The sequence below is a fragment of the Peromyscus maniculatus genome, chromosome 11, assembly GCF_049852395.1.
Source record: "Peromyscus maniculatus bairdii isolate BWxNUB_F1_BW_parent chromosome 11, HU_Pman_BW_mat_3.1, whole genome shotgun sequence".
Lineage (NCBI taxonomy): Eukaryota > Metazoa > Chordata > Mammalia > Rodentia > Cricetidae > Peromyscus > Peromyscus maniculatus.
This window is the reverse complement of record NC_134862.1, coordinates 11,865,989-12,010,167: the sequence shown is the minus strand read 5'-3', so window position 1 is coordinate 12,010,167 and position 144,179 is coordinate 11,865,989. Positions and strand designations below refer to the sequence as shown.

General features: G+C 38.5%; 1 non-coding gene and 1 pseudogene across 1 annotated transcript; one reads left to right on the top strand and one right to left on the bottom strand.

Annotated features, from left to right (window-relative positions):
- Window positions 1–25,879: 25,879 nt before the first annotated feature.
- Window positions 25,880–137,453, bottom strand: LOC102913237 (heterogeneous nuclear ribonucleoproteins A2/B1 pseudogene; annotated as a pseudogene).
- Window positions 41,401–41,532, top strand: LOC121821442 (small nucleolar RNA SNORA40). Its single transcript, XR_006062274.1, has one exon. It is a non-coding gene; the product is annotated as a small nucleolar RNA SNORA40 (small nucleolar RNA).
- Window positions 137,454–144,179: the final 6,726 nt, after the last annotated feature.

The window sequence follows — 144,179 nt, the reverse complement described above, 5'->3', positions numbered from 1 at the left end:
AGCCACCCTGTCTTTAAGAAAACTTTGTCCATTCCACCACAAGCATGTTCCTCCTTTTACTATTTAAAGATGTATAACAGCCCTGTTTTCCTGTTCATCTCTTCTCTAATGACTTCTGTATTTGGCTCAGTTTGAATGTCTAGGACATTCATTTTGATTTGCTCTCTGATCGCCTTTTATGTTTATCAGCCAATTTCCTCTTTTAATGATTTTTTTTTTGTTTTTTTTTTTGTTTGTTTGTTTTTTGTTTTTTGAGACAGGGTTTCTCTGTGTAGTTTTGTTCCCTTCCTGGAACTCACTTTGTAGACCAGGCTGGCCTCGAACTCACAGAGATCCACCTGGCTCTACCTCCCAAGTGCTGGGATTAAAGGCCTGTGCAACCACCGCCCGGCAATGATCTGTTTTTCTGAGTGTTGATTGAGCTCCTTTCTGGGCAGGAAGGCTCAGCACAGTTCTATACTGTCCTCAGCTGTGTAGACTTAGTGCTCAGCTGTTAATCACGGCATGCATTAGAAGTGCCAAGAGTGGCTACTCATTCTTGTTAGAACCCGGGCTGGCCTATACAATCTCTTTTCTCAGAATCATTGGTTTAAATATTAAGGTAACTCCATGTAGTTAAAAGGGAGGTTTATTTTGTGGGGTAACTTACAAGTGAAGGGAGAGTTTACAGGGTCTGGGAAAGGTGTAGTGCAGTCCAGCGGTGTTCTCTGGAGAACTCTGCTCAGTCTGCCTCCAGCATCCATCATCCAGGAACCAAGAGAGCTGGCTCATCTGGATCTCGGGTCTTCAGGGGTCCTCTCTTGGCTCTGCCTTGTAGGCAGGACAGTTACCAAAGCCTCAAAGGGGGTGTTACTTCCAGGTCAAAGCTGGAATGGCTACCCACTATACAGAACATCTATGGAGGGCTTACAGGCCACCCTCAGCTACAGCATCTTTATGCCAACTCTCACTGGAGCCAATTCCTCTCTTACCACTTACTGTGAACAGGCTTTTTTAGAAATCAAAGTCTTAAATGGAGAATAGCTATAGGCAGAGAAATTGACCATGGTTGCCACATCACATACTAAGTGAACCCTTTGATTTTTCTGATGCTACTTTCCCAGAAATACCCCTGGGGCTTCTCAAACATCAGAAACAAAGGAAATGAGTGTCTCTGAGTCTCATCAGGTGATGTCAGGTGACCTTGAAACCATTTCCTCATGGTGTCACAAAAACTCCGTTCCCTGATCTCTCACAATGGACCTTTTGAAGTATAAAGTCTATTCTCCTTGGGCTATTCGAAGCTTTCCTTCAGATCTCTCTGCTGGTGCTACTTGTTGGCATAATAAAGCTTTTGCCTAAAAGATGATCCCTCTCTGTCTCTCTATCAAACCCCACCCCTTCCAAAAACCTAACCATCCTATGCTGCCTCAATTCTGTATGCTATGGTTGCTGGGTTGAAGGTGGGGGGGGGTTGTGTGCCTAGCCTTTTACTCCTTGTTTATGTGCAGTAAAAGCTCTGTGGGGTTGGCCACATGCTGATCTCTACTCTCCTAAGACCCACACACAATCTTATTGTACAACATGTGTGTACATTTGTGACTGTACATAAATTGAAGACATCTTCAGAAAACCTTGAACATAACTCACTCATATTGTACTACAGCATTGAAGGCAAGAGGTATGTAGACCTACATGCTGAAGGAGATGGCAGATCTCTTCCTGGTTCCAACATTACAGATATAAGCATTTTCAGGTATTTGCTGTAGTTCTTGACTCCTAGTTGGCTTTCAGATACACATTTTGTGCTGTGATTTAACAAATCTATACTATTTCACAGAAATTTAGTTGTTACTAAGTATGGGCCTATAAAAGTAATTTCTGGTAATGAATTCATTGTCAATGGTTTGAAATCACTAGAATTTTATAACAAATTATAATATTTATAATAAATACAAACTACAAACACTAGATTGTGTTTCATATTAGAATGCCTTGCTTTAAATTCCTTGCCTGTTGTAACTGTCGGAGATAAAGCAGACATGGAGCTTTGTATTGTATAAAGGACCCCTGGCAGCGCCCCCATAGCTGCTTTTCATACTGTCCTGTCTACACACTCCTTCCTGATGTATTAGTCCTAAAGGACCCCTGTGAATGTGGGGAGTCAGGGACCAGCTGCAGGGTCAGACCTTCAGCTGAACCTTTCCTGTCAGTGGTAAGTGGTTGTTTGTCATTGTTGCTGAGGAGTTAATCCTTCTGAGTTGCTGCTCTTGAGACACCCCAGGGGAACTTACATTCTCCCCTGAGAAGCTTTGCAAGCCTCCTGAACTCTGACCCAGACAAAAGAGTGAGAGATGAATGGAGTCAGGGCTGGTTCATTGAACAGACCCAGCCTGATCCAAATCAGAACAACATGAGAGCAGCCGGTGCCTGTGGCTGGCAGTGACTGCATTCCAGTTCTTAGCAGCTGTGATCTACTCTTAAAGGGTGGTGATCAAGTCACTGTATAGGTCAAAGGCTGGTATCTGGCATCTTCCTTAAAGCACTCTACCTCTCTATTGAAACTGTGTAGATCATGGATTGGCTAGTAAGCCCCTGGGACCTTCCTGTCTCCAACCCCCTTGTGCTAGGGTTACAACGATACCCCACCACACTCAACATTTTTACATGTGTTCTGGGGCTTGAACCTAAGTTCCCATGCCTGCATTAACTGGTATGAACCAAGAGAGGCAGGAAATGAATCCAGACTATCAAACCAAAGGCTAAAAGCAAGGCAAAGATGAGAACATTTTTATTGTGAAATTTAGTGTTTGCCCCCGGCATGCTTTCACTGTTTAGAAATAACATCTGAAAGGGATTGAAAGAAGAAAGTGAAGAAACTAGCCAAGCTACACTGCTACAATGAACTGGCCAGGGACTGGAAAGATGACTCATTGACTACAAATTGGTACCTCTCTTGTAAAAAAACAAGATTCAGTTCCGAGCATTTAAACTCCAGTTCCAAGGAATCCAAAGTCATGTCCTGGAATCTGTAGGTACCAGTATTCTTATGCATATACCCCCACACAGATATATATATATGTACATATATATATACATAATTAAAAAAATAAATATAAATATTTTAATGAGCTATGTTGTGCTTTTTCAAACTAGTTAAGTCTTAATGTTTGTTCTGTAACCACACTGAACATTTCGTACCATTTTTGGCACTATCCTGATGTTCAATAATTACATGCTCTTGACCTGAGTCTTCAGAGAGGTATAAAAAGAAGAAGGGGTAGAATGATAATTTGCCTAACCAGATGGCCTGGAAACCTAGCCTGGACCAGACTGCTAAGGTTATGAAGCCAATGGTATGTTTTATATTTCCATTCATAAGCAATTCCCTGTCACCTGCTCTCATCCTGAATTCATACAGAGCTATTTCTGGCCTTTTGATATATTTTCTCAGCTAATGAGCATTCATCCTTTGCGTTCTTGAGAGGAGATGGCAAAGCAGTTTCTCTGTAAATAAACTAAAGCAGTATTATTTTATTTCCCTTTCACTTCCTCAGTGTGACAGCACCTAAGGATATCACCCTGCAGGGACTTATCAGCACCATTTTAAAAGACACTTCCTAGTTTTAATTAAAATTAAGATTTGTAATTTAAAACTTCTATTTGTAGGTAGATCTGTGACACAAGGGATGTTACATTTAACTTCTAAAATTTCTATTTAAAATTACAAGTTTCTATAACTTTCAAATCCTTTTTTGTGTAATTACAAAAATGTGCACTGGAGTCTTTTCTAATGTTTTCTAATATTTCATAAAAGCATAAATCTTATGCTTCCCATGTGTACATCTGTGTGCTGTGTCCATGTGTGCAGACCCCCGTGTGTGTTCTGGTATTTGTGCACATGTGTGCTCATGGATGTGGAGACCAAACATTGGTGTCTGCTACCTTCCTTGACCACTCTCTACCTCACATAATGAGGCAGGGTTCTTACTCGCACCCAGAGCCTGTGTGTGCTTAGGGAATCTCCATCGCTACCTCCCTGTGATTACACATTGGCCACCATGTCCACTAGATGTTTACCAGTTCTTGGCATTCAAACTCAGGTCTTTACATTTCAATAGGGAATGTGTTACCCTCTGAGCCACTTTCCCAGATCTGTATATTACTTTCTTAAAAGTTAAAATTTCCAAGACTGCATGGCAAAACAATCGCAAGGAGCTCTTGAATTGCTAAAGACTTCATAATTCTGGATATTATCATTTCTTCCATTATTGTAGTAATCAGTGGAAGAGTGTGTGTGTGTGTGTGTGTGTGTGTGTGTGTGTGTGTGTGTGTGTACAACTTTACATCTCAATGGAAAGTAGGCCTTGTGAAACAGAAGTAAAAATGGTTTCTGAAGATGATCCCTATGGATAATTTTAACTGATGGAGATACACAGCTGTGTCTCAAATACAGACAATACTTAAGTCCTCTTCCATGTTTGATAATAGTATGTTAAGAGGAAATTGGGAATCATCTCTTGAACTTGCTGCCTCATGTGACCCAGGTGTCTCCTTGGTGCCATAAATGCTATTTTGTCATCAACATGATAATATGGCTTCAGATAGCTCCTGGAGTTTGGATGGTGTGACGCAGGAGCTCACAAGAAGCTTCAACTAGCAGATGGTCCCAGTTCTGTGAGAAGTTCTGTCAGAGCAGGGCAGTAAGTGATCAACAGCAAAAGACCTCTGCAAAGCAGTGCTTCCAGGGCTCTGGCAGGCCCCAGCCTGACAAACACAGCCCCAGCAGGCCCCACCCTCACAAACACAGCCCCAGCATGGCAAACAGGGCTCTGCCAGGCCTTCCCCTCCCCCCATTCTCTTTGCTCTGCTGCACTGTTAGATTACATTCCCACAACTAGTCACCAAAATCTGTTCCCTTATTTTGCCGCTTCCTTTATCGAAATATGGAAGTCCAGCAATCAAAAGCCCTTTTGGCTACCATAATTATTATACCCAATGAAAACAAACCAAATCAGACTAACATGGGAAATGGGGGAAGGGCAGGGCGGGTGAGAGCCATGTTTGCCATGCTCAGGCCTGCTAGAGACCCTTCATTCCCACCTTTTGTTTTATTATTATGTTGCTGTGTGTTTCGTAAACGGGCCTTATTCTGTTCTTTCTGGCTGCTTCCTGCTGACATTGGGGCATCATTGTTAGGGACCCAAGGAAACTAGGAATTTGGACAAGGTCAGAAGGAACAGGCTGTGTTAGTTGATGTCCAGGTTCTGCAGGGCCATCTGAGGCTAGGAGAGTGAAGTCTGAGGCTGGGCCAGGATGTGGATTCCACAGAAAGAGTTGAGATTGGTGCTAGATTTGCTGGAGCAGTCTTCAGTTGATTTGAAATTTGTTAGAACAGATAAGCAAGGAACAGAGGGTGAAGTGAAGATGTTTAGGGGGCAAAATTACTCGGATATACATTTGAAACTTTTTGTTTTGTTTTGTTTTGTTTTGTTTTGTTTTTTGAGATAAGGTTTCTCTGTGTAGTCTTGGTGCCTGTCCTGGATCTCACTCTGTAGACCAGGCTGGCCTCAAACTCACAGAGATCCACTTGGCTGTGTTTCACGAGTGCTGGGATTAAAGGTGTGCACCACCACCACCTGGCATGTACCACTACCGCCTGGCTACATTTGAAAATTTTACAGTGGCTTTTTTTGTGGAGGGTGGGGGGGTGGGGGGGTGGGAGGGTGGGGGGCCAGGGTGTGTGTGTGTGTGTGTGTGTGTGTGTGTGTGTGTGTGTGTATTTACTTGTTTGTTTTTATAAAAGATTGTTTCTCTTGATCCCTGCTTCATGGGAAGAGGAGAATTCAGGTTACAGTCTGAAGTCTAACTTTCCTATCAGGGCACTCTGTTTTTGTTGTATTCTCATGTTTTCATATGTATTAACAGTTAATTTACTGAGCCTGGAGAAAAGTTTGGTAGAGAGTTTGCCTTGCATGTACAAGGCTCTGGGTTCCATTCTCAAAACTACAGACACAAATATTTGATTTTGTTTTATTATTAAGAGATAGCCAATATCTGTGTACTTTTATTATACTTAGATGTTAAGTTGGGTCTATTTCTTAATTTGTAACAACCCAATCCAAGCCTCTATACCAGAGAAGACAGTGCTACATGGCTTCTCGCAGTTCAGGGCTGTGGCTGGAACAATCGTAGGCATTTTAAAAATGCTTTCCTGACCAATGCCCTGTGGCCTCTAGTTCATTGTCTTAGATTCATTTCTGTTGCTTTGATAAAATACTCTGACCAAAAGTAACTTAGGGGTGAAAAAGTTTGTTTTAACTCACTGCCTAGTAAAGAAGTAACAGGAGTGTTAGCCTGAAAAAGCTGGTCATGTGGACAGTCAAGAGCAGGAAGCAGTGAACACATGCATGCTTAGAAGTCTTCTTCTGTTCTCTGACACAGTCCAGATCCCAAAGCCTGAGAATGGTGTTGCCTACTTACACACTGGGTCTTCTATGTCAACTAAGGAAAGAAAGAAAATTTCCTACAGATGTAGATACAGGACCATCTAATCTAGACAATCCCTAATTAAGACTCCCCTCTTATGTGATTCTACATTGTATCTTTGGAATTAAAACTAACTACCATGGATTTACCAATCTTTAGCCAAAAGAGAAACGAGAAAGAGTATGTTTACACCCTTACCAAACAGGCTGCCTCCATCCAATTTGCTTGGTGCTTCTTGTTCCATGAAGCATCTGGTAATACTGAATTTTCACATAGCTCAAAAATTTTGGCCTTGAGAAATGGCTCAGAGGATAAGCTCATTTGCTGCTCTTTCAGAGGGCAGTTCACAACTGCCTGGAAAGCCAGCTGCAAGGGACTCAATATCCTCCCATTCTGGCCCTTCAAAACATGCATGGACACAGACAGTTATATGCATAATTTTAGATAGAATAAACCTGTCTGGGGCTCCTGAAAATGGATTCATGCCTGTTAGGTTTGGCAGCCACTCTTTCTTATACAGAACCATTTTCTTGCCCTAATTTGTTAAGATATACCTCAGTTTAAAGTCTTCATGAGCTAGGTGCTAACCTTTCCATTGACCCTCCTCCCCATTCCTCGCTGGTGCATTCTAAGGTTTCTTTAATTGGTTTTTGCCATTGTGCCTCATAGCTTCCACCATGTTAACAAATTCTATCATATAATTGATTTCACACATAATTTCTCGTAATTTGGATTCTACAGAGATAGAGATAGTGCCTTTTTATCTCTGGCAATCCAGCTTCTCCTATGTAGCCTAGCAGTCAAGTAGTTACTAATGTATGCTGCATTAATGAAGGATCAAATGAGTCGATAAACTAATAAAGGGTTTTATTGGAAACCTTATTGCTAGCAATTTCTATGTACCTTCAGGAAAAAGTAAACTGACAAAATAATGCAATTATGATTTAATAAAATACATTCCTAAGGTGCTGAAATTCAGGTAGTGCACAGAGAACCAAACAGATCAGAGGTAATTCTACTCAATAGCATACAAGTTAATAATGCATTCTTTAATCCTTTTGGCCTTAAAGTAAATATTATAAGAAAGTAAATATTACAGCAGATATTTGTAAATCTCCTGATTATATCATATATCCTGTTTGTGTTCATTCAAGGATAAAAGAGTATATAATGGTTTAAATTATTCCCCTTCACCAAGTACAGGTGGTGTGAAAGCAGACTGAGTTCTGGTGGAGGTAGTGTAACTTTAATCTAGAAAAGAGTCTATGCTTTTGTCACCTGATGAAGTTAAAGTCACAGGCATGAACATCAGAGATTACCTGAGTCAATAAACCAAGGGCAAGAATTTCTACATTGGACAGGGGAGCAGAAAAAAAAAATCAGGGAATTCAATGTGAACAGAGAAGAATTTTGCTTATGGTTTGTAAAGGATGGGCATAGATGATAATGTTCTGGAATATTCTTTAATTCCCAGTCTAGTGTTGAAGATGGTGACTTTCTTTCTTTCTTTTTTTGTTTTTTGTTTTTTGAGACAGGGTTTCTCTATGTAGCTTTGTGACTTTCCTGGATCTTGCTCTGTAGACCAGGCTGGTCTCAAACTCACAAAGATCCTCCTGGCTCTGCCTCCCAAGTGCTGGGATTAAAGGCGTGTGACACCACCGCCCTGTGATGATGATTTTCATTCTTCCTTCAATACAGTATGGCTAACACCTGCAGTTTGGTCACTGATCTCTATATATCCCAGGGAGTGGCCTCATCCTTGTCTTTTACTCTCTTGTATGGATGTGAGGAATTAGAATCCACTGCCTATTTGAATGTATACTTATATATCAGAATGCTATAGAATGGGCACTGTGCATACCTTAAACTGTAACTGGTTTAATTTATCCTAACTCTGGATCAAGACCATTTCTACAAATTATTATTTGGATGAGCAAAACACTACTTCAGAGGATTGAAGTGCAAGTTAACTTCTTTTAGTGAGTATTTCTTACTGATCAAATGTTTTCCTGATGCTCATAGCACTGTGATGGAGCAGTGTCCATAGGGAATCTTTCTCTCTATCACTAGTAAAATATTATGAGAAACATTGTAAACAACAAGAGATAGATTAGACCTCATAGATTTTATCAATGTCCACAAATATGTCTACCTGTATTCTAACATTTATCATAATAATGACTTTTAAGATGATTGCTTTTTAGAACGGAAGTATGATTACCTTTTAGAACAGAAGTAGGAACTTGCCACTGTTTACAAAATGATTTTGTATTTATATTGCATTTTTTATTTTTGTCTGTGGAAATATTTACATGTAGTTCCATTACTTAGCATCTGCTCTTGAAGATTTAATCCTGAGAAATGAGACAATAAACAAATATTTCGGTAATAACCATCTATAGGACGATGTTTATGTATTATGGTATTTATGTTCATGTAGGATATATACATATAGGTATGAATGCACATGTGTGTGCACATGCATGTGGAGGCCAGAGGACAACCTAGGGTGAGATTTCTCAGGTATCTTCTACTTTCACTTTGAGACAGTCTTTCATCAGCCTGGAGCTTTGCTTAGTATGTTAGACTAACTGGCCCACCAGCTTCCAGGAATCAACCTGTCTCCACCTCCCATCTCACCATCTCTGTTAGTAAAAGTATGTGTCAATCTATCAGGCTTTTATGTGGGCTCTTGGGATCAAACTGAGGTCATCACACTTGCAATTCAACAAGCATATTCCTGCTGATCATGCCGCCCTCGTTGACAGTTAAAAGTCTCTGAGGAAGGAGATTTTTTCTTCAGTAATGCAGTTGATCCTAAATCACCCATTCTACTTTAAATAATACCTCACCCATGCTCCTGTAGGTAATCCTAATTAAACTCACTGGTTTACAAAAAAAAAAAAAAAAAAAAAAGACAGGAAATAGGAGAGGGACCAATTGGGTAAAAATGGGGGTCAGTAAGAGTGGAAGATCAATATATGGTACTAGGAGTTACTATATTAAAAAATATTATGTACATGTATGAAAATAGCATAATAAATCTCATTACTAGGGCTGGCGAGATATCTTAGTGAGTAAACTTCTAGCCTCTAACCCTGACAACCTGAGCTCAATCTTCCTGACCCACATGGTGGAAGAAGAACACTGACTCCTAAAAGTTGTCCCCTCACCTCCACAAGAGTGCCAGAATGTGTCTATGCCCTCCATAATAAAATAAATATATGCAAAACTTTGAGAAAAAACATCATTGTGTATAATTAACATGTTAATAAATTTAAAAATACGAACTTTTTAATGTAGTACAGTTTATGAAATATAAAAATGAGCAAATATAATCTGACAAAAAGATATTTTAAATAGTTTGGTATGAATAACCCCAGTTTTACTTATTGTTCATCCATATTGGTGAGTGGACTCTGAAACACTGGGTATAGTGGAAGCAACTCTGGCTATAACAACTGGGTGAAGGTGGCCGTTTCCCTTGCTGTTGAGTACAGAGGAAAAGTTGGATGATAGATGCTTGGGAGTTTATGCTTTCTCCGTTCTCAGTTGTCACAAGGAAGTCAATACATCCTTCAGTGGAGTCATAAAGAGAAAATCAACAAGACATTCACAATTTACTAGGCAAATCAAAGTACCCTCCTAGGGGGATTTTGATATTGAAAGACTGCTATCCACTTCGTTCATTTCAAAATCAAATTAAAAGCCTCAGGGGGAAAAATCTCCCTGAAGAATTATCATTATTCAAGTTGCATGTGTATATAATATAATAACTCTTGGAATAGAGGCAATTTTTAACTGAGTGCATAAAAAGGGGGAAGAGGTTGAAAAGATGGATTAGAATGGGCCTGAAGAGTGCATTTCAACATTGTCCAATTTACATATTTTATGGTTATAATTTCTCATCAAAGAGTATGTGTGTGTGGCATGGAGGCCAGAGGTTAATATCAGTTGTGTTCCTCAGTTTCTCTCCACTTTTGTTTTGTTGTTGTTGTTTTCTGCTTTTTAGGGTGGGAGGTTTTGTTTTGTTTTGTTTTTTGAGACAGATTGTGTCACTGACTTGGAACTCATCAGTCAGGCAAGGTTGACTGATTAGTGAGCCCAGGGGGTCTTTCTGTCTCTGCCTCCCCAGTTAGGGATTTATAATGGTTTTTACACATGTGCTATGGATCAAGCTACCTCCCCAGGCCCAACATTTCTTTCTTGTACTGGTTACTGTGTCTTTGAACTATCCTTTTTTGTCAGATTTAGAAACAGTGATTTCATAGGCTTTTTTTTTTTTTTTTTTTTTTTTTTTTTTTTTTTTGGTTTTTTCAAGACAGGGTTTCTCTGTGTAGATTTGCGCCTTTCCTGGGACTCACTTGGTAGTCCAGGCTGGCTTCGAACTCACAGAGATCCACCTGGCTCTGCCTCCCGAGTGCTGGGATTAAAGGCGTGTGCCACCACCGCCCGGCTATAATAGGCTTTTTTAACTGTGTTCATTAGACTGAGTTCCACAGAGTCTCCCACGCAGTAAACATTTGATAGAAATATGCAAACCCCACAAGGCCAGCAGCCAGCTGAGAGCAAATCAACATTTTGTTTTATTTCATTCAACAAGTTGTGAAGCATTCTGATCGTAGAAGGGGCTCCATGCTTAACCATATTCCTTGAGAACGGGGTGATGCTTCCCTGGTTCAGCCATCCCAAACCACTTCGGGTGCTGCTGCTGTATCTCATGATACAAACCAAGGGGGAATGATTGCCTTGAATTCACACACAATCTTTCTAAAGTGTTAATAATCATGGAGAATAATAAAAGATGTGCCTTTGACGTGTTCATATATCCTCCAGGTGAGAATAGCATGAGATACTGTGCCTAGACAGGAACCCACAAGCGTCGCTAGCCCCGGCTTTTTACTGACTGCTGCTGCTTTTGTATGGAAATAGAACAAAATATACCTTTAAAAATTGTAAATTTCAACTCCTTTTGCACTTTGTGATAATTCCTAGTGTGTTTGGAGATTACCATTTGAGGTAGAACCCTGTTCTCTGAGCTCAACAGCCCTTATTAATCTTCGCTGGATCTGTGACTTTTCACAAGAGTATGAAGTTTGGGTCTGTTGGAGTTCCTACAGAAGGAAAGCGTGGGAGGCAATTAGACATTAATCTATATTCCACCCACCCAATCCTTGTGCTCTGTACCAGGTGTGTGTAATTCTGCCCCAGCTGCATGTCTCAAGAGATGCTGGAGTACACACAGTGTGGGGAGTCAGGAGAAAGGCATATCCATATGTTCAGCTAATGGGGAACCATCATCCATAACGGGGTGAGACTTTTCAGTAGTCTGGCTCTCTTGAGGTCCCCCACATATCTGGAGTAACTTCTGGTTCACACTTTGTAAGTACATCCCCAAACTCATTGGTTTACAAGGTAAGATACAGGTGAAATCTTTCCTTTCCCAGGTATTGGTGCCCTATGGGTGGACATCTGTTTAAATCTCTATAGGAAAAGTTTCTAAAGTTACAAGTTTATAGTTATCTTCAATTACTGCAGTATTCCACTCTTTAACATGAATTTTAGGAGTGAACTGTGAATTTTGATTCCTACAAACTTTAGCATTCTGTGTTATTGGTGTTACATTATAACAATTAACTTCTATTTTTCTTGTTGAGATATTTGATTATGTTATTTTTTCTTATAATATATCTGATTTACACACATGTTTTGGAAAAAATTGCCAACATTAATCATCCTTTCAGCCTGAAAGTTCCTGTTTTCTTCCAGTTGGGAAGCAGTCACTCACCACTTCTTGTTACCTGTGATATAGGATAGTCAGCCACTTATGAATTATTAATACCACAGGATAATTCTTTGCTTCTGTCTTCTCTGGGTTCTCTATCATAACATTCTTCCAATATTACCTCTGATTGTTTTTCTATATCTCTCATTTTTTTCTTTCCCGAAATATAAAAAAAAACAATCTCTTCATTAACTATGTTCACAACAATCTATGTTCCTTTAGTTTCTGCTTAGCTAATATTTTGACAATTCTTGTTCCTTCCAGCCATATCTAAACCCTAGCATACAGCCCACAAGTGAGCTACCACAAAAATCACAAACTTATATAAAAATATTACAGGATTATTTTTTGCAACTTGATTTCTTCATTCTCAAATATGAACTCTGTAAATAACAATATTGTGTTGCAGTGTCAAGAGGCTGGGTAGGTGTGATGGATATTTGTGGTGGTTTGAATGAAAATGGTCCCCATAGGCTCACAGGGAGTGGCACTATTAGGAAGTGTGGCCTTGTTTGTATAGGCTTGGTCTTGTTGGAGGGGGCAAGCTTTGAGGTCTCAGAACCTCAAGCAAGACCTTCCGATCCACATGTAGAACTTTCAGCTCCTTCTCCAGTACCATGGATGCTTGCATGCTGCCATGCTTCCTGCCGTGATGACAATGGACTAAACCTCTGAACTACCTATTGGTCACTCAGCTTTATATTAGTTCAATCAGGTGCCTTCGTCAGGCAAAGTAAGACAGCAACACATCTTTATGTAATCAAAACAAATGCAGCATAAACAAATATAACACATCCTTGCCTAGTTAAAGCAATATTTCACAACACTAAGACAATGTAGGCATGTAAACTATGTGGGCATGTATGTACTCTGCATATATTATTATAGCATCATATAAAACATTATATATCACTGTCAATATAGTATTCAATATCTTACATGTATGTTGTACCCTTAGTTTTGCACTATTTTCTCTCTACTGTTTAGAAGAGTCTTTTGTTCTTTACTTATTATTTCCTATTTAGTGATTTCCTGCCCATACAAGCTGAACCTCTTGTACTCATTAATATTGTAGTGCAAGGGACCAGGAAGCATGCCTGTGGTTTGCAGATATAATGGTGTATAGTTTTTGTTAGGAGAAGAGTATACAGACCTTAGAATTGGAAGGAAGAGGATGGCTATGATGTAGTATGATACTAAAATTTTTAAAGTGTGATTTTTATATTTTTTAGCATTTATTTATTTATTTATTTGTGTGTGTACATGATTATCACGGGGACATGTGGAGGTAAGGGGGGATGAAAATTTTGGGGAGTTTGTTCTCCCTTTTCACTATGTGGAATCTCCTTTCACAGAGGTCTTCAGGCTGGGTGTTATGAGCTCTTGAGCCATCTCACCAACCCTAATGATCAGGTCTAAGTCTCAGTGAGGGATTGCCTAGATCAGTTGGCTCTGGTCATTTCTGTGGGGATTTGTCTTGATCATAATGAGTGATGTGGGAGGCCTCAACTTGAAAGTATGTGAAACCATTTTCTGACTTGGGATCCTGGACTGTATATGAGTACAGAAAGCTAGCTGAGTACTAAGCATGCGTGCATTCTTTCTATTTGCTCTGGACTGGATGTGATGTGACATGCTGTTTTAAGTTCCTTCAACCTTGACCTTCCAGTGGAAACAGATCATAACTAGGGATTGTGAGCTAAGATAAACTCTTTCTTCCCTAAGTTACTTTTGTCAGGGTGTTTTCTCACAACAACAGAAATTAAACTAAAAACACCTGGGATTGCAATATCTATAGCATGGTTTATGTACCATGGATCAGATATATTATTACCTACAGCCCAGCATATTAAAGAGCTAATACTTTTGCCTCAAAACTTTGTGTAAATCTTGATCTGCGGGCTGATGATCCTATGAAATTTCACATTCCTGGGGTTATACATTGCTTGTTATTCTCTCCTATCTTCACAGGAGCTTGAGAGCTCTAATGGGCTTCTCTCCATGCAAAGACTGCCCACACAGTGATGCTCTCTATGTGAACACATGCTACTCACGTTTTAATATTCACTGTCTGCTATCATAAATATGTTAGAAACATCTTCAGTTTTCTACATTAATTCAAGAATAATGTAGTTAAATGTCTATATATGTCTATATATAGCTGTGCATTCAGCAGTACTTTGACTGGTTGTGAGTCTCTGAATTAATGATTTATTGTCCCTTTCATGAAACATTTCTGTCAATATCAGTTGATTCTTCAAATAAGGCTTCCAAGAGTTCTTTGAATATAGTTACAGTAGCTTCTGCAATGTTCTGTTTGGGAACAATCATGTACTTGGGAACAATCAAAAGAAGATTCAAGGAGGAGGTGATATAGTTCAGTTGGATGAGTATGTGCTTAGGATGTACACAGGGTTGGCTTTGATCTTCTGCATTACAGAAAGCAGACACAGTTCCACAGGCCTCACTCAGAAGATGGATGTAAGAAGATAGCAGTTCAAGGTCATTCTCATCTACACAGAAGTTCAAGGTAATTCTGTATAAAAAAAAATGTTTCTAGTGCATACTTTTGTTTTTCTTCTGTATAGGTCATGCTTTCCAATTGTGTATCTCTAATTTTTAATTGCGAATTGGAACTTACAAATATTAGATTGTAACTAGCCTGTAAAACCACATTCTCCTTTTCCCCACAATCTTAAACAAAATACTCTTATTGCTAATGATAATTCTGTGCTAATTAGTGAAGGGACTACAATGTGCAGTTTCTAGTGTCCTCCAAAGAAGACAAGACTCAGGTGTCCTCACGGTCTGTGCAGCAATCAGAACTGACCCTGATCTCAGTCAGCATCTATGATCATTGCTTATTGAACTCTTATTAAGCCTCAATCTGGTGCATCTTGTTTGGTATCCCATCCAGCTGTTTATGTCTACCCACTGGCAGATGCTTACTTTAGTCATTTGTTTTTCTTGACAGCACACTGAGCTGGCATTGCTTCAAAGTCTAATCCAATTGGAGATAGGTAGCTTTGTATGAGTAATGCACTGCCCATCTCTTTCTCTGAGGCTCCACGTTTAGAAGGCATGATCCAGATGTCCTTTTCTTTAGTTCTCTTTGCTTAACTTTTATTTTTTATTATATTGTGTGTCAGTGTACACATGTGCACACATGTGCCCACACACTCCTCCCCCACCACATTTGTGTGTTTGGGAGAGCATTCCAGGCATAGGTGTGGAGATTAGACAATAATTTGCAGAAGTTTGTTCTCTCCTTCTACCATGTGGTTTCCAGGCATCCAACTCAGCTCATAATGTTTAGAAGAAAAAACCCTTATCTACTGAGCTATTTTCCCTGGCCCATCTTTGCTTACACTTTACTGAGTTGTGGTGTCAGATTCCAGTTAGCAACAGGAACTGCATTTTGTCCCAAGTTGTTCTATCCTGAGCTGTTAGCCACAATTTACTGAGGCTGAGCTTAATCCCCAACTCCCTTGCACAGGTGTGGTTGATATATTGTGCACACTAATAAACTTACCTGGGGTTAGAGAACAGAACAGCTAGTAGACAGACATAGAGACCAGAAAATGATGTCACACATGCCTTTAATTCTATCACTTGGGAGACAGAGATCCATTCAGATCTCTGTGAGTTCAAGGCCACACTGGAAATGGCCAGGCATAGTGACACACACCTTTAATCAGGTAGTGATGGCAGAAAGATATATAAGGCATGAGGACCAGAAACTAAGCTTGTAAAGGTTTTAGGCTTTTAGCAGCAGTTCAGCTGAGATCCATTTGGATGAGGACACAGAGGCTTCCAGTTTGAGGAAACAAGATCAGCTGAGGAGTTAGCAAGGTGAGGTTAGCTGTGGCTTGTTCTATTTCTCTGATCTTTCAGCATTCACCCCAATATCTGGCCCCCCTGTTTTTTTATTAATAAGACCCTTTAAGATTCATGTTATGCACAGGTGTCTAGAAAGAGGCCAAATCACAAATATTCAATTCTCTTTCGATTGGTCAGCCCAGAGCCAGGTCTGGGCCACCAAATCACACAACTCTCTGATACGGTGGAAGTGTACAACCATAGAAAGTCCCCAATGGCTTCTCGCTGTATTATGTTGTGATTGAATTGGATGGAAATGTCTCTTTGTGGTTTTCTCCTTTGGAACTAGCCAGAAACCTGCCACTTACCTGATGTATCAGTTTCTCTAAATGTATTTTTGATTTCATTAAATGCTGTCTTTTGTTTTTTCCAAACAAGGTTTCACTGTGTAGCTTTGCGCCTTTCCTGGAACTCACTCTGTAGCCCAGGCTGGCCTTGAACTCACAGAGATCCACCTGTCTCTGCCTCATGAGTGCTTAGATTAAATGTGTGTGCAACCACTGCCCGGCAAATGCTATCTTTTGTGGTGGATCATTCCCGGGTTCTCGGACCCTAATAGTGAAACAAACCAACAAACTTCATCTTTCCTTACAGTTGAATAATATTCCATTCGGTATATGTATCACAGTTTTTTCCATCCCTCAGCTGAAGAACATTTAGGTGGTTTTAATTTCTTGACTACTATGTGTGAGAATAGTGTGGTTATGAACATTGTCAAGCAAGTGTTATGTAGAGTAGGATGTCTTTTTAGCATATGCCAAGGAGTGATTATATATACATATATACACATATATATATGTATATATATGCCATTTTTGCTGACAGTGCTCCCCACAATAACTATAGGCTAAAACAAACAAACAAACAAACAATACAGGCCATAACACACCTCTTTTTTAATTGTTCAGTATAGTCCCAGTGACTCCTGAAACAATGTAGATTATCTACATAAGACATTTACAAGCATTTCAGAAACTTTGATGATGATGATGATGATGATGATTGCAAATAAAGGATTGTCATTCAGGCCCTCATGCTGCAATTGTAGAAGTCACACAATAAATTTGGACTAAAATTTATTCTAAATATAGTAAAATTTTGAAGAAAAATTGGATTTCTCTGGGAATTTTCGTAAGAATTCAGTGTCTTGTGAAGGGCTCAAGACTAAAGAAGAATTTGGGCTGTGTCATGTAACTATTTTCTTACATATGTGGTAGCCCACTGAGGCTTCTTAGTGATACCTTACTCAAGGTCAGAGAATCTGAGCTTTCTTTACCCAGCAGGGCTGCATAATGGGATGATTTGACCATGGGCCTGGGTACCAGGTGTTCTGAGGGGTCTATACTTGGTGGTATATTATGCTTTGATCTTGATGGGGGAGATCTTTTACCTCGTCCCTTGGCATTGTATAAAGAGCCCTTTGGAATACATCTTGAGGTGAGTGGGTAATGACCCAGGGCCTTCCCAAAGCTATCCTGTGTCTCTGTATTTCTTATCATCTCTTTCTATTTTTCCATCTATCATTTCCTCATTCCTCTCTCCTCTCCCCAAGAACCCTTTGACAGGTCAGAGCTGGATTCTGGCAGAGCCCCACATATGGTGCCCAACATGGACCTTGGGTGTGGAGAATAAAGAGAAGAAACACTGTAGATTAAAGGGTTGTGTCTGATAATTAAGTGAGGCAGTGATCTCTCATTCTTTGGGAGTAAAATTGTAACTATAAAGCAGAGTAGTTAAAGTTAGGCTGCAGCAAGTATCTCTTTCAGTCTCTGTTTCTCTCTTTATGTATTTACTAAGTCAGGTTTAAAGCTGTAGTAAAGTTTTGGTGAAGTTTGGAGAATATAAGCTTTAGGTCTAGGGATATGGTACAGGTTTAATGTAAAGTAATTTACGGTAAGAATAGATTTTTCTGAGGGGGACCTAGGATGAATAAAGCAGCATCTGGGACTGAGCAGCCACTGTAGACTTGGAGTCCAAGAAAGAGAAGCTGCTTCAGAGACTGCCAGCTTCAGAAAGCAGAAGCAGCAATGTAAGCAGCTGCCTTGCAAGGCATCGACTGCTGAGGCATGCAGGGCATCATTGAATCACAGGCAGCACCAAGAGACAGTGCAAGCAGTGGGGTTCTGCATAGTTGCTTTCTGCCATGATGGAGTCTTTGTGTGATAAAGGGTGATGGGAGGTACAGATAGACTGAGACTGTAAAAAAGCCAAACAGGAGGAGCCAGGATCCAAAAGCCATGCAGTTTCTATTTGCTGTCTGGGAATAAATGTGTGGCTCCTTTAAGTGACAGTTCTCTGGTTCATGCTGCCTACTTTTCTGAAGGGGTCTGCACCAGCCAGCTATTGGGATACATGCAGCTTTCACCTTGGAACAGATTGCCTAAGGGAAGGCTACTGACTACAAAGTGAGGTTTCAGAAACACTTGTTTGAACCGGTTGTTGCACGCAAGGGAACTGCAACAAATTTTGGTAATGGGACTCTTTGGATTTGGAGCTTCTGCTTCAGAGTCATTATGACTTGGACAACTATACAAAGACTTCAGAGCAGCTGGTGATCCAGGCCCTGATTTTGAATGTTCAATAAAATGTTAAGACTGGTATCAGAACTGGCTTTTTGAACTTTTCAGACTTGAGAAATAGTATGAGCAGGAGTGATTCAATTGCAATGGGTCAGTTTTGATTTTACATACAAGTTTATTAACTGTAGTGACTCACAAACTGATTTATATAAAAAATGGACATATTTTGTTTATAAATGGAGAAGTTTGTTTTTTCTACCCAGGCTAAAGATGCAGCTTAAAAATTATAAAGAAAAGGAGGAGTTAATATTCTTCAGTCTCTTTAATTAAAAAAAATATTTTCTTGTCCTTAGAGTAGATTAATGTTAACTTGTGTTAATGTACTCTATGTATTGTTAGCAAAATGTGTAAATAGTTCTATTAAGAGATTGCTTTTGCAAATTTGCGAAAGTTTGTAGTGTAAAGAGTACTATTGAGAGTTGGCTTTTGAATGTAAACTTGTGAGAATTGTAATTATGTATAGTAATATATGTGCTAGAATTATGATGTTAACCTCTTAATGTTAATTATGATGTTAAGGAGTCTTTAGATTTGAAGTGGTTGCATCAGGGGCTTACTGATTTATTTGGTGTAGTTATATCAGGAGTCTATTGATTTTTTAAAAAAGGCTTGGTGCAGGTAAGACTGTTGTAGTCATCTTAAACCCATTCAAAAAGGCCATTCCATCTTTATCATCCTGAACTCTTTTATTAGGAGGTATAGCAGCAAAAAGGACCAGAAATATTGCTATAATTATTCCAGCTATTTGCAAGCTCTTGATGGAAAAGCAGTTTCAGAGTTGCATGGAGTTAGGCTCTGAATCTTCCCCTGCCAGAGGCTGGTAGTCAGAGATGGGTAAGTCCTTCTTGTTAGCTGTCAACCCTAAGATAGACTATACTATGCAGAAAGTATATCTCAAAGACAAGTTAGACTAGTTGAAGAAGGTGACCTAAGACAAGCACAGTTTGAGAGACCCTTTATATTATTAGGAGGGGGAAACTGTGGTAGCCCACAGAGGTTTCCTAGTGAGACTTTACTCAAGGTCAGAGAATCTGAACTTGCTTTATCCAGCAGACCTGCATTATAGGATGTTTCGAACATGGTCCTGGGTACCAGGTATTTTGAAGGGTCTACACTTGGCTATATGTTGTGTTTTCATCTTATTAGGGGGAGATCTTTTGTCTTACCCCTTGGCATTGTATAAAAAGACCTTTGGAATAATTCTCAAGGTGACTGGGTATTGGCCCAGGGCCCTCCCAAAACTATCCTTTCTGTCATTCATATTGTTCTTATTGTCTCTTTCTATCTTTCTTTTTACTTCTTTTTTTTTTTTTTTTTTTTTTGGTTTTTGGAGACAGGGTTTCTCTGTGTAGCTTTGTGCCACTCCTGGAACTCACTTGGTAGCCCAGGCTGGCCTCGAACTCACACAGATCCACCTGGCTCTGCCTCCCAAGTGCTGGGATTAAAGGCGTGCTCCACCACCGCCCGGCTCTTTCTATCTTTCTATCTATCATTTACTCATTTCTCTCTCCTTTCCCCAAGAACCCTTTGACAGGTCAGAGCTGGACTCTGGCAGAGCCCCACATAGATAAAACTTTCCATTTCAGAGGGAAGCTCACTAAGACACACAGTTTTCTAAAAAGATGCAAAACATTATATACTACAAGGAAGCTAGTTAAGCTCAGAAAATTGAAATTGTCACTAGGTTTCTCTTCCCCAAACATATATTAGCAGAAAGGGCAGCTGAGAGACAGACAAACTGTAATTTCCCCAAATTGCTCACACCAGGTGAGATAACTGAAAAACAGACACTTGCTAACTCATTACTCTGCATGAAAGTTGTGCAGTGTATCTCAAGGTTCCACCATTTATGATCTATGTCCCATGCTGGGATGGGCTTTGGTGATGCAGCTGTCAGTTTTTGCTCTTATCATTAACACCTCACCCTTATTCTCTAAGCAGCCCCAATAAGACAGAGTGGTTCACCAAGTTGGACTTCAGTGTATTCTTACTTTGTTGTTTTGTTGTTTTTCTATTTGAGGTGAGTAGACATTTGTTCATGTTTCTAATGGAATAATGTCATATAACAGGCTATGAGTTAGACTATGATATATAGAGAGTCATGAAATCAATGCATTACAGAACTAATTGTCTAAAACTTTGTAAACAATTGTCTTCTTGGAAAACATTTATTTAGTTCATATAAATATTGTCTACTTATCTCCTATGAATTGAAACATTCCCTTGAGCTGTGAAGAGTGAGACCTGCAAGTCTGGGAAGGTAACAGAACCCTAGCCTTAGGGATGCCAGCAAGTTACAAGGCCTCTCTCCATGGTTATAAAATATGTGATTGAGTTGCCTGTGTTGGGTAGGAAGCTGCATGGATGCAGCTTCTGTGAATCCTCACTCATGTGGTGGTGGGCTTTTGGGTTTTCAGGGAGGCATTTTTTATGTTTCTATAGATAACACACCACCCATGTTCCTGTAAGTAAATCACAATCAACTTACTTGTTCACCAAATTATACTTAGGTAGAATCATTCTCTCTCTCTCTCTCTCTCTCTCTCTCTCTCTCTCTCTCTCTCTCTCTCTCTCTCTCTCTCTCTGTGTGTGTGTGTGTGTGTGTGTGTGTGGTGTTTGTCATTTGTGCCTTATCTGGAGTGTAGATGTTTGATCTCTTTTACCCCAAAAGTCATATAACAATAAAATACACCTAAATTCTAGAAGTTATAATAGCCCTAGGAACTTAGTTAAGAAATTAGATGGAATTATTTTATATATAAGGAAAAAAGATATACAGATCTCACTCATTTTAGGTAAATATGATTCAGTTAAATAAAAGATAGATGTCAGATCTAACCACAACTCTTGGGGTTCACCTTATATAATGGATATAGGGAATACTGAGACCCTTGTATAAAACTGGGTAGAACTCATACAATAAACACTTCATTATAACATTTTTTCTACTTTGACATGGTTATTAAACATGGTTATTTCAAGTCCAATGTGCCTGCCCTGTAGTTTGGTAGTGTGACTTTGTTGTTTCTTCATCTGACATCCTATTCTTTCTTAACAGTTGATGAACTGCCTGACCAAAATATTTCCTCTCTTGTTTATATCTGCTGTAACCTACTGAAAACCAATTTTCTTCATGTACATTTTTCATTCTCCATTTTTCTGGTAGCATGGCCATTGATGCAGACATCCTTGTTCATCAGAAAATCTCTCTATTCAAGAATGTAGTTAATACAATTTGGCTTTTTTTATATTAAGTTGGAGTGTTTTAAGAGCTCCCACTGCATGCTTTGAAGTCCTGTACATTGAGAAATTCATAGTTATTGACTACAAATTACCTCCTTCTGTACATAATTAATTCCCAATTTTAGACACAAACACTTCTTTCCAATTACTTCTTTTGAATATAGACACAAATTGACAATCACAGTGGTAAAATACATTGCCTCTTATAGCTACTTTTGGATACATTGGACTTTGTAAAAAATGATACACACACACACACACACACACACACACACACACACACACACATTCTTATTCTCTTTTCAACAGAATTATCTAGCATGGTGTAACTCTAACTTCTATGAATTTATTGAAAAACGAAAGTTATGAGTTGACTACAGTAATCTCTCAAAGAAGAATTACCTGTAGATTCATGAAAATTTGAGAAAGTACTTCTTTTGGGATATAAAACACAGAAAAGAGCTAGATAGGAATTCATTTGGCCATGAGATATTTATTTATCAGAAGAAAAGCTTTGAGACTAATCAAGTATGAAGAACAAATTCTGATATACCAGGTTACAATGAATTGTTATGTCTGAAAGATTATAACATATCATATGTTGGGGCCAAAGCAGTGAATACTTTGATTATCATTGCTGTGTGAATTCTTTTACTCTAAGTTCCACAATTGATACTGTCTTTCAGGAAACAATCATCAGGGTTCCTTGGTCTCCTGTTTCCTGCACTCATGTCTGCTTTGATTCTTCCTACATTGCTTCATTTTTTTTCATGACAGAATGTAATGTAAGAGCCCTGCTAAGTAAACTGTTTTAAGGTTTCCTGAGGAAAGCTTGAATCAATTTAATTAACTTTGAACAATATGTGACTTTTTCTGGGAGAAATATGAACAAATATTTATACTCCCCAGATAGGACACCAGAGACAGATCAAATAAATGATCCCACCCAAGTGTATCTTAGTGAATCAGTGAATTCAGGGAAGTCATTACAGGAAAACAGCTGCATTATCAAGAAGTCCACCTCAACTGAGTGATGACTCATGAGGCCTCAGAATTACTTCCAAACAGTACAGCTGGTTGGAGAGTCTCCCCCTCTCTTCACAAGTCCTTACTTGGAGGTGAGTCTTACAAATCTTAAAAATTCAGGAACTTCCTGAAAGTTTTGAGTTGTTTACTTACTGTGTCTTGTAAATTTCCTTACTTCTTGAGCCAAAATAAGCCCATCTAAAATGTAATGATTCTGTGTAGAGGAAACGTCTACACAGTATCATAGTACATACCCTTTCTTCTGAGGGTCTTATTTCTTGATCACATTGAAGATTAAGTTTTAATCTCAGAACAACTTTATTGTTTTCCAAACATAAGCAAAGGGTAAACTAAGGTTTTCTTTTATTTTGTTTTGTTTTTTAACATGGTTTCTAGGCATCAAATTCAGGTACTCATGTTTGCACAACAAGTAGTTTATTGAGTGATCTACCTCGCTAGCCGTGTGTGTGTGTGTGTGTGTGTGTGTGTGTGTGTGTGTGTATGTGTGTGTGTGTGTGTGTGTGTGTGTGTGTAGAGATGATATTATAGGTCTTCATCACACGTAGTATTGTAGCTGAAGTCTTCTGATCCCACGTCCCATGGCTGCTCAGACCCAAGCAAACACACAGAGTATTATATTAATTACAAACTGCATGGCCATTAACTTGGGCTTATTACTGACTAGCTCTTACATTTAAATTCACACATAATTCTTATCTATGTTTAGTCACATGGCTTGGTACCTCTTCTCAGTTCTTCCTTCACATCTTGCTTCCTCTGTGTCTGGCTGACAACTCACTCTACCTTCCTCTTCCCAGAATCTACTCGTCTGTTTGGCCCGCTTATACTTCCTGCCTGGCTATTGGCCAGTTAGTGTTGTATTATACCAGTGTACAAGAGCATTATCCCACAGCATACCATTATCTTCACACACACACACACACACACACACACACACACACACACACACACACAAACATGGGAGATTTAATCATACCAATCTGTGTTCATGCTACTATTTTCATTACTGTGACCAAATACATGAGATAAATGATTTAAAGGAACAAAGATTTATTTTGACTCACAGCTACCATCTACTACAGTAGATCATCCTTGATCATTTGATTAGATGACAAGATTCTAAAACAATGCACTTGAACACATATATGTAGTCCTCCAACTATATTCTTCTAACTCATTCATTTGATTAATGTTACTTTGTATCTATCTATGTCTGCAACTTGATCTGTGTTTAAAAGTTGTAGATATTTAACCTTACTGATTCTTTTTTCCCCATCTTTCACATAAAGAGATGAATCATTTTAGGGGATCTTACAGAAGATCTTACAAAAGTGGACAAAAACCTGTAGAAAAGGCCCTGGAAGGGTAGAATTTTAAGAGGAAAAACAAAAATGAAAATTTGAAAATTGCTACTTTATAGTAAGCAGAATAAAAGAAAACTTGGTAAGAAGTAACACTATGAAGTACAACATTAGTTTCAGCCCATTTTTTTAACGTTGTGTTTCTCTTTTCATCAGTACTAGCTGAAGAGTACCTTAAATTTATAGAAAGATGGATAGCTCTCCTTTGTGTGGCTGTGTGAAATTTGCCATCATAGTTGATGAGATATATGTACAATTATTTGTAAATCAAAACCTGTGAAATTACTTATCTCCTATTAGTGCGTTTTAAGCAACTGGGCATAAAAATTAGGTACGATTTTTTTAGTCAAATCATTAGGAATTTTTTTTTTAACTGCTGAAAATCTCACAGACAGTTCTACCTAATAATACCAAGCAGAATAGACAATGCCTGGCAAAATGTGACCTAATGCTAAATAAATAAAGACCAGATTGAGTTAGCACTATAGACTCAAGGAGTAAAAACCCTGGGGATCTTACAAAAGTGGACATCCTGGAAGGATGGGAAGGAGTGATGCAGGTGAATATGTAGGAAAGAATATATAATGAGAATGTAAAGAGAATATATCCAGAAGGTCTAGTGCATTATATCCTCTCAACTTCTGTGAAATAGCTGTATATGGGTAGGGCAAGTACACCTTCATTTTTTTATGTATGCTTAAATTTGAATTCATTACAATTCAACTATATAAGAACACAGTTTGTATTACTGTCCACTACTCATTTTGACTGTCAAAGCAGAGGCCTCGTGGCGCTGCCTTATGTTAGCATCAGTCTTGTTTCAGCTTCTTTCTAGAACAGAGACTTATTTTTTAATCAACATCAACACTACCCTCACCAGTCTTGAAATATTTTAGTTAAAACTGTTAAGAAATGTTAAGATCAATGACTGGAGGGCCTATTAAAATACATCTAATTTCTAATGTGCACATCATCTTTTTCCTTTAGAATTATTTTGTTACATCATAAATTTATAACAACTTTGTAACTTTATTCATGCACTTAAATTTCTTAACAGAAAAACCTTATATCTTATCACACTCTGATCTTGACAAATAGCTTTTCAAAACTTTTTGAGAAAAATCTTTAAAAAGATTTCATATATCACCTGAAACTTACAATTTATACATTATAAAAGAAGGAATGCTTCTATATTCCTACAAAGACCACTAGAAAGAAACATCAACTAATAGGTAAGACACTGTCTTGAAGGAGGCACTTTTTTACAATCCTTCCTCCATAGTATGGTAGTGCTATTAAATAATCTATTCACAGAACGGCTGTCTATCTGCTGTGCTGTCTTCTACTGCATCACTGCTTATTTGTGCATGACTGAGTAAGAGCTTCCTTAACATTATTACTAAGATATCCTGTAGCTTGAAATTCTTCTGTTACCTCTGGGCTCTTACCCTCTCCCAGTGAAGCCCATGGAAAGTAGGAAGAAGCTCAGTACCATCTACTTCCACATAATCCCCACTTCATCTACTTCCTCCAGGATCATAGCTTCCTCTACCATATGGTGCTTCCATGTTCCTGTTAACACTAAAGTTTCCACTCTTCATTCAACCATAGTTAGAAGGTTGCTGGTTATAATTTCCAAAATCATTGTCATTTTCACTTCCATAATTTCCTCCTCCATATTTGTCATAACCAACTCCCTAGCCCTTACCCTGGGTGCCATATCCATGTTCTCTACCACCATATCCTCCTCCTCCATAACCAGGTCTACCTCTAAAATTGCCATCTCTAGATCCTCCTCCATATCCATTATAACCATCCCCAAATCCACATCCACTTCCTTATTCATCAGATCCCCATGCTAAAGTTGCTTCTTTGTCCTGGTCCCAAATTGCCACCACCACCATGAGAATCCACAGTCCTTCCTCTTCCACTGCTAGAACTTTTGACCTCCCACATTCCTTGTCTAGACAAGGCCTTTCTAACTTCTGCATTGTGACCATTGAGGGTGTGATACTTTTGCAACACAATTTTATCCACGAGATCATGGTCATCAAGCATAACAAAGCCAAAGCCTCTCCCTCCCTCAGACTCTCTATCAATAATTATTTAAATAGTATCAGTTTTTCTGTATTCCTCCAAGTAATCTCTAAGGTGGTATTCCTCAGCATCTTCTTTAATTCCAACAACAAATAGTTTCTTCACTGTCATATGGCCTCCTTTCTCCTGACTCCTCTCTTGCTATGGCACGTTTTGGCTCAACTACCCTCCCATCAAAAGAATGAGGCCTTGCAGCATGTCAGCATCAACCTCAGTCATGGATGAGAAAGTTACAAAACCAAATCCTCCTCATCTCTTGCTTGCTGGATCCCTCATAACCACATAGTCTGAGAGGTTTCATCATTGCTAGTAGTAATTTCTCAAACTCATTTCTGTGGTTTAAATCTTAAGCCACCAATAAAGAGTTTACAGAACTGTTCCTTCTCTCATTTTTTCCTCTCCAAAGAAACAGTTTCTAAAGGTTTCCCCCATTACAGACTCTTTTGCTGTAGAACCGTTTACCACCTCCAACGAGAGAAGAAAAATCTCCACAGATGCATATGCACAGGACATGTCCTGACACCGTGGTGAATGCAGACACGGCTAGAGAAACTCCACCGCTGGGAACACCTGTTACACACAAGACCCGGCGCTGCTGCTACTTACACATTATTTTTCTATGTGGAGATATTTTAATGACTGGGTTATATTTCAATTCCTACTGCTGTCAAGATCATAGGAATGCCTTTTTTAGCAGCCAGATCATATTAAATCCTTTGACGTTGTACAACAACTTAGCTATTGCATATAAAGCCATACATAGTACATGTGAGTATCCACAAGCCAATCATGTTGGGAAGTTTAAAAATCTGTACATTGGACACAGGTAATCCCAAAATACAAATACTGTTCTGATAAATCCTAGCTGTATAACATTGGATATTTCTCTTTATTTCACTTATCCATGTTGACAATTTGCCCATCTGAAATGGGATTTTTATGAGGTTTAAACATAATTCTAGAGAAAATAAAAGACTGCTGGCTGAAAACATTTATGCTTAAGAGACTTCCAGGGCTTGCTCCCCCAACCTGTGCCTACCTATAAAGTTTTTATAGCAGAAAGCAACATAGGAAAACTAATGTCAGCTCTGAAATGAAATGAGAATTCTATGATTGAGATTGGATGGCTAAAATGAAAAATCTATGAAAACAGGGAAAATCATTAAAAATAAACTAAAAATTACAGTCAAGAACTGACAAGAAACATAGGAAAATGGTACATGAGAAAACAAGTTGGCAGAATAAACAATTCTAAGTCCACAAAAATTACACATTTGAGCCATATGTGGCTTTGAAGCTGGCAGCCTCACCTGCATTATCGTTATATGTTGTTAAATTTTTACTACATTTACTTATGTATTCATGAAGATGACACCCATGTATGTGGGGGTCAGAAGACAGCTTGCCAGAATTTATTCTCTCCTTTGACCATGTTTGCCAGAAGGCAGCTTTCCCCTCTGAGTCACCTTACCAGCCTAGTCATATTATTCTGTTCGTAAGAATACTTAAACATAATGAAGAATTTGTACTTTTGGCAATCCTTCTAAATGATTTTGCTCAAGTGTCAAGGTCCTATGATTTGTAAAATAACAATGAGAACCCCAGGGAGGAGATTTACAGGTACCTCCAAGGAAAGGGTCTCTTTCAAAAGCTATATATAGATACAGATATAGACATATATCATATATATTATACACCACATATGCATTTTGAAATATATATATATATACATATGTATATATGTATATATATCATATGATGTGTGTGTATATGTGTGTGTGTGTGTGTGTGTGTGTGTGGTCATTTGGCATGCAGACACCTGAGGTCATTAGATAGAATTGATTAGCTTCAAGTTAAATATACATAAATTGATATATATGAGTTATTTGATATACTCACCATGATGGAAGATTGATTGGAACCAAATGATTGGATTAGAAACATTAAAATTTATTCAATTACAGAAATGTATATACATGAATACTTATGTCATATATAAATATGTCATTATATGTGACATATTGTGTTTTATATATGAATATGACATGCTTAAATCTTAGTAAATATATTTATGTATAAATTGTTTAATATATTAATTATATATACTATGTATATATTGTATAAATGTATTTTCTGAGGACACTGAGGCAGGACTGTCATAAGCCTTAAACTAGACTTAGCTACAGAGTTTTAGCTTGCCTTAGAAAAACAAAAAATAAATGTTCCATGACTTTAACTGAATTCTTAGAAAGAAAGAGAATAAATCTATTGAAAGACTTGAAAGGGGTTCTAAGTAGCTGGCATGAGTACTGAGTGTGAATGTCACCAGCTCTACACATCTTAGTCATGGATATCACATAGTGGAAGGAAGACTTGAGTCCTACAGGTTGTCCTCATGTGGTCCCCATAGCACAATATGTACATAAACACACACAGAATAAATGGATTTGATGAGTAGATGACTGACATTTTTTCAAATTTTATAACCTTTGGATTACATATAAATAAAAGAAAATCCAATTGATTAATGTTTAAAAGGATACGGTGAACAGTACTAAATATATTTATTTAATATAAAATATAAATAAATTAAATATATATTTAATTTAAAATAAAATAGATGCCAAAAAGAAATAAACGAGGGCTGAGTTACTAAGAACACATAACATAGTATTGTAGAAAATAGACCAACCATTGTACTGAACAGAATTTGAATCCCTGGAATTAAAATAAAGATTCATATTGTAACTGAAAAATCAACCCTGAATGAAAGCTTTAAGAATGTAAAGCATACATAAAACAGACAGATAAGATATGATGACAATTATAATTAAAGAATGGTAGTATGATTACATTGACATTAGACAGAGCATATTCCAGATCAATAGCTGTTATGAGGAATAGACAGAGGAGTTAATCAATGATATTTTTAAATTTTGTTTCCCTTTCCTGTGATAAAATACGCTGTCAAAGTTGACTTAGAGGAGAAAGGATTTATTTTAGTTAACAATTCAGATTACAGCTCGTCACTTCAGGAAACTCACTATAGCAGGACCTTGGGAGACCTGGCCACATGACAGCCACAGTCAAAAGTGGAGAATAGTAAATCAGTGTGTCTGTACGTTATGCTTAGCTCACCTTCTCCTTCTCATTAAGTCCAGAGTCCAGGCTGTGAAATGATGTTCCCAGCATTCAGCCATTCAGGGTGGGTCTTTCAACCTCAATTAACTATATGATGAATATTGCTTATAGCCGTGCATACAGGTAAACCCACGCCAGAAAGTTCCTCAGAAATACATCCTTCCTAGCGAATTCTAGATTGTATCAGGTTGTCAACTAAAGCTAGCCATCACATTGATAAAACAATGTATTCTCCCAAATGACACAGAAATAGTCAATATATGTTTTAAACAGAATTTCAAAATTCTTGGAGCAGAAAATACTACTGGTATGAGATGATGAAAAATTTTCAAAAATAATTGGAAATTTCAACATTCTGGATATAAAAAGAAAATTAGGAATCATTAAATACCTGTTAACAAATGTTATCCAGTCATCATTTATAAAACACATTGCCCAATAATAATAATAATAATTCCTTGCACATGTGCTTGTATATTCATCATAATATACTGTACACTTAAGTTTTAAAAAAATCTTAATGAACTTAAAAGGATCTAAACAAACTAAATAGAAATAATTCATATAGTAGTACCCAGAAATCATTAAAATATTTAAGAATTAATTGATTTACTTTGAAGCCCTTATGGGTTAAAAAAGAACTACAAATGAAATTATATAGTACTTTTAGATGATTGATATGAAAACACAATGCATTAAAATTTGTGTGATGGATCTGAAAACCTACAAACCTAGTCATTCTATACCCTAAGCATGTGAAGCCTCTTTGTGTATGAGCCACCTTTCCTGAGTAAGTCTCTTCTTGCATTTCTTTGCTTTTATCCCAACCCTGTGCCATCTATAAACCCACAGTCCTAGTTTCAAACTAGTAGCTATGAACCCACTTTATTTGTAAGCCCCATTTTTCTAGCCAAGTAAAGAGCTCATCCTCAAGCTTCTCTTGGCCTAGGTGAGGTCATGTATTGCAGGGAACCATGGGGTTGGCTTGGCCTAGCTGCCTTGAGAGGTATGCATCATAGGTTTTTCAGGATGGAGTACAAGGCTTCTGGGACACAATGTGCCTTCCAGTTCCTGACAGACTTGAAGTGAAATGTTTAGACTACTTTGTATTTCTCTGTATGTTCCCATAATAGTTACAAAACCATGAAGGCTTGACAGGAGAATTATCTGAGACATTAACCTTGGGTACCCTGTATGACTTGCAAACTTCACTGTTTCCTAGCAACTACAACTGTATTGATCCTGGCAATCGCCATTATATTCTGTTTCTGATAAAGTTATAAAAGTTTGATTGCTATTAATAAAATTGCCACAGCCTCAGTTTTGTTGTGACCCCTCTAACCTGGCCTGATTTCATTCCTAGCAGCCATATCAGGTAACTCTGGTATGGTAAGTAAGTGTGGGTGCTTACAATGTAGCTCCTGTACTGGCCCAATCTATGGAAAGGTAGATTGTTACATCAGACATACAAAAAAAAAAAAAAAAAGAGCCCTGCATGCTTAGGTCAGGTTGCATTAACAAAAACAACATGAATGGCAAAGCAGCATGTCTCCCTCCAATCCCACAAGTCATATAGATGCATTCTCTAAAGAGAACTACTCAGAGGGACCCCACCCAGTACAGGAAATTTAAAAGAATAGTCAAAAACATTATCAAATAATTTAAATAATTTAAGAAGACAAAAGAAATACTTAATTAACCTCTAAGAGAATAACAATAAGCACTTGAGTGTTGTCCAAGAAAGTACAAATATATACCTCCATAAAATAATAGGATAATTTGGAATTTGAAAACTGAACTCAGTAAAGACATAAAAAAAAAAAAATGCACAAGTTGAACAGAAGATGGAATTGTGAAAACCTCAACATTCCCATCAGAAAACTCAGTGGAAGGCAAGCCGAATGAATCAAGAAGATAGAATTTCATGGCTCAAAGATAAAGTAGAGGATCTAAACAAAACAAACAAATTGCTTTTAATTTAATGCACAGGATACAAAAATACAAGAAATATGTGACATAATCGGAGGATAAAATCTTCAAGTTGTGGACATGAAAGAGGGAGAAGAATCCCAAATTAATTGCATAGATCAACTTTTTAACAATATCATAGAAGAAAACTCCTCGAAACAAAGGAAAAACATACCTATACAGATATAAGAAGAACACAGAGCCTCATCTAGTCAAAACACAAAAGAGAAACATCATGGAATGTCATAGTCAAAACACTGAATATACAGAAAAGAAAAAAGGAAAAAATATTAAATCCTGCAAGAGAAAATTCATAGGACATAGATAAACTAAAACCCACCAGAATAACATGTGATTTCTCTTTGAGAATTTTGAAAGCCAGAAGATCTGGAGCAATATACGAGTTCTACAAGAGCATGACTGTCAACTTAGACAACTGAGCACAGGAAAACTATCTGCCACAATTTAAAAAGAAAGGAAAGCTTCCATGAGACATACTTTCAAACCTTCAAAGAGCCAAAAAATAATATCCAGCAAAAATAGTGCCAAACAGAATACTGGAAGAAGTACTACAAACTGAAGAGAAGAACAGCAGAGCCAAAAGATCCTAGAAAGAAAATAAATTAAGCTATAATTTAATGAAAAACAAAACACAACCAAGAACACAAACCAGAAAAATGAAAAATCAAAATGACTGTCATATACACACACCTTTTAATAATAACTCTAAATATTAATGACCTCAGTTCTCAAATTAAAAAACACAGGCTAGCTTAATGGGTTAAAAAACAAAACAAAATCTGTCTATCTGTTGCCTATAAGAAACTCATTTTATTTTTAAAGATACACACAACATTAAAGTGAAAGGATGAAAAATTATTCAAAGCAAATTAGAACAAGAAGCAAGAAAATACAACAATTATAGTATCTGACTAAACAAACATCAAAGTAAAAATAATTACAAGATACAAAGAAGATCACTTAATTCTAATCAAATTATTAATTAATCAGGAAAATACAATATCACTAAATATAAATACACCAAATTTGGGGGCACTCAATTTCATAAAAGCACACTAGTGAAATTAAAGGCTCAGTTTAACACAAATCCAAAAACAGCAGTTGATTTCAGTACCATACTTTCTACACTAGATAGAGCATCTGGGAAAAATTAAGCAGAAAATTACTAGGGTTAAGTGAAATCATGGATTAAATGGACATAATAGATATCTACAGACTATTCTACCCCAACAATATAGAATATGTATTTCAGAAAGAAGCATGTGGAACCTTTTCTAAGCAAACTTTACCCTGGCACACAAAGCATACTTTAACAAACACAGGGGGAAAAATGAAATAATCCCATGTATCCTATATGACCATCATGTGATAAGACTTTAAACAAGAAGAAGAAGGAGAAGAAGAAGAGGAGGAGAAGGAGGGGGAGTGTAGGGAGAGGGAAGGGGAGAGGAGGAGGAGGAGGAAGAGGAAGGAAAGAAAAAGAAAAAGACCAAACTAAAATCTACTAAGTATATAGATGCGTGGAGATTCAACAACTCATTATTGGGTCAATGAAGAAGTCAATATAGAAAAATTTTCCTGGAGTCAAGTGAAAATAAAAACATCACAATAAAACTCTAGGACACATTAAAAGCTAAGAGAGAAGTTTATAGAATTAAGTGCCTACATTTAAAACATTTAGAAGGAGCACAAATAAAGGATTTAGTGAATTAACTAAAAAATCTGAAAAAAAAAAAAAAAAAAAAACAAGTTAAATCCAAACCTACCCACGGAGATCCACAAAGATACCCCCGCAAAAGACTGCTGGCAATGGTCGCGAGACGGCAGGAACTGACCTACTCTGGTGATGGGAAGGCCAGACACCCAGATAGTGGTGCCATAAACCCCATCCAAGGACTGAGGAATCTGAATGCAGACATCCACGGCTGGGCCCCTGGTGGAGCACTGGGAGTCTAATTAGTGAGAAAGAAGAGGGTTTATATGAGCGAGAATTATTGAAGCCAAGGTTGGATAAAGCACCGGGACAAATAACCAAATGAATGGAAGCACAAGATCTATGAACCAAAGGCTGAGGGGCCCCCAACTGGATCAGGCCCCCTGAACGGGTGAGACAGTCATTTGGCTTGATCTGTTTGGGAGGCAGCTGTGCATTGGTGCCAGGTCCTGGGCTCGTTGCATGAGTTGGCTGTTTGAATCCTGGGACTTATGCAGGGACACTTGGCTCGGTCTGGGAGGGGGGAATGGACCTGCCTGGACTGAGTCTACCAGGTCAACCCCGGTCCTCGGGGGAGACCTTGATCTGGAGGAGGTGGGAATGGGGGGTGGGCTGGGGGGAGGGGTGGGCGAGAGGGGGAGAACAGGGGAATCTGTGGCTATTATGTTGAACTGAATGGTGTTGTAAAATAATAATAATAAAAAAAAGAGAAAAAAAGAATATAGAATGATGATCTGTCTGAGACATCAAAAAAAAAAAAAGAAAGAAAGAGATAACAAATTCTAAGCAGAAAAAAAATAGAAACCAAAAAATGAACAAAACAATAAAGCAAAGAATCAATGAACCTAAGATTTATTCTTTAAGAACATAAATAAGACCAACCGATCATTAGCTCAATGAAACAAAAGAAGATGACCCAAATTAGCAGAACCAGAAATGATCATGAAAACATTATAACAGACACCAATGAAACACAGAACGTTATGAGGGAATATTTTTAAAACCTGTACTACATTGAGTTATAAAACTCTAAAAGAAATGGTTGAGTTTCTTGATTCATCTGACCTACTAAAGTTAAATCAAGAAGTGACCAACAACATAAACAGACTCATAGCAAGTGAGGAGATTGAAACAATAATAATAAGTCTCCAAACTAAAAAAAAAAAAAAAAAAAAAAAAAATCCAAAACCAAAACAGGCCTGGATGGTTTCACAACAAAATTCTACTATAGTTTCAAAGAAAAACTACAACCAATATATCTTAAACTCTTCAAAAAAAGAAATAGAAACAGGAGGAATATTACCAAACTTGTCCTCTGATGCCAGTGTCACTCTACTATGTGAAAACAGCAACAAAAACAAAACCCAGCACTACAGAACAATATCCCTGATAAACATAGATGCAAAAATTCTCACCAAAGTGCTAGGAAAACAAATATAAGTACATATCACAAAGAGCATCCACCACATCAAGTGGCTTAACCTAGAAATGCAGTGTTGGTTCAATATACGTAAGTCAATAAATATAGTAAACCATATAAATTGACTTAAAAAACAAAAGTTACATGTCCATCTTGGTAAGACATAAAAAAAGCCTTTGACAAAGTCCAACATGCTTTCATGATAAAAGTCTTAGAGAGGATGAGATTGGCAGGAACATATCTCAACATAATAAAGGCTCTCTGTGACAAATCCACAGCCAATCTTATTCAAAATGTAGAAAAACTTTAAATATTAAAAGCAGGAACAAGACAAGGCTAGACACTATACTCATTCTTTTTAAATATCGTGCTCAAATCACTAGCTGGGGCAATAATGCAAGAGAAGAAAATTAAGGAGCTACAAATAGCAAAAGAAGTCATATTATCCCCATTTTCAGATTATATAATGTTGTACATAAGAGATCCCCAAAATTCTACAAGAAAAGTTTTAAAAACAATGAATAATTTGGCAAAGTGGGAAAATTAAAAAAAAAAACTCAGAAAAATCAACAGCCTTTCTCTACACCAACCATAAACACACTGAGAAAGAGACCATGGACAAACTCCCATTAACAATAGCATCAAAGGTAATGTCTTGGAATGAACTAACCAAAGAAATGAAAGACCTATACAATGAAAACTTCAAACCACTGAATAAAGGGATTGAGAAAGATATTAGAAAGTGTACCATATCTTGTGTTCATGGATTGGTAGAATTAATATGAAATTGACCATCCCACCAAAAGCAATTACATAGTGCAATCTCAATTAACATACTCACACCATTCTTCACAGAAATAGAAAAACAAATCCTAAAATTCATATGGAACCAGAAAAGGAACCAGATATCCAAAGAAATTCTAAGAAAAAGGAATGCTGGAAGAATTGCTATTCCAGACACATTACAGAACTATATACATTTAAAATATATTATTATAGAACTGCAGTAATAAAATTAATGTGGTATTGGCACAAAAAAAGTCATGTAGGCCAGTGGAATAAAACAGAAGACCCCACTATGAACACTAATAACTACACTTACATGATATTTGAAAAGGAGGCAAAATATTTGCATACATTGAAAAAAAGACAGTCAATATACAGCTGAATGAAATTAGACCCATATGTAGCATCCTGAAAAAATGAGATATAAGTTGATCAAGGACCTCAATTTGAAACCTGAAACACTAAAAGTTTTAGAGGAGAATCTAGGAGCATCCTGCAAGATAAAGAAGGAGAATGGGAATTTCTGAAGAGGACTCTATCAGCTTAATGATATAAGTGCAGGACATTTCAGTCTTCCCTCTGTTACTGTTTACTTTGGATAGTTCCCTCTCCTTCTGCATGACTCTTTGTCACACAAGTATTCCTGATGGTCTTGTGATGAAGACATGTGCCGCCTAGTTTCACAGCCCTGCATTACCATATAGCTCTGCCAGCCTAGAGCAGGGCCCACTGCTTTGCTGGAGCCGATGCTTGCCCAGAATGTGTCTCTTTTTTTTCTCATTGTCTAGTTTCTTGGTAGAACTCTTGGTGTTCTTGGTCCTTACATTTGTGCCATTTCTAATTGTGGTTTTGAATCTTGGCTTAAAATGGACTGCATTTGACTGACTGGAAATACAGAGAGCCCAGAATAAAAACTATACACAAAATTCACTCAGTTTATATTGAAAAGGCACAGACACCATATACACCAAACACACAGGTATGCACATACAGACATACATGGGCACATACACACACAGGCACATACACTACATGCCACAAACAGGGGTACATACAGACACACCACATACATTCATGCAGAAACTCACACACCACACAAAGACATACCACACAAGTGTACACATACAGTCACACACAGGCGCATACACCAAGGCACATATGCTACACACCACACACAGGGGTACACACATACACCACACATGTTCACACAGAGACTCACATATATAGACACATGCACAAACCACACAAAGACATACTACACAGAGGGACACATATGGACATATGTATTACATACTATGGCACAGACACAGGCACATAAATATAGGTATGTATTACATGCATATGGTAATATACACAGGGGCACATACACAAAAACACACACCATACATAAGTATACATGTAGACACTCATCACACAGACACATACACCACAAACAGCACATTGGTGTGTGCACACCCCCAGATACTTAGAGGGAGACATAAAAACCACACAGAGACACATATATCACACAGATACAAGTATGAACAATCACACACCTGACAAAAGGAAAATCAAATTGTCAATTTTTCCTTTGTCAAAGTCTCTCCAGACACTGATATAGAAAACAAATTTGTTCAGGTGATTATTTCTGCTTTCTAGAGGGAAATGATCAGACAGGGTTATGTCTTCTCAAGGTCAATGGCACATGGTTATTTTAAATCATGTGACATGCAATCATGCAATCGAGCTAATATATGGTTCAATTAAACCCATAGAAGTGAAGTACAATTGTGAACGTCTTTCTGTCTAAATGTTGAAAAGCATTTTCATTTTTCAAAAATTATGAACATAAAAGGCAAGCAAAAGAAGAAAACTACAGAATTAACTTTGGGATTCATAGGTTGTGAGAATTAGTGGATTTAGCTCTATCCCTCCTGGATCTGTAACAGAAGGATTCTAAGTCATCTTATCACTGAGACACTTGCTGGACAAAGAACAGGTACATATATAGAATGGGAAATAATTTAGTCCTAAAGAAGAATAAGGAAAAATGGATGCAACTGGAGAGACCAATGTTAGCTTGTGCATTAGCCCTGGACACTCATGTAAGTGCCGTGAGCTCTACTGGACTCCAGTTCCCATCTGTCCACGATTTGAAAAAAAAACTTCTGCATCTGTCCTGCTAAACTTTCATTATTGTTCATGATCACCATTTGAAAAAAATCTTAATTTGAAATAAATTGTATTATTTATCTATTTTATGGTTTATATATTGTGTGCTAGCTAATGAATTAACCTATTACATCAAATATATGTTTTTATCTATATTTTCTCTGTAATCATTTGCTGTTAGCATAAATATCCATTCCCTCTTTTCCTTCTGGTTCCTGCCTTGACTTCATTTCTTGATGGAATACAAGCCTTAAGATTAAATAAGTCTTTGTCTCCTCAAATTGTTTTTGGTCATGACCTTTATCACAGCAATACAAAGAAAACTCAAATGTATTTGACTTTACAAGGGGGAATACTTCTTATTAGCTTGCTCTCCACAGCTGGATCAGCTGTTTTCTTATATTACCCAGAACACCCCACTCAGGGGTGGTGTCACTGTCAGTGGGCCCTTCCATACCTATCATTAATCAAGAAAATGCTGCACAGTTATGCATGTAGGAAATTTGATGGAGGCGTATTCTTACTTGAAGTTCTTTCTTCCCACATGATTCCAGCTTGTGTCACCTTGACAAAATAACTGAGCAGTCCACATATATCACCTGCTTTTCCATACTGGAATATGGAAATGGAAACTGTTATGCGTACACCATTTTCAAGCAGTGGCCATTTGTGCATTATCTCTTTAGGATGAGAGTGTCTATATCAAAAATTTGGAATTCTTACACATGAGAATTTTGTCTCTTCTCTCTTTTGCTTATTTATACCAATTAATATGTATGATTTTTATTTGTATATCCAATTACAATTTAATATCACTTTATATTCCTTGTTTGGGTTGTTACAGTTTTGGCTTTGAATGCTTTTCCATTGGCTCTTGCTTCATATGAACATATGCCCGATATGTAGGCTGGTTGTGGTTTCTTTTGTTGTTGTGGCTGTTTTGTAGCTCTGGGATACAACATGGGGCTTTGTACTTGCCGTGCGAATGCTCCACCACTAAGCCCTAGGCCCTATTTCTTTCCTGATCATGCTATAAAATGATAACCACCCCCTAATAAATAAACAGATTATGAGACAAGTTCAGAAGTAATTTACTCAGAGTCGTTGATACGGTGCAGCAAGAAAGGCAGTGGGGCCAAGCATGCTGTCCTGTGTTTTCTCTCTGTGATCCATAGGTGGAGGAGAAAACCATCTCCCATGGGAGATCCTCTCACCTACACCTGTGTACAATGGCACACACATGCACAAACACAGAAAATAAATAACTCAAAAAAACAATAATTTGTTGAGGTTTTCTTGTATCAGTCTTTGACATTTAATTATTGGTTTGTCTCTGAAATATATTTTTGTTAATTATATACTAGATTTGGAAATAACTTGGTTAGATCAAGTTCTTCTGATACAGTGTCTTAAAAATACTATTATATTTCTGATTGCATTACCTTGAAATTTTTAATGAAAGTAAATTTACCATGCATATGAGAAATTGCTTCTGGGTTTTCACTCTTTTCTACTGACTTACAGGTTGGCTGCTAATGTTAAATCATATTATATTTTTTATTGTCTGTGCTTTGAATGCTAAATTATATTTTTCATATTCACTTTGTTAGCCTTTCTTTCTGTTCAGATGATCTTTGGTTTTTAACTTTTCTTTAACATTATTCTTGCCCATATTTCTTATAAAGAACATATAGATGAATTTTGGTCATTGACCTACTTGATAGTGTCTTTTGTTTATCATTTGTACTCAAGTGTTATGTGTATATATGTTTCTGGTATATGTACATGTGTATGATGAGCATGGGACTTTTTGGTATATATATGCCACTGAGCTTATGTAAAATCAGAGAACATCCAGGAGTTGGCCCTTTCCCTTATAACTTGTTTTCAAAGCAGTGTCTCTCTTGTTAAATGTTTTCTTTGTTGCTTTTTTTCCTGCTGCGTACTTCATACTTACTAGTCTGGAAGCTTCCAGATAATTCTACCTCTGCTCCCATTTTCCATTGCTGTACTGAGATTACAAATATGTGCTACTGCATAGGACTTGTATGTAGATTGCAATGACCGAACTTAGGTCATCGTGGTTTTACCCAGTGAGCTATCTACCTGGAGCTCCCTTTTCTCAATCTCTCAATCTCTCAATCTCTCAATCTCTCTCTCTCTCTCTCTCTCTCTCTCTCTCTCTCTCTCTCTCTCTCTCTCTCTCTCTCTCTCTCTCTGTATGTAAGCAATTAATCATGACACACAGTGTTTCATGCATTTGACCATATTCTCTCCCCATTACCCTATCCTGTCCCTCCTTTTTCCTATTCTCACTAGTCATCTTTTTCTTTCCTGAATAGTAAGTATCTGACCTACTCTCAAATGTATATATTCTATATGTGGCATGTAATATTTGTTTTTTACATGATTTCAACCTTTTTCATGGCTATATAAAAACCCAATGTGCATGACAATGTAGTCTGTTCATATTTATCGAAGCTTCCTGACATATTAGATTTTATTTCTTATTTCTACATTTTATTTATCATTTCTTTTTCTTGTAGTTTAATGTAGCTATTCTTGCCACTGCCTTTTATATTTATTCTAATTTTCACTTGTTAATTCAGCAATTATTTGTTTTTCTAAAATATATATGTATAAAATGCCTAGATTTTTTTTATAAAAGCAAACACATAATTGAAAACTATATGGCATCATGAGGTGTTTCATTTTCCACACCAAATTGTTCCTTTTTCTGTAATTCTTCTTGTGAGAGGCTCCCTTGGTCACCTGAGACAATGCATGGCCTTCCATCAGCATCCTGGTTCTTCTGAACCATTTGAGACTTATCTATCAGTTCTTTCTTGAATAATTTCCTCAGTAGAGTTATTTGGGTCAGATTCTCTAAAATACTTATTGGTAACCACAAATTTTTCTTTTATCTTGATACGGAAATAATATCTCAGAGGACTGTGCTTATATCAATGGTCTCTCTTGCTGTCTATAGACAGTGGTTATTATAACCACTTCTTACAGTGTTAAAATGAGATCCCTCAGATCAGTTCAATTTCCTTTTATTTATTGAAATATTTTCAGTGTAGCCTGGAAGTTTGCTAATATTTTCTTCCTTAGAGCTCAGACTTATTATAGGGAATGTCTAGAGTGTGCTTTATCATCAGTCTTACTTGAATGTGATGACATTTTTATAACAACAGACTCATGTTGCTCAGAGAAATCATTGTCTGTTTATTTAGCTATATGACTATAAAAACAAAGAGAGAATATTAGATTTTTTGGGGGGTGGGGGACTAACAGTATTCTAATTCAGGTTTCAACACAAACCAGGATCTGTTTTGTGGTACATCTGAAGCAGGGTTTATTTTTTTTATACCATGCAAATTATATCCATTATTTTGTGCCATATTTGAAAACTACTGTTTAAATTATGTATTTGTTTATCGTTCCTTGCCTTTTTCTATTCACATTGGCATCTGTTTCCTCTAGCAGTTCTACTGTTCTCTTATAGCTGTGTTCCTCATCTCTTTCCAGTCTGGCTGTGCTGGAATCACTGAGACTCCTGCCAGCATCCACTCACCGAAAGGATGTAAATAAGGCTCATATATTTACTGGTTCCCCAGAGTGAACGTTGGTAGAACTTACATTGGATTTTTCATAAGGTGTATATAGGCCTTATAACTCCCCAGATAAAAAATTCTCACAGCACCCCTGGGTGTCTCTTGATGTAGTATTAGTGTCCGATGGCTATTATAGAAAAGTTTGTGATCAACTGGGAGACAAAGACCCAAAAGACAGGTGTAAAACTAAACCCTCTTTGGGGACCCGGGACTCATTGTTCAGTATGAGTTTTGATACTTATAAGAAGGAATAGAGTACACAACTGTATGTATCAGTAATCTGTGTCTTAAACAGACTATATGATCTTCTAGTTCTGGCAGCCTGCCATCTGAAATAGGTTCCACAGCTCAATGTGAACATGTGTGTGTGTGGCTTGCTCCCCTGGGCTCCTAGGTGAGGATCTTTCCCTTGATTTTACTTTCCTAAGTTATGACATTGCAACATGAGATCTTCATGTATAAAACTTAATACCGGATGTCACAGGGGTGGATGAACCTGGTGGTGGACACTGGAGTGTTCAGGTTCTTGTGTCTCTTTACACATTAACATTACAATATATAATGTTGGAAATTCTATTTTCTCTCATTTGCAAAAACTGTTTTCTATGATTGATTCATTAATTTAGGATCACAATCAGCCCTGCTATGCTTCTTTTAGTGTATATTTTTCTTTGACATGTCTGTTTTATTTCCGTTGGCTCTGTATCCAGCATTGAAGATCAGTTTGAATATATTATATTAATGTTCAGGTAGTCACTCTTGGTAGCTAAATATCTATTTCCTTGTTTTTAAGGATCATCTTTAGATACAGCACTTCTCTTAATTTCATTTATGTAAAAAAATTGCTTGTAAATGAAACAAAACCATTTAATACATGGTCACTTAGATTGAACTTGTTTAAATAGGGAGTTCTAAATCTAATCTTAAACCTTTTAAATTATGATGTATGATTAAATATCCTAATACGTCTACCTTGCTTCAGCTCTTCAGTTCTTCTCCTCATACTTCACTTTTTTAACTTTTATTTATTCTTTGTAGCTTTCACATCATGTACCTCAATCCTATTCATCTCCCTGTCCCCTCATATCCTATCCACCCTCTGTCCTTGTAACTTCTACCCCACAAAATAAAATAGAACAAAATCTTAGAGAAGAGAAAATAAGAAAGAAAGAAAGAAAGAAAGAAAGAAAGAAAGAAAGAAAGAAAGAAAGAAAGAAAGAAAGAAAGAAAGAAAGAAAAAGAAAATTCTCATTGTGGAAGTTGCATTGAGTCACACAGTAAACCCTTTAGTCCATATATCTTTACTTGCAAGTATTCCTTGCAAAGTCATTGGTCTGATTCAAGGTCTATGGTTTTGCTACAGTATTAATACTGGGCCCCCATTGGGACTCCTCTTGGATATCTTAGAACTGCCCCGTGTCATGGCGATCTGCTGCTTTGGATCTTCAGGATGGCCCCTCATGTGCTCCAGCAGATCATAGATGGGGTGGAACTAAGTGCCACAGCTGGTGAGGGGCAGGGACAGCTCTCCTGCTCTCCCATCTGGCATAGGTGGTGAGGGGTGGGGGAAGGCATCTCTTCCTCATCCACACCACTTTATGGCAGATAAGGGGTGAGACCAAACCTCCCATGCTCATCTTCTTGTGGGCAGCATACCTTTGCACAGTTAGACAGTGTTAGCTACACTCTGTGCCCAGGCGAGGTCCAGGGTTGACTAGGTAAGGGGGTGGGTCAGTTCTCCTGCTTACCACAGATAGAGAGGGGAAAGATAGGGAGGGTATCTTACCCTCACCCAGCCACCATTTAGCAGGTCAGTCGCAAGGGACCAGCTATCCCACTCTGAATACAGATCACTGCTGTAGCAGGACAATGGACCCAGACATGGTCCTAGGCAGCACCAGGGGCCCAGACATCACCATGGCCTGGGATCGCAAGCAAACTACCCACCTTAGCTCCTTCCTCAATGCCTCCACCTCTTCAGATCTGCCTCTCTCCACAAGACAGGAACCATTCGGTTTTTCTCTCTCTCTCATAATCCACCATATGTTTGCTCACCATAATACTGTCCAACCATCTATCACTGCAAGGTGACACTGAGCCCATGTTTTCACCTCACCACCAGGGGCAGGCCACCCCAGGAATGAGAGTGAGTTTCCTTCTCCTGATCAGTCTTAATTGTCCTTTTAATGTATTTTTAAAAAGATTTTATTTGTATTTATCTTATGTGTGTCTCTTTGTGTAGTATATTCACTGTATAGCAGTGTATGTAAGTGTGGTACCTGCATAATCCTTGCAAAAGTTGCTAAGTTCCTTGGAACTTATGTTACAGGAAGAAGTGAGTCACCTGATATGGGCTCTGGGAATGGAACCCGGTCCTCTGTGAGAGCATAAAGCTGAGCTATTGCTCCAGCTCCCTCTGTGAGGTTTCATAAATCTCCATTTAGGCAAAAGTTTCTCTTCTTTCAGAGTGGCTCAGAGAGCATTTGACACCTGCATTCCTGAAGAGGGAAAGTTACTCTTGGGTAGACTGCTCCAGTTTGAATTGGTTGATTTTGGGATGTTTAGACTCAATTTTTGGAGTCTTTTTTGACCAGACTCTTTCGTGGGTGATTCTGCAACCACTGTAGAGCTTACACTCTTGCCGGACTCTCTCCCTACAATAAATTTGGTAAGGCTAAGAGTGAATATGTTTGGATGGTAAAAATTCTCTTTTGACATTTTAGGATTTATTTTTGTTTATGTTCAGCACTATTGTCTAGGCAAGTGCCAAATGATGATCCTCTAATTGTAGTATTCCTACCACTGGGAGTATACTTTCCCTTGACCCATTGACTTTGCTTTTTCCTCTTCTTTCCACACTCTATCCCACCATAATTTTCCCCCTTTTTGCCTGAATCAATAAGGGTTTGTAGATTTATTTTTTTCAATGCATCAATCACAATAACAATTAGTTATTAATCCATATTTTTCTTGATGCTCAAGTTATCCTTAGATGTCCTTGTGGTTGCAACTTGGTAGGAGAGAATTTGAGCAGCATGCAAGAAGCCTTTTATGTAATGCCACACACTATAAATCAAACTTTTAAATTTTTTATTTGCCTAATCTTGAGGCTGTCACTGAACAGGACATTCTAAGTGAAGTCCATTCTTTCAAAGTACTATGACTTAAACAAAAATTATGTCTTAAGGCAAAGGCAGAGGTAGTGATTTAGTGCTGGAGAGTTTGCTGAGAAAGCACAAGGCTCTGGGTGTAATTACTAATACCAATGGGGAAACAAGACAAAAATAAAGTCCATGGACCAAATATATAACACATGATTAAATAACAGGTTAATATTGATACTCTGTATCTTAGTCTACTGTTGTCTTAGTTAGATAGAGTTTTTATTGCTGTGAAGAGACACCATGACCATGGCAACTCTACAAAAAAGACATATAATTGGAGTGGTGTAGTGAGTGGCCATCCCAGCTTTGATCTGGAAGTTCCAACCCCCTTTGAGACTCTGGCAACTGTCATGCCTATGAGGCGGGGCCAGGGGAGGTGCCTGGAGACCCGAGATCTGAATGGGCCAGCACTCTCTCTGTTCTGGGACCCTGAATGGTGGAGGTGGACCTGGACCCAGCAGAGTCCAGAGAACACCGCTGGACTGTGATACACCTTCCCTGACCCCACGACCTACCTATCCCTTAATTTGTAAGTTACGCCATTAAATAAATATCCTTTTAGCTATATGGCGTGGCCTTAATAATTTCACCAATAAAGTGGCTCGCTTATTGTTTCAGAGGTTCAGTCTATTATCATTATGGCAGGGAGCATGGTGGTATGCAGGCAGACATCATTCTGGCTACATCTTGGGTTTCAGGGAACAGGAAGTTGTCTGACACACTCAGCCATATCCCGAGCATAGGAAACCTCAAAGCCAGCTCCCACAGAGACACATTTAGTCCAATAAGTCCACACCCCCTAATAGTACCACTCCCTGAGATTATGGGAGCCAATAATATTCAAACTACCACAACTATCTCCCCCAAATATTGCATTTCTCACCTACTAGACACAAAATCCTATTTTCAATAATATCAATGAGTTTATTCATATGATTTCTCTACCATAATGACACAAGTATAGGAGCTCTTACACAATATCTGAACTTCAGGAAACTTAGTAAACATCACCCATGATTTCTTTGGTTGATTCTATTCACTTGGAAAATTACTGTTGTGATTGGTGCCTTGAAGAAAGAAAGATTACACAAACCCCTAATGATTCAGGCAGAAAGGGGGAAGAGATGGAGGTGGTAAAGGATAGGAAAATGACAGGGAAAGTAAAGGTAGGAATGCTAGAGTCGGAACAGCATCATTTGGCACTTGCCTAGGGGATAGCACCAAACACAAGCAAAAGACAAATCTTAAAATGCCAAAATGGAGTTGTCAAGTCAAGGTTCTTAACTTCCTCACAGTGATGGATTATAAATCTGTCAAATAAATCCTTTCTCCCCTAAGTTGCTTTTTTCTAGGACACATTATCAGAGCAAAGGAAACCAAACCAGGACAGCCTCATGCTTGCTGGGAAAACACAGGCAGTCTAAGACCAAGCCCCGTTTGTTTTCACAGTCACCTGAGACTCACTGGAAGTAAACACTTGTGAACACAGTGGTGTTGTTCCCCATTCCTACTTCTTGCATTGGATGCACAAAGGATGTGCCTAGTTCTACATGTAGGGTATCATGCACTATTTACTGCCTACCCCATAGCGCTATGGATGGAAACCAGGGCTTTGCATGAACTCTACACATACCTCCTAGATACATTCCTAGCATAATCTTTTCCTTTTTATCATGGAGGAGAATCCTGGGTCTATATACAGGAAATACTAAGAACTTCACTAAAAATTACTAGAATTGATCAATACCTTCATCAAAGTAGGTAGATGTAAAGTTAACACACAAATATCAATGGCCTTGGATAGGTGAGATGGCTCAGTGGGTAAAGGTGCTTCCCTCACAGGCCTGGTGACCTGAGTTCAATCCCTGGAACTCAAGTAAAGGGGGAAGAAGAGAAAATACTCGATAACATTGTCCTGACTTCCACATGTGTATATATATATATATATATATATACACACACACACACACATACTCACACATTCACACCCCTACCCCCACAGAACATACACAGATAAAATTAAAAATAATCTGGCACCATGAGAGATGTCTCAGTAGTTAAAAACATGTAATGTTTCTGCAGAGAGGCAGGTTCACTCCACACCTGTCACATGATGTTTCACAACCACAGGATGTTTCACAACTGTAACTCCAGTTGCCAGGGATCGTATGCCTTATACTAAATTCTAACCTCCATAGGCACCAGGAATACATGTGGTATGAATATATGTATGTAGGAAAAGCACTCATACACATAAAATGAAAAAAATAAATATAATTTTAAAAATTAAAATTTAGTGTCCTTTCTGTAGTCCAATTACAAAAACAATTTATTTAATTTTGTTTCATTGTTTTCTTGAGACAAGGTTTAATGTAGCCCAGGATAGCCTCTAGTTCACCATTTAGTTGAGGCTGGTCTTGAACTTTTGATACTTCTAGTTTACCCTCCCAAGTACTAGGATTATAGGTACATAAATCACATCTGGATTTCCTGGGGGGGGGGGAGTATTTGTCTTTACAGTGATTATGTAGTTAGTTGAACAAGTAACATTTCATACTGTCATAAAGACAGACACAAAAATGGTAAATACTTTTTCTACGGTTACAAACATTTAAGTGTAGATTTAAGCCAAGATTGCTTAGTCCTTAGGCATTGGACTTTCTACATTGCCATGCTTATTTCCTAAGAAAAAAGTCTTGTTAAATGAAAGCAATGTCTGTACACTGATGAAGCCTCATGATCACAGTGCATGGAACACACAAAGCCATGGCTGCTCCTCCCCTTCTTTGTGTAACACTGGATACATTAAGATGGGCAAACTGATAGCACTGCTAAAGTTGAGAGGTCCACACAGAAACTAACCCTGCAACCCAAGGAAACAGTAAAGGCTAAACAACCACAGCCTCTCACACTGCTCAGGCCCAGGGCATCTCAGGTTAGGCTTGGTTCAGGGAAAGTACAAGAGACTGCTGTGGGATAATGCTCTATTATACTGATTTAATGAAACACTGATTGGCCAGGAGCCAGGCAGGAAGTATAGGCAGCGTGAGCAGACTAGGAGAATGCTGGGAAGAGGAAGGGCAGAGTCAGGAGTCGCCAGCCAGACACAGAGGAAACAAAATGACAAGACAGAACTAAGGAAAGGTACCAAGCCACGTGGCTAAACATAGATGAGAATTATAGGTTAATTTAAGGGTAAGAGCTAGTCAGTAGTAAGCCTGAGCTATTGGCCAAGCAGTTATAATTAATATAAGCTTCTGAATGATTATTTTCTAAGCAGCTGTGGGACCACGGGGCCAGGAGGAATCAGAGGAAAACTTTCAACTACAAGAGACCCAAAAGACCTACCTAGTGATGGGAAGCTATGATCCAGGGAGATTCTCAACTACTCCAAAAGGCTAGTCCATTATGCTAAGACAGAAGCATATCCACTGAAACATAAAGCACTCATAACAAACCCATAAGCATTTGAAAGCTTTGCCTAATAAAACATTACCAGTGATGAGGCTGGAGAGTAGACTCAGTGATAAAACATACTTGCTGCTCTTGCAGAGGAAGGGGGCTCTGTTCCCAGCATCCATATTGGGTGTCTCACAACCACATATAACACCAGCTCCAGGGTATCATCCCATATCCTCTTCTGGACTTTGTGGGCACCAGTCACCTAAGTGGTACACATATATACAGGCAGACAAAACACTTGCACACATACAATAAAAACAAATAAATCTTTAAAATGTTGCCAATGAAGAACTGAAACCCCAAGCCTTTCTTTACAAAGACTAGAAGTTCAGGTTTAGAATGAACTTATTATGCATGAAATCCCAAACCCCAAAATTAAATGAATTCTGATCTTGGCTTATTAAACCTCTTTCAGCTTGAGCAGCAAACAAACTTCAAATTGCTTTATATTAAACACTTCATACTCCAGGCGATGGAAGACTCCAAAGAATTACCAGCAAGGTGAAGAGGAAGTTCACAATAAAGATATAATCATGAATAAAAATACTTTTCTATTTGACAGATATGCCTGCACAGAGAGCAACACAATTAATACACTGAGGAGAGAAATAATGAAAATATCTTCAGGAGGCTTGGTCTAGTTTCATTTCCATTGCTATGATAAATATACTGGCAAAAGTAACTTAGGGTAGAAAAAAGTTTGTTTTAGCTTAAAACTCCAGGTTTTATGTTGAAGTTAAGACAGGAACTTTAAACAGCTAGTCACACCTTGTCCATAATAAAGGGCATAGAGAAAGGAATGTGTGTATGCTCACTTGATTTATAATTGTAGTAAGCTTGATTTTTCTATTCTTTTATTTTTATTTATTTATTTTTATTTTTTTTTTGAAATTTTAAGGCCTGTGTGGTAGCAGGAAGATCCAGCCTCTGACAAACTGGACACTGAACAGCCATACAAAGGCAAATTTATTGATACACAAAGTTTTTTTTTCAATGCTTTAGGACTCCTGCTAAGGGAATTTTGCCAGGTACAGTGGGCCCAGTCTTCTTAAACCAATTGACTAAGCTTAAGACAATGCACCACAGACATGCCTACAGGCCAGTCTGATCTAGACAGTCTTTCCTTAAGATTTTCTTCCCATTTGCTTTTAGGTTGTATTATTTAAAGCAATCCATCACAAGGCTATAGGGTCTTTGCCTATTAAACATATGAAGATAATAGCATCTGTAATGAAGAATAGGATTACATAATAAATAATTTAAATGTAAAATGAATCAACCAGAATGCTTACAAAATAAAAACTGGGCATTTAAATAGGATAGACATACTTCAGAGTTAGTAACCATAAGAGATTATACTCACCTGAAGAAAGAATTCAATGGTGACCACTTGATTCAGGAAAATTGCTTTAATAGCTGAATATATGACAATAATGAAGAAATGGAGTCTAGAAACAGGGCAAGGGATGTGTTCAAAGAACCCAAACTCATGTCCTCAGGCTTGCATGGCAAACCCTTGACAGACTGTGTTACCATCATGTAGCCCAAGAAATCTCTTTAAGGGTGAGCCACAGAGAAGTTGTAGTTCATGAGGTGGAGAAAGACATATACATCCAAAGTCATGAAAAGAAAGTTACTGTTGCTGTGCTATGTTAGACAAAGTGGAATTCAGATAAAAAACCAATCAGGACTGAATAAGGGCATCGTGTAACAATAATGTTTCTATTCTCCAAGCCATGCATCCTTAAAATATTAAAACAACATTTCCTTATTATATGTGACAAAACCTCAAAGGATTTCAAATATAGTAGATGAATGCACTGGAGATTTGGATTCTTTAGCTCTTCCTTCTCTTAATTAACACATCCAAGCACTAGCAGGAACGCTAGGATAGTAAGAATGTAATTGAAATAGAATATCATCCTCCTCCACCTGGACCAATTAACCATGATAGAATGCTTCACCCAAGAACTGAAAATTATAAACCGTTCTACTCAAGATAGACCACTCCTGGGAAGATAATCTTGAGTAAAATTTAAGTCCATAGGTTACAATAGGCAATTCATACCATTGATGCTCATGCTAAAAAAGAAGAAATAACTAAAGAATGAATCTAACCTCTGCGAAAACTAGAATAATATAGTTGTAGCTCGAGTTTTCCTGCCTGGCCCACAATCAGGAGAAATCTCTCTCACCTGCCAGTCCCACAGCCTCTCAGACCCAACCAAGTAAACACAGAGACTTATATTGCTTACAAACTGTATGGCTGTGACAGGCTTCTTGCTAACTTTTCTTATAGCTTAAATTAATCCATTTCCACAAATCTATACCCTGCCATGAAGCTCGTGGCTTACCGGCATTTTCACATGCTGCTTGTCCTGGCCAGCGGCTGGCAGCAGGCAGTGACTCCTGCCTTCCTGTTCTTTTATTTCTCCTCTCTGTTAGTCCCGCCGATACTTCCTGCCTAGCCACAGCCAATCAGGTTTTATTCATTGACCAATCAGAGCAACTTGACATACAGACCATCCCCCAGCACAGCCAAGTGCAGACCATCTCAGACACCTGCACTCAGGCCTGTAGTCCTAATCATCCTCTATGCGGACCTGCTGGGTAAAGCCACGAGGAACCCGAGAACTGGCTCCCATAGGACATACAGAACATCCCACAGCATATAGTTATAACTAGCACTACCTCATTAGTTACAAAAATCTACTCAGAATGGATTAAAGACTTAGATGTATAATTTAAAACTCTAAAGAGTTCTGTTTTAAAGGTTGCAGAGATGGTTCAAATTTCTTCAAACCTTAAACTATCCAGAGAAGAATCTCTTCATTTAAAAAAAAAAAGCAAACTGACTATGAGAACACGAGAATGACATGAGAATTCAATCATCATTGAGATACAAGCAGAACATGATAACTTCAGGCCTTATGTATACCTGAAAAACTGCTGAGTCAAACTCCCTCATTTCATTAATGTATAATTCTTGCACATGTCTGCACAAAGGTATGTTCTGTCAAACAAAATGTCCAGTTTTATCACACAAAGATAAGTCTGGAAAGAATTAGTAAAGTATATTTTGTTCAGAAGTGAATTAAATCTAAAATTATAAGGAGTTGTGTGCTTAAATACGGCATCTCTCACACAAAGGTTACAGGGCCTCTAGTGCATTTTCTTTTTAAAAATACTGTTTTTATTTATTTTGTGTATGGATGTGGGGGGGGGAGACATGCAAGTGCCACAATGCACCTGTGAAGAGCAGAGAACAATATGCAGGAGGAGTCCGTTCTCTCCTTCCACCACATGGGTCTGGGGAGACTGAACTCATCAGGCATGAGGCCATTTACTTTTACCTCCTGGTCCATCTCAATGGCCTTAGCTTGTTTTCATGACATACTATTAAGAGCCACTTGTGTGTGGTATGTGGTGTATGTGTGTGTGTGTGTGTGTGTGTGTGTATGTGTACATGTGTGTTATAACATCTGTGCATATGATGAATTGCATGTGTCTGGACGAAACATTGAATATGACTGTGGAGGCCTGAAGAGAATATTATGTAACCTGCTACATCACTCTCCACCTTATGCTCTGAGACAAAGTCTTTCACTGAACTTCAAGGTAGGCTGGCAGCCAGCAAGCTCCAGAGATCTTCACATCTCTAACAGTGCTGGCATTATAAACACACACGATCATACATAACTTTTAAAAAAGGTACTGGGGATTTGAACCTGGGTTTTTAGGTTTGTGCAGCAAGCTCGCCAAGGAAACCATCTCTGTGGCTCCTTCTTATTTTTTTCTAAATTAATCAATTAAAATTTTGATACAGGCATAAAGTGTAGATTAGCATATCCCCCCAATCATGATTGCATTTTCTAATTTTATTTTATTTTACTTTTCTATGTATGAATACTTTGCCTGCATTTGTGTCTATGCAACATGTGCCGGCCTGATGCTCATGAATGCCAGATCTGGACACCACATACCTTTGGACTGGAGTTATAGACAGCTATGAGCCTCCATGAGAGTGCTGGGACCAAACCTGGGTTCTTTGGAAAAGCAGCCAGTGTTCCTAACTTCTGAGCCATCTCTCTTCCCCCTGATATGGTTGGTTTTAATGTCAATTTGCAAGAAATTAGAATGCCCTGAGTAGGGCATGTCAGCGGAAGTATTGTCTTGATTGCCATAATTGATGTGAGAAGACCCGTGCAGCAATTTCTTGTAGCAGCTGAGATTTTAAAAGGGCATGTCACAAGGACAAAATTTGCTTTTTGCTCACTCAGTCTTCTTTCTTGCCATTGGGTTGGTTTTTCCTCCTTGTTATGGTTGATATTAGAAGCAGAGTCCCCAGCCTTCTGTCATAAATTAAGGACTAGAGGCTTTCTATGAAACCTCCAGGTTCCTGCAGGTTGGAACTGCTGAGGAATGCAGCCTTGTTGGCTAAGCAACTGCTGGGGTGTTGACCTCCACATAGTAAGCCAGCTACTGTGCAGGTACTTGGGCTGCTGAGGCACCAGTCTCAAGAGACAAACAACTACGGGTTCTCAGCCTCTAGGTTGTGAGACAACTACTGCTACTATTTCAACATAAGCTGATTTAGTAAAATTATATATATGTGTGCATATATGTAAGAATACGCGCACACACACACACACACACACACACACACACACACACACACACACACGCACACACACACATATGCACATATAGTCATATTGGTTTTGTTCCTTTAGAGAAACTTAATTTGTACAACCCCTATGTTTCCTTCTCCCTGTCTTCTGTTACTTCTTTCCCTTCCTAAGACAATTTCACTTTTATTTTCATATCATAAGTACATATATTTACACACATGATTTCATATACCTATATAAAATCTAGGAATGACAAATTCAGATGAAACATGATATTTGTCTTTCTGAGACTGGACTAAATTACTTAATATGAGTATTTCATGTTTTTTGAATCCATTTTCTAGCAAAGGCCAATTATACAACCCTATGTCTTTACCAAAAATAACTCAAAATTATGGTGTGATGATACTATCTTGGCAAACTAGTGTTTCCTTCCCATACTATGAATTCTTGCCATGTTTATATTGTTCCTCTGTGGAATTTAAAACCACCCACTGTTGTGGTTTTTTATTTTTTTAACTCTTATTCTTTGTGGGGCCTGACACCCAGCTCCCAAATAAATTACACACAGAGACCTTTTCTTTCTTATGAATGCTTGGCCTTCACTTGGCTTATTTCTGGTAAGCTTTTCTTAATTTAAATTATTCTGTCTATCTTTTGCCTCTGGGCTTTTACCTTTCTCTATTTCTGTATATTTTTTAGTTCCTTCTTATTCTGTGTTTGGCGGTGTGGCTGTGTAGCTCGCTCCTTCTTTTCTCCTTCCTCAACCTCCTTCTCCCAGATTTCTCCTCCTGTTTATTCTCTCTGCCTGTCAGTCCCACTTTCTTTTCTCCCGCCTTGTTATTATTGGTTGTTCAGCTCTTTATTAGACCAATCATGTATTTTAGATAGGCAAAGTAACACAGCTTCACATAGTTAAAAAAAATAAAACATAAAAGAATGCAACACATTGTTACATCATTAAACAAATGTTCCACAGCATGAACAAGTGTAACACATCTTAAAATAACATTCTACAACAACACATTGTAATTTCCTGGTAATTTTATAAATGCCATCAGTGCTGGCTCTCTGCATGGTCAACCCCAGGTGCATTTGAATTAATCTAGAATCCAGGAAGACATGGTAGAAAATGTCCCACTCTAAGGAGTGTATTATTTCACAGGTAGGGAGAGTCCTCTCACACCTCAGATTCTCAAGCCTCCATGCCAAATGAACCGAGTTAGCAATGGTCCCTAATTGTCTGAGCTAATGACAGAGAACAAGATATTCAACTTGGGTCAAATGGGCAAGGTGGTGTATCATTTTCTCTGGTACAAGAAAACTAGTAGAGAATAAACAGAAGGCAGCCATAAAGAGGCTTTTTCACAGATGTGCTTGCATATGGTCGAATATTTAAAATACTTTAATTATTATGTAGAACAGCAAATTAATTGCTCGGCAGCCACAGGGACGTCTTGGAGGCAAACCATGGACTGCACTGCAGATCATAAAACAGTTCTGCAGTCCCTCTGGCACTTCTCCCACGATAAGGCTGTCAACAGTGCACTGGCAAGTCACTCATGGGTCCACTACAAAATGAGCCCTGCTCTGCAAACTGTCATGTGTTCATAGGTCAATGATTTGTTTATAATCTAATTTATTCTAAGCTAGTTTGTCTACTGTAGGTAAACATTGTCAAGATTTATTTCCAAAATCTTAATGAGGAACTGTAAATTATCAATGAAGGACTGGGGATTTATACAAACAGCACCACAAATACAGAGAGAAGAAAAGAGAAAAGGTGCCCTGGGCATTCCCGAAGATTCTCACAGGAATAAGATTAGTTTTTGACTAATTTTGCAAGAATTGTCATGTGATTATTTAAAGTTTGTTGTGCTTAGACATTTGTTTTATAATAATGACTTAATTCTTTCTTTCTTGCTTGCTTGCTTGCTTGCTTGCTTTTCTTTCTCTCTCTCTCTTCCTCCCTCCCTCCCTCCCTCCCTCCCTCCCTTCCTCCCTCTCTCTCTCCCTTCCTTCCTTCTTTTCTTATTCCCTTCCTTCCTTTTTGTTTTTGACAAAGTTTTATATATCCTGGTATGGCATCAAATTTGCTATGTAACTAAAAGTGCTTTTAATGTCTTGGTTTCCCTGCCTCCACCTCCTGAGTGCTGGAATTACATATGTGTGCCACCATGCCAAGTAATGACATCTTTAAAAAATTGATAGCATTGGGCTGAGGGCTCAAATAGTAGTTAAAATCATACTTTGAAAATAGAAGGTACACTATGAATGTCAATTATCTTAATTCTTCTGTTATTTTATGTAATAAAATGAAAATGTTCATTTCCTAATCGTTTTGGGAACTGACAAGTGTCATTTTTTTTGCTTATATTGTTTTATCTAATGATTCCCTGTTTTGTTTTTTTGCACTCGGGCATATTTATAGTTTGCAGTGGTTAACGTCACTTGTCAACTTGAGGGCTAGAATCACCTGGGCGACTTGCCTCTGGATATGACTGTAGGAGATAATTTTTATTAGGGTAATTATGGTAAGAAGAGTCTCTGGCTGAGTGGCAGTTTTCACTGGGCTGAGTGGGATCCTGGCTGCATAAAAAGAATAAAGTGAGGCAAGCACATTCTTTGTCCTGGACTCTCCTGCTACAAATTTCTTCTGCTATGGCTTCCCCACAGGGATGGACTGTAACCCAAACTCTGAGTCAGAATCAATCTCTCCCTCCTCTTTAAGTTACTTTTGCCAAAATATTTTTATGGTGAATATTTGTCAGAATATTTTAACAGTATGAAAATAAACTATGACAAACACAGAGCATATGCATACAAACATACATATTCATATACATACAACTATACATATACCCATACATACTCCTTACACATACACACATATACCTCATGTATACATATGCCTCATGCATGAACACATGTCCCACATGCACACACATTCACATACACATATGTGTGCACAAACATATAAATCAATAGGACCACATGTAAGTCACACATTTGAATTATTTTTCTTTTGACATGTTCAGGCAATAGGATGTCAGAGATCTGATTTACCATTATTTTTTAATGTAAACATGAGGATCTTCCTAAAGGAGATGAGTGTTGAGTTTGTGCACATAATAAACTGAACTTTCTCAGTGATGGCCAGTGTCCTCCAACTTGCTGAAGAGCTATGGAGAACAGAACACTTGGAGACATTAATTTCTATTTCCTTCCTAATTATTTTAATTGGTAATAAAGGTCTTTTCATGCCCAGTGAATGTGACATACCAGAGACACTTAATTGCCAAATCCTTTTAAAAAATAGAAATTTAATACACACAGAGCCTTTCCTGAGTCCTCCAAGAAGGCAAATCATAAGTTTTCGTGGTTTCCATAATCACATGAGCAGATTCCTCATTATGAATCTCATGCAGATATGTCTGTACTCCACTGGCACTGTTTCTCTGAAGAACCCTAACAGAGGTCATGCCTTCAACTCATTTTAGGAAAAAGACTGGCATCCAAAGGCCTATTTGTCAATAAGCCCAGGGAGACAGAGGCAACAGAGAGTCCTAACATATTCAGGCAATGCATTAGGTTTGCCAGCCTGAAAGAAAACCCAGGTACCATGTCTCAGAGCAGGAAGCCTATAGCATAGCTCCAATACATGGAAGGGCTTTTCTTGGTCCATTTGTGTAGCCATATAATAAAATGTCACAAATTTGGGACTTCTACAGCAAACATTTATTTTTCAGGATTCTGGAGGATGGAATATCTAAGACCATGGTGTCAGAAAATTTGTGGCCTGGTGGCTCCAATTCCTGCTTAACAGTAGTCTTCTTGCTGTGCCCTTACTAAGTGGAGAGGGTTTTTTTTTTTTTTTAATTTATAAATGCTCCAACCCTATTAATGAAGGAGATGACTTGATGTGTAAAGCACTTGCTATACTAGCAAGAGAACAATAGTGTGGATCTCTAGCATCCAGGCAAATTCTAGGCAGGCATGGCAACACACACTGGAAATCCCAGGTCTCAGGAGGCAGAAATGAAACCAGAGCAAGCTGATTGGGTGGACTAGCCCAACCTGTGTGCTCAGGATTTAAGTGAGAAACCCTGCCTTGATATATGAGGTAGACAGCAATGAGTGCAGACATCTGATGTCAACCTCTGCTTCCATATGCACATTCCCTCCCACACATGTGGAAACACAACACACATACAACACGCACACACACACACACACACACACACACACACACACACACACACGTCCAAAGGCCTATATGTCAATAAACCCAGGGAGACAGAGGTAACAGATAGGTCCTAACGTGTGTGTGTGTGTGTGTGTGTGTGTGTGTGTGTGTGTGTGTGTGTGTGTGCCCAAAACCTTTCCTCAATGGGAACTTTCATTGTGGATCATTAACCTAAGTATTGGCTTTTCTTTCTACTTCTGCTTCTTTTTTAACCTCAGAGAGTAGGATGCCACCCATTCTCTCCTTGGAACCCCTGTTATTTCCTGCTAGGGATTTTCCAACTACCCTTAAGGTTAGGAAGTCCTGTGTGATAGAGGCAACAGTGTCCCTCAGTGGACTTTTCAAAACTCAGGATTCAGACGGTAATTTTCAATAATACTGAACTTGATGAGGACCAGAGATTTCTTTTCAGCAGAAAAGAGCACTGACATGCAATGTTTTATTTTCAGTTTTAAATGTAAATTGATTTCAAGAATGTTTATTTTTATTTTATGTATTTTATAGTGCTTTATTCAAACAACTGTGAATCTAGTTACCTGAAGTACATTCACTAAAACATAAATAAGAGCTTCTCCAGACAGTCCTACCATCTTCTTAATGAAGATGGTTTCCAAGTGTGCTTTGAGGTTGTTCTATGGCTCTCTATTTAAAAGCCTTGTTGAAGATACCTCAGGGTATTAGTAGTTTTGTTCTGAGTCCTGACGAGTAGTAATAATATGTTGTAGAGCTTTTCACTGTGTGTGTGTGTGTGTGTGTGTGTGTGTGTGTGTGTGTGTGTGTACAAATGGTTACACACACATATGAGCACAGAGACCAAGCTCATGTGTTATTCCTCAGATACCATCCATGTTTCTTTTTTAACAGCTGATACAGAGTCTCACATTGTGTTGGAGTTTCTCAGTCTAGCTGGCCAGAAAGTGGAGAGATTCCTTGATCCCCTAGGACTGTGATTAGAGAGGCAAGAAACTATTTTGTCTTTGTACATGAGCTCTGGGACTGGAACTCTGGTCCTCAGGCTTACAAAGGGAAGCACTTCACTAAGAAAGTTATCACTGCCCTCTAGACTTGTTACTTCTCATTGTCTTCTACCATCCATGAGCTTCTGGAAGCTGAGGGCCAGAGTAAACAAGACTTCCATCTGAGAGATGTTCAGTTCCAGAGAAAACAATTAAATGGCAATCGTCTGCAACTATTTTTACAGTTCATTCATTTTGGATTACTCAAATTTAGCTTAAAACAAACACAAATAATTATCTTAATAATTATTAAATACACATGAATAATTGTGAAGAGTCTATTGGGGATTTTATTTCCTTTTTTATTACCCTCTCTGTGCTCAGCACAGCTGCTCAGTTTTCATGGATAAATCCTAGTTGTAGACTTTCAAAGTACAGTAAATACTATATTCGAATATTCAGTAAAAATATGAGATAATTACAAGAGAATTATTCTTAAATTACCTTTGTAATTAGAACAAAAATGAAAAAAGCAAATTGAACTAAAATCATTTTCTTCTCAGAAATATTAAGCTATATTTTACTTGCCTTCATTCATTGTTATAACCACTTGAGATAATGACTGACCATCATGTATATATCTCATCTAATTAAATTCTGTCCCTTCATATGAAGGCAACTCCCATAGAACATTCAGTAGGAGGGCTTCAGACCCTGTACTCCTGCCTATATTTCTCCAAGTATTTCCACCCTTTCATGCCTCTGCTGACACTTTATAGCAGGAAGTAAAAATTAAATACCAAAGATCAAATACCTCTAGCAAAGGATCCATTTTCCATGGAGAAGTAAAAATATATAAATCCAGGTAAAACCTGTAGTAATGAAAGACAATTAAATTCTAAAGCTTGGGTCAGGGATGTAGCTTAGCTTCAATGCACAAGGTAGAATACTTACTTAGCATACACAAAGCCTGGGTTTGATCTCTAGCTCTGTATAAACCAGACATTGTAGCTCAAGCCTGTAATACTAGCACTTAGAAGGTGGATGCAGGAAGAACGGAAGTTCAAAATTACTGTGTCATAGCCATTTGGACTATATAAGATCCTGTCTCAAACAAGATGGAGGAGAGATGGAGGAGAGAGGAAGAAAGAGAAGATACTGTAAAACTCTTTGGCAAGAGGAAAATTCATAGTCACATGCATCTGGGAGGGTTTGTATTTCAGATTTCTCCCATGACTAGCATGTAAGCATTCACCCTGTGAACACATAGAAATAATCTTCACCATGATCTATCTCAGTAGATCCAGGAAGATCATCCTTTTTAAAGAATTTTAGATCTCCAAAGAAAAGTGAAGAATTTGTCTCACTGATTTCTTTTTCTGGTGTAGTCCTCTGTCTCCTTTCTTGTAGAATAGTCACCCAGGAAATACACAGAAGAATGACTGAGTTCACTATAGATACTGCTCCCCAGAGTGAATTAGGCAGCTAGAAGAACAAAACTAGACAACAGCCATGACTAATGTCAGGGAGTAAAAATATCCTTGTTCTTTTTTTCTGTCTGGTCAATTTAAATATTATCTGCAGAAAAAGTACAAGATAAAAATTAGCTTTATGGAAAGACACATGGGGAGACGATTCAAGATGGCGGAGACAAGCAGACGCAGGTAGGCCTGTGGCAGCGGCCCGTGGAGGTAGACGGGTCCGGCGGCAGTGGCCGACAGGGACATTCAGGCCCAGCGGCAGCCCACAGAGGTGGACAGGCCCTGCGGCAGAGATAAGCAGACGGAGGTGGACAGGACCTGCTGGCGGCGGCCGACAGAGACATTCAGGCCCGGCAGAGGCGGCCCACAGAAGTAGACAGGCCACGTGGCGAAGAGAGGCAGATGCAGATCAGTGACTCGCGGAAGTGGACGGGCCGGTGGCAGCGGCTGACAGGGACATACAGGCCCAGTGGCAGCCGGTGGAGACATACAGGCCCGGTGGCAGTGCGCAGAGGTGGATGGGCCTGGCAGCAGTGACAAGCAGAGGTAGATAGGCCCGCAGCAGCAGCCGGTAGAACATACAGACCAGTTGGCCGCCCGCAGAGGCAGACAGACCCAGCGGCAGCTGACAGGGACATACAGGCCCAGCAGCGGGGACAAGTGGACGCAGGTGGGCCTGTGGCGGCGGCGGCCACAGGGGTGGACAGGCCCGGGGACGGAGAGGGGCAGACTCAGCTTGGAACGGGGACGCCCCTAGCCCCAACACCTGGGGAAGAGGCTATCTCCATGGGTCGGAACCAGGGCGAGTCTGGACACTCCGTCTGGGGACAACCCAGGGCCCAGCTGCTGATCCTGTGAAACCCAACAACTTGGAGGTGTTGGTGAGACTACCCTACTCAGCTGAAACCCATCTGGGAGAGGATTCAGATGCCTACAGTTTGAAGTCTGAAGAAACAAGATCAGCTGAGGAGTTGACAAATGAACAAAACGTGACCTGGGAACACAGAAGAAGGCACTACCCAGTCACCAAACCAGATCACCAGAATCATAAGTATATAATTCACCGACTGAAATCAGCTGTCCCTGAAGAAACAGCCCAATAGCACCAATTTAACCAAGAACCCCTACTAAACCAAGACTAAAAATTAGAACAAGAGAGGCACTCTCAGACACAGACACCACCTGCACTGCACAGAGGAAAAGATGAGTAGACACCGGCGCAAAAATACAGGCAACAACATAAAGACCTATATGGCAACATCAGAACCTAGTGATTCTACACCTGCAAGACCTAAACATACCATGACAGAAGAAACAGAAGAAATCAACCCTAAAAATGACTTTAAAAAGATGATAGAGGCCCTTAAAGAAGAAATAAAACATTCCCTCAATGAGGAAATAAAAACTTTCCTTAAAGAGGAAATGAAAAACTACCTTAAAGAGGAAATAAAAACTTTCCTTAAAGAGGAAATGAAAAACTCTCTTAAAGAGGAAATAAAAACTTCCCTTAAAGAGGAAATGAAAAACTCCATTAAAGAGGAAATAAAAAACTCCCTTAAAGAAATGGAAGAAAAAACGAACAAAAAATGGGAAGAAATCAAATCAAGCCAAGAAAAAGCAATTAAACAGATGAAAGAAACATTCCAAGATCTTAAAAATGAATTTGAGACAATAAAGAAAACACATGCTGAGGGAATGCTGGAAATAGAAATCCTGACAAAACGAACAGGAACTACAGAAACAAGCATAACCAACCGATTGCAAGAGATGGAACAGAGAATCTCTGACACTGAAGACACGATAGAGAAAATAGATTCGTCAGTCAAAGAAAACTCTAAAGACAAAAAAGTCGTAGCACAAAACGTCCAGGAAATTTGGGACACCATGAAAAGACCAAACCTAAGAATAATAGGGATAGAAGAAGGAGAAGATTACCAACTCAAAGGCACAGAAAATATATTCAACAAAATCATAGAAGAAAACTTTCCTAATCTAAAGAAAGAAATACATATGAAGATACAAGAAGCTTACAGAACACCGAATAGGCTGGATCCAAAAAAACAGTCCCCTCGCCACATAATAATCAAAACACTAAACACACAGAACAAAGAAAAAATATTACGAGCTGCAAAGGAAAAAGACCAAGTAACATATAAAGGTAAACCCATCAGAATAACACCAGACTACTCAATAGAGACTATGAAAGCGAGAAGATCATGGACAAATCTCATGCAGACACTAAGAGACCACGGATGCCAACCCAGACTATTATACCCAGCAAAACTCTTAATCACCATAGGCGGAGTAAACAAAATATTCCAGGATAAAACCAGATTTAATCAATACCTGTCTACAAACCCAGCCCTACAGAAAGCACTAGAAGGGAAAATTCAACCCAAAGAAGCTAAACACATCCATGAAAAATCAAGCAATAGATAATCCCACACCAACATACACCACAGAAGAAACAAGCTGGTGTAGCTATCCTAATATCTAGAGAAAAAGGATGTTTCAAAAGAGAAGAAGTCTTGTGGCAAGGCCTCAGTGGTCCAGGTAACTACCAGAACTCGGAAAAGTTGGTTGAACTTGGGATTGACTGGGAGGCCAAATATTTAAAAAGTAGAAGATTCTCTCAAGACACAAGTTGTGTGATAATAATGTGTTTTGTGTGTGTGAATGAGAATTTGTAAATGTTGAATTCTAGGCTTCGACAATCATTGTCAGTGCAGATTAAGCTGCAAGTATTTATGCTTTAAAACTTAAATTATAAAGCTAGTTATGTCTTTCTAACAACTAGTTTTAATGTTTATGAGCATATTTTACCTACATTACCTTTTCAGGATGTTGAGAAAGATGCATCACAAGCACAGGCTGGAGGCTGGGGGCTAGATGGTTTTAAGGAAGAGGTCTTGGTGGACTCTTTCATAGAGCAAAGGGAAGCAATGCCTTCTGGGAAATGAGCTAAGTTTTAATCTAGTCTTTAAGATTAGAAGTCAAAAACAAAAATATTAAGGAAAGGAAAACCTAATTGATCTTTGAAGTATTGTTATGTGGAATTGAGTGGGACTTTTGAGGCCTTTCTTCCAGAAAACAAGGACTTGGTTGTCAGGCCTATATTAGGCCTAAACTTTGGTGCCATGTAGTTGTACTTAAATCATTTCAATGGAAAGTGTCTTAGTGATTGGAACTTCTAGTGCAGTTTGGAGTTCTTCCATTTGAAAAATGTGATATTTGTATGGGATTGTTTGAATCTTGTTTTCTAGTCCCTCCCCATCACCACCCTCATAGTCTGAAGGTAGATTTTTCTCTTGATAAAGGAACAAAAAAGGTGAACATCTTGTTTGTAAATAGGTATCTAGTAACTAGTGGTAAACTTGAAATGGTAGAATTCTTTAAAGCCTAATTCTAGATAGCCTCAAGAAAATGTATCTTAATTACTTTTGAACCTGTATTCACCTTGTTTATCTTAAATATCTTAAGTTATATTTTCTTTTTCAGAGCTGCTTCTTATTTGGGGCTACTTTTTTTTTTTTAATTGAGGCGCAATTCATAAAAGGGTATATTGTTTTGATGAGACTTTTTACAACTGTGGCTGGATGTCTTTCTTTAGTCTTCCAAGAAGGGCCATTTTACTTTTTTAGAGTTACTTTTAAAAGTCATGAGGTCAACAACTTGGACTACTATGCATGTGTTAATGCAAATTAAAGCCCAAGTTGACCTCCAGCAGCAGTTCATTCTATGTTGACAGTGAGAGAACACTTTGCCTGTTAGGATACTGTTACTCATGGACTGAAATGCTGAAGAAACCCCTCCCCCTATTTTGTTTTTTTTGCAAAAATCAAGGTATATTCTAGGGTTTCCTGGTTGACCTCAACAGATAAACTGAGATGATAGTCTTAGTTCAGAAATGATCTGAATGTAGATTTACAGTCTACGTGTACAGCTGGCTAAGTGAGATTGCTTTCACAGTTGTGCGTGTATCCCATTGGCTCCCCATTAGTCACTGAACTCTTAAAACTGGTATTGTAACATTATCACAATGTTTTGCGCCAATATTATAAACTTTACAGTGCAATATGTGTTCGTTTTCTGAGGCAAACCAAAGGTATATTTCTCAAGGTTCTGCTGCTATCAGCAGCGTTGATGGAGGATTTTTTATACATTTGTAATAGATAGAAATAAACCAGAAAAAAAGAAGAAAAAAAAGTGGTTGAGGAAAAGATAAACACTGCAAGAATACTCAAAAGGGCTGAAAGTTGCAAACGCCAAGAATGGCTTTGCATAGTAAATGGAATAGAATAGCTCTGAACTATAGCTTACTTTTCCTGGTTTGGTCTGACAGAATGATTGAATGCTTTTGTACAAAAATCAGAGCCTTAAAAACAAGGATTTGGTGAGATTGCAAAATGGTGTGCCACTTTGGCAAAACAGTTTGGTGGTTGGTCAAAATGCAAAACATTGTTACTCTGTTACTCAACAATTCTACCCTTAGGAATATATCCTCAAACTACTGAAAATGTGCACCTATGAAACATGTACATGAAGGTTTACAGCAGTGTGTTGCTAATAGTAAAAAAACCAAACATGGCATAACAAGCTACAATAAGACTAGGCACATACCCTCATATCAGGTAAAGCGAACAGCGGTGTGCTGTAGTTTCAGCAATAACACCAGCTGGGCCTGGCTCGTAAATGAAGCATTCTGAATTTAGAAGATCCTAATGCTCTTAAGAATAGACTAACATATTCAGTCCAGCACACTGAATTATTACCTTTGATGGGCCTAGATGATGTGCATTCTGAGTACACAGGGAGGTCATATAATACAGATCCTGTGAGCTTTGTGTTTGTGGAGAAATTGAGAACTTTAGGGTATGGGAGACATACCTTTTATTGCTCTGTACTTCTTCCTACACATGCCACCTACTATTATGCACATCCATTATTGTACACAAAATGTAGGATGTTTTATATGCTATATATAAATATACATGTGTCTCCCGTTGTCAAATACTGACTGAAAATTTCTTCTCCCTTCATTTTATCATTCCCTTAACCTCTGTGTCACCTAAGCATGGACTTCAGACAAACTGAATAGTGTCTGCTTTTCTATTGGGAGCTCTTCCTTAAGTCTCTTGGCTTTGGCACACACTGGATTTTAGTAAAAGCAGCACAAGCAGTGTTTATTGATACACCTCCATAGACTCTTCTTGTTCCTTTTGTATAGCAGCTGCTACAAGCTAAGATTAAACAAAGAATTAAGCTTAGAATCACATTTGTACCAAATGTTATTCTCAGTCAGAGGCAAATCAGCTTCCTTAAGGGAGTGTGTGCATGCTTGTCTGTGTGTATCCACACATGCTTATGCGTGCTTACACATGTGAAGGTTAGAGGCTGATGTCAAGTGTCTTCCTCAATTATTTTTTCACCTTACTATTTTGAGTCAATGTCTTTCAGTGAACCTGGTACTCACCAGTTGGCTCAACAGGCTGGCTAGTGATGACTGGCCAATTCTCCTGTCTCTACCTCCCCAATGATATTACATATATGTCATAACACTTTGCTTTTCACAGAGACACATTAACACATGGACACATATCTAAACTCATGCTTGTACAGCAAACTATTTACCCATTGAACAATCTTTCTAGCCTCTTTAATGAGTGTTCTGCTTAAACTTATTTGTTAACTTGACATACCTTGAAATTATCTGAAAAGAGAAAACTCATCTGAGAAATTGTTGAATAAGTCACTGATCTATGAGAATAGCAGAATGTCATCAGAAGTCATTTTATTGTTGCTTTCTTTTTTAGACCAGTATTTGGTAATGCCCAGGTCCCAGGGCTATCTAGTCTCTGGTTGTGGGCCACCCAAGCAGAGTTGAGTATGAGATCCATCATGGGGAGTAAGCCTCAAGTGAAATCAGATATGGTGGGTTACTCACAAACTTTGTGCCACCGTTACACTAGCATACTTTTCAGGCATGACAGATTGTAGATCAGAGGTTTTGTAGTTGGGTTGGTGTTTATGTTTCTTTTTTGGTCATCAGAGGAGTTTCCTCCTGTGGCAGATGGGAAGAAATACAGAGACCCACAGGCTTGTGTCAGGGTGACCATGCATGGAGGCCCAGAGAGAGCTTTGTATAAAGCTATGAGGAAGAAGCCTGGAATATGATGGAGATACTAAGTTATTAGAGATGCCAGAATTGTGGTGTACTTGACAAGGAAAGCTGCCAACAGGGTAAGGAATCAGTCCAAGAGAAAGAATATGTCAGAGTCAATAAAGCTGAAAAAATTTGAAGATCAGAAGACCACTTAGATATCTGACATGGAAATACAGAAATTAGAGTTTTCCCTGATGGTTTTCAGTCTTCTCTGGTCAAGTATTTCCTCACTGTACTCCCTTTCCTCCATTTTGGAATGAATGCATATTCTGTGCCATTGTATGTTGGAAGTATGAGATCTGCTTTTTGATTTGGATTTTAGAGGTGATTACAGCTAAGAGATTGCCTTGAGTCTCAGAAGAGCCTTTGGAGTTTGGACTTTTAAGCAGAATTGGGACTATGATAGAGTGTCAGATTAAATGCATTTTGAATTATAATATGGCTTAAGCCAATTTGGGGCAGGGACTGGAATGTGGTGGTTTGAATAAGAATGGCCCCCTTAGGCTCATATAATTCAATGCTTATTCACAAGGGATTGGAACTACCTGAAAGAATCACAAGGATAAGGAGGTATGGCCTTGGAGGAGTGTGTCACTGGGGGCAAACTTTAAAATTTCAAAGGCTCATGCCAGACCCAGTCTCCCTCCAAACTCTCTCTTTCTCTGTGTCTCTGTCTCTCTTTCTCTCTTTGTCTCTCTCTGTATCTGTCCCCCTCAGTTCCAGGGCCATGCCTGCCTGCGTGTATGCCCCCATGCTCCCTACTATGATAATAATAGACCAACCCTCTGAAACTATAAGAAAATCCCCAGTAAAATTCTTTATTTTATAAAAGTTTGCCTTGCTGTAAACCTGAGTTTCTAGCTACTGTTGTTCTATCTATTCTCCATATGAAGAGACTGAGACTTAGGAAATTAAATGGATAATCTGTTTCAAACAGGTGGTGACAGAGTATGTTTGGGCCTACACTTTCTTGTTGCCAAATTCCTGTTTGTCTAGTGGTTTAATACTGAGCAGTTGCTCTATTCAAATGCTAATACTTGGTGAGGAATATAGGCCACTACACAATGCTACATCATTGTAATCTGTTAGGTTGTCTCTTGTTCAGGCAAGCTCAGCAACCTGGCATTGCTCACTAAACACTCATTCCATCACTCTTTATAGACTAATAGTCTATAGATTATGTGATTGACATGTAAAATCAGAAAGCTGGTGCATTAGCTCACAGAGAAGTAAATATTACTTTATATGATCTTGAAGAGGCAAGGCAAGTAGAAATCAGAAGATTGGCAATAGAATGAGAATAAAAGGGCTTATAATGGAAGTAGGGTGTGGTAGTTTGAATAGGTATGGCCCCTGTAGACTCATGTGTTTGAAAGCGTGGCCCAGAGGGAGTGGCACTATTAATACTTGTGTTTTTATTGGAGCATGTTTGACCCTGTTGAAGGAAGTGTGTTGTAATGATTACTGCCCGCATTACCACCACCTGTTCACCATGTCCGAGCAAGGGGCAGTAGATTGAAAAAACAGAGACAAAAGACAGCAGGTCATTTGCCTCAGCAGAATGCCAAATGCTGTTTATTGAAAGAGGGAGGAAACCTTAAATACAGGCTTACAGCACAATGGGAGAACCCCAGAGGGCAGAAGTTCCCTACTGATGTTTACAATCTTGCATCTAAGCTGTTAACACCCAATATGCAGGATACACAAAAAAAGGAACTTCCCTTAAGCATTCAGGAGAATGGAAACCGGCAGGGAATTAGCATAGGGAGGACATCTGGTCAAGGTCAGCAAGCAGGCAACAGCTTACTCAATATGAGAAGGCCAGGGCCCTACAGTGTGTCACTGTGGAGAGGGGCTTTAATGTTTCATATATCCTCAAATCACAACCAGTGCAACAGTCCTTCCTGGCTGCCTTTAGAGCAAGATGTAGAACTCCAAGCTCCTTCCCCAGCACCATGTCTGCCTGCACCCTACCATGTCCCACCATGATGATAATGGACCAAACCTCTGAAATTGTAAGCTAGTCCTAATTAAATGTTTTTCTTTATAAGAGTTGCTGTGGTCATGATGTTTTTTTTTTTTTCCCAGCCACAGAAACCCTAACATAGAAGTTGATACCATGAGTAGGGTTTAGCTGTGATAGGCTGGACCATGTTTTGTTTGGAGGAATATGGCCATGGAGACTATGGGTTAGGAAAGCAATTGAATGCTTTAAGTGGGTCTTAGTGGGCCACCCTAGTAGGAACATGGAAGACAGTGGTGCTGAGGGTAATTTGAACTTCAAGAGGTTGAATTTCAAGAGGTTTCAGAGAAGAATTTTAGTATGTTGCCTAGAGATTGTTCATGTGATATTTGGGTGAAGGATGAGGCTGCTTTTTGCCCTTGTCTGAAAAATCTGCCTGAGACCAAAGTGAAGAGATTTAGATGAATTCCATTGGTAGAGGAAATCTCAAAATAGCCTCACTGAATCTGGAGCTCAATCATCGGCTGGGTTGGTTGGCCAATGAGCCTCAGGGATCCGATCCTCCTGCTTCTGTCTCCTGATTCTCCCTGTCACCTTCACCAATGCTGGGGTTATAGACATATGATACATACCTTGGCACCTAACTTTTTATTGGAGTGCTAGGGAATTAATACTAAAGTCTTTGTATTTGCACAGTAGAATCTTTACTAATTCATTTCTCCCCCCTCAATGCCCACTTATATAACATTTTAAAGATGCTTTTTATGTTTAAGTGGCTTATTTTTCTTTGATCTATATGTTAAATCATATTTACCCATTCTGTCACTCAAGATAGAAAGGAAACAATTCATTTTCTTGAAGAAATTTAGTCAATTAAGGGTTCTCTCTTCTGTCTGCTTCCTTTCAGGCTGCATTTTAACAATAAAAAGTATATTTTTATTCTTAAAATACATGAAGTGGGAAGTGAGTGAGAACAGAGCCTCTATTTACACCTGTAAGGATGATAAAATGTTGTAAACGCTGAGTATCTTTTTAACAATTTAAAGATGTGATGAGGGTCATAAAGAAATAGTTGCAGCTGGAGAAATGGCTCAGAGGTTAAGAGCACTGGCTGCTCTTCCAGAGGACCCAGGTTCAATTCCCCACACCCACATGGCAGCTTATAACTGTCTGTAACTGGCACCCTCACACCAATGCACATAAAATAAAGTTAAGTAAATTATTTTTTAAAAAGAAATAGTTGACACAAAGCAGAGTCTTGAATGTGAATCCTTAAATTTAACTGGTTCCTTGAAAATAGAAAGAAAAAAGGATGATGGGGGAAATCCAAGAGTAAGAGACTAGAAAACACACCCTAGTCTAGTAAAATAGTAGGGTTTGAGAGCATAGCTCAGTGGCAAACACATGGTTAGCGAGTATGATGTTCAATGTTAAATACCTACCTAGTACTGTAAACAAGTTTCATGTTCTCACATGGAAATAAAACCAACCCCAGAGGAAGGCTCTCATGATCATATTGGCATGTCCCTTACTTAGGCAATTGGAACTTGGTTGATTAACATTACTATATGCTTGGCACTGAACTCCACCCAGAGAATATGTAGGGAGATCAAATCTATCTCTGTGAACCCTTTAAACATGAACTAGTGGTAGAGACAAAAAGATAGCTCTTTGTAAGTCATTGGAATAAATGAAATAGCAAGTGTATGCAGTGTGTTGCAGAGACATAGAAGAATATTGTTGAAGTTAGGTTAGGATGTGCAGGGAAAAATATTAGGGAAAAGTAAGCTGCACTGAGTGGCAAGTAGGCAGGGTCATTAGAAAGGGCCCTTTTTGCTGCATCCTGTTAAACAGTTGGTGTACAAGAGTGTGCACAGGTGTTTTCTCCTAAGCGTATGTGTTTGATGTGTGCTTGTGTGGGTTTGGAGTTGAGTAATTGCTCAAATCAACCATTATTGGATCCAACTTGCTTTTTTTTTTTTAATTAGTGCTTGTCAGTTTTGAGAATGATACATTTCTGTGTGGTGTCCTTATGCTATGCATATCTTAAACATATATACCCATCATTTTTACAGTTATCTCATGACCTTTTCTTTCTTAGAGATGCTGGAAGATAAAGGGTTTTTTTTTTGTATGATAATCTAATGTCAACTCTATATACACTGGTGTTTTAGTATGGAAACTAATTTTAGTTAGTTATGAACTAGTGGGCAGTAAGACTTGAGTAGGTAACAAATTAAGAAAGTGAAAAACAAAGAAATAAACAAGCACAACAACAAAAAACCTCCCTTCAAGGCTCAGGGATCTGTGCAGAAGAGGAGGCAGAAAGATTGTAAGAGCGAGAGGTGGTGGATGACTCCACAGAAAGAGCATCTTCCCCACACAACAGAACTGGTGCACATAGGAATTCAAAGAGATTGTCACGGCCCACACAAGGTCCAAAAAGGTTCAAAACCAGACAAAATCCCAGCACTGGAAAGGGAAAGTGGACACAAAGTCCCTCCTGAGCCAAGATGGTGTTTGAAGTTGATGCCTGCTGGGAAAAAAAAAAGAAACCAGTTTTCTCCAATGGAGTGTCACTGGGTATATCAAGCACACTCTATGGCAGGGCCCAAGTCCATGAGTAGCTGGCCAGCACAATATGGATTCCATTACATGGGCTTTTTGTTTGTTTTGGTTTTGGTAGTTTTTGTCTTACTGTTTTGTTTCTGATTTTGGGGGGAAAGAGAAAGAAGAGGAAAAATGTGAAATTTGTGGGGGATGGCAGATTTGGGAGAAGTTGGGGCAGGGAAACATGATCAAAATATTTAATATACAAAACCTTTTTAAAGAAAGAAAGTGATTAAAGAAGTTGAATGCTGCAGTATTCTGGTAAGGAGTAACCGGATTATACATGTGAAAAGCAGACCTGAAGTCACTTTCTGATGCATTAGATATGGATATAAGAATAATGCTTCAAGCGTGGCATACTGGCTGACCTAAATAAAGACAAAATTGGTCTCATTATTCACTGTTGTAGGATGGAGTTGTGTATGTGTTTATTTGCCCAGAAAAAGGAATCTACTATTGGCCTCTTTCTCTTAAATTATCTTTTGATGGTTTAGATGTGTATTAAATGTGCAAATAATGATACTGTGTAGGAAAGTATTAGAAGAAACTGTTAGTCTGTGTTCATATGTTTTATAGTAATTTTTTCATAAAATGAAACATTTCTTCCAGGAAGGAATGGGAGGCTTGTGAAACTCAGGAAGTAAACAAATATCACACATCTGGAAAAGCAGAAACTTACAAGTCTTGTGAGGACCTCACCTCAAGGTTATAGAAGCAGTAAAAAAATAGCTGGTGGAGGAACTCTGACCATGCTGGCTGTCAAGAGGAAATTCTCAGACTTCCCAGTTGTGTACACATCTTTCAGAGAGCCTGAGCACTGCAGCTTTCAGTCATCACCTATGCTGAAGTGAGCATATACAGGTTTTACAACTGCATTTGAATTCACCATTGATCTGTAAGTGAGCCCTCACCCATATTCTGATATGTCACTCCAGTTTTGTGTAATTGCTTTTTTTTTTTTTTTTTTTTTGATTCCCTATCTGGGATGAGTAGATACTCTGTCTTGTCACACCCCAGGAAATATTTCATATACCAGAATGAAAGAGAGATCCTACAGATTCCTTGCAGATAGAAAACGGGATCATGAGCATCTAATGGCAATGTTTCATGGTGATATTTAAAAGACTATTTAAGTAAGTACAAAGCCTATTTGAAATTTATTCTGGAATGCCTAGCTAGTGAAAAGCAAACCTTATGGGTATTAATAGAACTTTTAGGAAACTTTTTTTTTCTGACAAAGAATGAAGTCAGTACTTGAGGAAGCATGGGATAAAATGAAGATATTTTAGCTTATGGTTTTGTATATCACAGTGATCCATTGGGAGTGGAGAGGGAAGCAGAGGTTGAAGGAAGGGGTAGTGAGATGGATAATGTCATGGAAGTGATAATATAGTAAACTCAAGAATAGTTTATTGTCATGTCATTGCATGGCTGAGAGAAGGTGTAATTTGGTGGGCCAGTGAAGTCTGTGATTCCTCAATCTTAACAGGAAGTAAGAATGATCATGTGTGATCAAGTAAGATTAATCTTAGGAATACTATAGCATTGTAATAATGGAATTAAATGAAGTGGATGTACCATATTCACAGAGTATAGAAGATAAGCAACATGATGGATACTGCATCTAACTCACAGAAATATAGATACCTATATAAGTGATCTTACCTAAAAAATACAGGTTTTGAAGGAGTAGCTAAGTCAATGAATTCATATTGTACTACAGTAACCTCTGTGATTTGTGTCCCAATAAAAAGAACATGTGAGGATACTAAGGTGTAGACGAGGCATACAGTGCAAAAGTTGTTATGTGGCTATAATGAAATTAGAGAAGTCTAGCTATAAGCCACAGTGCCTGAGGATACTGACAGTTATCAGATGCTCAATGGTCCACACAGGAGCTTGTAGAGGGGATATGACTCTGCTGGCACTTTGATATGAAGGTCTGGTCTTTGAACCTGTTATAGAATAAATATCTCATGTTTTTAGCCACCTAGTGTTTTGTTCCTTCAGTGTGGCTCTCTGGGACACTAGTAAATGTATACTAGAATATTATTTGACTACAAAAAGTAATGTACATGAGTGGCAAAATACTTGAAATGAAGCAACATATGGAAGGAAGGTTTATTTTACCTCATATTTCAGGGAAATACAAACAATAATAACAGAGAAAGCATTGGGGCAGGAATGGGAGACATCTTGTCGCCTTACACCTGAAATAAAAATCAAAAAGAGAACATGACGTGGGGCCAATCTACAAATCTCCAAGGCCTACCTGGCATTCACTATTTCATAAAAGATGGCTTTATCTTCTAAAAGTTCCACAAACACCACCAGTTGTGGACCAATTGTTTCATATGCATGGACTCTAGAAGACATTTCATATTCAGGGCAAAATATTCTACCCCCTTCCCCCATGGATTGAGGTCATTTCATGATGCAAACTATGTCAATTCCAATTTTCAAAGTCCCCATAATTTTAATAGCCCCAATGCTTTTTTAAAACACCAAAGTCTCTACTGAAACTCAACAGACTGTAACTGTGAATCACTGTAAAATAATAATAACAGCTATAAACTTGCTACAGATAATGCCACAGAGAAAGCATTCTAATTACAAAAGATAACTCCTCTCTTTTTCACACTCTACTAAGGCATTCAGAATTTCTTCAAATCTTTTTTCACTCTGTGGCACCCTATGGAGTCCATTATAGCTTAAGGTTTACTTCTAGAGCTTCACGCAGTAGCTTCTAAGTGCTTCTTCACAGGGACTCCTTTTCTACCATACACTCCTTTTCCTCAGCAGCCTCAGTGGGAAAAGACTCCATGCCTACTCAGTGCTTCCTGTTTCCTGACTGCAAAGCCTGGACCACTTGGATGATGATTCCAAGTATTCTTAATGTGGCAAGCTCAGCTTTTGCTCACCTGTGGGAAGCACTTAGGTAGGCAGTTCCTTTCTAGGAGATGATTGTACCCTTAGCCTTCTTAGTTTAGGTTCCCTCCTTTAAAATTTAGCCACAAGTTGGAGACCCTGATGGGTAGGGTCTTGACCTGATGACACCTCTCCTGTTGTTGCACTGCAGAGTAGATTCTCTTCAATAAATATACATGATTATCTCATTGTCTTCAGAAAAAAAAGGTCTGGGTCCCAAATCCATGCATTACTTTGGGATTGGAATTAATAGAACTATTAGCTCCACTTCCAATCATGACAACTGTAAATGGGACCCTAAACTGTTAAGATCGCCCTAGGAAACCTCCAAGGAAGTGGCACCTGCTTAATGTCATCCAGATACCCTCTGAAGAGTTCCCCTATGCAGACTCCTGTAGCCATACACAGCAGTCTATCTCTAAGAATGGCAGTCAATTGGATTTCCAGACCCTAGAGACTAGTTGGCTTTCTTGCACTAGTAGCTTAACAGTGTGTGCATATTTTGAATTCTTTGCACTGGAGGAGACCCCATTCCTTTGTGTCTTCATGTATGTCACACCACATGTGTTCATCTATAATGGAGAAGAGGGAAGGAAGCACCTAAATCTAGATTCTGGCCTTCCCATGTGGAGAGAGCCAGCTCCACTCTCATGCCCTTGTTGGTGGGGTCAGGCATTGTGGGCTCCATGGCAGTTAGAACTTCAGCCCTAACAGTGGGAGATAAAAATGTTAGGGAACTCAGTACTAAATAGATATAGACCTAGGGAATCTGGAAAATTCTATTTCCCATCTGAAAGCTCAGGTAGACTCCTTAGTGGAGGTTTTTCTTCAGAATTGCAGAAAACTGAATTTCTTTTTCTTGAAACAAGGTTGGTCTCTGTATGGGAGAAACTTGTTGCATCTATGCTAACAAGTCAAGAGTAATTAGAAAGTTTAATCATGGTCAGAAATCACCTTATGGAGAGAAAAAAGAGCGTTCAAGAATGTGACAACTGCTTTCAGTCCTCTTTGTCCCCTGGTTAACTACTCTACTTATGATCACTGCTGAGCTATTAATCTTTTTGCTCTTAGATATCACTATAGGACCCTTCTTGCTAAAACTGATTACCTTATTTGTAAATCAGAGAGTAGATTCTGTTAAATTGTTAGTGCTCAGGAAAGAATATGAGCCACTGCCTCAAGATGAGTTTACAATTTGACTCATACACATATAACAGTGGAGAATGAAATGAGCCTCCAGATCTTAGCACAACTGACACTTGTTAGAGGTACCATTCTGACCTTAACACCCATCACACAGTCCCCAGCACCTGCTAAAATGGGAACAAAGACCCAATCCTTTAAAGACCTTGTCCATAGTTCTAGGAAAGTACCTACATGTACTAACCTTGCTTCTTGGCTTCTGTAGTTCTGCTTCTTGCTAACTGAAGTGCGACAACAAAGATGTGTTCTTTTGCATATAAAAGAAAAAGGGTAGTGAGACTCAAGGCTGCTTGATATGGGCAAGTTTCCCACCTAACCATTTTCTACCAAAAAAAAAAAGACTTTCTTTTCAGGTTTGAGAGTGTTCATATGTTGGGTCCTGGTGGGCTTACTGTGGGGCGTTAACCCACCAACTCCACAGCTCCCCAGAGTTTTCTTGAGTGTGAGCAGCAGGAAATAATAGATAGAGGATTAATTGCGGAGAATCTTGTGGAGATAAATAGATAGAAAATAAAGGATAGCCTCCAGAGAACCTGGAACCTTTTTCAAGGGGCCCCTACTGTCTCTGCCCCAGGGATGTTATAGAGATGCCAAGTGGTGGAGCAAAAGACCTCCTCCCCCAGCACAGCCAAGTGCAGACAATCTCAGACACCTGCACTCAGGCCCGTGGGTCCTAATTATCCTCTATGCAGACACGCTGGGTAAAGCCACGAGGAACCCGAAAACGGGCTCCCACAACTTACCATATAAGACAATATGACAAGAGAAAGAACCAAAAGGGATTCAAATGGGAAATGGATAAATCAAATTATCTCTACTTTCAGATGATATAATCATATAATAAAGAGACCATAAAGAATCCAACAGAAAACAACTGATGAATTTGATCAGTGTAATAGGTTTCAGATATGTGATACCTCAGTAAAACCCCCAACTCTATCTTCTACAGACAAAGAGAAGCTTAAACCAGGATTCCTAAGTGTAGATAAGAACTTAGACCCCTTTTCCCCAGGTGGCTGTATCTGCTACAGGGACTTTGGAAAACACAGTCAGGATATTTGACCAAAAGACTAAAAAGGGAGGCGGGTTAAAATAAATTATATGGTCTGTGCCTTTAAGAACTAGCCTCACAAAGAAAGGGGAGCGCTCCTTCCAACCCCCCTGCTGTGAGTGAGAGATTTGGAAGAGCCTCCCTGGAGGCTTGTAAACTTAGAATACACTTTACTTTTGCATTCTGTATCTAAAGTCTCTAGTGGCAGCTTTGGGGATGCGATCTAGGCACAACAAGACCCTCACTCTATTGTCTCAAAAAGGGGGCCTTAGACAAAGATATCTCAATATATATAGACCCAGGCCAGTTTCAAGTCCCCAGAAATGATGGCGCCAGCCCCAGGAACTCAAAAGAACAGAGTCAGGATGTCTGATGGTAACCAGTTAAGCACGAGATGCCCCTCTCCGGAGATAACATGACCAGACCCCGGAGATGAGTTGTAAAACTTCTGACAAGGCAAACAGATAAGCTAGAATAAGATAAAGTCCAGGCCCGGGAAAAACTGGACCAATCAAGGATGGACCCATACTAACCCCCTCCCCTCTAAGAAATTTTATGGGTTTTGCCTAGAAAAACTAACTTCCCCAAGAAAGAGTAACTCTTCCCTGCCTCAGTTGAGATGGCTTGAGATGAGTTCGCTGTCATGACTTGCAGCAGAAATAAACCTTGCTTTTGCATTCTGGTATGCTCGTCCTTGGTGGTCTCTCTGGGAGTTACAATCTGGGCACACCAGTAACAAACATGTTGAGAAAGAAATCAGGAAAACATGCTGTTTACAATAGCTTCAAAAATACAAGGGAGCACATCAAGTTAAGTACATTAATAAAAATCCTTTCTAGTGAAAGATTTAAAACATCTAACAAAGAAACTGAAGAAGACACTAGAAGATGGACATAATTCCCAATGTCCATGGGTAAGTAGAATGTATAAGTGAAAGTGGCTATATTACAAAATGCCATCATTCTATGAAATCCATATCAAAAGTACAATGATATTCTGCAATGAAACAGAGAAAAATTTTTCAGTCCCATATTAAGGAAAATCATCAAGAAAGTAAATAACAATCAATTCTATTGTGAGTAGTAGGGGAAAAGCATGGAAAGTAGTTTATCACTGTGGAAATAGGGGACTACAAGATCCAACTCTGCCACTTCTGAGGATATACTCCAAAGAATCTCAGAATTTCTGCGTGTGTGTCTTAGTTAGGGTTTCTAACTAAGCCGCCAAGTTCTGTGGCTAGCTGGGGCTGAAATATGGCTCCCTTGTTCAATTACATCCTTACCAACTTTCTGTTTTCAATGGTTTCCTTCACTGCCTAAGTGTGGCTGTTCTGAAACTAGATCAATAGACTAGGGTGGCCTCAAGCTCAGTGATCTTCCAGCCCCTGCCTCTGGAGTGCTGGGATTAAAAATTTGTACCACCACACCACCTGGCTATAAGCTTTTCTTTAATTTCTTTTCACAAGTTAGAAATGTAGGGTGAAATCTTGCCCTGAGGTCACCATGCCCTTTATTCTATTTCCTAATCTGTTTATCTTCTTGAACAAAGGACTTAGTTCCATTCTACTTCCTGGTGCTCTTTTTCTCCCCAGTTATACATTTTGCATTTTCCCTTCCTTCACTTGCTCCTTTTCATTATAAATTTTTATAAGCATGAGCACTAGTAACCACATGACAGAGTCTATACTAGGCTGTGATGAGATTTCTTTTACCAACAGGATTAATCCAAATCTCTTCATCTTACCCTCAGGCAGATTTTTCAGCTAAGGGGAAAAGGCAGCCACCAAATTCTTCACCAAATTATCACATGAACAATCTCTAGGCAATATACTAAAATTCTTCTCCTCTGAAACCACTTTAGCCAGGCCCACACGATTCAAATCTCCCTCAGCATCACTGTCTTCCACGTTTCTACTAGAATGGCCCATTAAGCCCCAGTTAAAGCATTCTATTGCTTCTCTACCACCTAGTCCCAAAGTCTATATTTCTCCAAACAAAATCATGTTCCAGCTTATTTTAGCAATACCCTAGTCCCTGGTACCAATTGTTGTCATAGTTAGGGTTTTATTGCTGTGAAAAGATACCATGATCATTACAACTCTCATAAAGGAAAACATTTAATTGGGTGGCTTACAGTTCCAGAGGAAGCATTGAGATGTGCAGGAAGCATTGAGATGTGCAGGCAGACATGGTGTTATAGAAGGAGCTCAGAATTTTACATCTTGATCCAAAGGCAACAGGAAGTGGACTGAAACTATGGGCATGGCTTGAGCATATATAAGATCCCAAAGCCTGCCTCCACAGTGACACACTTACAATAAAGCCACACCTACTCCAAAAAAGGCACACCTCCTAATAGTGCCACTTCTTATGGGGGCCATTTTCTTTCAAGCCACCAAAGTGTGTATGAAAATAATTCTGAGTTTCTAACATCAAACATTTCTTATTTTCTCAAAAAAAAATAAAATTTCAATTTACTAGTGATTCTTTTGAGGTGAAGAGTAAAAAGAATTGCTGTAACAATGGTTTTTAGTTATTTTCCCATTGCAGTAATGAACACCATGGAAAACATAATTTTAAAGACCACTCAGTTTGTTTCCCAGTTTAAGGGCATCACCCATAAGAGAAAAGAGGTCCAGGTATCAGGAGCTTAAACTGGCTGGTTAGATTGAATCCATAGCCAGGGGTTACAAATGTTTGTGAGCCTACATGTAGGTTCTGGGAACCAAACATGGGTCTTGTGCATGAGCAGCAGTTTCTCTTAACTATCATCCCTCCAGGCCTGGTTTTTATTGGTACTAGCTACCCAAGTAGATACTACTCTTTTATACTTTTTCTATATTGTTGATGCCCTGAATAAAGGTACGTACAACTTAATAACACTTACCACTTTCCTTGGGGGTACTTATACATAGCCTTTGAAACAGATGAGCATGATGGGAACAATTTGCACAGGGATCTACTTAGTGTAGTTTCCCAGATTCTATTCATACCCTCGCATCATAGGCACTGGAGTCTTTGGCCGCTGCTAAAGCCCTTGTACTTTTAGTCACATTTCTTCCAGCCATATATAACTATTGTCCTGTGGTTTTTGTGCAACCATGAAACTCTAGAAATATGTCCCAAGGGGAAAAATCATAAACTTATTTTCAAAACTATGATATTTTTGCATTGTTGTAAGTCTGTAGTTCTGTACATTACTGTGAACTTAGTAGATTACAACATGAGAATCGCTACAATACAGTTCTGCATGAGTAGTGGTTTTAACCCTTCTTCCTCAGACATTAAGCATGATGTCCCTAATTCTCATGCATAGCTTATGACCTTGCTCCTATTTTCAAACAGAATCCATGTGAAGATATTTCATGAGCTCTTCTGAGCATACCCCATAGCTATCCTCTGGTAATGGTTCCATCATGAGACCAGAGGCTCCATGACTGTAGAACCAGAAAGCTTCTAGATTTTCTTCATTTGCACAGCAGATATGATGCAGCCTTTTTAATGCTCTGGGTTTAGTTCTGGAATGTCTGGAAACAACCTAAAAATGAAAAGGATCCATTTGAGCATATGGACTGACAGAGGAAATAAGAATAATTCATAGACACTAGATTTCTCCCCATTCCTCCTGATTTCTGTGGACTATTTCCTGTAACAGTGGTTTCTCAGAGCCTCTATAGGAAAAGTGCAAGGGAACCAAGTAACTGCCATGTTTGGTCTTAAAGCAAAGTAACCAAGTGGCTTGTGAGCCTTCAAATAATTATTTTTTATTATATATATTTATATGTATGTGTATGTGTATATGTATATATTAGAGTGAATGCTACATGTGTACAGATGCTTCAGAGCCCAGCAGAGGACATCGGATCCCTTGAAGCTGGAAACATAGGTTATTGTGAGCCACCCAACATCGGTCCTAGGAACTCAACATGAGCCCTCTGGAAGAGTAGCTGTCTATCTTAACCACTGAATCATCTTTGTGCAAACCCACTGTGAGCCATTTGTGATCTTTTGTCCTTCCTCTTATTCTCCTGTGATTAGAGACTCATGAAGCCTCAGCATCAAGAGCCACCTCAAGCAGTGTCCCACAAAGGTATATTGCTCCATGCCTTTCTAGCGTATTACTCACTGTAGGAGAATGAAAAGTGGAAAGACAGAACTAAACTTTAAATAACTTTAACAGAAATAACTTTAATAGAACCAAACATGCCAGTTACTTCGTTCCATTTTACTTTTCCTATAGAGGCTCTGAGAAACCACTGTTACAGGAAATAGTCCACTGAAATCAGGAGGGATGGAGAGAAATCTAGTGTCTATGAATTATTCTTATTTCTTCTGTCAGTCCCCATGCTCAAATGAATCCTTTTCATTTAATTAACTAACTTTAATAACTAACTTTAAACGCCAACGTAATTCACATCATATATTTTTAGAATGCAGTGCTTCCATTATTCTCTAAAAGGTATTGCTCCTTAGAGATAAGAAACACAAATATTGTAGGATTAAAGCCATGTCTTCAGAGTATCATGATTTGAATCTGAGTCTTACTAACTCTTGACATACTGTATGGGAAATATTATGTACATTATAGTCAAATCATCCTAGCGGAACTCATAGTTGGTCAAAGTGCAGAGAATAAGTGACTACACAGTTTTCAGTCCTAAATGAGACATTTATACTACAATCCCTTCCATATAGGAATAGGGAACATTGGGAAGAGGAGACAGAAGTTAGGAGAAATGCTTCTGGCTATGACAGGACCCTTGTACTCATCAATTCACAGAGGTTGTGGTTGCCTGAGTGGGTGCTGTACAGAGCAAGTGGTCAGGATTCATTATAGATGGGAAGTTGCTCATGAAGACCCACCTCTTGCTGAGGAGATTTAGCAGCTGAAGTCTTCTTAGGCAGGGAGAGTCAGTTTTCTTTAGAGAAATGACCCTGGTAGGTTATTCATGCTCCAATGGATGGACCTATAATAATGCACATCTGAACAGTATTGAATAGACAGGAGACTATGAAAAGAAGGCATGAAGTTGGGGAATGAGACATGGTGAAAAGAGTATAGGACTAGTTGGGGGTCACTGTGATCACAGTACATTATACACATTTATGAAATTCTGGAATAATGAAACATTCACATTTCTGAAAAAATAAAAATAAAAATCTATAAAAATATTTCTTATGATAAATGAGAAATCTATAGTTAACTTAGAAGTTTTAAAAATGTCTTCAGGGTATCATGAATTAAAAACAAGTCTTACTAACTCTTCGAGCAAAGCTTTGAAAGCAGTGTATACATCATTGAAAAGTCAAAGCTTCCTCGTGTTTGTTTGATCATTGTTGGTACTCATTCTTGGGCACAGTGCTCTCTCCAGGCAGTGAGGCAAACCTCCCAAAATAGTTTCACCTCCAAAGGCCTAGGAAGCATCATAGATCATACATGACCATCTGAACATCTTCAATAACTCTTGGACTATTTGCTAAGATAAATGTTCACGTTTTAACCTTCACAGTACCAGGAGCCCAGGGTTTTATCTACCCTCTGTTAGGGGAGTTCCTGAAGATTATTACAGATGGTTTGATTCCATAGTGTTAGCACCTAGCTCTAATCTGCCTTTTGTGATTGCTGCCTTTTGTTCTAGTACCTTTCCTTTGGAGTATGTAAATCTTATCTGATAGTTTCCTAAAGGTTCAAAGCCTGTGAAAAACTTAGTTGGGGGAGGACTAGGCAAATTGAAATGTCTCTTAACTGAAAATTTGCATTTAGCATTGTCTCTTTGGGGAGCTTAGATAAGAGGTTTTGGTATATGGAAATGGATGTACTAAAAGTGTGAATTGAATAACAATAAAAATGCCCTTTGCAAGTGGCAGTTATTCAGTCCACCAAAGGCTGATCCCCCTGTAGCTGAAAAAGGTAAAAAAAAAAAAATCATCCTTAGAGTGCCTCTGTGTCTTCATTCCATGAATCCATATGAACTCACATCCCACATACAACTCTCTAAGGCTGGCTGGTTCCTTGGAAAAAGTACTTGAATGTAATCTGGCTCAAATGTTGAGTTCTCTTCTCTCTTCCTTCTAGTTAGATTTATCAAGATTTTTCTTGGCATACTTAGCCCACTTATAATGGGTCTCTAGGGAAGGTAGGTTCATAGACTTTTAAGGAGCTAATTCACAGACAGAGAACCTTTCTAGGACACAATTCTTCAAGTTGAAACTCAATTGCTATGACAATCAAAACCAATTTCTTTTTAGTATCTCTTTGGGACACCACATAAACTTGTAAAGTATTGTAATAGATTAACAGTCAGATGAATTTCAAAACATCAATGATAATAAACTTATAATTTAATAATAAGACCAAAAAAAATTAGTCCTTGAAGCAATCATTGAGAAAAGCTGCAGATTAGAGTCTGTACCCCAGAAGGCACTCTCCAAAACATAAATGTGCAGTATTAAGGAATGAGGCTGGACTTGGGAGAATTCATATCTGAAATACATATGGTGCTTATTTTGAGATGAAGAGGGGATGACAGGGAGTTTGTGCACTACTCAAGATTCCTCTGCTGCTTGGGCAGCAACACTATATAAAACTCTCAGCCTAATATGTTCTGGGTCAGATATTCTGTAATGATTATGATTTGTAACACATAATGAGAATTGTACTTGTCTTAGTTAGGGTTTCTATTACTATGAAAAGATACATGACCAAGGCAATTCTTATAAAGGAAAACACTTGCTTTTTTGTTTGTTTGTTTTTTGTTTTGTTTTATTTTGTTTTACGAGACAGGGTTTCTCTGTGAAGCTTTGTGCCTTTCCTGGATCTTGCTCTGTAGACCAGACTGGCCTCGAACTAACAAGCTTATCGTTTCTGAGGTTTAGTTGACTATCATCATGGTGGGGAACATGACTGCATACAGGAAGACATGGTACTAGACAAGGAGCTGCTACATGTTGGTATTCAGGAAAGAAGTAGACTCTGTGTCACACTGAGTGAAGCCTGAGCAAAATATACCTCAAAGCCCTCCCCCATGATAACACTATTCCTCCAACAAAACCTCACCTACTCCAAAAAAAGCCTCAGCTCCTAATAGTGCCACTACCTTTGGTGGTCATTTTCCTTCAAACCACCACAGTACCAGAAGAAGAAAAGAAATGATATCATCAATGCCAGAAGTTGTTAGGCAGGACGCTGGAGGAGAAAACTCAACAATAGCGTTACTCTGATGTAAACCACACTAGCATCAATAATAATCAGATTGGTGAGACATTCCCATGGATACACTGTTGGCTTGAATGTTATGGGCGTAACTCACCACTTTGTAATTGGATTTCAAGTCTAATCTACAGGAGGAAACTCATCTCTGCTGTAGCAGGAATCTTAAAAGTTCTTATTAATAAAATCAAACCTGAGGCCAGTTATTAGGGTGAATGCTGGAAGACCAGAGTAGTAGAACAGGCCACAGCTTCCTCACCTCGCCAGTTCCTCAGCTGATCCTGTTTCCTCAGACTGGAAGTATCTATGTCCTCATCCAAATGGGTCTCAGCTGAACTGCTGCTGGAAGCCTAAAAGCTTAACCAGCCAAATGCTTCTAGTTTCTGGTCTTCACGCCTTATATATGTTTCTGTTTTTGCCATCACTCCCTGGGATTAAAGGCTCACTTCTTGGGATTAAAGGTGTGTGTCACCATGCCTGGCTGTTTCCAATGTGGCCTTGAACTCACAGAGATCCAGAGGGATTTCTACCTCTGGAATGCTAGGATTAAAGGTGTGAGTGCCACCATTGTCTAGCCTTTGTATCTAGTGGCTGTTCTGTCTCTGACCCCAGATAAGTTTATTAGGGTGCACAATATTTTGGGGAACACAATACTACCACACTCTGCTACTATAAATCTAGTGAAGAACTAGTGGCAAGGGAACTCATAGGCCACCTGTATTTTGCTAAATGGACAGCAGACCAAACTATCATCTAAATACGGAGCTCTGTAAATATAGATTAATTAAGCTCTTAGTCCTCAGCAGATACGTATCTTTTAACAGTGAACAACAATTAGTACAAAGACTTTACAATTGGTCAAAATGAAAGGAATAAATTTTGGTGGAGTACTCAGCCATAAATAGAACATGTATTATCACACTTGGATGCCAAAGCTCAGATATTATTACTTAAATAAAATAGAGAAAAACAATTTTAAGAACCAAAGTTCAAGGAAGACTGAGGTAAAACAGTATCTTTCATACACTAAAAGACGCCCAAACTCATAAACTCATAGCTGCCGTGTTTGCCCAGACAAGACCAGCACAAGATCAAGAGATTCACCTTTGCAGCATGTCTAGACTCCATCTTTATTAGTTGAGGAGTTTTTGAAAGTTGATGGTCACTAGGAGAAAGTTTTTTTTTTTTCATTTTTTCCTTTTTTTTTTTTTTTAAGGTGTGTGGTCCCTTGTAGGTTGCCCATGCTATAGTAGATGGCATAATACCAATGAGTATAGGGGTCAACATAATTGGACTCAGTAAGTTATTTTTAAAAAACTCATGGACTCTGAAGAGGGCTGTGATAGGTTAGAGGCGGTGAGATGTGATTATATTTGAAATGTATTATACACACATGAAAAATTCTCAAATAAATAAGTGAACAGATTAATAAAAATGACTTTGTATCAACTTCTCACATCTGTGACACTTGTCTTTCAGATGAAAGGGGCCAGTACAGACTCTACTAGCTGCACAGGCAACAGATGTTTCTCCTACATTTGCAACTAAATCTGAGATATTTCCTTATGTTTGTGGGGAGTAGATGGCTTTCACAGGTGAGAGTGCATGCTTATCCAGCCGATGAAGAGCACTTTCACCTTCTTGATGCTAGTGTTTGGGACGGGCTTAGGATTTGGTCCTAGTCAACCAGACAGTAATGGCAACCTCTTGGAAACACTCTGTTCTTCTTAGAGCAAGTGGAGAGACTTTGCTTACTTGTTCTGTCCCTTATTCCCTGCTTCTCTGTCTCCTTCCCTCCCTCCTTTCCTTTTTTCCTTCTTTCTTCCCTCCCTCTCTTCGTCTCTCCCTTCCTCTCTTCCATCCTTCTTCTTTTCAAGTTAAATAACTGATAAAATTTACAGACAAGTAATGCAATTATTCCTCACCCAGTTATCTGACTTAAAATACTATTTTTCGATGTATACCTAAGAAAGTGACATAATGTTAATATGTGCAGTAGCAGTAGCAGCAACTGCAAAATATTCAATTGCTGAGCAGAAAAGTACAGTGAACAGCTGTTCTGTCTATGACCTTGAAGCACTTCCCCTAGAAATGTAGCAGGTAACTGTCCTACCTATGACCTTGAGTACCTGCTCCTGGGGCGTGGCTCAGGGCTACCCTTAAATCCTGAGATGCACATAAGCCACTCTGCTCTCACTTGTGGGCTGGAGGCCTGTCTCAGTGGGAGAACAGTGTTGGACTGTACCTCAGCTTTCCATGACCCTACAATAAATCTCCTGTGACATCATGAGTTTTCCTCCCTAGTAAATTCCTTCACCATTTAAGCAGATTCCGTGGATCTCTCACATTAGAAAAGTAGAAAGAATGAGCCCCAAAGAACTTTTGTATGGGGCTCATGTCTACTGACAGAAGAGATATGATTGGTAAGATATAAACACATGTCTAAGCACAGAAAAATGACTTTACAGAAAGAAGGCCCAGGTAACAAGTGACACAAATTGAGAGGAAGGAGAACCTTGCCCTGCTTGTTACCCTCATGATTGCAATCCTGACAAAGTTAGATCCAGGGATCCTCTGCACACAATGATAGCAGACATACCCTATTCCTCACACAGTCTTGTTGATGCTCAAACAAAACAATGAAGAGGAATGTTTTAAAAAAATCATCATCTTCTTCATTAGGAGAATGGAAGAATGTATTGCATAGGGCTGGAGTGGTAATTTAATGCTCTCAAAGGACCCAGGTTGAGTTCCCAGCACCATATCTCCAGCTCCAGGCAATCCAATGCCCTTTTCTCTCCTCCACAGGAATCCTTACCTATGTGTACAAATGCACATGTTTATGCACACGCACACACACATACACACACACACACACCATATATCACCAATATATACATATATTATATATAACATACATAATGTACATATGTAATATGCACTATCTTTTATATGTACTTATGTGTTGTTTTATACAATATTTAGTCTATCACATTTGAAATCCACATTTCCATAAAATATATTGAAGATATTTTTATATGAGAAAGCTAAGTCTGACAAACATAGAGTGTATTAACTATTTTCAATCTTTAGTTCTAGTACTTTTGCATGGAGATGGGAGACAGAAGCAAGAAAATTCCTGCAAGTTTGAGGACAAATTAGTTTGCCATAGGCAGTGGAAAAGCAAGAAAGAGACAATGCCTGAAGGGAAATAGAAGATGAGGGCTGACACAAGGTTGTCCTCTGATTTCAACGTATGTGTCACTGAACACATATATACCCACGTTCACACACACAAATGTGTATCCATACACACATGCACACACATACATTATACACAAACATGTAAACAGATAAATGGATTAGCAACATTTTTTTCTTGTCCAAATGTCTACAGCTAATGAATGGGAGAACGGCTTTTAATTCATAATTCCATATATATGCAAATTTATCTAAGATACAATTTTCTTTTATTCTCCCTTTTAATTTATAATGAATGTGTCCTACACCATCATCTGCTTTTCTCCATTAGAGTAGTGACTTCTCTAGTGGATGTATTTCTACCTGGATCTTGTGAAATTCAAGAGGGGGTGGCATGATGAGCCTCATCACAGACCAATATCTACTCCAGCCATTGGATTCTCAGACCCTTATGACACATCAATTGAAAATCCTTAGTGTGAATTCGTCCTTTTGCTTGTGGAAATGCAATTCTGCTCATTATTAATCTTATCATATGGAAAATAGTTCATTTGTATGGAAATAGTTGAGTTCGTGTGGTGTGCTCCTTGCTCAAAGTGAAACACAGATTTCTGATTAAACCCAACTCTTTCTTTGGTAAGGTCAAAAACAGTGGTTTAGAATAAAATTACTTCAGCTCTATTTTATGCAGGTCATTGATGAGATGACCTGTCAAAATATGATCTAGTTCTCTACTGTTTCTATGTAATTTCAAATTAATAAAACTTAAAATATTCAAAGCAGATGCATATTGAACACATTTTTTCTAAACTTTAATTTAATTTCATATTAATATATATGTTGTGTGTATACAATGTATGTGTGAGTGTAAGCATACACATTACAATATATATGTGTGTGTGTGTGTGTATTTTTGTGTGTACAATGTATGTGTGAGTATAAGTAGAAACATATTATAACGTGTGTGGAGGCCAGAGGACAACTTTTGGGAGTCCATACTTTGATTTCACTGTGGGTACTGGACATCAAACTCAGGTGACAAGAACTGTGTAGCAATCATTTTAACCTGCTGAGCCATTTGCTGGTCCCATTCTAATATTTATTAATGAGTATATTTTGTGTCATATATTTATAAAACTAAAATACATCAAGTAAGATAACAGGATTACTAAATAATGACCCTAACTCCTCTGATGAGTGTATAAATCAGCTTTCTAGTGAGTATTGAATATATTCTACACTAAAGCTTAGCACACTGTTGAGACATGGGCTCAGATCTCAGACTGGCCTTATCTCGTCACATAGACAAGGGTGACCTTAAGCTTCTCATCATCCCTCTACTTCCTGAGTGCTAAGATTATAACCTTGAACTAATGTACCAGGTTTATGAGATGTTGGTCTTTGAAACCAGAGTTTTCAGAATGCTAGACAAGCACTGTCCCAAATGAGACACATCCTCATTTCAAACATGAAATATACTTATCTTGTATTTATTCTCAAAATATATGCATTGTCTATAACTACAAGTACATACACACACACACACACACACACACACACACACACACACACACACACATATATATATATATATGCCTATATAAACTCTGTGCATAATAACTGAAAGTTGGAAAAAGACCAAATAGAAATAATGGAGTGGAGAGTACATACAGTAGCATGTACACATGATGTAATGTGTTATTAAATTAATAAACAAGAAGCTACAGGGATATACTATTGATTAAGAGTGTTTGCTGCTATTGCAGAACGCTCAGGTTTGGTTACCCAGACCTAAGTTCAGCATCTCACAACAACCTGTGACTTCTGCTTCAGGGGATTTGAACAACTCTTCTGGCTTCTAGACAGGTGGTGTAAAATTCATCAAGCACATTTAGACACAGGTGGCATACATTCATATACATGTACACAGAAATAATTATTTAAAATATAATATTGTGAGGTCATTCTAGATATTATGCACAGTATGTATCAGTGCTAACATTAGTTACTGTTTCAGATACTGTCTCATATAGCCAATGCTGGTGTGGGAGTCGTTATATATCTAAGAATGGCCAGAATCCCCAAGCATTTCACTTTGACAATATTGTGTAAGAGATTTCAACATAAAAAATGGCTGCTTCATGGTTTTGTTAATCTCAACTTTAAGAGCAGATAAGTGGTAGAAATAACTTTATGAATTATGAAAGGTGGAGAGCTGGGAATATCAAAATGAAGTTATCATGAGGAAAGGTCCAGGAGTCTAGTAACATTTTTTATTGACCTTAGTGCTGTGCACACATGTAAAATTGTATAAGATATTTACATGGGAGTTGTACATGCTACTCTCTTCACAAGACACTATGCTTATCAAGGTTACCTAAGGGAACAGAATTGGCAAAATGAATGTATATTATGAAAAGTGTTTATTAGGTTGACTTACATGATACAGGCTGGGTAACTCAACAATGACTGTCTTCAAGCTGGAGAATCTGAGAGTCCAATAGCTATGCCTTCCAGTCTGGTGCTCCCTAAATTTGTCCTTCCCAGAAGACTGACTCAGGCACACATCTATGGTGCTTTTTTATTTGTACTGAAATGTGATTTTATTTGTATGTTAATAAATAAATTTGCCTGGGGGTCAGAGCTAATAGCAAGCCATAGCAGAAGCTGGGCGGTGGTGGCATACACCTTTAATCCAGATCACATGACAGACAGATCTCTGTATGTTCAAGGATACAGCCAGGATAGAGACACATGCCTTTAATCTCAATACCAACCATAATAGACCTGGAGGTCTGTATAGACAGGCAATGACTAGGAGGTCATGTGGTTGGGTTTACAACCAATGAGAAGGCAGAACAGAAATTCAATAAAAAGACAGATACACAGGAAGTAGATCTCTTGCTGAGGGGAAGGACAGCAGTGGCAGGAAGGGTAAGAAGGTGGTTTTAAGTCTCAGCTCTCAGCTACTACTCTGACCTCTTGGGCTTTTAACTCTGCATTTGGCTCTGTGTTTCTTATTTAATAAGACTGTTCATCTACACATATCTCTTAGTTGATTTCAGATCCAATTACATTGACAATAGAGATTAATTATCATAACTAATTTATAAAGTTAATCCCAATTTCACAATTCAGATTTTGGGGCTGAAATGATTGTTTAAAAATTGTATAAGAGAGTGAGTCTGAAGAACCTGGTGTATGGCTTTCCATGACCTGCTCTGCAGGGATCATGGGAACAGAAAAAGCAGCTTCACTCTAATAGTTTAAACCAATATTATCCACATTTATAATACTAAACTATGTTTCAGATTCCACTCCCATAATTATATTCTTCAAAGGAAATATGTATTCAACTATTTAGTGTATTTTTACTTAAAAAGTGCTACTGACGAATGTTATGGGGTTATACAAACACTTCCAGAGTAGATTGAAAACCCATTTTTATGAGATAGAATCTACACATGACACTCTGAACTAGGCCAAGAATCTATGATTAGGTAGGTTATATGCCTTTAAGGAGAGCATAATACTATTCCACTAAATGTATTCATTATATTTTATTATAGCATTAAAATGACTGATTAATTGCTACACCCATGATCGGTGCATTTTCAACTCTCATCAGAGAAGCTTCTTGCAATAGATGACAACACAGAGATCCACAAATGTTCAATATTCAGAGAATAAGAGATCTTAGAGTGCTCCACCCAAATGGAATATCTATCTCTCCTCAGGAACCTTTAGGGAAGAAGAGATGGAAAGACTGTAGCGACCAGAGATGGTGGATGACTTCAAGGAAATAGTGTTTTCTCAACAAAAAGGAGTACTTACATATATGGGCTCACAGTGACTGTGACAGAATACCCAAGACCTATACAAGCTCGAGGTAATCAAAGTCTCAGCATGGAGCATGGAGGTGGGGGAGATGGGCATAAGGTCCCATCCCTAGCTGAGGAGCTGTTGGCATTTGATAGCTTCTGGGTGAGGGAGAGTCAGTTTTCCTTAGTGGTGACCACACTCCAGAGCAGGCCCAAACCCAAGAGTAGTCAGTCAAAACAAACTGGACCTGATGGCTGGAGAGAGAGAAAGAGAGAGAGAGAGAGAGAGAGAGAGAGAGAGAGAGAGAGAGAACCAAATTGTCAGGGTAGGGTAGAGAAATGGGGTAGATCTGGGAGGAGCTGAAGAGAGGGGTGAATGTGTAATCAAAACACATTGTACAAAATTCTCAAAAAAATAATAGAAAGTATTTTTAATAAGTATTGTTGAGTTCTTTTGTCTAATACAGGAAACTTTATCTAAATGAGTTTCAAATGTACATTTAGACTTCAAAAATAAGAGTAATTGCAGTAACCACTTGGATGTAATTAACATTGCATTAACATCTCTGTTTTTAGTTTTAGGTGTGAATGATTTATATGTACATACATATGTGTACACATGTATATGGTGACCAGTAGACAGTGGGTGTCTTTCTCAATTAGTCTCTGAACGCAGTTTTTAACGTAAGGTCTCCTACTGGGGTCTCTGCTGGTACCCCTTCCTGAATCTGGAGCTTATTGATTTGGTTTGGAGAGATTTCTTATGGTCCTTCTGCCTCTGCTTTCCCTGTCCTGAGATTACAAACACTGGAATGTCATGCCTGTGTTTTGCCATCAGTTCTGGGAATCTAAACTCAGTTTCTCATGCTTGCATGGCTAGCACTTTATTGACTGAGTGATCTTCTCATTCCTTGTGGGGGGTGTCTTTAAATTTTAATAACAGGAAAGTGAAGAACTCTTTATGAGGGCTTCATGTGCTCTTTGTGTGCTTGGCTTGCCATATTTGGTATTCAGACATCACTGGGCCTCAGAGCCTCACAAGGTCATCATTTTCCTTTCCTATTTTAACTGAAAATAGATTCTTCTCTCACACAATACATTCTGTCCACTGTTTCCCCTCCCTATCACCTCTATTCCTCAGACCCACTTCCCATTTGTTTCCTCTTCAGAAAAGGGTAGGCCTCTAAGAGACAACAGCCAAACAGGACAAAACAAGATATGTTAAGACAAGGCAAAAGCCCTCATATAGAGGCTGGACAAGACAACCCAGTAGGAGGAAAAGAGTCCCTAGAGCAGGCAAAACGTCAGAGACAGCTCCTGCTCCCACTGTTAGGAGTCCCACAGAAACACCAAGCTAACAACTTTGACATATGTGCAGAGGACCTGATTCAGACTCATGCAGGCTCCATGCTTTTTGCTTCAGTCTCTGTGGGCCATGTAAACCCTGTTTAATTGATTCAATGTACCATGTTATCCTAGTGAGAAGGTATTTTGCAGACTATGGAAAGAAAAATGTGGACACCAAACCAGCCATAAAACCCTGGATCTAAAATCAGTCCTAGCTGCAAGATGTGCTAGGCCAATGGTGGCATAGAACTTGCAGGACATGTAGCTGGAGAGATGGCTCAGAGGTTAAGAACTTCCAGGACTGGCCAATCAAAGTTTGGTTTATCTTGTAGCCCATGACACTAGAGGGATTCCATGTCCTACAATGCTCGAATGGAAACAGACTGGATACCCCAGATAACTAGACCTAGGGTAGAACCAAACACAACATGAAAAAAAAATTCAGTGAAATGATTCCTAATGATAGTCTGCTATACTCACAGATCTGTGCCTATTCTACTCATCAGCAGAGAGGTTTCCTCTGGCAGCAGACAGGCAAAGTTCAGAGACCCACATTCAGACATTACATATAGAGAGAGTCTAAATTGGAGGTCTTCATCTAGTCTCTCACCTAGGAGATCAGGGAACTCTGCAGAAGAGGGAAAGGAAAAAATCATCATTTCATTTGAAGAACTGTGATTTCTATGTACATGACAGGGTTAGAGGCATTACTTAGAGGTTGATTTGAATTTCTTCCCTTTATTTTCTCATGATGTTCTTGACTGCATTTTAATGGCTTGATTTCTCACAGTACAAAGAGTGACAATTCCAACTACAGATCCACAGTTTACCATTTCCCCTTGCAATTATCTTTTAATATAGGACAGTTTTGTGATGTCATTTTAGTTTTTAAGTAAGAGGTATTTATATATTTATTTGTGTATTATTTATGTGATGCTAGGGTTCCTGTACTCAGCAAGCATCCGACAGTAGATGGCTTAGGTGACAACTTACACTTTCCAGAGCCAGTAGTGATTTCTCAAATATATGTGTACATAATATAAATTTTATGTTTCACATGTTATATGTTTTATATTACAAAACAACAATATACTATATATATATATATATATATATATATATATATATATATATATTTACCTGTAGAGCCACAATTTGACATTTATCAGGTATTAAATGCATCAGGGCATGAAGATGAATATAGATAACAATGACAAAAGTTAAGAGGTAAATGTGAAAAGTCATAGTTACTACACATTGGCCCTTCCACTTTCTCCCCTTTTCCCTTCCCTCTCCCCTCTTTCCTTCTCTCTCACACCTAGGTTTTCTTACAAATATGCATGTGCTCACAGTCTCTTGTAGCTAGTTCCACCCTGCTCATTGGACTTCTCCTTGACACCTTAAGACACCCTGTGATATTTTTGCTACTGGGTACTAAGTATAGCACTCTACATATTGAGAAGCAATTGCCCCTGAGCTAAATCCCAGCTGAAAATCTCTGACTTGCCAATAATGAATTAATATGCACATAAAAATTACAGTATTTTGTCACAAAAAAACCCACACAAAAATAGTACCTATAATGGGCTGGAGAGATGGCTCAGAAGTTATGAGCACTGGCTCCTCTTCCAGAGGTCCTGAGTTCAATTCCCAGAAACCACATGGTGGCTCACAACCACCTATAATGAGACCTGATGCCCTCTTCTGGCCTGCATGGGTACATGCAGGTGGAATACTGTATACATAATAAATAAATAATCTTTAAATAATAAATAAATATTTAAAAAATAGTACCTATTGATGTTATTTTCTTAGTCGTACAACTTAGAGATATGAGTATGGGTTTTAGGGTGAAACATCTTATATTTAGATCTATGCTTTGGTCCCACCCTTCCCTGAGATTATAGGCTGTTAGTGATTGCTGGGGGGGGTGGAGAGACATTTTTCTCTTTGGTCTAGCCATTTGTAAGGTGCAATGATCTTGTAAACAAACTTTCCCATATGCTCCTGTAAGCATTCCAACTAAAACTCACTGTGTTGGAAGAAAAAACTTGAAAGGAGAGGTGGGATTATCTGGGAGGAGGAAGGAATAAGCAGTTGTGGGAGAGGCAGAGAGGGTAAGGGAGGGAATATGATCAAAATACACTAGAAACATGTGACAAAAATAGCATTATAATATCCATTATTGAACATAATTGCAATATGCTAATAAAAACATTGGAACATCATATAACCACTATGAATTTCAATGGTTCCCTTAAGTGCTTAAGTGTAATAGTGTGAGGAAGTTCCTTCTTTGTTTCCCCTCAATTATGTCATAACAGGCATCTTAGAGTTACTTGCAAACTTTTGGCACCTACAAAGTACTCTGTAATGCTGTTATCCATTGGAAGGACCTCTCTCTCAAATGTGGATATGATAAACAGGGGCCAGGATGCATTGTGCAATTCCATATTTGCAGAGGGCAGGAGAGCATTTACTCTTCATAGCAACAGTAATAGCTATGGATGCCTGTGTTTTACTGGAGGATTCCCCCATCAAATGTAAGTACAGAAACATTTCTCCCATTTCCTTAATGTGTGAATGGCTCAAATGGATTTTCCTAAGTGAGAAATTTCTACTCTTAAATCCTTTTAAGTGTACCCTCGTTCCCAGAAGACAGCTTGGAAATTGCTCCCAGGCACTAGTCACACATTTCAGAGTGCAATATTCAGTGAGCCCTGCAGAGTCTACTTAATAATGAACCCTTGTGTGTGGGCAGGAAGCTAATATAGGTGATATATTGATTATAGTCCTGCTGAAATATGAACTTTCCTGTCTAACCAAGTGTCCCCAAGTAAGAAATGTTGAATCTGCTTGGGCCAATTAGCAGGTGCATGAATTGAACTTATTCTATTACTCTACAGAGTTAATATTAATAAAAGAATGAGAGACTCTTATTCATTTCTCCTCTTGCTTTGCTCTTATGCAAAGAAATGAGTGGCCAAGGCCCAGTGGCCATTCTTGTAATTAATAGTGATGAGCACTAGCAAGGACAATGGTGATCAGGGTTTGGAGAGGCTTTTGAAGCAGGCCAGAAAAGACCAGAGCTAAGAGGAATGGGACAGAGAAGAAAAGACCTCATTGTTCACACTAACAGCTACTCCCATGCTGAGTTGTGCATAGGGCACACCAGCACATGTTTGCATGGGTGTGGAGGCCAGAGGATAACCTTGGGTGTTGTACCTCAGGCACCATCTAACTTGTGTTTTCAAAACAGGGCCTCTCACTGACCTGTGGTTCCCTAAGTAGGTGAGAACTGGTTGGATAGTAAGACCCAGAGACACACCTGGCTCACTCTGTCAAGTACTGGGATTGCAAGTGTTAAGCACCACACCTGGGTCTTTTATGTGGGTTGTGGTTGAATTCAGGAATTTGTGCTTTAGTAGCAAACACTTTGCCAAATGAGCCATCTCAGGAATGAATAATTTTTAAATTTAAAAGTTCTTCATGTATCTAGTCTGTTAATAGGCCTTTCCCCCTTATGACCAGCTGGTCCATACAGGATAGGTCAACATTAGTACTGCCTTGTAGTCATTAGTGGAGGATTGTCTTGGCTGCAATAGTTGATGTATTCATATCAATCCCCTTTTGGTGGCAGCATTCCGTGAGTTTGATCTTGAGGTGCACAAGAATAAATAAAGCATGTTGAGTCAAGTCAAACAGGATTCACTTCTTTGTACTCTTGGTTTTGATATGATGTGACTAGTTATTTATGTTCCTGCTTCCTTGACTTCTCTGCTCTAATGGACTGTAACATGACCTTCTGAGCAAAAATTAGCCTTTTCTATCCTGGGTTGCTCTTTGTCAGGGTATTTTATAACAGTGACAGACTGAAACTGGAATAAATAAAAAGGACTCTTTGTGTAAATATACTTATCTAGAAGAAGTATATTCCTGAATCACAAACTTTAAGGATTCTTTATAAAAACTTTTTTGAGGAAAGTTTACAAACTTCACATTACACAACAGTTTGAAGAAAAAAAATATAATATACATTGGGGAATGACCTATCATGTAAATTATCTGAGTTTGTTTTTGTTGATGCTGTCTCTTTCTTCTTTTGATTTTATGAGGCAGGGTCTTTCTGGGGAGTTCAGACTGGCCTTAAATTCAAATTTTTCTTGTCTGAGCCTTGTAAGTGCTGTGATTAAAGGTGTGTGCTACAATGACAAGTAATTGTCTGGCTTTATTTAAGGCATGTGGAAATTAGACAGAATTGTAATTATACTCACCTTTATCATGCAAACAGAAACATGTGTACTCAGATTTTGTGAGAAGTTTAATTCTACACTCCAAGTCTCTTAGTCCTTCTATTTAGTTTATCAGTAAGGTCTGCACAATTAATTTGAATCTCTCCTAACAATATGTTCTTTCTTCTTTCTGGGATCTCTCAATCTTTCAACCTCCCGAACATGGGCTGAGTTCATAATCCAATGCTTAGCATTTTAGGAGTCATTATCTGCTTGGAGAAATTCTTTTAAATCTGGAATTTCTTAATGTACTTTTCCCAGTGGCAGTTACATTTTGGGTCTTAGAGAATATTCTAGAGATTTCTCCAATAGCCTCAAATAATTAGATATTTCTAATGAAGGACAAGTTACCTCAGGTCTATTAAATATGTGAGTCAAATTGTGATGCTTTGATCTGGATGTTCTACATAACAAGTTTTGAGACAGAGCTTTTATAACCTATTGATCAGTTATATCTATAGTCATATACACTTTATGTGGGATTTGAGTCTGTATACATAAGCAGGTACAGGTGATTGTATGTGTATACGTAGAGGAACATGCCCTCCCCCCCTGTATGTATGTGTATGCACATAAGTGTATGCAGTGGCATGGAGACCAGGAGGGGCGTCAGATCCCTTGGAGTTGCCAACCTGAATGCCTTGGAATACAATCCTTCTCCTTTGATAGAGCACTATGTCTTCTTAAATGATGAGGCATCTCTCCATTCCCACCCTTTATTTTCCTTTTGAGATAGATTTTCTCACAGAGTAGGTTATAATTGCTAGCCAGTGAGCCCCAGGGATCTACCTGTCTATACCCTGGCTGTGCTGAGATTATAAGCCCACATCACCAGGTCTGGTTATATTTTTTGTTGACATGAATTCTGTGTATCAGTCTTGGGTCTTTGTACTTTTACTGGGACATCTCCCCAGCCCAGGATTTGCATAATTTAAAGTAGGCCAACTTCTTGCATGGGAACCCAATCTGTAACTCACTATGATTTTCCCATTGTTGCGGACTCTGTCCATATCATAGGCATACGGTTGGCTGTTCATTCCAAACTGAACTCTGCTGTCTTCAGATCCATTCCATCCAGGTGTCAGTACTTACTGCATGCTTTTTGTCATTCTCAACTTGCTCTGGCTTAATTAACAGCTTCCTACAGTCTTTGATGTACTACAGAGTCTCCACAGAGTTATACAATCCCACTCCTGTCCAGTATATGACAGCACTGTCACCTCTGGCCACAGGAATCAAGACTACACATGTCACAAAACACATACCCTACTGAAATTAGCCAAGATGAGTGGAAGCCTCTCTCCTATTTTTTTCTGATAATAACTATATTAAATGTTTTACATTGAAACTTTCATGTTCAGATCATTCACATTTGATAAGAATAAATGTATTTTATAACTCAATTCTTGGGGATGGAACTAGTGTCCTTGTTATTGCATTGTACAACAAGCAAATTACTGATATTTTACCAGCCTGGAACTTATTTCTTAAGCAAATATCTTACTGATCACGCCTGATACAGGAAATATTTTTTATAGTTACACTAGACCAATCAATTTTGTCTTAATCTTCCTATTGCAGGGGCAAATCTTTCAAGTTTCAGTTTTCCCCTGGAATTTTGGCTTCTTCTGGGGCTCAACTTTTATAAACAAAGGCAGAGATCTATTCTCTTTATCTGCATTAATTCATTAGTTCTAGTAATTCCGAGTGTGTCCACAGGGGGGTTAGTTTGGAAGCTGACTATTCTCCCCTACCTCTCTCCTTCCCTAAATACCTGGAATGGAAAATATAAATGCAATATTCAGTACTTCACATGTTTGCACAAGAATATTTTAAGACTGTCACTTTAATTGCAAAATTATATAAAACATGTCTCTATGGAAATATGCCAGAAATTATTTAGTTTAATCTAAACAAAGTATTATTATTTAATAATACTTACCTACATTTTAAGTACTTAAGTTGACAAAAGCAACCTAAAGCAGAAAGACGTTGTTTTGGTTCACAGTTGCTTAATGCAGGGAATCTCAAGGCAGCAGGAACTTGAAGTAGCTAATCCTATCACATTCATAGTCAAGACCAGAGCAATGAATGAATGCATGCATGCCAGTGCTTATCTCACTCTCTCCTATATCAATTAAATATTCTCTCCTTCTCCTGGAGAGAATTAAGATGATTCTTCCCATGTCAATTAACAAATAAAAGTAACCCCAGTGGCCTGTCTCCTAGGTGATTCTAGACTGTGTCATGTTGACAGTTGCTATCACCAAAGAATTCATAGCATGTTTCTAGAGAGAGACAGAAGGGAAAGACACACACACACTCACATGCATACACACACACACACACACACACACACACAGAGAGAGAGAGAGAGAGAGAGAGAGAGAGAGAGAGAGAGAGAATAAGGAAGTGTAAACTTCATAGATTACAACATTATATTGCAATGTCAAGAGGTTAGACATAGGTTAATGCAAAGATTCACAACTAGTCAAAGTGAAGACAATATGTGACTGGAGTGTTAAGCCTTAAAAAGGGGCATCTATATCATACTCCCACCCCTTTAAGGCTCTGGGAACATTGCAGAAGGGAAGACAGAATAATTGCAAGATCCAGAGGTTGGGGAGAACTTCTGCAAAACTGTTTTCTGGGTATGACAGAGCCATTGCGGACCTGAATGCATTAAGACTATAGCTGCTTTCACAAGACCTGTACCAGATCCAGCTAGTTAAAAGTCCAACATGGATGAAAAAAGATCCCCAGCAGAGGAACAATGGATAACTGAGGATCCTGGTTGGGGGAGGGTCAGTTTTCTTTAGGAGTATGACCTTTCAGTAGGTCGCCTATGCCTGACAATCATAAATAAACTGGTAGTATTGATTGAAATTAATGGGTTAAAGTCCCTGAACATATGGACAAGGAGAACTGGAGGTAGGTATATTCAAATATGTGGTATACATGAATGATACTCTCAAAGCACACATAAAAAATGTTTTATAAAATTGGGTATAAAGTTTATTATCTAAATTTTCAATAATATTTTAGAGCTAGACCCACAGACAAGATAAAGGTGATCATGGAAATGGAAAATCATCCCAGTAAGTCCTGATAGTGCAGAAACCCATTCCTATCAGCTTCTTCTGGCAATGCATACTATAACAAATTTCTAGTTCTCTACTCCTTTTGTTGGATATTAGCATGCAACCTGAAAAAATAAAATTAGCTAGTCTACCAACTGTGCACTTGGAAAGAAAAGTGCTTATTAAAATCATATTCTGAAATCTTAATGTTCAAAAGCAATTAGAATAAATATTGTTATTAATATTTTCATTCAGATGACCACATTTTATTTACAAGAGCTTTCCAGTATTAAGAGTATAAACACATTTTAAAAAATTCTCTTTTTCTTCCTGTATAATGAATTGGTATTATTGGCTTTATTGTGTAGATTAAACATTGGAGACAACTGAGTGGAAGGGAGTTTCAGTTACTTTTGGCTTTGGAAGAGTGGATCTCAGATAACAAGAGGTGCCTTTAAAACTGAGGAGGGTGGATTTGTAGACAATCACAGTGAAAGAAAAACAACAACTTCTGCTTCTGGCAAATTAAGATAAGCCTCACTTCACATTAATAGAATTCTTAAAATCTGAGTCATCCTTTCCCATTAACCAGAGAGGAAGGCACTCTTTTAGATCCAGGGCTTTTGAGAGTGAGAGGGATTGGTTCAAATCCTGACACAGCCACACATTACTTGTGTACTTCTGGTAAATTCCTCACTCTTCTTGAGTCTCCAATAATAGTGATAAGTAATAATCCTTTGTTCTTATCTGGTGTTCTAGTTTTATTTCTCTTGCTATGATAAAATAATTTGACGAGAGTAACTTAGAGAGGTGCTTTATTCATCTTATAATTTCAGGTCCTAATCCCTCATGGTGAGGAAGTTAAGTCAGGAACTTGGAATAGCTCGTCCCGTCATGTCAATCAAAAGCAGAGAGAAGTGGAAGCACCCATGCTTGCTTGTGCTCAGCTCCATCTCTCTTTTCCTTGGCTGTTTAGGAGCTCCTGCCTAGGGAATGGTGCCACCAGCACTAAACTGGACTTCCCACAGAAATTGACTTAACTAAGACAGCCCTAACTCCAGACATGCTCATAGGCCAATCCAGTATAGACAACACTTCACTCTAATTCTCTTCTCAGGGGATTTTCAGGTTGTATCAAGTTGACAATTAGAGCTACTCTTCACAAGTAGCTTATTATGGAGGGTACCTTCTTGGTTTTGACCAGGAGTTCTATAGATTATGGTGAAGAGAGAATGAACAGGAACAATGCTATCAATTGTTATCACTTCTAAATGTCTAGTAATAAGGAATCTTTAAAGAGCTGAGAGACTGCTCATTTTCTATTTGAGCATGAGAAACTGCCTTTGATTCCAAGTACCCACATAAAATGCAGTACGTGGAGATGCCTGTCTGTAATCACAGTGCTGCAGAAGTGGACAGGGTGGATCTCTGAGGCTCAGCTGATTGGCTATCAGGACTGAATTAGTGAGCTCCAGGTTCAGTTCTCAGGATCTAGTCACAAAAAATAATGTGGAGAATGATAGAGGAAAATAACTTGACACCCACCTCTGGCCTCCACATGCACATAAACACTTGTGCACCTGTACACGTGTGTATATACACAACACACACACACACACACAGCTAAAATGTAAAGAATACACAAGTGTCACTGGGTAACCATTAAAGGTCATTTCACCAAGAGGACCTGACAATTTCTATGACATGTACACTCAACACTAGAACACCTGCATAAAGAAGGGAACAGTAGGTAACAGTATGATAGCACAGGAGACAGGAGGAGAGGTCTGAACTCGTGTGAGAAAAGGAGGCCTCGTGTCAACGGAAATGCATTATGGAATCTAACCACAAGACACTGTGGGGTAAAATCAGATGTATAAATCCAAATGTTGAATTCCATTTAGGATGTAGCCCAATCGGTCAACATGACACAAAATAAACTAAATATAATCTATGCCTAGCACAAAAACTGGGAGATGGCAAGTTGCATGCTTCGGTTTATAAATGGAGAAGGAAATGATCCGAAATCCCCAAATCCTGCTAGGATGAATCTCCAGAGCACTCATTGACAAAACTGCTGTACTGGACACGAATCTCAAGAACCATATACACAGAAAAAAGTCCTATGGAGTGGGAAGATAATTTAGAGTATCTGTGAGGTGGCTCAAAACACCATCTCTGGAAGCTTGGAAAGTGTGAGAGATGGAAGAGCCTCTGTGGGAAAATAGAGCTTCCAGGGAGAAGAGAGGCAAAATGAGAGAATGCCACTTCCAAGCTTGGAAGAGAGAGTCAGAAGGGACAACTGGTAGGAAGTAAAACATCTAAAAAGCCCAAACCATTATACTATTACTCTTCCAAACAGTATCAGTACGATGCACTTCGTGATTCCAGGAGAAGCAGTGGATTGGGCTGAGAAAATGTGCCAGCTGGTATTTACTCTAACAGATTCATGGGATGTTGTGAGACACAGAATTCTCAAATGCCTGTGGGAAGAAACAGAAAAAGGTGTGTGAATTCCATAAACAGCAAATCCTAAGGAGAACAGAAAATAAGGAAAAAAGTTTACCCATGATGAAAGGACTACTCTGAAACGTCCAACACTAAGCAACCATAAAGCTAAAGCCATTAAGAGTCCAGTGATATACAATAGATGACACAAAAAGACACCCAACACTTAAACAGTAAAGGCAGGCATATGTAAAGTAAAATCTATAGGGGAAAGAAAAGTTAAAGAGCACCTGATAATTAGCTCAGATACAGGTGAACTACACCACCAGGATAGATGAGGGTTCACCCTGGGGATACATGCAATGCCTGAGGCTACAAGCCAAATATGGGGAAAAAAACTGCAGGAAATATGAAGGACAGTGGAATTATGCATAAATAGATATGCATTCATTTACAAATTTATAAATAAAAATCTTCCTAGATAAACACACACACGCACACACACACACTCACATACATCCAGCAAGATGGCTCAGCAGGTGAAAGGTGCTTGCTGTGAAGCCTAATGACCTGAAGCCTAATGACCTCAGTTGCATCCTCATTATGCACATGGTAAAAAGAAAAGCTGAATACTATAAACCCTGTTCTGACCTCCACATGCACACTGTGGTGGCAAGCATACACACACACACACACACACACACACACACACACACACTCACACACACAAACACACAAACACAAAAACAAATGCAAATTAATTTAAAAGTAATAACATTTCAAATATTAAATATGCATATAGATATATGTAATATAATTTAACTCTACATATTGTTAGTTTATTATATATACATATTTACTATAATTATTTTAAATTATATACCAACAATATCTGTCATGATGTGACCATTCATCTACAATGTATCTTACTTCTTCATAGAAATAGAGTTCTTGTCCTTTCATAAATGAATAAACCACATGTGTAAACCATTAAGATACAATGATTATATAATTATGTAGACCTAGACACAAATGATTGAACAATATATATAAATAAAATAAAAAAATATGGAGGCAACTTTTGTTAAAGCTATATAAAGTCCAGGTAATAAAAATATTTTCAAGACAATTAAAGAAGCATGTCTTACATAGAGCATGTACTTCTAGAAATAGAATAACCATACTTTTTTACAACCAGTCATTGTTTCTCACTAGACTTCAGAACTATCTTTAATTCTATGCATACATATTAATTTTCTGGTCTTCCAGTTTTGTATAAATAGAAACATTCAGTTGCAATCTTTTATTTCTGGCTTCTCCTTAAGTTGGTGAGATTCACAATTTTAAAAATGTAATACTTATGTAGAAATAGCTGTATTATACAACAGTTTCTTCTTGCATTCCGATGTTCATAAGTATTTAGGTAATTCCATGTTCAGAGTGCTGTTATAGGTCAATACAGGTGCTCACCAACAGGGCATGTTGTAAGAATTCTGTTCTTACCATGACGATTCTGAGAGATGGTAGATGTCAGAGAGATGGAGCCTTGTGGATAGTGACTGGTTCATGGGGAGCCACCCTCAGAAGACAGTGATGGGTTAAAGGGGCTGGATTAGTTCTTGTGAGGTTGGAATAAGTCATCTTATTTTCATTTTTATTTTAGCTCGCATAAGTCTCTCTTCTGCATATGATCCTTTAAAAGAAACTGACACCATCCTCCTGGACTGCTTAGACACTGGAATAACCTTCCAGATAAACGGTTTTTCTTATACATTCTTTAGCATTAAGTGTTTCACTCTAACAGTAGAAAATAACCTAAAACAACAATGATGAATAGTGCTGCTACATGGATGAGCACATGGACTCGTTTCTGTTGACACACATATGGAATGGGAACATACATAAGGTGAAATTACTAGGCAGTTAAGGTAGGATTACTGGGTCATAGAAGGCCCTGCAAACAATCTTCCAAAGGGGTTTGAACAATGTGTGCTTTGTAAGAGTTCTCACTGTTGCCTGCCGTGGCCACTGGACTTTTTTCTGTCCTGTCAGCTTTTTCCTGACATCTCCCTCATGACTCAAGACTCTGGTGATTTTCCACATTTACCTACATTATTTCCTGTATTTTGACATAATAATTATTCTAAACTTGTACTCATTTTCAACTTAACTTTTAAACTCTTTCTAGATTATAGGTAATATATAAAATACTGAGGGGACAATTTGATAGACACCTTTTCCATACACATGAAAATATATGTATTAATAATTCAACAATTTTAATTATACTCTTGTTAATTAGTGGCTTCTCTGTTCACAGTCTTATTATTATTTAATGATATGCTCTTAATTTTAATAATGTTAAAGTCTTCATTTTCTTGCCTCATGGTCAATATCACTTTAAGGAAAAATTGTTAACTCACAACAGTGTGGACAGTCTTCTGTTTACATTTTATTATCTTATTGCCATTCACATTTAGATTTCAAACCCACTGAAAATATTTTTATAGATGGATCAAGGTATGAAATTTTTTATTTCCATACTAAGCCGCAGATTTTGGAATTTTCTTAAAAACTCAAAATTAATCAAATGGATGGTAGTACAGTCCAATTTTTTATGGTTAGGATTGAATACATCCTATTTAATTTTTTTATTTAATTTTTCTTCATTTCCTCTCAGTTAATAATGGTTAATATAGTAAATCAATGTAATAGATGCATAAAATGCCCCTATATATTCCAGAACAAGATATTGGTCCATTGTCATTGATGACCACTGCAGCCATCCAATGAATATAACATAAAGGAAGAATTCCTTTTGCCTAGTGCTTGGATGATACAGTTCCTAACACTGTGGTAACAACGGAAGCAAAGACACAGAGGAAAGATGAAACAGAAGACATAATAATAGGGTCTGATGCTATAGCTCAGTTAGTAGAGTCCTTGCCTAGCAAGCAGAGATCTCTGGGTTCTATAACATAAACCCAGTATAGTAGTGTGTGCCTGCAATCCCAGTACTCAGCAGGCAGGAGAATGAGAAGTCCAGTGTCACCTTTGTTTGACTATGCAGTGAGTTTAAGATCACCTGGGGCTACACAAGACTCGGTCTCTAAACCAAGGAAAGTAAAACAAAAATTAGCCACTAAATATAGTTCTTTGACTTTTTTTTTTGAGAAAGGCACAAAAATAAGTCAAAAGATAAGAGTGTTTGGAATAAATGGTGCTGCAGCATTTTGGACACAGAGTCTAAAACAAACTATGAAGTGATTCAAATGTTTAAAAACAAACAAACAAAATCTCAAACTGAATGTAGTAAATGTGAAAAGTAAAATTAAAATGGAAAATCAAAGTGTTATAAGTATGTAAAACAAAATAATGATGTATCTAGAAAAAAAAAGAGCAGGAGAAAGTCTAACATGTTTGGATAGGTAAAAATGCCCAGATTTCTTGGGAAAATCATGATCTATTACTGAAAAAAGGGATTAATCAATTTGTATTAAATTTTTGAAAATTGTGTGCAATGAATTTTTGACTTTCTCCAACTTCTCCCAGATCCACACCCTTCTCTACCTAACCAATTTTGTGCCCCTTTCCCCCACTCCATGTTCTGAGATGTGTGGCAAATTATTGGTTGTAGCATTCTTAGGGAAAAGTGACTCTCCAGGTACCTGAAGGCATCAATTATTAGTAGTGCCTTGATGGAATTGATGTCTACCTGCCCTGGCCATGCTGGAATTATTCTGGCCTGAGCTTGCATAGTGCTTGGGAGCAGTTCAGCCAGTCAAAATTCTTTGAAAATTAAAAGGCAATTAATGGAATGGACAAACTTATTTGTAAACCACTTTCAACAAAAAAAATATCATTTAGGATATTTTGAAGGTATTAAGTTAAAAAATAGACAAAAATCCTGTTACCTAGTGAGTAAAAGATAAATAAACCTTTCCTTGAAAACTGCATATGGTTGTTAAATACTAACATGAACCATATTTGACACCCTTAGCTATTAGGGAAATGTGACATGGAATCCCACCAAGATGACACCATATTCAACAGAATGGCCAAAATGATGTATAGTTACTTTGGACAGGCAACCTCACCCATAAGTTGCTGGAGGAATTCAGTGGTCCATTGTTCTGTGGACCAGCCTGACAGTTTGTTACAAACTTAGTCTTCCATAACATCCCAACCAGCAATTATGCTTGGTGTCAGACTTGGATAATTGGAGAACTGCATTCTTGTGAATCCTACATGTGAATGTTGGTGACACTTTCATTCTGAGTAGCTCCAAACTAGAGATTATTCAGTGCATTAATGGGTAAATAATTAATTGAACTTTAAAAATATCTTATCATGGATCATTATTCAGGAACAGAAACAGTTGTCTTTTTTTTTTTTTTTTTTTTTTTTTTTTTTTTTTTTTGGTTTTTCGAGACAGGGTTTCTCTGTGTAGCTTTGCGCCTTTCCTGGGACTCACTTGGTAGTCCAGGCTGGCCTCAAACTCACAGAGATCCACCTGGCTCTGCCTCCCGAGTGCTGGGATTAAAGGCGTGCGCCACCACCGCCCGGCCCAGAAACAGTTGTCTTATTGATATACATCACCTTGGTTAGTAAAACTATTCCACGAGAAGGAAGAAGTCAATATGAAAATGTTATGTGTGGGATTCCATTTGCCTAAGTGCTGACATAATAAGGTGTAGGAAGAAATATCATTATTAGCTGTGTTGCTAAGGAAGAGGTGTAAAAGACAAGAGAGTGGGCCTGGCCACAAAAGGGCCATTTAGTGCTGCAAATGTTATGAGTATTAGCTACACTGTTATATGTATTGTAAAACTGGAAGTAAGGTTTCTCAAGGCAGATCCATTGAGTGACAGTTAGGGAATATAATGTTTACCTAAGATGTATTAATATTCATAAAAACCTTGGGAGTCAAAAATTGAGATTAAAAACCTGTTAAATCCAAGGAACAGTGTAGGGGAAATCAGCTGACGCTACTCTCCATGTTTTCCTGCGCCACCAACTGCAGGAGCCCCCTCAATTACCCCTTCTTTCTTCTTGTCTCTCATTCTCCAACTTCATCAGTCCTCTAACAACTCTATGGCTAATTTCAGTCAGCCAATTGCTGACTCCATCCTTGATTCAAGATGGCTTTACTGGCTCCATGAAGTGGCAGTATGAACAATTCTTCTGAAACATTTATCCCTTTTTGTCTGAATAAAAAAAGGAAGGGCTTTAACTCTAACATAGTAAAATCATATACAATAAGAACAATTATCAAGTAAGAAATACATTTACAGTATCCACTTCATTAGTAATTGGCAAATTCAAAGAAAATAATCTGTTATCTATCCTATCTCAGTAAGTCCAATGTTTTGTACCTGATATACTTTCTGTCAAAACTACATAAAACTGTAACTATAAGTATGCAATCTTAAGAGACCAGAGAAGTATATAATATTACTTGAGTAAATGGGAAATTCAGAGCAAGTAACTTCCAAAACTAAGAAATCACAGAGACATTTGGCTGCCTAGATAGTCACCCAAGGTTCCTTTGCAACATTGGGGCATCCATCTTCACTGGGGATGGTATATAAGATGGCTGACCTGCTGCCAGCAGAGATTGGAGAAAAGGGGACCCGAGATTGTGGACCATCAAACCTCCATGTGTTTCCCTCCAGATCTTCTGCTTAGCATGTCTCTAGAGGGCCAAGGCAGAAATGCCTCCGTGTCCCAAAGTCATGCTTTATGGTGTGCACATGTCATGCCCTCCTCCATATAAATACTTCTTGTAATACTCATCTTCTTCTTCTATCTGATCTTCATGTTCTGTGTTCCTAGGTCAATGGTGATTTCTGTGATACAGGAAAAGAGTGAAGTAAATTTCACAGGAAATTATACAGAGATGATCACCCAGGCTGGGGTTAAGGCAGTTATGCAGTTCATGGAAAAGAACCTGCAGCCTGGGGAAGTTTTTTAGGCATGGATAAACTGTACTAAATGTGTGGTCAACTATAGCACATGGTATGATGGGTATCAAAACACTGGACTCAAATTGGCCATGATGAATAATTCAGTTTCTGAGGATATTCCAGGGACATTGTGTAAAACTTGAGACCTAAGGGGTGTTGGCTGAAGACTATGGATGGAGTAATATATGGATGGGATGACAACCAAAAGTGTGGGAACCCAGAATAGGAGGAAAATAGTGGCCTCCATTGAGATGCCAACTCAAAATATGTGAATTAAAGTTGGAGATGCCAACTTTAATTTAGATATTTTTATTCCTCCTGATGGAGTGTGGAGATAATGTGACTACTGATGGAGTGGTTGCTACAAGCTTTATTGGGTTCCTAGATTAAAAGGAGCTGCCAGAAAAGGTGAGCTTCCTTTCTTGGAAGCTCTGAAAATTGGATTGAGTCTTCCTTGGAATTGTTGGAATATAGAAGGCCAAAAGTTGCTGACTTGCAGGGACAGATTTCTTGTCTGAGGTCATTGTGGCCCACCAATCATGGGGCTTGGTTTTTGCAGAGGGCTGAGGAGGAACTTAGGCAACTACAGGGGTCTTGAGGTTGGAGGAGATTGTGTGAGAAGGAAATGATTGTCTGGTACTTTGACCACTGTTCTGTTCTTATTATTACCTTTTTTTTTTTTTTTTTGCAAAATTGCTTGTTGCTAGTTCAAGTGCTCAAAAGATTGTATAATCATTAATGATAAAAATAGATTATACTTGCTTTGGTGTTAATTCTTGGATAGTTCCTGTCTTTAGTAAAAGATGATGAAGGATATATTGGTGATTTTCTAAGAATAATCTTTGGAATCATGAGAACATTTTGTTTTGGGTGATTTCCCGTTTGCTTTCTATTCCCCCTTTACTTATGATAATAAAAAGACTGAGGTTATCAGGGCAAAAAGAAAAGTGTTAGAAAAACTAAAAGAAGTTAGAGAAACTAAGAGGAGTTATGGGAGTTAGAGAAGCTAAAGAAACTGTAGCAGAGAAGCTACTTAGCAACTGCAAAAGCCAGAAGTGACCTGTCAGCTTGCACGAACACTGTCTCTGAGTCGTTACTGGGTCTTCCAGGTCCTTCAGACCCCTGAAACTGCTGAGGCTGGTCCCCGGCACATCTTTGACTTATGAACCTAGAATATCTGACAGAGTTTTTTCATGAAGCAGGAATTTTGAAGGACTGTCCTACCTTGTCTTGGTAAAGTTTGGCAGTTTCTTTCTTTTGTGTCCTAATTGTTCAGTTTGGACAGATTCTGTCAGCAGTTGAGGCAAGGAGAGTTTCTTTACCCAGTGGCTAACTTTGCCACAAAAGCAGACTCCATATGAAGGTACTTCAATGCCTGTCATCCTCTTTTGAAGTAAATTGATTCTACCAGCAGCAGACATGTCCCATCATCATGAAAAGCCTTATGTTATTAAAACATTTTAATACCATATTCTGTAGGTCTCTGAAGTGTTTGAAGACCACCTATCTTCTGTCTCTGACCTTGAAAACATACCTAACAAGAGTATAAGTTTGATTGTTATAGATGATTAACTATTAACCTGTATTTCCTTATTACCCTAAATAGCTTTCAAAGACTAGAACTTTACATTTTCAAATGAGCTGCATAGGTACAATACCTTAAACAAGAAATGAAAACTTATAATGCAATATAACAAAAATTACCTTAAATTTGTATCTATATACAAAATTACCTTAAAGTAAATAGAAACATATATACAGTATAACAAAATAACCTTGAATTTGTATAAATATACAAAATCCATACCAATGTAAAATATTTGAGACTAATAGTTGCTTTTTTAGTGTGAAAGTAGATTTAATAATCTTCCCTTTTATCCAGTCATTTCTACATCCTCCTATTTTCTTTTCAGAATGAGATCACTGAATCTAATTTCCTTTGCTTAGTTTCCTCCTGGACCATGACCGATAACAACTTGTAAGCAAACCCCCTAAATGATGACAAACATCCATCAAATGACCCAAAACACCCACCCACCTCTTGGAATGTGGGCATCATGTTCTTAAAATTATTTCCTGTGGTGTGTGAGAGACAGCATCTTTTGGGGACCCTGAAAAAATTGAGATAAAGATCAAGTCCTGGGTGAGCTAGCTATGGTCCAGTCTCAGAGTGATGGGAAAGTGCCAAGTTTATTTAAAGTTCTGGCTGGAGTAGTATATGACACTGGACCATCTGAGCTAACTGCCTTGAAATTGTCCTGAGCAGTTTGTAGTACAAAGCTGATCTTTGGGTGGTGTTTTTCGTATTAGTGTTATTACCAGAATCCAAGTAGATTCATCTTTGTGGGGCACCAACATCCTTTTGCAGACTTCAAAGGTTGCTTTTAGGAATAGTCATGGTTCATTGCAGAAAACTTAAACATTTTAAATGTCATATATAGCAGATATCAGAGAGGTTATAGGACTGTAATCTATTGAGTACATCTGGAGTACACAACAATAATTCCTAATTATTTGCTTCAGACTCAAACCCAAAATACCATACAGGAATCCAGATCAAGCCTATTTCTAGAAACCATTAGTACTTATGACCATTAATATCACAACAGAAAGTTTAAATATGAATATATCAATGTTATAAATTTTGACATAATATTTATACCTTAAGAAAAGTTAGCCGGGCGTGGTGGCACACGCCTTTAATCCCAGCACTTGGGAGGCAGAGGCAGGTGGATCTCTGTGAGTTCGAGGCCAGCCTGGACTACCAAGTGAGCTCCAGGAAAGGCGCAAAGCTACACAGAGAAACCCTGTCTCGAAAAAAAACCAAAAAAAAAAAAAAAAGAAAAGAAAAGTTTTAAAGAGTTAAAATAAAACCAAAGTGGCAATTGAATAGTCCTTTAATTTTGGTTTTCTTTTGTCTCATATCATGTTGTTCTTCTGACATGAGACAGAGACCTTAAATTTTCCTCTAACAAGCATGCTTGGGTTTAGGGAAGGAAAGAGTCATGCTCTAACTCCAAAGCCAGCTTTAAGTTTTAATTCAGTTAGGACTTCAAAAAGACCATTTGCCTTATAAGTGTTTAGAGAAGACTAGAAACAAACATTTGGGAAGATTTATGAAATTGTTTTCCTATCAGAAATGTGTTATACCATTAAGCAAATTTATTCTTTGTCTTGGGACATTTTCTCTGGATGATTTGTCCATTTTCAGATGTCTTATTTGTCCAGCAGTCTTCAGATTCTTTAGTTGGATGCTTTAATTCTTCTGAAAAGACAAAAACAAAACCTGCCCAACCCTAACTTTGGGAATTTTCCCCTTCTTTGGCAAGCTATGTCTGATCAAGGAAAAGACATCTGCCAGTATTATAAGTTAATTTAGATGGAATGGCCATGTGGTTGATAAACTATCACACCTCCTAATCGAGAGGTGTCTCCTGTTTGAGTCTTTATCAGTCTTGATGGTATCCATAGCTTTTCTTTTTTTTCTGTGGAAACAAAAGCAAATGTAACACATACCCTGGTTTTCACTCTAAGGTCAAAACATCTTTGAAGTATACAGACTGCTTTAATTCAGTAGTTTTTTACATTATCCAATGTCTCTCCACAGCTGTTGTTCCTTTCCCATTAGCATTACAAAATTTAAAGTTAATAAAACATTGTGCGATCTATCTATGGGGGTCTTTATTACTCCTTTCTGTTTATTAAGCATATCTTTTAAAGTGCAATTAAATCTTCCTATAACTGTTTGTCCTGTAGGATAATGTGGTATACCTGTAATATGCTTTATATTGTAATATGCAAAAAAACCTGTTTCATTTTATTAGAAACATATGCTTGAGCACTGTCAGTCTTAATTTGTACAGATATCCCTATGATGCTCATAACATCTAATAAATGTGTAATTACATAATCAGCCTTTTCAGAAGTCAACGCAGTTGTGTGTTAAAATCCTGGGTAAGTATCTATGGTGTAGTACACAAGCTTTAATTTTCCAAACTCTGCAAAATGAAACACATCCATTTGCCAAATTTCATTTCTTTGTGTACATTTGAAAGACCACCAGCTGTTGTGTCCTGTTTTTGTACAACCTAAACAGTCTATGAATGTTCTTGATAATACCTTTTAATATTTCTCTCAGAAGCATCCTTTATTCTACAACTTTGTTTCTGAGATTGGAGGAATGTTAATCTGTGTTTTCTATTGCTGCAACAAATCATGTCCCCATAAATTCATTGCTATGTTAGCTATGTATGTTTTTAATTTTCCCTTCTGTTCTTCTGGCCCTAAACTCTTTCCCCCTCTTGCACTTTGTTTTATCTGAGATAAAGCTCCAATCCCAAGAAGCTGAACATTTACTTCCTATAGATGTCAATTTGGATGCCAAGATTTTGAAATTATTGTTATGTCTGTATCTTTATCTGTCAAAACCTCAGTTTTTAATCCCATTTATATGTATTTTTAGCTTTGGTCTTTGATTATTTATAGAAGGTTGCCAAAATACCTATTTTGTGGTTCTGCTGAATTTTTGTTTAATCTATGGAAGTTATTCTGTCTTTGGTCACATCCAGAGCAGTGTGTTTTTAACAACAGGTATTAAGTCTTTTAATTGCTCTGTGAATGAGTTTCTCCAATGTTGACTGAAAGTTATTGAGCCAAATTTGATATTGGGGCCTATGGGAGGCCTATCAGGGCACTTTCCAGTGGCCAAGGGTTGTCTTGCCTGTCCCTTGTTGATCTGCATTCATTAGTCCAATGTTGGCCTTTGTCACACCTTCTGCATGCTCCAGAAGGCTGGGGACTTCTATTTAGATTATCTCTAGAAAAAACATTGTTTCTAGGAACACCTTGACTACAATCACTTCTCAAATGACCTTGTTTAACACAATAAAAACATCTGACATTTTGAATTTTCCTTAAAATTTCTAGAAATTACTTCTATCAATGGGACATCATAAGCATGGGATCCAATTTTAGCTATTTTTCTAATCCATTTATCTATTGATGCTGATCTTGCCTTTAAAGGCCTAATGGCCCTTTTGCATTCTCAATTAACATTTTAAAAAGCCAAAGATTCAATTAATATTTGTCTATCTTCTAGATCTGATATCATTCTATTTCCATCTGAAGTCAATCTTTGTAAAAATTCAGCGAAGGCTTCTTTTTGGGCCTTGATAAACTTTAGTAAATGTCTCTCAGTCCTCTTTCCTGATTCTTCAACAACAGAGCACTGAGGTATGATCATTAAATCTAAACTGTCTTTGTAAATCAGTATACTATCCTGCACCAAGATGCTGATCTTGGGAAATTTCCATATTTTTAGCCCTACCTTGTTGTTCTACGACTCTAGCTTCTTCCTTCCACCACATTTTCCCACTGTAACTGAAGGCATCTAAAATTGCTGTAGCGAAGTCTTTCCAGTCGTGTGGAATAATCCTGTTCTGAGTTGCCCATGAATGTAATATCTTCTTCACCTAGGGTGAATGTATATATACCATATGAAACAACTTCTTTAAATCTCTTCAAATCTAAAACTTCTACAGGATTCCAGTCAACTTCTGCTTAGCCCTAAGGATGCCTATCATCTGCTGTTCATTCTTGTACAGTAATTGGATGAACTAAAGTTGTTTTTCTAATAACCTTGGGCCACTCCTCCTCAATTTCATAATGCAATGGTGTGGTAGGTTCTGCTCTAAGTTCCTCTGGGTCTGAATATTTTTCTTACTTTCAGTAGTAGGTCTTTCTAAGGCTTGTATCTAATCAGTCAAATTTTTTATCATTTTCACTAGTCTTTCTAAGGCTTGTACCTTCCAGTAGTAAGTCTTTCTAAAACTTGTGTCTTATCAATAGTAATTATTTCTAAGTTTTGTATCATATTAGTCAAATTTTCATATTTGGTACATTTATCAAACAATTTTTAGGGTAAAAATATAAATTACCAAACCGATAGTAATTAAAACCCAGCTAAGTGGTTTATCCTCTCATTTCTTTTTTTTTTCCATTTGTAATCACTAAACAGGATCCTAGCTCCCTGAATTATGGTATTTCCAATTCTTAACATGGGAAAGAACCCACCCCCCCTTTTAAACCTAATTCTGCTTTAAGAATTCTCAGGTATCTCACCAGATGGGATGACTTTCCACTTTGTCTACACCGGTGACTGTGGCAGTGGCAGAGCTGGGGGTGTGGATAGCCAGCGTTAGCAGCAGCACTGTTGTGGGGCGGCAGGGTGCTCAGGAAGCAAGACCAGTGTGGTGTGTGCTGGAATTACAGTTGTTTCCGCCATGTTACACGGTTTGGGCTGAGGACACCTGCAGCACCTTGCATGTAGCCAAGGGCTGAGGGTATGTGGCCATGGCAGCAGCAATAGAAGCCCTAGCAGGTGTCAAGTTGGCCAAGCTACCCGAGATTGGCAACCCCTGGGAGAGGGTCCAGGAAAATCCCATGTGGCAGGAAGTGAGGGCACAGGTCCGTGGTGGGTAGCTAACCCCAGAAGCATTTGGGCTGAGGGTGGGTAGCAGGTGGAGGCCACTGTAGAAAGACTGAAATGAAAAAAACCCAGCCTTGTACCAAGGGCCTGTGGGGAGGGAGACAAAGCCAGCCACAGCTGCAGTGGCTCTGGTAGAGAGGTGGCAGGTTCCTTGCCTTGGTGTGGTTTAATAATGCTACATATTGGATGTCAGATATAACATTTACCTAAATTTTGCTAGTATTAATAAAAATTTGGGAGTCAGAAATTGAGATAAAACCTGATAAATCTAAGGAACAGTGAAAGGGCAATCAGCTGAACCTACTCTCATTGTTTTCTAACTCTACTCACCCTGGAAGTCCCCCTCAGCCCCTCTTTCTCCCCAACTTCCTTAGTTCTCCAACAACTATATGACTGATACCAGTCTCCCAATCACTGATTCCATCCTTGATTCAAGGTAGCTTTATTGGCACCATGGAATGGCAGTGTGAACAATTCTCCCACAAAAAGGGGACATTTGAATCTCTCTATTATTTATTATAGTTGTATGTAAATATTTTTTAAATTCATTAAGAAGAAAGTGAAATGTAGCTGAGTGTGGTGTTTCGTGAGAGTAATCACAGTTTATGAGGGTAATCCCAGCTTTAGGGGAGAGGCAGGAAGATGGTGAGTGTGAGCCTCACAAGGGCTAGAGAGAGACTATATTAAAAGAGAGGCAGTAGAGGAGAGGAAAATAATGGAGGAAGGAAGAAAAGAAGACCATGAAGAAGGAACAATGGAAAAAGGGAAGAGATTGGCTCAGACTCTAGAAACGGAAAGAAGGAACAATAAAGTATTGTTTAATAGCGGAAAGTATTATTTAATAGTGGAAAGTGTGCCACTGGGTGAGGGGGGATGGGGAATTGGGGTGTGCAGTGAATAAAATTCATTATATAAATGTATGAAACTGTCAAAAATTAAATGAAAAGAATTTAAAATAGATTACCTCTTAGCTCAAAGATCAGTAAGAAGATGAGGTCACAAAGAGGAATAGTTCTAAAAATAGTGACTAATAAAGTACATTGCCTAGATTAGCATTTTATTTATCAAATCACAAATCATACAAAAAAGGTACAAGAAGTTTAGCACAAGCTAACATGCAGTTGATCATTGCAAAATGTATATAGATTTATAGCAGGTAGTGCCTGGAAAGAGGTTGCTTTCCATTTTTATCATTCTTGATCCTGCTGAGTCATGGAAGTTCAGATGTAAGAATTCCAGTTAGAGAGAAGAGTTCATAATCAGCCACTTCAATCCTGAGACTTTATTGTGTTCCCTATGCCCAAGGAGAAAAAAAATGGCATCCCTATGCCCAACAAAGAAATAAAATGCCATCCCTATCCCCAACAAGGAAACAAAATACCATCTCTATGCCAAGTAAGGAAACAAAATCCCATCCCTATGCCCAATGAGGGGACAAAAATGTCTTTCATAATTGAACTTGAAATTTATGTAAAGTATAGAATTATGGGTGTATGTCAACTTTTGGGTACAAAGTTCACAAATGTAGCTAGAGTTTTCCTGCCTGGCCCACAGTCAGGACAAATCTTTGTCACCCACCAGTCCCACAGCTGCTCAGACCCAAACAAGTAAACACAGAGACTTATATTGCTTATAAACTGTATGGCCATAGCAGGCTTCTTGATAACTGTTCTTATAGCATAAATTAATCCATTTCTATAAATCTATACCCTGTCACGTGGCTCGTGGCTTACTGGCATCCTCACATGCGGCTTGTCCTGTCGGCGGCTGGCAGTGACTCCTTCTGCCTTCCTGTTCTTTCTTTTCTGCTCTCTGTTAGTCCAGCCTATACTTCCTGCCTAGCCACTGGCCAATCAGTGTTTTATTTATTGACCAATCAGAGCAACACATTTGCCATACAGAACATCTCACAGCACACAAAAGCATTAACACATTGTTGTGTCTCACCATCAACATCTAAATATGTTCATCATGCATCTTTTTATTATTGGCTCCAATTATGTGCTGATGATGCCACTATAATAAGGGAAAAGACTAATTAGTGTATTTGCACCTGAACCTACCTTAAATAATATCAGTGTGACAATGGAGAGCAAATTGAATTGACAAACCCCTCATAATAATAATTACATAAAAGTGCCATCCAGAATCAATTAATGTTGGAGATCATACTGTTTTATGAAATTTTAAACTCAGAAAAACATATCAAAGATAAAAACTATCATGCCACATGGAGGGGTTTTCATGCTTATTCACTTTGAAAGTGAAAAGAAAGAATAGATTATTTAGAGAGGAAGATTACTCATGGATCATCCAATACCATGGAGTCTGATAATGTCTGATTGTATGTGTTTGTATGTGATTGACAGTAACTTCATTCAGGCTTTTTTTCCTTAACTATTTAAAGATTCATGGTGGTGAATTTCTTCACATACATTGCTTATTTCCACACTGAGGAAAGCATGGTTACATAAGTGGTGACATAAAAGAATATGTAATGAACTAATGGAAAATAAGCATGACTATTTTGAGTAATGCATCTCCTATCTTCTGTAACAAGCAGTGACTCCACTTAAACTAAAGAACATTGGGGGCCTAAGGAGAGAACTCAGTGGTTAGGAGTGATTGCTGTGCAAGCATCAGGAACTAGGATCCATGTAAAGAGCATATCTGTGTGAACCTGTAATTCCAGTGCTATAGACAACAGGGACGGGAGGATTGGGGGGCTTGATGGCCACCAGCTTAGACACTAGCCTTGATGGCCACTAGCTCCAGATTTAGTGAGAGTCATTATCTCAATGAAATAAAGTGGGGAGTGATAGCGGAACACCTGTATCCACCCCATGCATGTGAAGAAATGGGCACACACATCAGCACATGTGTGAGCACATACAGCACATTTACAAATGGAAAAGATAGTACTTATAAGTAACATAAGTAATATAAAATATTATTTTAATTTATTTTAAGTTACGTGTGTGTGTGTGTGTGAGAGAGAGAGAGAGAGAGAGAGAGAGAGAGAGAGAGAGAGAGAGAGAGAGAGAGAGAGAGAGATGTGTGCTGTATTGGTATATCACAATGCAAATGTAGAGCTCAGAGAACAACTAGTAGTCTATTCTCTCCTTCCACCATGTGAGTCCTGAGGATAGAACTCAGGTCTCCAGACTCAATAGCAGGTATCTTCAGCTGCTGAGCCATCTCACTGGCTCCTGACATTTTAAAAAATATTACTCAAATATAGGAGTTTGGGGAATAGTGCTATGTTAGCTTGCTTGCTTAGCATTTGCACAGTATGGAATATACATGTGTAACATGTATATGCACATGTATATTTGTGTCTATGCATATGTATATACTATTGTACAAACATTCATCTTGATGTATAATAAATACATACATAGTGCTGCATGTTGTATCATAACTTGTGCATTACATGCATATCTTTATGCCTGAATACATTCATACATATAATAAACTTGCTACAAACCTCAAAGAGAAAGCATTAAAAGTTCAAAAAAACTTTGATGTTTGTTATATCAACTTGTATGTAACTCAGTCATCTTAAAACATAAATTCTATTTGAAATCCAATCTCTTATTAGTAAATTCAGATGACCTTTCTCCATATCTATATTTTGCTATTCATTTATTTATATTTCTAATGACTAATTCTTTGCTATTCACTGTGATTTCAGGGTGACTTATTTCTGTCCATGCTCTGAATAGTCAACTCTATTATCTCTAACTTGACTCTAATCTTGCACATTTTATATTTCACATGTATTGCACAGGTGAAGAGTTGTGAATTTCTGGTCTGAGGAATTAGCTACTAAGGGCTTTCTGTCTCACTCTCTTATGCAGTTTAATTGGAAGTTTGGGAGGAAAAGATTAATTTATGTATTTTTGCTGAGAAAATTCTGACAAACTAAAGATTCTACTGAAGTCCAACAGGGTGAACCAATGAGACGTTTTGTGGTTACTCATGGGGGGGTAATTACAGGACTATAGGTAGAGGGTTCCTAGAGGATAAGGAAGAACTCAGAGGCAGCTGCATTGCTTGTACAATCCTGCCCATGTACCAGAGAACATGCATGAAATTTGAACCTAAACTCTTCTTGCATAATCTGCAGGCAGTTGGACAAGTTGGAGAATCTCCAGAAACTGGGCTGTGAATCCCATCCCCACCAGGTGTCCACTGGTTCTATAACCCTGTGGATGGGCCTGATGAATTTGAAATTTCAGCTTCCTAGATATATAAAGTGTATTTACTTCTTAAATCTCAGGGGCCCCCTTCCTGCCTCCTTTCCTGTAGAAAATGTTTTACTTTTGGGGAAACTACAATACAACATTTCACTTGGTCTTTCTCTCACTCATTCTGTCAGTTTTCTGAATGTGTATTTTAGGAGTTGTCAAAGAACACTCCAGTTGCTGTATCTTTCCTTCATCTCTTTTCATGTCTTTAGGCTCTAGAAACTATAGGTCATGTAGCATGTTATGAGAAAACTTTTTTGAAAGTAGATGTGGGCTAAAGGAATTTGACACTTTCTTAATCTGTTTCAACTTGAAAGCCTAAAATTTACCAAAAGCAGATTAGTGTTTGGTTGCAAAGAAAATAAATCAGTTCCTCCTTAGAAAGTTATTATAGTGCTGTTGTTAAGAAACAGTAGAAACCAGAGATGAAGATTGTTAGGAATTTGGGTAAGAAATTGGGGCTGCAGAGACAGTTTAGTGAGTAGGAATGAGCATGAGTTCCTTCTCCAGTACATCTGAAAACAGGGCATGGCTGTGTGCCTGTAACTCCAGTGCAGGGAGGCAGAATCAGGGGAAATCCCTTCTGACCAGCCAGTCTAGCCAAAATGATGAGCTTCTCCTTCAGTGAGAAACTTGCCTCAAGAAAACAAGAGTGATAGAGAAAAATACCCAACATCCTTCTCAGGCTGGTTCCACAAGTATGGAGGCAAGCACTAGAACATTCATTTGAATGTATCACACACACATACACACGCATCTACATACTCACACACATCACACACATACATACACATGCATCTACATACTCACACACATCACACACACACGCATCTACATACTCACACACATCACACACATACATACACATGCATCTACATACTCACACATATCACACACACACACACATCTACATACTCACACACATCACACACATACATACACCACATAATACACATCCATCATACTCCCACATGCTTTATAAACACACACACACACACACACACACACACACACATATGCAATATACACACATGACACTCACATGAAAATTTAAAGAGGAGCATTAGAAAAAATACCCATTATATACTTGCCTGAAAGTTTCTGGTTAAGAGAGCAGATTAAAAACTTTTTCTGTGTGCCCCAGTAAAGAGTCGGAATAATCAAAAGATGGAAGCAACCTGAGACTTTCAAGTTTGAAAGGTCATGATAGGCTAGCTGAAAAGTACACAGCAGATGGCAGAGCCAGTGAGAAGTAGGCTGAGAAAATCACACTCCAGCCTCACACATCCCCAGTGGGAGAGGAGAAGCAGAAGCCTCATCCAAAGGTTAAGCCATGCAGCCTTAGTGAAAATAAACCATAGTCCTACCCACTATACCAGCCCACAGTGCTTCCTCCAGGGACAGCACCTGGCTATTTCTCCCTAACCCAGTGAAGGATTTGTCCTCGACCCCTTACTATTGTTCTCTCTCTCCACCTGCTAATTGAAGTGGTTGTTCAACACAGTGCCATGCTTCCCTTTGTCCTTGTGGTGTGTGTTCCTCTCCTCTCCAAAGCCAAATTCATGAGGTTTGTTGAGTGAGCTCCTCTGGGTGTCACCTGGCCGACAACCCTGAAGTTAACATTTTTCCTAGTTAAAGCTTGTTAGAGAGTGGTGACACTGGATGACACTGGTATTACTAAACTGTATACAGGTTAGATATAGGGTCCACAGACATCTGCCAATAGAGTTTCCTGTTCACCTGAATGTTGATTAGACACTTGGGTAGGTGTTGTATCACACACATTAAAAAGAATATATCATATACAGAATGATGAAGTCATCATAAGTTAGGGCCTGAGTTGATAAACACCAAGATGGTTTTGCTTTATTTTTCACTTATGTGTCTGAACTCTATTAAGAGGTAAGGCACTGGAACCACCTGTAATGTACTTTCTTGACAAAGTTATTTTAAATAGGAAGAGCCACCCTAAATGGGCATGGCTCCTTTTTAGGGGAAGCAGATAAAAGAAGTATGAAAGAAAACATTTGGTTTATGTCTCTTTGCCTCCCAGTCTTGCTGGTGAATCCACCTACTCTGCTATGGACACTGCTGCCACAGCTTCATTGGACTTCCAGTGTAGACTAAAGGCCAGAATCCTCCAGGCCTTCTGCACTAGGTTGGGACCAGTGTGCATCTAGCCTCATGTCTGAGAAGCTACTGGGTTCTCAGCCCCTCCAGTATAAAGATACCCATTGTCCATCTACACAGTGTGTATAAGGTAAACTCATCTAATAATTCCTCATTTAATATATATTCATTTTACAAGTTCTGTGCCTTTAAAGAACACTGGCTAATAGAGACGCTCTCTGGAAACAGACCTTGAGACCAAATTAAAAACAAAACAAAAGAAAAACAACACAAGAAGAATAGACTATTGATGCTGTGCATTTTAGACCCAAGGAGAACCAGCATTTCAAGAGCTTTTGACATTCACAGCAATGTGTCACTGGAATAGTAGTTTCATGCGTAGTCATTTGTGGATAATGTGAATTGCTGCTTTCTGTCATTGTACTAAACAATCCAATAGTTGAGACCTCATGAAGGAAGATGAATTATCCTATATAATGTCCATGTTGGGTAGAGTCTATCATCAAAGATATTCAGTCCAGACAAGGAGCTGGGATGAAAGCTCAGTTGATAAGGTGCTTTATTCACAAGCATGAGGGTCTGAGTTCAATCCTGGAATTCACATGGAAAGTTATGCATAGTAGCAATTACCTGTAATCCCAAGGGAAGAAGAGATCCTTGGAGCTTGCTGGCTAGCCAGTTTTGTGCAGAGCCAGACTAACCCAAGACTTTCTCAGACTCCCTGATGAAAGGACAAAGGGAACTTTAGTTCTGTGTTCTTGTCCAGGAGTAGACATGACAAGACCCGTCTAACTCTGGAGCCGGTGCTCAGGGGAGTCAAGGTTGCAGCTGCTGGGGACCTGACTCTTTCACTGGTCTGTGGTTGCCTGTCCTAAGGTAGTAGTGTCTGAGGTGTCCTGTGTGCTCTTTGCCAATAGTCTGACTCTGCTGACCTTGCCTTCCTATCCTAATAGTATATAAGATGCTGTTCTTCTTATTCAACTTTCTTGACATAAGACAAAATTTGTCAAGACCTCTCACCCCCACTTTTTTTTACCTTCTCTCTATCCTATTCTCTTTGTCTTCATTCTGATTTCCTAGTCCTCTCTCAGGACTGAAGAACAACCTGCTGGGTCATGTCACAGCCTAAATTATTTGGCATGCTCAAGGCCAGTAAAGACCTGCTGTGGGATGTTCTCTATGATGTGAATGTATTGCTCTGATTGGTTAATAAATAAAGTGCTGATTGGCCAGTAGCCAGGCAGGAAGTATAGGCGGGACAAAGAGAGGGGAGAATTCTGGGAACAGGAAGGCTGAGGGGGAGATGCTGCCATATGCCGCTATCAGTAGCAACATGTAAGATAACAGTAAGTCACAAGCCATGTGGCAAAGTATAGATTTATAGAAATGCTTTAATTTAGATGTAAGAACTAGATAGCAAGAAGCCTGAGCCATTAGGCCAAACAGTTTAAATAATATAAGCATCTGTGTGTTTATTTGGATCTGAGTGACTACGGGCCTGGGCAGGACTGGAGATAACTCCAGCTACAAAGACCTTATCTCAAAATCAGAATTAATGAAGCCTGAGAAACAATAGCCTAGATTGACCTCTGACTGCCATATGTTTGGATTTCAAACCCAGCAGACTGCCCTCCCTAGTTACATGCTGCTCTTAAATGATAAAAATAGACTATGGTTTCAAAGAATATTTAATATTTGTAAATCATGATTTATCTTTTTTAAAAAAACCTATATTTTATGAATTTCTAACTTTGAATTCATAGAATCAAATGTTTAATAAAATTCATTTCCAATGTGGAAGAAACAACCTGAAGGAAACATTTGCAATAGTGTCCTCATAATTCAGTGTACCTTTGAGCGTTTCTCTACTCCAATTTTTTAATTTGTCAATTATTCCTAACTATTTGGAAGGATGACAATATCTTTTACAGTATAGTGGTAGTGTATTTATTAAAAAACCATTAATTTTTCATTATTCTCATCCACCTTATTAAAATAACTATAAAATAAAGAAAAATTGGAATATTAGCACAATATTAGATATTTTCTAAAAAAATTCAAAAAATAAAAATAAACATTTTTTGCATTTATTGTCAGCTCCCTTCAACAACTCTTTGATAGTATTAGTGTGTAGTTTCCTAAGCCATCCTGGAAGCTTAGCATATTTGATACTTTCTCTGAGTGAAGGATCTGATTGTTTTGTCTCAGGGATTGGCTGAAGAAGATGTTTGAACTTTTGCCTAGAAGGAAGGACAATAAGCAAAGCCTGGGGCAGTCACACCATTCATCAAAGATAAAAGTCATGATAATCCTCATCCACTTGACTTAATTATAGAAGACCTGTTTTTCTAATCTATGCCTGCCTTGAATAAAATTAGTGTCACAACTAAAAGTAAGTTTTGAAAGCATCTTTACAGCAAAAATTATATGATGTGCATCTTAAGATATGCTTATATATGTATCATTACAAAAAGACCTAGTTAGATGTATGTGTATCTATGCCATGTGTGTGCAGGTGCCCATGGAGGCATAAGGAGGATATCAAAACTTCTGGAGCTCCAGTTGGATATGAGATATGAACTGCAGGAAAGGGTTGCTGGAATTGAACTCAGGGTTCTCTAGTCCTCTGCAAGAACAGTATATGCTCTTAACTGCTAAGTCAATATATGCACATAAGCATGTGCACGCACACATACACACACACACTCACAGAGAGAGAGAGAAAGAAAAAGAGACAGACAGAGAGCAGGGGGATCTATCTATCTATCTATCTATCTATCTATCTATCTATCTATCTATCATCTATATACATTTATACAAATATATATATATGGGGGAGGAAAGGAGAAACATAGGCACAAAAGATCAAATGACTATTAATAAAACAGTAGTACAAATACCTTTACTGGCATGCTGAAATGTGTTTACTTGCTACTAAACAGAAAAGAAATCCCAGTTATCATATGTAGATTTCCTGTTATGACAATATGCTTCCTGAGGCTTTAGGGAATAGCTCCAGCAAACATCAGTTCTATGTTTTACAGAAGAAAATATAACATGATTATAAGTTATAGTTATAAGTACAGTTATGAGGCCAAGTTGAAATTCTTTTAACTGAGAAAAGTATGGAAAATATACATTTTGTTGTATATAGTGTGTTTAAATATTACTTTTTTAAAAACAAATATTCACTACATAGTAAAGGCTCTTCTTGAATTTGTAAACCAACTTTCTCAGCCTCCCAATTTCTAGGATCACACTGGTTACCATCATGCCTCTTAGAAATTATTATTTTAATTAAAGACACTTGAGTTTTCTTAATTTGTTTGGCTTGTATACTCACTAAAATGGAGAGCTATATTAGATAATTAAATAGATGGTAGTACTCAGTAGTATGTCATACTATGGGAAACATGTTTTTACTTTTAAAATATTTAAAACATTTTTTACTTCTATGTTGCACACTAATTGGCAAATAGGGTCATTGAAATGTAGACAAACATTTCCCAAATTTTTTCAAAACATGAATCTCTTCCTTTGTTAAATAAGAATTTGTTTTCCCTGAAGTTGTTTTCTTGGAGCTGGAGAGATCCTAATCATTAACCAGTGCACAGTGCTCTTCCAAACAACTGGGTTCAGCTTTTAGCATCCATAGAAGGAAGCTCATGATTGCCTGTTACTCCTCTCCAGCCTCTGTGAGCACCAGTAAAAACACTCATATACCCAGTAACAAAATTAAATCTTTAAAGAAATATGAAATATGAAGTGACTGTCAGACAGAATTCTCTGTGACTCCAGGAAAATACAGATAACTTTATCTATTCAATTTTTCTTTTTGAAAACAAGCTTCAAGAGATTCTTTGCACTTCAAAAACAAATTTCCACCCCACCATTGCTTATCACCATTTCCTTTCCTGTGATGTTAACACTGAATTGAGCTCCAACTCAGGCCCATGGGATTCATCACACACATTGTGATAATGAGATAGGATTGATGCAGTTTTCCTCCATATTCAGAGGAGGGTTGAACCATGGCAGGCTAGTCTCCAAAAACACAAGCTAACAGAATGAAGCTGCAGCAGGAAGCTCGGATCACTTAATTCATCAGCACCATTTCTGTTTAATGTGATTGTGTCCCTGTTAAATAACAGCTTATCTCTGTTGCTCCTCATGATCTTGCATGATTAAGAAGCATTTAGATAATATCTGTAATAAAATTAAGCTCACTGAGCTATGAAAACTGCTGAGTTATGAGAACCAAATGAGACAAAAGTTTCCAACTGTCACATTAACTAGAGTAAGTTAAAGGAAATGAAAATGGTGCTTCACCGGAGATGATTTGGATATGTTGTACTGGGATTCATCTCTGCGGACAGGCTGACAATTGTTTCTGATCTATTTATTGATAGGTATATTTGGACTAGAGTAGTGATAACCAGTCAACAACAGTACTGCCAACAAAAACAAAACTCAAATACAAGGCCAACTCCTTTTTGTCTATGTATCTCATTAAAAAAAAAATCAATCCCCAGGCTAACTAAAAAATCAACCAGCTAGCTTATGTTGTTTTTTTGTCTCTTAGCTTCAAAATAATGTGTAATTTTTAGACCATGTGTGAATTCATATTGTTGAATTTGAAGTGTGTGATATTTCTTTAAATATTTTAAGTGGGGCTGGGTGGTCCTCAGCGTTTGAGAACTCTTAACTGTTCTTGCTGTGGACCCAAGCTTGGTTCCCATCACCTGTAGCTAGAGTTTTCCTGCCTTGCCCACGGTCAGGACAAATCTTTGTCACCTGCCAGTCCCACAGCTGCTCGGACCCAACCAAATAAATACAGAGACTTATATTGCATACAAACTGTATGGCCATGGCAGGCTTCTTGCTAACTGTTCTTATAGCTTAAATTAATCCATTTCCATAAATCTATACCTTGCCACGTGGCTGGTGGCTTACCGGCATCTTCACATGCTGCTGGTCATGGAGGTGGCTGGCAGTGTCTCTGACTCAGCCTTCCACTTCCCAGATTCTTCTCCTACTTGTCCTGCCTATACTTCCTCCTGCCTGGCCACTGGCCAATCAGTGTTTTATTTATTGACCAATCAGAGCAACTGATTTGACATACAGACCATCCCACAGCACTTCCCCTTTTCTTTTTTTTTAAAAGGAAGGTTTTATCTTTTACACATCTCCAAAGCCAGCTTGGTATATTTGGGAATTTGGGCGTAGCTTCTCTTACTACTTCCTGCTGGAGGGGGGCACTGTATCTTATGGGGACAAAATTTTAGGATCATGGAGTAGTCCGTGAGGCTGTATCATCTGAGCCAGTTGCCTTGAAACGATTCTGGATGTTGGATCATCTGGGCCATGGTGTCATCAGAGACCTTTCAGGTGGCCTTGGCTGGTCAAACCTGATGTATCTTAATCTGGAACAAATCCATAGCCTCTGGAGGGGGTACCTAGATATGGCATTTAAAATGTTTTAATAACTTAGAAAATTTTTCTTTTTTGAGACATGTCAGCTCCTGGCAGTACCAATCTACTTCAGAGAAAATATGAACATTGAAGAAACTGCATATGGAGTCAACTTTCTTTGTGGCAAAAGTTAGCCACTGGACAATGAAGTATCCTCGAATCAACAGGACAAAATTGACAGACAGAACATGAAACAAAGGACTACTGATTCTTGCCAAAACAAGTGTGGTTATGGCTTTATCAAAAGGCATCTTCTGAGGCCAGGACAATATGGCCCCATCCCTGAAGTGGCCTTCGCAATCCGGAAAAGGCACAGTTCCCTTTTCTTCGAAGGCAGCTTAACAGGCAGAGGGCCAATGGCTTCTGTTTTGCAATAGAACAGCAGCTGAAAGCTCATGCCTCTCAATAGTAAACTGACATTTAATAGAGGGATGTGGAGAAGAAGGGGATGCTGAGATGAAGCCATATATACACAGCCAAGAAGAATGGACAGCTGAACTCAAAAACTGTCAACAATTTCCAGAATTTAAAATCCTGAATCATGACAGGACACTAGTGGAATTCAGGTGTTTCTGGTACATGGACTGCTCTCACCCAATGTGAGGTTGAACTGTTGACCTTGTGTACATCCTACTTCACAAATGAGTCTGTCAGATACACTAAGCCTATAGGCTGAAGATGATGCCCCAACACTGCGGAAACCTCAGGTGACTGTCCAGGCAGTTGGCTGTTTCTGTCAACTCACAAAATTTTGCAAGTTGCTTGCATGCACTTCCTGTTTTTATTTTTGTTAGCTAATATTATTTCGTTCTGGGGTCTCTGAGGGAGTTGAAGATTAGTTAGTTATGGTTGAAGATTAGTTAGTTATAGTTGAAAATTAATTTGGATAGTAAGTGCATTAGATACATCTTGGATTTACCAAAATAGGATAGATAATGGAATTATTTTCTCTGATTTGTCAAACACCTGTTTAGGTATTTATTACTTGTATATATTGTATATAGTTATTGTCCTTTTGTGTATAGTTTTTCTTATGTTAGTTATAACCTTTTGCTTTTTTTCTTTTTATTAAAATAGAAAAAGGGAAATGTGGTAGTATTCTAATTGTACTGAAATGTGATTTTGATTGTATGTTAATAAATAAAATTGTCCGGGGGTCAGAGTTATTAGAGCCATAGAAAGAGCATGGCAGTGGTGGCACACACCTTTAATCCCATAGATCTCTGTGTGTTCAGAGATACAGCCAGCATTGGAGACATATGCCTTTAAGACCTGGGGCGGGGGGGGGGGGGGGCTGTACATACAGACAGTGATGAGGCAGTCACGTGTTTTGGTTTACAACCAATGAGAAGGCAGAACAAAATACTATGAAAGGACAGACACAGGAAATAGCTCTCTTTCGGGAAGCTAGGACCACCGCAGGAGGAAGGGTGAGATTTTAGCTCTGAGCTTTGACCTCTTGGCTTTCTCTTTTACATTGGTTCTGTGTTTCTTATTTAATAGGATGGTTGGTTACATCTACAATCACCCACGTGGTGTGGTCCACAACCACTTGTAATTTCAGCTCCAAAGGGTTTGATGCTCCTCCTGTCCTACACGAGCACCTATACTGATGTGTACGTACCCTCTTACCCTCTTCTCTCACACAGTACATATAACCAAAAATAAAATTAATCTTTAAAAGTCTGTGTTGTAGCCTCTCTTCCGTAAAGGTGGGTGTTAATTTTACAGACTATGTTCACAAGGTGATGAACCCATTTAGCGGCCACATTCATAAAATTTGTCCTGATGACTTTTCCAGAAGGGCCACAGTTACCAGCCAGTATCTTGTTCTTCAGATGTGCAGAGAAAAGCACTATTTAATATAATTATGACAACAATAGCAATGCAAGATATAAAGAGATCCCAACAAAATCCTTCTTGATTCAATAACATCACATTGTCATAGAAGGTGGAGCTATGGAAGAGCGCAATTCTGGAGTAACATATCTCACAGTACAGGAGGGGATTCAGGTCAGAGCTGATTATATGTTTATGTTCTGGTTACAGAGGACATATGGGAAACACAGATGACATCAAGGAAAAAACACAACCTCACGTTCTAGGTGGTATATATCTCAAATGCACTGTGTATGAATCGCTTTTAAAGTGATGTATGTGTGTACATGTCTGTGCACTTTCATGGGAGATTGCCCATGTATGCATGGGGGCGCTAGAGGTCTGCCATTTGAGTTGTTCCTCAGGATGCTACTTAACCTATACTTTGAGGGATTTTCTCTTAGTCTCATTTGGAGCTCATCAAGTAAGCAAGGTTGACTGGACAGTTAGTCCAGATATCTACCTGTCTATTCTCTCTGGTGATGTAATTCGAAGCTGATATTACCCAACTATGCTCTGTTTAAATGTGGATTATGTAGATCAATATCTGATCTGCATTTTACTGACTGAGTCTTCACTTGAGCCTGTTAAATCAAATTTTAAAGTATGTCTTCATCTAAATCATTCATATAGTCTTTCTGTGCTTGTTTACTTATTTATGAAGGATAAATAGTGAAATAATGCTGCTCCATGAAATTACTGCAAAGAATAGGTGAACTAAAATCTAAACAAATTGTTGATATTCCCTGAGTAGGGATGTAATAATCAAGAGATATTGTTTTCTTTATCCCTACCCGTTTTTTCTTTTGTCCCATTCCTGTAAACCTTTTCAATGTGATTTAAATGCAATTAAATTATTGCCTGCAGATAGTATCAGTGAATGCCAAACATTCTGTAAGTTATGTATACATAAGCACATGTGCTTGCTGTATTTAGTTATATCCACAGCTGTGAGCATAATGTATGCCAGAGGTTAAAGTGGGATTACTTCCTCTCTTGTGCTCCCTCTTGTTTTTGAGACGGGGTCTCCCACTGAAGCTTGAACTCACTAATTTGGCTAAGCTGTCTGGACAGCCAGCCCCAGAGATCTTATTGTCTCCGTTTCTCTGACACTGGGATTGTAGGCATGAACTCCCACTCCCACATTTTCATGCGGATGCGAGGACACCGTCCTCAGTGTCTCATGTTTGCACAGCAAGCACCGTACAGAGGGAGCCATGTGCTTGACCTTTATGATAAGGCCTTATGGTGGTTTTAGCTTAGTTATTGGTTATGCATTAAGTCATTGTCTATGCATATATAATATTTCATATGTTTGTACATACCTAAATATGAAATGTAAAATGTATATTAAGCAAAATAGCCATTTCTCTGTCCATCAGCTATTTCTCGTGCAACTGTTTATGATGATAGTACCTATGCAGGGGATGTTACCCCGAAGTGCACAACAAGCAATTAACAAACTGAGAGGAAGTAGGTAACTTCTCTATTCAATTTGGCTACAAAATGTGGGCAAATACATGATTTATCCAATTATTTTCAGCAAACTTCTCTACACTTTTGATACCTTGTATAAAACCCTGACCTGGGATTTTGGAAGACAAGAAAGTGGAAGAAAATGTGTAACAAACTGTTATTTCTACAACCTTCTTATAATTTAATATTCAAACCTATGCTTGCTGTGAAATTGTATGAAAATGTGTTTTGAGTTACAGACCAACTATATATTTTCATCAAATACTTTCTTTAAGTGGAATTTTAGGTTTATACATTTAAGCTGTATTTTAGTCTCTTGAACTATTTATGAACCACAGGACATTTTTTTGTTGCTTTTTTCATTTAAAAAGAGAATGGAAAGTCTAGCAGCCTTCAAAGAATGCTCAGCTGGGCAGAGGCAGCCAGACAGTTTCCAGGAGACGAGGGCTCCAGGTCGTTCATGCTGTCAGTCCGAGGGCTCTGACAGTCCCCAGTCGAATGGTTTCATGAAGAATTTTACTAAGGTTTCTGGTACTTGTTAAAGAACATTTTAAAAGAATCAAGTTCCCAAAAAAGAAGCATTAAAGTCATAGAGCACACAAAAGAATATGGTCATTCCACAAGCATGGCTTCCAGAAATTACTAAGTAGATCAGTTCTGTGTTTAATGCCATTGTTACTGTGATATATATATTAAAGGTGTGCACCACTACCACCCGGCTTGAAAATTGGCTCTTTTTTTTTTTTTATCTTTTTTTTCCTTTTATTTTATTTTACAATACCATTCAGTTCTACATATCAGCCACAGATTCCCTTGTGCTCCTCCCTACTGCCCCCCTCCCCTTCCCTCCAGCCCATCCCCCATTCCCACCTCCTCCAGGGCAAAGCCTCCCCGGAGGACTGAGATCAACCTGGTAGACTCAGTCCAGGCAGGTCCAGTCCCCTCCTCCCAGACTGAGACAAGCGTTCCTGCATAAGCCCCAGGTTTCAAACAGCCAACTCATGCACTGAGCACAGGACCTGGTACCACTGCCTAGATGCCTCCCAAACAGATCAAGCCAATCAACTGTCTCACCTATTCAGAGGGCCTGATCCAGTTGGGGGCCCCTCAGCCTTTGGTTCATGGTTCATGTGTTTCCATTCATTTGGCTATTTGTCCCTGGGCTTCATCCAATTTTGGTTTCAACAATTCTTGCTCAAATAAACCCCATCCAAGGACTGAGGAATCTGGATGCAGAGATCCATGGCTAGGCCCCAGGTGGAGCTCTAGGAGTCTAATTAGCAAAAATTGGTTCTTAAAGACAGCCCACTTTGAACTAGAGAAGAATCTCAGGGTTTTGTAGGATTGGAGAAAGGGGGCAATAGTGACTAGAGCAGGCGGTACAAGAGTGGTTCTTTAGAATAGCCTCGGTCTTACTTTCCGTGGTGAGGTGACAGACTTCTCCTAGATATTAAGGACCTAGATCAGGCAATCTAGAGTTCATGGCTTTGATATAGAAAATAATTTCAAGGTTAGCCAGTTTATGAAGCAGAGCTGGAGTTTAGAAGAGATATTTTATAACAAATTCTCCACAGGTGCCTGCCCTGAGGAGCTTTTTACTCCAGAACAGATGCTTCAAGCAGCTGAGATACTAATGAATCTAAACACACCAAGCTCTTCAGATCATTCAATTTATTCTTCTAAATCAATTCTCTCTGCACATCTTTTCTGTTCTTCTTCTAAGCTTCTCTCTGTCCCTCTGCTGTTCCCTCACTATTCTATCTAGTCCTTTCCATCTTTGTCCTCCTTATTGTTCCCCCAAGCATATATGTATATACATACATATACATACATACATACACACACACACACACATATATATACATATATACATATATGTATATACATATATGTGTGTGTGTGTACATATATGTATTTATTTCCATTCATTAACAACTTGTTAGTAAAAACTACAAAATAAACTCTCAGGGACAAATATTCTGATAAGAGTCACACTTGGCAAAGACTTGGTCGGCTTAATTGGTGACTGACAATAGCTGTAGGTTGTAAAAAAGTTCTGGCTATCTCTAAAAGAGATAGCTACAAGGCTTACAAGGGAAGAAATTAAACCAATGAGAGATTTAAGGAAAAGGCAAAGAAGACATGTACTATTTTATGTGATTAGGAATATCCAGACATGGTTAGTCAGGTTCTTTTAGTCACCTGAATCTCAGGACCTATACATAATTAGTCTATTGAGCCTAAAATCTTGCATTAAAAACTGGTGTAGAAATAAATACAAAGTGTTAATTGTTATTTGAATCAGAGTGAGAATATGCTTGTGGAAAAAACTTAGGGCAACACAGGTGCTATTGATCTCTTGAAAGACTAAGATATACCAAGGCCAGTCACCTGCACTATCACTTCTAGTTCGCTATAATTCTTCTGAAGGGTTTTGATCCAACAAGGCCAGGCACCTGCAATTCCACTCTGTGAAAGTTCTAAGAGGATGCTTTGTCTGGCCAAGTTTGCCTTGTCAGTGGCAAAGGATGGAGAATAAGACCTCTAAGTGTCTACAGTCCACATGGAACAATAGACCTAGCATGAAGCATATTTTAGTACATTTCTATTCATAAACACTGTACAGTTAAATAAGAAACCATCTTCTAGACTATCCACAATTATGTGTGCCCATAATATTGAGATGCAATCATGAAATTACATGTATACATAACATGGAAATGCACAGTAAATAGGGAGATATCATAGCTGTTATTGCACAAGAAGTTTACAACAATAAACAGCCAATTCATTCAAAAAGCAGAATTCCATAATGCCTTGTGATGGTTTTCTCCAACAGAACCCTTGGTTCTGATAGGTTGACGTTCTGAACTCTAGTCATCACCTGCTATACATTGCCACGGTCTTTTGCTACCAGCAGCTCTTAATAATTTTAATATGGGTTTAAACACAAAGGCTAAGAGGAAAAGAGGTGCTCAAAAAAAGGTAAGACATACCTGAAAATGTGAGAATGGGCTTCTCAAAGAGTCATACAAAGTAAGACACACCCAAATGTGGGTGCAGGTTTTTCAAGGGATATTCACGTAGAATTGTCTTCATATTAGCCTAACATACCATTTTGATGGCTTTAAAGTTACATTTCAAAATGTTGCTGAGAAACATTTTCTTTTCTTTTTGTCTTATGTTAAGTGAGATGAGTGAGATGAATCTATTGAAATATAATCAGAAAAAAATAAAAACAAGAACCACCAGCAATCAGAAAGGGTTTAGCATTGTCCTTTATCTGTAAATGTGGTTTCTGCTGAGACTTCTAGAACATTGAAGGTTATGGCTGCAAGGGTAGAAAAGCCTTAAGTAGGAGTTAATGTCAGCAAATACATATCATCTTGTAAAACTCCATTTCAGGTGAACTGTAACTTCTAATAGCCACAGTAATTTGTTTTCCAGAGCTAAAGTGAGTTGTTTCTCTAGATTTTTGATTTCTGTAGTCTGTGGACTTGAAGTTGGATGACAGGAAAGATGATTATCAATCATCTCCCATTCTTTCACTGACTGTTCCCAGGTTACTTCTAACAATGGCCAACTTTGGGCCAAGAGGGGAATTTCATCCTCCTTCCTGCCTCTCTCTTTCTGCCTTCTAATTCCTCCAACTTCTTAGCAGATTGTGGGCTCTAATTCCTACAGAACCCTCTGCAGGATATTCCACAAAAGCCTGTGACATCAGGAACTGCCATCTTCTTTGTTCTTTCTTCTCTCCCACCTTCCAATACATTGCTCAGAGTCTGACTCTTCTGCAGAGAGGATGCAACTGGGCTCCAGTGTGAGGAGCGTGTTTCCCTCCTCACATCCCTGGGACTTCTCCAGTCTTTAGCAGAAAACCCCAGTTTCATAATTCCTATATGCATTTTTATACAGTGCCTGAGTGTCAGTGCAGTGATGATGGCTTCAGCTGACAATCAATATGGGAACTGCCTTCAAAGTGGTTGTCATATAGGACCTATGCTCTAAAAGACTGCAATCCCTATATTTAAAGGAATCTGTCTTGAAAACTTCATACCATTACTAATAGCAGCCTTCAAAATTCTTTTAATCCTTTAGAGACTTCACTTAGAAATCAGATACTTGGTTTCATTGAGAAAAGAATCTTAGGATAAGCCAACATGAAACTGAGTTGGTCATTATGAAATGTTAAATATAGATTAGAAACAAGAAGGTTAAGAGAAAAAAAGAACTTTTGAGAATAAATAAGACAATCTGGGAGTATAGCTTTTAACTTCTCTAAGATAGTCAAACTTCATTGCCTTTATAATTGTTACAGATATCATTTTAGTGGGCTTTTGAGGTTAGTGTCTTCAAAGGATTACTAAATGCCACAAAGGTGAGTAGTTATAGGAACATGCATACCTTATCAGTGGCTACATCACTGATGAGAATGTCTCTGTCCCTGTCAACGATTAACTGCATGTAAGTTTTCAGGGAAGGATAGGGTCCCTAAAGCTATCTCCCCTGTTCAGGACAGGGTATAGATGACCTAATTTTATGCAGATCTTGTGAAGGAAATTGAGAATGATATTAGTTCAAGAGTGCAACAGTCACAGGTAATTCTTCTGAAAACACTTTAGGCTATTAATATACATTTTCAAATATTTATTATGAAAGTATATATGCATGATAATTCAGTCTAAGTACAGTACAACATTTTTCGTAATCCCTAATTGATTTTTATAAACATTTTACACAACTGTTTGGTCAATTCAAGATGATATATCATCATTGAACTATTATGGTGTAAATTTATGATAAATTTGGAACGATTGAAATAATTCTTTCATGTATCACATATCATGCAGAAAAATTTTTATTCAATTCAAAATTTAATATGTGAATCTCTCTGGATAAAATGATTTATTCTTATAGATGAAAAATCTAAAGTTCAAAGGAATTAATTAGCTAAAACCTACTGTGGTGGTTTTAGTTAGAATCCCCATAGGCTCATATATTTGTATATTTGGTTACCAGATAATGGAACTGATTGGGAAGGATTAGAAGGTATGGCCATGTTGGAGTTGCAATAGGTATATCCTTGTTTGAGGAAGTGTAGAGGCCCACAAAGGTTTCTAGTGAGATCTGAGCTTGCTTTATCCAGCAGAGCTGCATTAGAGGATTGCTTGACCATGTGCGTGGTTACTAGGTGAATAGGAGAGTGTGCACTTGGTTGTGCTAGGGGGATGTCTTTTGCTCCACCCATTGGCATTCCTTTAAAAAGCCCTTTAGAAGAGACAGTAAGGGCCAGTGGATAAGGTCCAGGCCCTTCTAAGGCTATCCTGTGTTTTTATCTGTCTCTCTTCCCTCTATATTTCTATCTAAACCTCTTATCCCTTTCTCCTCAATAGTACCCCGGGGGGAAAAGTGGGAGCTGGTCTCCCAGAAGGAAGTGTGTCTCTGGGAGTAGATTTTAAGATTTCAAAAATCAACACTAGGTCCAGTCTCTCTCTCTCTGCCTGATGTCTCTGAATTGAATGAAAAGCTCTCAGCTACTATCCCAGGACCATGCCTGTCTGCTTCCATACATGGCAATCATGGACTAATCCTCTAAAATAGTAAGGAAATTCCCAATTAAATGCTTTATTAATAAAAATGGACTTGGTTTGGCATCTCTTCATAGCAACAAAACAGTAATTAAGACAGAATTTATACCAGAAATGAGGTGCTACTTATTGGAGAAAGATGGAAGACTTTGGGACTTTGGGTTAGGAAATTGTTTGGATGTTGCAAGATCTAATGGAACATTTTAGTAGTGGTACTGAGACAGCAGTACTGAGAGTAATGTAGGCTATGGTGGCACAGTTCAAGTTTCAAAGGGAAAGAATATGATCAGATAGCCTGGAAAACAATCCTTCAATGTCTTTGCCTTTTTCCTAAGAATTGCCTGTGACTAAATTGAAGAGTTTTGGATTAATGGCATTTGCAGAGATTTCAAGACAGCCTAATATTGACTGTGTAATATGGTTATTAGTGATGGCTCCTGTGAAGATCTACAAAGAAAAAGAGCAAGGAAGGCAAAAAGAAATGCAAAGTACAGTTTGGGAAGAAAAGCAACACCAAGAAATGTAATATTGAAGCCACGTTTTCTGCTCAAAAAGATGAAGATTTTAAAGAAAAGCCTAATGATAAATAAAATAAATTGAGTAGTGACTTCAGAGCAAGTCCCTACCCAGTTAATCCTGTAACATGTGAAAGAAAAAGGTTTGAGGGACTTCTTAGGCTTAAACAACAAAAGAAATATTATGCAAATGTAATTCAGGGAAGGGACTGGGTTTCAGTCAGAGCACACAGAATTTAGCAGCTTTAGTCATGTGTATTGTATATTTTGTTTGTGTTCTCACAAGTAAAGCTTGCGTGGAGATCAGAGGGTGGAGCTAGCCACTAGTTAACCATAGCATCCAGGCAGTGGTGGCACACACCTTTAATCTCAGCACTTGGGAGGAGAAAGCAGGAAGACCAGGAGTTCAAGGTCACTCTGGGCTGAAGGAGATTGAACCAGTCTAAAAGGGAAACAGAGTCAGGTAGTGGTGATGCATGCTTTTAACCTCAGCACTAGGGAGGTGGAGACAGGAATATAAGGTGGGTGGAGATAGGACCTCTTCCCCCATTTGGTCTGAGGATTTGGAGAGGTAAGAAGTCTCCACCATCTGTTGCTCTGCTTCTCTGATCATTCAACTTTCACCCTAATATCTGATTCTGGGTTTTTATTGTTAAGAATAATTAGGATCCTACTTCATCTGGTGTCCAACTTTTAGGGCACAAATTCATGGAAAAGCTGCTTGCCCAGACTGGGCTGCACATGGGGGCTCCCACTAGAATCACCACCTTGTAGGCTAGGTTTTCCTCTCTTTTTTCCTCAAGATCTCTGAGCAAGTTTGGGATTTTTCTGTTGAAGCCTCTCTCCAGCAAACCACACAGGCACTTGGGCTCCACATGTCACCAGAGTTAACCACTTTTGCACATTCCTCCACGCAGATGGCTGCCGCCTTGGCTTCTTCTCTCCTGGTGGGTTGTGGTCTTTTTCTGGACCCCCTCCTCAGACTGCTGCCAAAAGAGGTAGCTGCCTTGATACTCACTGGGGCTTCTACTGCTCTGTGCAGCAGCAGTCAGCCTCACAGTTCACTGTCATCTTTTTTTTAATTTAATTTAATTTTTTTATTTTACAATACTATTCAGTTCTACCTAATAGCCACAGATTCCCTTGTTCTCTCCCTTCCTGCCCCACTCCCCTTCCCCCCAGCAAACCCCCCATTCCCACATCCTCCAGATCAAGGTCTCCCCCGAGGACTGGGATCGACTTGATAGACTCAGTTCAGGCAGGTCCAGTCCCCTCCTACCTGATTAAGCCAAGTCCCTGCATAAGTCCCAGGTTTCAAACAGCTAATTCATGCAATGAGCCCAGGACCTGGTACCACTGCCTAGATGCCTCCCAAACAGATCAAGCCAATCAACTGTCTCACCTATTCAGAGGGACTGATCCAGTTGGGGGCCCCTCAGCCTTTGGTTCATGGTTCATGTGTTTCCATTCATTTGGTTATTTGTCCCTGTGCTTTATCCAACCTTGGTTTCAACAATTCTCGCTCATATAAACCCTCCTCTTTCTCACTAATTAGACTCCCAGCGCTCCACCATGGGCCTAGCCGTGGATGTCTGCATCCAGATTCCTCTGTCTTTGGATGGGGTTTATGGCACAACTATTAGGGTGTTTGGCCATCCCATCACCAGAGTAGGTTAGTCCCGGCTGTCTCTCAACCTTTGCCAGCAGTCTTTTGTGGGGGTTATCTTTGTGGATTTCTGTGGGTCTCTTTATCTCTTTGTTTCTTCCTTTTCTCATGTGGTCTTCATTTACCATGGTCGCCTATTCCTTGTTCTCCCTCTTTTTTCTTGATCCAGCTAGGATCTCCCACTCTCTTCCCTCGACCCTTGCCCTTCATTGCTCCCACTCATGTCCAGGCTGTTCATGTAGATCTCATCCATTTCTCTGTGTCTTTCTTGGGGTCCCATTTTCCAGGTAGCCTCACTGGTGATGTGAGTAGCAGTCCAGTCATCCTTGTTCCACATCTAGCATCTTCCTATGAGTGAGTACATACCATATTTGTCTTTCTGAGTCTGGGTTACCTCACTCAGGATGATTTTTTCTAGATCCATCCATTTGTCTGCAAACCTCATGATGTCATTGTTTTTCTCTGCTGAGTAGTATTCCATTGTGTATATGTGCCACAATTTATTTATCCATTCTTCAGTTGAAGGGCATCTAGGTTGTTTCCAGGTTTTGGCTATTACAAACAATGCTGATATGAACATAGCTGAGCAAGTGCTCTTGTGGTATGATTGAGCATTCCTTGGGTATATGCCCAAGAGTGGTATAGCTGGATCTTGGGGGAGATTGATTCCCAATTTTCTAAGAAAGCGTCATATTGATTTCCAAAGTGGTTGTACAAGCTTGCATTCCCACCAGCAGTGGAGGAGAGTTCCCCTAGTTCCACATCCTCTCCAGCATAAAGTGTCTTCAGTGTTTTTGATCTTAGCCATTCTGACAGGCGTAAGGTGGTATCTCAGAGTTGTTTTGATTTGCATTTCCCTGATGATTAGGGATGTTGAGCAATTCCTTAAATGTCTTTCAGCCATTTGAGTTTCCTCTGTTGAGAATTTTCTGTTTAGTTCTAAAGCCCATTTCTCAATTGGACTGTTGGTCGTTTTGATGTCTAATTTCTTGAGTTCCTTATATATTCTGGATATCAGTCCTCTGTCACATGTGGGGTTGGTGAAGATCTTTTCCCATTCTGTAGGCTGTCACTTTGCCTTGTTGCCTGTATCCTTTGCTCTACAAAAGCTTCTCAGTTTCAAGAGGTCTCATTGATTGATTGTTTGTCTCAGTGCCTATGCTACTGCTGTTATATTTAGGAAGTGATCTCCTATGCCAATGTGTTCAAGACTACTTCCTACTTTCTCTTCTAGCAGGTTCAGAGTAGCTGAATTTATGCGATCTGGCTGCGACATCTGATTGATCGCCAGGGTTGATTCTGCTGATCTGACTGGCTAGACAGGTGTCCCCTTCCTCCCTCACCACTCCATGTGCGTCCCTCCCGAAGCTGCGCACTCGGTCGAAGAGGACGACCTTCCCGAATAGAGGAGGACCGGTCTTTGGTCAAGGGTATACGAGTAGCTGTGCTCCTCTGCTAGAACCTCCAAACAAGCTCTCAAGTTCACTGTCATCTTTACTGTCATTATCAGCAGAGACGAGACAACAAATGATACAGCTTGACAAGTATCCAAAATTGTTTAGGGTCCCCTAAAATGCTGTTACCCCAGACAATAGGAAGTAATTAAAGAGCATGATGCCCACATTTCTAAGAAATGGGGTGGGTAATTTATGGTCATTTAGTGGGTTATGAATATTTGTCATCATTTAGGATGGATGGTTATAAGTTGTTATGAGTAATGGTCAGGAAAAAGCTGAACAAAGGAGATTAAATTCAGGGATCTTGTTCTAAAAAGAAAAAGGGGGATATAGACATAGAATAAAAAAGTAGATTATAGATTATTGAATCTACTTTTAGACCAAAAAAGCAGCTACTAGTTTAAAATATTTTACATTGTCTTAGACTTTTGTATAATGATAAAAATTTGAGGTTATTTTTGTTATACTATATATATGTTATAGAAATGATAGGATAAAAAGGTAGATTATTGAATCTACTTTTAAACGAAAAAAGCAGCTACCAGATTTAAATATTTTACATTGAAACAGATTTTTGTATACTAATACAGATTCAAGGTCATTTTGGTTAGACCATATTGTACATACATTTCTATTCTTGTTCAAGGATTGTACCTATACAGCTCATCTAACAATGTATAGTAAATTTCTAGTCCTTGAAAGTTATTATTATAAATTATTTAGGATAATAAAGAAATGCAAGTTAGTAGCAACCTATTACAATCAAACTTATAGTCATATTAAGTATGTTTTCAAGGTCAAACAGATACATTTTAGATAGAAAGGTGGTCTTCAAACACTTCATAGATCTATAGAATATGGCATTTAAGGTATTTTAATAATATAAGTTATTTTTATGACAATGATACATGTTTGCTTCTGACAGCACCAATCTATTTGAGAGAAGACGATGGGCATCAGAGAAACTCTATATGGAGTTTACTGTCTTTGTGGCAAAAAGTTTGCCATGGGGCAAGATAGTGCCCTTGACTCAACTGCTAACAGTATGTTGTCCAAATTGGACAAGCAAGACAGAAAAGAAAGTGACAGTCAAACCTTGGCAAGACAATGCAGGATGGTCCCTCAAGAGTCCTGCTTCACAGACATGTCTGTCAGATAGTCTAGGCCAGTAAGCTAAATGTGGCTGCCTCTACCTCCTTCAGCAAATCCTACCCATATGCACCACCACAAACAGCCTTGTGCAGCTTGGGCCTGAATTGGGGACTGCAAGGCCACAGGCAAGTGGCTTTTTCATCAATTCATACAGTAAATGTTGGGTGCCAAAGGTAGCTGGAAGTTTTCCTGTGTCCTGCCTGGTCCTGTAGCTGCTCAGACCCAGGTAAACACACAGAGGCTTATATCAATTACAAATTACATGGCCATGGCCTATGGCTCAATTTTCTTTCTAGCTAACTCTTAAAACTAAACTCAGCCAATTTCTATTAATCTATATGTCACCATGTGTTCTGTGGCTTTACTTGTGTGCCATTACATGCTGCTCCCTAGACAGTGGGAGATGGTGTCTCTTCTTCCTCTGCCTTTCTTTTCCTGTCCTTCTCCTGGATTTCCTGCCTGGCTATAACCTGACTTGCCATAGGCTAGAGCAGCTTCTTTATTTACCAGTCATAGCAACACATATTCACAGCATACAAAAAGATATCCCTGAGCAGAAGTATGTGACCTGCTTTTGATTTGGTTTTACAAGAGATTACAATTAAGAAATTGCCTTGAGTCTCAGAAGAAACTTCGGATTTTTGAAATAGTGTTGAGAGTATGAAAGGCTATAAGGACTCAATACATTTTTTATTATGATCTGGCTACAAGTCTATGAGGCCCAGGGTGTAGAATGTTGTAGTTTGAATGAGAATGGCTCCCATAAGTTCATGTATTTGAATGTTTGAACCCAAGATAGCAGAACTGTTTGGGATGGATTAGGAAGTATATCTTGTTGGAATAAATATGACCTGACCTTGTTGGAGGAAGGGTCTTCCTAGGGACGAACTTTGAAGTTTCAAAAACCCAAGCCAGTCTCAGTGGCTCTCATCCCAGTGGCTCTCTCTTTCTGCTGCCTGAGTGTCCAGATGTAGAACTCTCAGTTACCATGTCTCCTACATACTGCCATGCTCTCTGCAATGAGGAAAATAGACTAAACCTCTGAAACTGTAAGCAAGCTCCAATTAAAAGCTTTAAGAGTCACCATGGTCATAATGTCTATTCACAGCAATAGAACACTGTCTAAAATACTTGAGTATGCTCAGCTTGATCACTCTAATCTTCTACAGGCCAGGAACCCTGCCTAGGGGATGGTGCCACTGAATTTTTCCACATCAATTAACTTAACTAAGACAATTCCAACAGTCATGCCCACATACCCACCCAATGTAAATATCCCCTCATGGAGACTCTCTTCCCCAATGTTAGTACATTGTGTCATATTGATAGTTAAAGCTAACTATCATACAAAAAATTAAAAATTTAAGATTTGTAAGATGTAAAAAAAATCCAAAAAATCTATTGTGAACTTTGATTCACTATTACTTATTAATAAAATATGTTAGGAACTTGAAATGTTTACTATTTCTAGTACTAGTTGTTGTCAAACTCCACTGTCACATCCTACATCCCTTTGTATAAATTGAGCACATTTTTCAAGCCAAAAAACAATGTTAGAGAACTATGTCACAGGCATTCTTTAAGTGATTTAAATTCTGAAGTCCATCTCTCTGTATGTAATGGTCAGTGGTAGTAGTCAACTTACACAGTCTGCAATCATCTGGGAACAGTTTGTCTGGAAATGTCTGTGTGGTTATATTAATTATATTAGTTGATGTATGGATACTGACCTGTTGTATGTAGCACATTTCCCTAGCTTGGGGTTCCTCATCTGAATGGAAAAGGGAGGCAGCTGAGAACTGGCATGTCCATGTATATTCTCTCTCAGCTCTTGATTGAGGATGTACCTGAGGATTGCTTTAGTCAGATCATGATGTCTGTCTATCTCCTCAGCAATAGACTGCCATCCTGAACATTGAGCCAAATATACCCTTCTACCTTGATTTGATATTTTAGGATTGTTTTATCACAACAAGAGGAAATGAAACTGAAACATTGTATAATTATTACTCCAGTTGTTTTTTCCACAATGTGGAAGAAGTGTGCAATACTGGAGTTTCTGAGGTCAGTACTGAGGGGAAGAGGTTCTGCATGAAGGGATATACAGGGGCAGGACATGAAACCAGTCACTTGAAACAACTGGACGTGCTTCCAGGAAGGAAACCCAGTTTGTCTCTTCTCTTAAATAGATTAGTGATTTTGTTCTTCATAGCCTTTGTAGCTTTCATGTGATACAGAAATTTAATTTAACATCAGTGCCTAAGTTTTATCAGTCATTTCAGAACAATTATAAACCTGTTTCTCTCAACCCTGCTACAAATTTGAGAATTATTTTTTCTTGCAGACCATCCTATTCCTATCTTTTGAAATCAAGAGGGCAGCTCCCGAATGTCTAATATTAACACAGAGGCTGTCAGTTATATTGATTTTGCTACATGTGTTACCATGAACTGCTTCAGATGCAGGAAAAATAGCCCAGTCCGATTTGGTACCCTTTCCCTATACTATAGAAAAAAATATGATTGTCCTCTTTCTTATTCTTTTACCTGAAATCATAAAGAATCTTTGAAAAAACATATTCTCCATCTAATGATTACACAACATTTGTTTAATGCTTAATTAGAGAATTGAAAGCTGCAGTAGAAGGTTAACAGACAGAGTGGAGAAAACCACAAGGACAGGAGGGCAAGGAGAAACTGCTCACACACGCATAAGGTCATCTTGTGTAATCATTTTATACCAAGTAGTTTACTTAAAGAAGAAAACAGAGTTTAAGTCTAGGTAAACTAGTGGATAAGCGGATGGAAGATGGCTCCGTCAGAAGAATGCTTACTATGCAAAAATTAAAACCCAAGTTCCATCTAGTACTCACACTTAAAAGTCAGACACCAGTGCAGATCTGGCAGGTTCAGCATGGCAGGCGCCTCTCACCCCACACCGCCAAGATGCCCAAGATGAATGTTAGCCCAGACGGGGCTGTGAAGGTGCTGCTCCAGCTGTTGGCTAAGCCAGCCCCTGCCAAGGTGGACACAAAGCCGAAAAAGGCAGTGGGAAAAGATAAATCATCAGACCAAAAAGGTGCAAACAAAAGGGAAGAGGGGAGCAGAGGGCAAACTGAAGTGGCTGCTCAGGAAACTACAGCTCTGCCTGCAGAAAACGGAGAGACAGCAATCCAGAGTCCAGCCTCTGGAGCAGAAGGCAAGTCCCACTAACCATGCATCATATCTTTCACTGGTCCCTGCCTCCATTCTTGTAAAATCCAGAGGAATATTTTTATCAACTGTTTTGTAAATGTGAAGTTTTTGCTCTAGGAACACTTTTAAAAGGTGGGCAGAAATCCCACCTCATCCCATTTTTTAAGCATAAAAGATTTTTTAAGAGGTTAAATCATTTGCTGGTTGTGTATTTTTTGTTACAACCAGAAAATAGCAGGATATTGAGTCAGGAGAAGCTGTGACTGACTAGGGGGGTCACCATAACATTCCGTAGAGGAGGCTAGTTTTATATCCTCCAATACAAAGCATATGAAATGGTAATTCGGATTCTCAATCATGCATTTGTGTCTGGAATAGTTTCAGTTATACCTGGTCTCATGTTTCTAGTAGAACTCTTTCCAAAAACTCAATAATAATAACAACAACAAAAAACAAAACAAAACAGAACGACTCCCCAGTCCTTGCACTGTCAGAACTGTGATGTCTTTCTATGGCAGTCCATTTTTCTAACAGTTGTGGTAATATGCTGTGAAAGATGGAAATTTTGAGTATGTGCTATATGTGTCATAAAATTTTGAGTCAGTGGATTAAGGATTATAAGCATTTGATTGAATTTGAGTTCTTAGGGAAAACTTTTCAAGTTTGAGGCTGGAACATCACTGGAATAAGTTCAAAGAAAAACAACATTTGGCTATTTTGGGTATGTGAACACAATGCATGACTCTTCAGAATCTGGGTACATGTCTTAAGAATTAAAATGTCTCAACCAATAAAATCACAGTTGTGAAAGAGTAAAAAAAAAAAAGACACAATGTTGAGTGGGCTAAAATATTAAAATTTGTCACATGAACAGCTATGATGCTTAATTGCTTAAATAACAAATGATCCAAAAACATGGAAGAGGAGAGAAAAAGACTCCTCACAGATTACGGCAAGTAGACATGATCATTTATTTATTGTCATATAGAAATAAGTCAGTGAAAACATTTCCTGATACAAATAAATGAGGAAAGACAAGGAAAAGGCAGCTAGATATAAGGAATGAGCTATTGTGTGTTTGATCAGAAAGGGTGATCCATGAACAGTATTTATAGTTAACCAATATAGTTAACTATAAATAATAGCCGAGGATATGGCACAGTTAGTAAAGGGTTTGCACTTTTGATGTCAGTTCAGATCCCTAGCACCCAAACAGTAAAACCTGGTGTGGTTGTGCACACCTTTAATCCTAGTGCTATAAGGCAGGAGCAGATGGTTTGCTGGAATTCTCTGGAGAAGCAACCTTACTGAATCCATCAGCTTCAGTCCAGGGAGAATTTGTTTTTTGTTCCAAATTATTAGAGTCACTGAGGAGAAACTCCATACCAAACTCTGATCTCTATGTGCACACACACACACACACACACACACACACACACACACACACACCCATATGCACACAAGCACACACATGAACATATACATATAATTTATACATTTCTGAATTGTTGCACCTTTCCTCTTGTGCAGCAAGAAAACCAGAGTTCAACTGCAAGAACCCAGATAAAAGAGAAGGCCATCCCAGTGCTGGCTAGACAGAACAGCAGATCTCTGGATGCCAGTAGACAGCCAGGCCAACTTGACAGCCAGTCACAGGTCCATGACAGGGATCCTAAATGGACAACACCTGACGAATAGCTCCACATACTGACTTCTGGCTTCCTATCAACAGGCAACATCTCCAAAGCTCCTACCAAAAGGCACATGCTTGGGCATGTCCTCCCCCAATTGGTGCCACAAAGATCTAATATTGGGGTACAAGAGCATTAGATGACAGAGAGATTTGTGCTAATCTCATTGCAGAATAGCCATAATCCCTGACTGCTCTTATGTTCATGTAAATTGGGTATGTCATTTTGCAAAAGGTGACACGATCCTCAGTGTGATTCCCACTTAAAGATTTTCTCAGAATGTTAGAAGAATCTCACCTCTGGCATGAAAAGCAGATGAGTTTTCAAATTGGCAAGGTCTCAAGGATTTTTGAAATTTAGGGAGAAAATATGCAGTTAAATTTGCTAATTTCCATTAAGGGCAACCTGCTGGTCTCCTCAGCAGTAGCCTTAATACTGGCCTCTGTGATTAACTAAGGGTGGGAAAGTGTTCTGTATTTTGTTATTGAGGAATCAGAGGAAACATGGTGCTTAATTATTCAGCAGCCCAAGGGGCCACTGCTGATGCTCAGATAAAAATAAATTACCAGCCTCAAGCCATCAGCAGAATGGAAGAACAAATCACACCTTTATTTCATTTGTGTGTTGCAAAATGTGCCTGGGAAATGATTTCAAGAAAGACTATTATAATCAGAACCTTGCTTCAGGCTGATTCTCCACGAAGTGACAAATTAGACTTTAATGT